Raw genomic sequence first — 113,605 nt, 5'->3', positions numbered from 1 at the left:
GTCTTTCCCTCTTTAAAAGTTTGTTAATTTTATTCAGAATCGCTTACTTTGCCATATTAATTTTGAAACCGCACTGTATTTCACCCAAATAGCCAGAAGAGTGAGACAATTGAAGCATTGAACTACAGAAATTCAGTCGTGGCAATATATTCATTTTGACAATAGACAAACTACCAGTTAAATATTATTTGTCAATAATAAATGTGTAGCTATACGCTTTGTCAATACTTAGTAAGTTCATAGGATTTTGTTGATTAATACATTGTTGTTGGTTGTGGTGCAGAAGAGCAGCACAAAAATGTTCCCTCTACAGGTGGCTAAGGATTTGGCCACCTCCATGTAGATGCAATTTGTCTTTTTCCCCTGCCCCGCTACAAAGTTTCTCCCTGCAGGCGGTCACTGAGTCCGAGGTGCTAAAGGAGCTCCTGAAACCTGCCCCCAAAAACCATCTGGGTCAGATGGTTTAGACTCTTTCTTCTTTAAGGTTGCTGCCCCTATCATCGCCAAGCCTATCTCTGACCTTTTTAACCTGTCTCTCCTTTCTGGGGAGATTCCCATTGCTTGGAAGGCAGCCACGGTGTGTCCTTTATTTAAAGGAGGAGATCAAGCTGATCCTAACTGTTATAGGCCTATTTCTATTTTGCCCTGTTTATCAAAAGTGTTGGAAAAACTTGTCAATAATGAACTGACTGGCTTTCTTGATGTCTATAGTACACTGCGCAAAAAAATAAAGGGAACACTTAAACAACACAATGTAACTCCAAGTCAATCACACTTCTGTGAAATCAAACTGTCCACTTAGGAAGCAACACTGATTGACAATACATTTCACATGCTGTTGTGCAAATGGAATAGACAACAGGTGGACATTATAGGCAATTAGCAAGACACCCCCAATAAAGGAGTGGTTCTGCAGGTGGGGACCACAGACCACTTCTCAGTTCCTATGCTTCCTGGCTGATGTTTTGGTCACTTTTGAATGCTGGCGGTGCTTTCACTCTAGTGGTAGCATGAGACGGAGTCTACAACCCACACAAGTGGCTCAGGTAGTGCAGCTCATCCAGGATGGCACATCAATGCGAGCTGTGGCAAGAAGGTTTGCTGTGTCTGTCAGCGTAGTGTCCAGAGCATGGAGGCGCTACCAGGAGACAGGCCAGTACATCAGGAGACGTGGAGGAGGCCGTAGGAGGGCAACAACCCAGCAGCAGGACCGCTACCTCCGCCTTTGTGCAAGGAGGAGCAGGAGAAGCACTGCCAGAGCCCTGCAAAATGACCTCCAGCAGGCCACAAATGTGCATGTGTCTGCTCAAACGGTCAGAAACAGACTCCATGAGGGTGGTATGAGGGCCCGACATCCAGGTGGGGGTTGTGCTTACAGCCCAACACCGTGCAGAACGTTTGGCATTTGCCAGAGAACACCAAGATTGGCAAATTTTCCACTGGCGCCCTGTGCTCTTCACAGATGAAAGCAGGTTCACACTGAGCACGTGACAGACGTGACAGAGTCTGGAGACGCCATGGAGAACGTTCTGCTGCCTGCAACATCCTCCAGCATGACCGGTTTGGCGGTGGGTCAGTCATGGTGTGGGGTGGCATTTCTTTGGGGGGCCGCACAGCCCTCCATGTGCTCGCCAGAGGTAGCCTGACTGCCATTAGGTACCGAGATGAGATCCTCAGACCCCTTGTGAGACCATATGCTGGTGCGGTTGGCCCTGGGTTCCTCCTAATGCAAGACAATGCTAGACCTCATGTGGCTGGAGTGTGTCAGCAGTTCCTGCAAGAGGAAGGCATTGATGCTATGGACTGGCCCGCCCGTTCCCCAGACCTGAATCCAATTGAGCACATCTGGGACATCATGTCTCGCTCCATCCACCAACGCCACGTTGCACCACAGACTGTCCAGGAGTTGGCGGATGCTTTAGTCCAGGTCTGGGAGGAGATCCCTCAGGAGACCATCCGCCACCTCATCAGGAGCATGCCCAGGCGTTGTAGGGAGGTCTTACAGGCACGTGGAGGCCACACACACTACTGAGCCTCATTTTGACTTGTTTTAAGGACATTACATCAAAGTTGGATCAGCCTGTAGTGTGGTTTTCCACTTTAGTTTTGAGTGTGACTCCAAATCTAGACCTCCATGGGTTGATAAATTGGATTTCCATTGATTATTTTTGTGTGATTTTGTTGTCAGCACATTCAACTATGTAAAGAAAAAAGTATTTAATAAGATTATTTCTTTCATTCAGATCTAGGATATGTTGTTTAAGTGTTCCCTTTATATTTTTGAGCAGTATATTTTCTCTGGTATGCAATCTGGTTTCCGCTCAGGTTATGGATGTGTCACTGCAACCTTAAAGGTCCTCAATGATGTCACCATTGCCCTTAATAGTTGCACAATGTTGGTCTACTATTTTTATTGACTTGGCCAAAGCTTTTGATAAGGTAGACCATTCCATTCTTGTGGGCCGGATAAGGAGTATTGGTGTCTCTGAGGGGTCTTTGGCCTGGTTTGCTAACTACCTCTCTCAAAGAGTGCACTGTATGAAGTCAGAACATCTGCTGTCTTAGCCACTGCCTGAACACCTCCAAAACAAAGGTCATGGGGTTTGGTAAGAAGAATGCCCCTCTCCCCACAGGTGTGATTACTACCTCTGAGAGTTTAGAGCTTGAGGTAGTCACCTCATACAAGTACTTGGGAGTATGGCTAGACAGTACACTGTCCTTCTCTCAGCACATATCAAAGCTGCAGGCTAAAGTTAAATCTAGACTTGGTTTCCTTCATCATAATTGCTCCTCTTTCACCCCAGCTGCCAAACTTACCTTGATTCAGATGACCATCCTAACCATGCTAGATTTCGGAGACGTTATTTATACATAGGAAGGTTTGGGTTTCTCGAGCGGCTAAATGTTCTTTACCATTCGGCCATCAGATTTGCCACCAATGCTTCTTATAGGACACATCACTGCACTCTATACTCCTCAGTAAACTAGTCATCTCTGTATACCCGTCGCAAGACCCACTGGTTGATGCTTATTTATAAAACCCTCTTAGGCCTCACTCCCCCCTATCTGATATATCTACTGCAGCCCTCATCCTCTACATACAACACCCGTTCTGCCAGTCACATTCTGTTAAAGGTCCCCAAGCGCACTCATCCCTGGGTCGCTCGTCTTATCAGTTCGCTGTAGCTAGCAACTGGAATGAGCTGCAAACAAACTCAAACTGGACAGTTTTATCTCAATCTCTTCATTCAAAGACTCAATCATGGACACTCTTACTGACAGTTGTGGGTCCTTTGCGTGATGTACTGTATTGTTGTCTCTACCTTCTTGCCCTTTGTGCTGTTGTCTGTGCCCAAAAATGTACCATGCTTTGTGCTGCTACCATGTTGTGTTGCTACCATGCTGTGTTGTCATGTGTTGCTGCCATGCTATGTTGTTGTCTTAGGTCTCTCTTCATGTACTGTAATGTTGTGTTGTCTCTCTTGTCGTGATCTGTGTTTTGTCCTATATTTTTTATATTTTTTATTTTCTATCCCAGCCCCCATTCCCGTAGGAGGCCTTTTGGTAGGCCATCATTGGAAATAAGAATTTGTTCTTAACCGACTTGCCTAGTTAAATAAAGGTAAAACATTTTTTCAGAATATTAGTATATCAAAGTGGCAATAAATACACATTCTAATGTGTATTCTAAAGTGGCCTTCCCTGTAGCTCAGTTGGTAGAGCATGGTGTTTGCAACACCAGGGTTGTGGGTTCGATTCCCACGGGGGGCCAGCACAGGAAAAAAAAAAAAAAAAAATGTATGAAATGTATGCATTCACTACTGTAAGTCGCTCTGGATAAGAGCGTCTGCTAAATGACTAAAATGTAAATGTAAAATGTAATGGCTTTACATTATAGCATCATCTAACAATAGATTTCAGTGGAATTCAAATATGTCAGATGAGGAAATCAAATGCATCTTATCAAACGTTTAATTTATAAAGTCAACATTTGCCAGAAAACATATGCTGTGCAACTCCCAATGGAAATCTGAGCCTGAATTTTTGTGATGGAACTCTGTGAGAACAAGGTTGAGAACAAAGTGATTGAGACACAAGAAACAGCTTTGAGATGTGGACTGACTCTGGGTAATGCCTCTGTACTGTCAATGTAAAAACAACCAATTTAGAACATACATTTAATCTTATAATAAAGATTATACCATGTTATGTCTCTTGATGTACAGTACCAGTCAAAAGTTTGAACACACCTACTCATTCCAGGGTTTTTCTTTATTTTTCTACATTGTAGAATAATAGTGAAGACATCAAAACTATGAAATAACACATATGGAATCAAATCTTCAAAGTAGCCACCTTGACGACAGCTTTGCACACTCTTGGCATTCTCTCAACCAGCTTTGTGAGGTAGTCACCTGGAATGCATTTCAATTAACAGGTGTGCCTTGTTAAAAGTTAATTTGTGTAATTTCATTCCTTAATGCGTTTGAGCCAAGCAGTTGTGTTATGATAAGGTAGGGGTGGTATACAGAAGATAGCATTATTTGGTAAAATACCAAGTCCATATTATGGCAAGAACAGCTCAAATAATCAAAGAGAAATGACAGTCCATCATTACTTTAAGACATGAAGGTCAGTCAATACGGAACATTTTAAGAACTTTGAAAGTTTCTTCAAGTACAGTCGCAAAAACCATCAAGCGCTATGATGAAACTGGCTCTCATGAGGACTGCCACAGGAAAGGAAGACCCAGAGTTACCTCTGCCGCAGAGGATAGCTCATTAGAGTTACCAGCCTCAGAAATTGTCAATTAACTGCCCCTCAGATTGCACCTCACAGAGTTCAAGTAACAAACACATCTCAACATCAACTGTTCAGAGGAGGCTGCATGAATCAGGCCTTCATGGTTGAATCGCTTTAAAGAAACCACTACCAAAGGACACCAATAAGAAGAAAAGACTTGCTTGGGCCAAGAAACACTAGCAATGGACATTAGACCAGTGGAAATCTGTCCTTTGATCTAATGAGTCCAAATGTTTTATTTTTTGTTTCCAACCGCCGTGTCATCCGTTCATGCAGAGTAGGTCAACGGATGATCTCTGCATGTGTGGCTCCCACCATGAAGCATGGAGGAGGAGGTGTGGGCGTGCTTTGCTGGTGACACTGTCGGTGATTTATTTTGAATTCAAGGCACACTTAACCAGCATGGCTACCACAGGATTCTGCATCGATACGCCATTTCATCTGGGTTGTGCTTAGTGGGACTATCATTTGTTTTTCAACAGGACAATGACCCAAAACACACCTCCAGGCTGTGTAAGGGCTATTTGACCAAGAAGGAGAGTGATGGGGTGCTGCATCAGATGACCTGGCCTCCATAATCACCCGCGCCAATTGAGATGGTTTGGGATGAGTTGGACCGCAGAGTGAAGAAAAAGCAGCCAACAAGTGCTCAGCATATGTGAGAACTCCTTCAAGACTGTATGAAAAGCATTCCAGGTGACTACCTCATGAAGCTAGTTGAGAGAATGCAAAGCTGTCATCAAGGCATGGCTACTTTGAAGAATCTAAAATATTAAATATATTTTGATTTGTTTAACACTTTTTGGTTACTACATGATATCATATGTGTTATTTCATAGTTTAGATGTCTTCACTGTTATTCTACAATGTAGAAAATAGTACAAATTAAGAAAAATCTTGAATGAGTAGTGTCCAAACTTTTGACTGGTACAGTATCTAAATGTCAACTGACTGGTATTTAGTGAGGGTCGCTATGAGATGATTGTAAAACATTATGATGGTTCATAACTATATGCTCATAACTGCGTCATAATTTATCAAAACAATGATTATCTTTGTAAAAATGGAAAGTGCATGTCAGTCACTGAGCTAAAACAGACACTGTAACAACATACATTGATGTTTATTACATTAAAACACCATGAGGCTCACCTGCCCATGCCTCTGTCTGTGTATCTGTCTGTATCAGACACAATAGCTTCTGCTGTGTTGCATCAGGCATGGGAGGTAGGAGGATAATTAGGACCCCAGAGATGCCTCTCTACCACGCAAGAAGCGATAGCAGCAGACATGCTGCAATCCCCTGCAATCCTTTCACCACTCCGCCATGAGCCGCCGTTGCCTGCCGTTGCTTAGAAACAGGGGTCAAAGACCACCATGGCTACAGATACCCTGAAAGAGTGATGCATGGGAGGTAGGAGGATAAGAGCCAGAGATGCTGAGGAAAAGAGAGAGAGATGCTGAGGAAAAGAGAGAGATGCTGAGGAAAAGAGCGAGAGATGCTGAGGAAAGAGAGAGAGTGGTGCTGATTGAGAAACAACAAGAGAGGGAGAGAGAATGAAAGAGAGGGACAATGTCATTATCTATCCTCTCTGTCATTCTCTCTCCCACTCTTGTTGTTTCTCACTCAGCATCACTCTCTCTCTTTTCCTCAGCATCACTCACATGAGAATGACAGCGGGGGACTACATATCTTCATCACGATCTGCTACCCAAAACAACACCTCACTGCAACAATAGATAAAAGGTTCATTTAAGTGACTAGTTGACTTAAGGTAGGATAGAATAGAATTGAGCATTCATTAGTAACATACAAGGAAGCCTATCCTCTAATCTGATGGATCTGTAGCTCCTTAAAAGCTTCTCAGCAGAACTGCATCTAAGAGCAACGGGGGATACATTAGGCAGTATGACTGGGTTTGGTGTGGTGCTGACTGAGTGCAACACATCAAAACACTCAACAGGAAAACATTTCACCGAAGCATCGGTCACATGAGTCACCTGCTGGGAAGCATTGCAAAGTCATGTCAGCAATTGCACACCTTTACACCATCCTGCTGGTGGCTTCATGTAGTGTGAGTGTGTGTGTCAAGGGGACATGCTAATTGATTTCTTCTCCAGGGAAGTAATTTCATCATACTTTTGTTTTTAACTCTTGTCTTACACAATGCTTGCAGTACAGTCTCTCAGGTATGGATGCCGTCTCGAAGGGATTTTCCCTGGAAATGAGAGTGAGTAAATCTAGGAGCAAGTGGGCAGGAGGGGGAAATGTGTGTACATAAAATAAAGTGAATAAAGGTGTGAATGAGAGGGAAAGGGGAAAATACACTAAATATACAAAAGTATGTGGACAAATCTTAAAATTTGTGGATTTGGCTATTTCAGCCCAGCCGTTGCTGACGTGTATAAAATCGAACACAGAAGCCATGCAACCTCCATAGACAAACTTTGGCAATAGAATGGCCTTAATGAAGAGATCAGTGACTTTCAATGTGGCACCGTCATAGGATGCCACCTTTCCAACAAGTCAGTTCGTCAAATTTCTACCCTGCTAGAGCTGCCCCGGTCAACTGTGCTGTTATTGTTATTTTGATGTGGAAATGTCTAGGAGCAAAAATGGCTCAGCTGCGAAGTGGTAGGCCACACAGCTCACAGAACGGGACCACCGAGTGCTGAAGTGGGTAGCGCGTAAAAATCATCTGTCCTCGGTTGCAACACTCACTACCGAGTTCCAACTGCCTCTGGAAGCAATGTCAGCACAATTACTGTTCATTGGGACCTTCATGAAATGGGTTTCCATGGCTGAGCAGCCGTACACAAGCCTAAGATCACCATGCGCATTGCCAAGCGTTGGCTGGAGTGGTGTAAAGCTAGCCGCCAGTGGAAATGCGTTCTCTGGAGTGATGAATCACTCTTGACCATCTGGCAGTCCAACGGACAAATCTGGGTTTGGCAGATGCCAGGATAACGCTACCTGCCCGAATGCATAGTGCCAACTGTAAGGTTAGGTGGAGGAGGAATAATGGTCTAGGGCTGTTTTTCATGGTTCGGGCTAGGCCCTTTAGTTCCAGTGAAGGGAAATCTTAACACTATAATGTTAATGACATTCTAGATGATTCTGTGCTTCTGACTTTGTGGCAACTGTTTGGGGAAGGCCCTTTCCTGACAATGCCCCTGTGCACAAAGCGAGGTCCATACAGAAATGGTTGTTCGAGATTGGTGTGGAAGAACTTGACTGGCCTGCACAGAGCCCTGAGCTCAACCCCATCGAACACCTTTGGGATGAATTGGAATGCCGATTGCGAGCCAGGCCTAATTGCCAAACATCAGTGCCCAACCTCACTAATGCTCGAGGCTGAATGGAAGCAAGTCCCGCAGCAATGTTCCAACATCTAGTGGAAAGCCTTCCCAAAAGAGTGGAGGCTGTTATAGCAGAAAAGGGGGGACCAACTCCATATTAATTCCCATGATTTTGGAATGAGATGTTCGACAAGCAGGTGTCCACATACTTTTGGTCATGTAGTGTAGATAGGTGACTAGGTTTATGATGTGAATTGTGGACAATTTTTAAGGGAGTACAGTGAGTTATTCAGGAAGGTGCAACATTATACAGAAAATACAGACATCCTGGTATGGTGTAGGTTAAAACAGACATGATTATCTGTCACTGACTCATGCGAGTTCTATAAATTGCATTTTTATCTCCAGCGTTGTGAACTTTCACCCCACTGAACACACCCCAGGTGACCACACCGTGCCTGCTTTGTAAGCACTTCGCCACAATGCTAAGGCGGAGACAGAAAGCCTAATATATTTACATGTAATGGCTGTGCCAACAAAAGGCATTGCATCTAAATGTGACAAAGGGCTGGACTCAATCTGTATCGTTGAAGCGTTATAGATTGCATGATCGAAATTTAAAAGCAATTTCTGATTGAGCCAACATATGCAGTGTTTACCGTGAATGCAGTCTCCGCTAACAGAGGAACGTTGCCTTTAAATTTCAATCACGCTTAAACGCTGAACTTCAGAGATACAGATTGAATCCAACCCAAAGTCCATATCATTAGTCATTGAAGTTATTGACATGAACTGACTTCTGTGTAATACAATGACAGACATATAGGTTTGGTTGACCCCACACAAGAGAGTCAAAGTATATACTCCTAATATTGTAGCTACACAGCAAATTGGCCAGTGTTACCTAGTGTTGATTTTCAGTGTTATATTTCTAGTGTTCATTCAGGTGTTAAATTAACCCCATTGTTGGAGTTAATAACCAGAGTTGAACCAAAACCACGCCCATCATTAACATATTACCCAGCATGCTCTATTGCAGGTTGATTTTTAGTTGTTTTTGCATGTACATTGTTTGATGAATTAATCTTGTACAACTCAAATATAAATAACATACATTTTTCTAAACTAATCCAATCTGTTACTTGGATTTATTGCACCCGTTACTGAAATAGTTGTACCAGTTTAGATGCTTTAGCTAGTCTCATAACATATTCTCCCCAAAAGTTTAGTGATGTGCATTTTGCAAGTATTTTGGATGAGTTGCATCATTTGACTCGGCTCAACATTAACCACCTAGAACCATAGAATACATAAAACAGTAATAGGATCTAACTCATAATTCTATGACAAGATCCATGACCAAATTGAAAAGCTCAATGTAATGGCCAAAAAGTAAGCTACCATTGTGTCAGATCATGAAATGCACGATCAAATCCATTTTTACCTTGTCAAATGATTAGATTGCCTGCAAAAAAATTTAAGGTTGTTTTTTGACGTACTGCAAAAATGAGCGTGGACCAGAATGAAGTGCTCTCTCTCTATTTACTGTTTCTGCAGTGAGGATTCACAATCTTCAGATAATTAATTTGTAACTTTTTTGCAGATAATGGTTGTTTGAAACTCAAAAAGCAATAGTAGCAGTATGGAAATCAGGGATCCAAATGAACGGCTCTTTTACCGATCCGATTCGGTTCCCAACGTTCACCAAAAAGGGCCCCTTAAAGTCCCATTAGTTCGCGAACAATCCATCACTGCTTCCCAAGCCGGAGGTCACAGTCGTCCTGAATCCAGGTTGCTGGTGAATAAAAATACATATTTGATATCCCCACTCGGGCTGGATTCCAATAGGAATTACACATTTTGCAAGCCATCATAATGCAACCAGTTTCAGGCTACTGTATAAGGGCAAAACTAGGCTCTCAAATAAGGCCATATTACTTGTTGCATTGAGTTTAAGAATTTAATTTGAATAATAACATATTTGCTAAGGATCTCACTTGGTGAAGGGCACAGGACTGAAAATGGATGAATGCAACTAAGTCTGTCACTAACAAATAGTCATGGTGGGGTAAATACAACTTACTTCTGGCAAGGTACTCTTGGAAATATGCAAATAAGGCTTTACACAAACCAATGATTTACTTTAAACACTGGAAAATTTGCTGTGTATCTAACATTTGCTGTTATAGCTAGAATGTTGAATTATGCAAGAGAGAGAGACTGTGACAACGAAGTCACCGCTGGTCGAGTCACGAGTCATCAAAAACATGACTTGAATCCAAGTCTAGTCCCAGTGCTACGACACTGCTTTCCAGTAAAATAACCACACCAACAGGAGTTATCCTGATTCTTCACAGAATTGACATGGAAAAGCAGATGCTTAGTTGTGGCTTTTCCAAAGTCCTAATCATGTTAAAGTCAAGATTCAGTCTTTGAATGTTACACTGCTCAGAGATGCACAAAATCTATATAACATTGAAAGTGGGAGAATCCTTCCTTTAACCTGCTTAGGAACATTCAGAATGTTTTAAGATGAATATAGACAGTCCATTATGATTATGGTGTGAAACAAGGTTTTGTTTATTAACTACGGTATGATCACAAATACCATCGGCTAATAATAATTAGTTCTAAATACACCATGAACATTTCAAAACTGATACAATTCAAACACTTAAAACATTCACAATAAAAACAAGCTCCATAGGGCATGAATAAATTACATTGCTGGGTCAGTAAGTAAGGAATACAAAAGTACATTACATACAAGTTTAAAAACTATAATAAATATAAAATCAGTGCAACAGTCACTTGAGTGTTGAGGTACAGTGCGGGTAAAATTTGATGCCAAATCCTATTGGCCTAGGACCACCTTTGTTCTAATTGACCTAAAAACATATGTTGCATTGCAACCAGTCAAAAGTCTAATGGAAAAACATTTATGTTCAGAGCTCATGGACCAGAGGTGTGGCTGATGTTGAAATGCTTAGCAGATTGGCCCAGATCTTCTCTCTGTGAGACTGACTGAAGAAGTAGCCAATGGTCTGCTCTGCTTCCTGGATCCTCCTTCGGAACCGGCCTCTGTCTCGGGCTAGCTCCTCCCAGGGTCCTTTGCGAGACACCTGCCGAGCGAAGGGCCAAGTACGCATCACGTGGACCTGAACAAGTAGTGAGAACCGCACCTAAAACATACAAAACAGGTGTCAGAGTAAGATAAGGTCTTCTTCAATCTCACATTATTGTAGTGAAGAATTTAACAGAATGGGCAGATTTAGTCCCATTTAAATATTCTAATCCAGTTGTGTTAAAAGAGCATTTGACTGGAGTGTCAGCAGACTGACTCGCACAACACCAATTAACTAGAACTGAACTCTCTGCTGACTCGTATCACATGACAGGGTTAGTCATGACAACCTCTGTCGTCGCTAACCAACCATAAACAAGGGCTTGGGTGCGTGCTTATGAGGCAGAAGTGTCATACTGACTGACCTCACCATAAACAATACTATAAGTGGCATGACCTTTTTGTAATCACATACATTGGTTGTTAATACCAAGTTTTTCTGAGTAAATAAGTGGTTCTACCATCCTAACATTCAGTTTCTAATATTCAAGTATTGTGAACTGGATTTCTTATGTGTTCATGATTAGCTAATACGTCAAGTTTGAGCTGTAACTAGCCCATGTTTAGTTGTGTATGTTTATATGGATGATGTGATAGGGGTATATCATGTTTAAGGTGGTAACAGAACTAGGACTATAGACTGAGGGATGTAGAACATGGAGAACTATAATAACCTTTTTTAGAGGATGGATGTCCTTGTCATTCTGTGTTACTTTAGCTTCAGGTCTCCTCCAGGGCACCAGTGTAGTAGCTGGGTGGCAATGTTGCTTCAGCTGTCTCTTGGGTAGACAAGGCTTTGTGGGCCTGGTTGTTTGGGGGCTTTTGGTCCCCCTCTGCTTAGCCTGGCCGGGTGGTGTCTGTGTGGGGCAGCTCTGTGGAGTGAGTGGGTCTTTAGTGCTGAAGGCAGGTGGTTCTGTGGTTTTAGGGGATCTCTGGAGGCAGTTCAGAGGGTGGTAAATGTCGTCGTTTTGGGAGAGGGACATCCATAGATGCTGCTCCTCATCATCCTCAGAAGAGGAATGGCCCACGCTCTCCCTCTCTGTGTCAGAAGAATATGAGGTCATGACTGAGGCCCTTTCAGCCTCCTGGGAGCGTGTAAGTGTTTCGTCTGTGTGAGGGACTGAGCTGACTACAGATGCTGTGAAGCACAGGGGGTTATATGGGTCAGTGGGGCTGGTGAAGAGCTCCCAGAGCCTCTCACTCTCCTCTTTGTCCAGGTCTGCGCATGAACCTTCAGAACTGCCCCAGCTGCTTTCACTATCTGAACGGCTGCTCCAGAAGTTCACGCCACCGCAGGTATCTTGAAGTTCTTCGCCGGGCCTGCTGGATAAGTTACATTCGAGGCGGCTCCCAACACAATCTTCATTTTTTGTTTCCCCCATATTGGAGCAGCTTGAAATACAGGCGGAGAAAGATAAGGGGTTGTAGGGGTCGCTGGAGATGGACAAGGACTCCCAAAGTGCTTTATTGTCCTCGCTGTCAAACTCACCCATGTTTTGGTCAACCTCCTTTCCCCAGTTAAGATCCATATCATCTTCAGTGGTGTCATGTTTGGGTTTGAAGTCAAACACTTTCTCCTTGTTCTTGCAACACATTTCATCTGAGCTGGAGCTACTGTCAGTGCTACTCATAAACAGGTTCCAGTCACCTGGAAAGCCCAGTTTCCAACTGGGGTGGAGTCCAAGGCAAAGTCCATCTTCGCTATCCATTGCGGCACGGGACACAAAGTCGTCCACCAATCCGCAGCACAGCTCCTCAGCCCTTAGGCTGGACAGAAGGGACCCTGCGTGGGAATTCCCAGAGAAAGAATCACCCACGTCCCCACAGAAATTCGATAGGGGGTTAGAGCCAGCAAGCATGACACTTTCTTCACTGTCAAACAATGAGGAGAAGAGGAAGGATTCGGCTGGATTTGATGCCGTGGTCATGTGCTGGACGTGTTGACCAGTTTCATCCGTGATTCTCAGGTGGACTTCAAACCTGAACATTTGGAAAACTGAAAAGAATTAAACAAAAGATTAGGCTCACAATATCAAATTCCCCAAAAATGTCCCCTCTTTTTGCCTGATTTAACCAGACTATGGATTTAACAATTAACAAAAAATTACAATATTATGGCAACAATAGTTCCATATCCGGCATTTGTTACTTTGTAACGTCACTAGTACATTCTGTCCGTGTTCTAAAACGTAAGCTACCGATATATTGTTACCAAAGATAGTACACTTGGGTTTAGAAACTGGGTCTGTTACTGTCGCACTGTATCAGGACACAACACAAGTTAGCAATCTGACCAAGGCCACATTTCCCACACATACAAAATAAACAGTGAGGTTTCTGTTGCATCAAATTACCTGCCAAGAAGCTGTAGTAAATGACATGGACCAACACCCGTAGTTGTTCCCACAGTACGGTCAGTACGTGCTTGGTCCACGGTAGAAGCGCCATACCCCCGTCGCCAAACCTCTCCATCGCAGATCGATGAGAACCCTTCCTAAAATCAACACTTGATGCCATTTTTTCTTGAGCGATGTCCATGATTCTAGGAATTATCCTCACGTATTCTGATATTCCTCGTCTAAAACAAATAGATTATTCTCCGTCGTCAGTTGTCGTACTGTACGAAAAGGCTTCATTTTCACCAGAATGTATTTCTTTCGACCTATATAAAATCTCAAATGTTTACTAGTGGCGCCATATTTTCAGTCCTTCTTGTTGTAGTTAGTAGAGTGAATGCCAAATGATTGCGACACTGCCCTACTATAAACAAGTCGTGTCGTCATAACATGATGTGATTGGACAAACAAGTCGTGTCGTAAAAACATGTCATTGGACAAAGTAAGTGTCAGTTACACCCAAGTACCTCATTGTAGACACTCCCTCTGTTTCAGTGACGCACCGAAAGTGCACGTAAATTCCCTTTACCCCTTTCGGTCAGTGTGAATTTAAATTTAAGACAGCACAATAACACTCTCCTCTTTTCGTTGAGGCTCAGCTATCTGCCGGCCTACCAAGATGCAGATATTCGTGAAGACGTTGACGGGGAAAACAATCACCCTTGAGGTTGAGCCCAGCGATACTATTGAAAATGTCAAGGCCAAGATCCAGGATAAGGAAGGCATTCCTCCTGATCAGCAGCGTCTGATCTTCGCTGGCAAACAACTTGAGGATGGTCGCACCTTGTCAGACTATAACATCCAGAAAGAGTCCACCCTTCATCTTGTGCTGCGTCTTCGTGGAGGCATTATCGAGCCATCTCTGAGACAGCTGGCCCAGAAGTACAACTGTGACAAAATGATCTGCCGCAAGTGCTACGCTCGCCTCCATCCTCGTGCTGTCAACTGCCGCAAGAAGAAGTGTGGACACACCAACAACCTGCGCCCCAAGAAGAAGCTGAAGTAAACAGTTGGCTTGGTGCTTTTTGTGGAACATAAGCACAACTGTTAAATAAACATACCAAAATGTAAAAAAATAAATAAAATAATAATAAAAAAAAAAAAAATAACAAAGACAGAAGCTTTCACTATCCATTTCATGCCTTAGTATTATTCAATGGTGGGCTTCATAAAGCCAAACAAACTATTCTCAAACATTTCCTCTTCAAATAAAGACAAATGAATAATTGAATCCAAATTCTTTATTTCTCCAAAACGTGATGATTATGCCACCAGAGCAGAAGCTGTTGACGACTCACTGTAGAACAGAAACAGATGGAAATGATTAGAAAAACACAATTCTACTTTTATAAACCAAAAGTTTAACACCAAATAACCATGAGGAGAACACAACTGCTTTGCATTTCAATACCCAACATAAATCCGGGAAAGCACATTTTCATTTCAAGGCTTTACTTTAAAATCCTAAATAATGACTTTCACTTTCTAATCATTTATATCTGACCCCATATCAGTCTATGTGAATCAAATAAATAGAGTACTGGAAATACCAGGAACTAAACCATTGGTTGGAGTGTTTATACAATACTGTTTGAAGGTGACTAGTAGAGTTGACACAGTGCAGCCACTCTGCTAATTGACCTCCAATGTTCCTCTGGCACAAAATAAATCTCATCTCTTACAGAGCAGGACAATGAATTGTGCAGGATGAATGGCATAGACAGAGGCTTGATACAGTAATATAACAGGATTTATCAGGGGTAAAACATTTCCCTGACAGAGGTTTTGGGTACATACTACTTCCAGTTGGGAGCAAGTACTCTCCGGGTCTTAAAGTAACGGGCCAGCCTGTGGATCCTGCTCTCGGTGAGGATCAGGCGGAACTTGGCATCCTTGTCCTGCAAAGAACACCGGTACAGATATTAGCATATCTAGAAACAAAAACCTTGACAATCGAACCTTGAAGAGTGTGAACATGACTCCTCCCCACATGCAGTACAAAAACACCCAGCCAAGAAGGGAGTGTGCTGTCCATGATATGGCTCAAAATATGCTGTAATCAACATACTTTTGTGTATATATAGTTTATGTGGACACCCTTTCAAATTAGTGGATTCAGCCACAACCGTTGCTGACAGGTGTATAACATTGAGCACACCGCCATGCAATCTCCATAGACAAACATTGGCAGTAAATTGGCCTTACTGGAGAGCTCAGTGACTTTCAACGTGGCACCATCATAGGATACCACCTTTCTAACAAGTTAGTTCATTACATTTTTGCCCTGTTAGAGCTACCCGGTCAACTGTAAGCTCACAAAAAATGTCTGTCCTCAGTTGCAACACTCACTAACAAGTTCCAAACTGCCTCTGGAAGCAACATCAGCACAATAACGGTTCATCGGGAACTTCGTATAATGGGTTTCCATGGTCGAGCAGCTGCACACAAGCCTAAGATCATGCGCAATGCCAAGCGTTGGCTGGAGTGGTGTAAAGCTCGCCGCCATTGGACACTGGAGCAGTGGAAAAGTGTTGTCTGGAGTGATGAATCACGCTTCACCATCGAAGTTTGATGGATGAATCTGGGTTTGGCGGATGCCAGGAGAACGCTACCTGCTCGAATGTATAGTGCCAACTGTAAAGTTTGGTGGAGGAGGAATAATGGTCTGGGGCCGTTTTTCCATTGGTCGGGCTAGGCCTCTTAGTTCCAGTGAAGGGAAATCTTAACGCTACAGCATACAGTGACATTCTAGATGATTCTGCGCTTTTAACTTTGTGGCAACGTTTCAGGGAAGGCCCTTTCCTGTTTCAGCATGACAATGCCCCTATGCACAAAGCGAGGTCCATACAGAAATGGTTTGTCGAGATCGGTGTGGAAGAACTTGACTGGCCTGCACAGAGCCCTGACCTCAACCCCATCAAACACCTTTGGGATGAATTGGAACGCCGACTGCGAGCCAGGTCTAATCGACCAACACCTTACTAATGCTCGTGGCTGAATGGAAGCAAGTCCCCGCAGCGACGTTCCAATATCTAGGGCAGAATGTTCTAGTGACCAACTCCATATTAATGCTCATGATTTTGGAATGAGATATTTGACGAGCAGGTGTCTACATACACTACATGAACAAAAGTATCTTGTGACAGAAAAACATGTTTACATCTGTTGGCCTACTTTGCCGATTGTGAGATGGGGGTCACGTCGACTATCGGATGTTAGAGTAGCTAGCGCAGCACACAATATTTGGTTCAGAGAAAACGTTATGTATAAAATACATTACAGTAACCTGGGTATTGTTTATTAGACTCGAAATGGGGGAAATCGTTTGGAACAGAAAATGAAAATTGGGCATTCTTGTTGGACAAGCTTCGGTAGTACCCCTTTCGTTTCAAAATGTATGCTATGTTTGTTTGTGTAATGAACGCAACACATGCATTCTGGTTCCTTCAAAACCTGCCTGACATCTGGTTACATGTCTTGTGTAGCTCATTCCCAAAACTGTGCCCCCTTTTCTCTTCCATAGACGTAGGCAAGAGCACAGTCTAGTAGTTTCTACCCCATAACGTTCACTTCTATCAAATCGATGGAGTGACTTCAGGGCCTGAAGGGACAGCTTTCTGAATACAATGCAGCATAAGTAAACAAACCTCCAAAACCTTGAAGTAAAAACTGATCGGTCATGACTAGATTTCACCCATCAAATCAAACTTTTTCAAATACAACAAGTGTAGACCTTACTGTGAAATCAAGCCATATTTGATCAGCCATTAGCCTACAAGGAAGGACACATTTTTTTTATGTTATGTGAGCCTGCTCACCTTTCTGTTCCTCTCCAGATGCTTCCTGACAGCCACAGCCTTCTTGATGAGGTGATAAAGGTCCTCTGGGAGGTCTGGGGCCAGGCCCTTGGTCTTGAGGATCCTCAAAATCTTGTTGCCGGTGACAAAGCGCACCTGGGCCACACCGTGGGAGTCCCTCAGAATGACACCTGGACACAGAGGGGGAGGAAGGAAAGGTCAGAGTCAACTGGACAGTCAAAAGAAATGACCTAAATCAAGGCTGGATGCCTGTCTGTTTGGCATGACAACAACTCAGTCTGCCTATGAAGAAACGGACAGGCACCGGAGCTGGCCAAAACCCAGCTCAACAACAAATAGATACTAATCTCTCTCATTCATGGACTGTCTGCTAGAGGAACATTTCTGCTGTTACTAATATGAATACTTAGTATTGATAGATTTTATATTGAACAAAGATATAAAACGCAACATGCATGTTTCATGAGATGCCATTATTATTATTTTTTTTTAAATACGCATAAAAGGTTTTGCATATCAAGAAGCTGATTAGACAGCAGGATCATTACACAGGTGCACCTTGTGCTGGGGACAATAAAAGGGCACTAAAATGTGCAGTTTTGACACAACACAATGCCACAGATGTCTCAAGTTTTGAGGTAGTGTGCAATTGGCAAGCTGACTGCAGAGCTGCTGCCAGAGAATTGAATAATAATTTCTCTACCATAAGCTGCCTCCAACGTCATTTTAAAGAATTTGGCAGTACATCCAACCGGAGACTACGTGTAACCATGCCAGCTAAAGACCTCCACATCCAGCTTCTTCACTTGTGGGATCATCTGAGACCAGCCACCCGGACAGCTACTGAAATTATGGCTTTGCACAACTGAATAATTTCTTTACAAATTGTCAGAAACTGACTCAAGGAAGCTTATCTGCGTTTTCGTCATCCACACTGACTGCAGTTTGGCGTCGTAACAGACTTCAGTGGACAAATGCTCACCTTCAATGGCCACTGGCACGCGGGAGAAGTGTGCTCTTCATGGATGAATCCCGGTTTCAACTGTACCAGGAAGATGGCAGACCGTGTATGGCGTCATGTGGTTTGCAGATGTCAATGATTGGACAGAGCGCCCGATGGTGGTGGTGGGGTTATGCTATGGGCAGGCATAAGCTATGGACAACAAACAATTGTATTTCATCGACGGCAATTTGAATGCAGAGATACCGTGATGAGATCCTGAGGCCCATTGTCGTGCCCTTCATCCCCCGCCACCACTTCAGTTCAGCATGATAATACACGGCCTCATGTCGCAAGGATCTGTACACAATTCCTGGAGGTTGAAAATGTCCCATTCCTGCATACTCACCTGACATGTCACCCATTGAGCATGTGTGGGATGCCCTGGATCGACATGTACAACAGCATGTTCTAGTTCCCACCAATATCCAGCAACTTCGTACAGCCATTGAAGAGGAGTGCTACAACATTCCACACGCCAGAATCAACATCCCGATCAACTCTATGTGAAGGAGATGTGTCGTGCTGCATGAGGCAAATGGTGGTCACCCCAGATACTGACTGGTTTTCTGATCCAGGCATCTGTAACCAACAGATGCAAATCTGTATATCCCCAGTCATGTGAAATCCATATATTAGGGCCTAATTAATTTATTTCAATTGACTGATTTCCGTATATGAACTGTAACTCGGCAAAATCTTGTTGCGTTTATATATTTTTGTTCAGTGTATTTGCTAGTAAAAAAAATTAACATTTTAAAAACGTGACAGGGATATCACAAAAATATTTCCAGTGTGGTCCCAGAACTGGATTAGACCGGTTTTTATTTTTATTTTAATGAGTCCCATAGGGCGGCGCACATTGGCCGTCATTGTAAATAAGAATTTGTTCTTAACTGACTTGCCTAGTTAAATACAGGTTAAAATTCTATATTTGTAACTACGTTATGGTCAACATGGGCTTTGAGTTGTGATCATTTGTTCCACTCAACAGCGCCGGTATATAAAAAGGTCTTAGCAGATACTCTTCAATATATTAAGAGTCTCTGGTGCTGTATTGGTAGACATCTCTAATATAAGTCAAATAATAATAGTACCTGGGGGCTGAGTCAGTAATAACTCTATAGAACAGACAAAGCTTAGTTAATATGACAATTCTCTACAGATAACCAGCCTAGCTGATATTCAGTTAAAGACCCACTATGCAGAAATGACCAGCATTTCCTGCCTGCTAAAATTCTAATAGTTTGTGACAAAATAAGCAAGTATAGTGTTGAGAATCATTGCACCATCGAAACCGCTGTGAAATATATTTTCCATTACCAAAAATATTGTATTTTCTGCTGTTTGAAGCCAATGTACAAAACCAAAAGACGCTAAATCGAAACGTAACGGGAAGAATAGAAATTGCGCACTTGGAACCGATCTACTGCTTCTTAAGACTTGCTTTCAATGACAGATCTGTAACTCATTTCTATATGAATTTGGTCATGTCCCCCAAAAAGTTATTTACTGCAGCTTTAAGAGTGGTTAACACAATGCTTAGCATATTTATACATTTCCCCTTTCTGTATGCATGATTTCTAGTGTTCTTACTGTAAGTTGCTCTGGATAAGAGCATCTGCTAAATGACTTGAACGTAAATGTTTAGAGAACATTTTGTACAATCTAATTACAATATAAAGCACCGGTCTCCAAGAGCCCAGTTAAACATTTTATGTAATTCTGTGCTGGAGGTGTTCTCCCTGATTTAAACCAGAATGATAATATCAATACAAAAATCAATGACAGCTCTACTTTTGTGTTAATTCCTATTACACTGTGGAGTAGTTAACCTTACCAATCTGAGAGGGGGTCAATCCCTTCTTGGCCAGCTTGAAGATCTGTTCCTTGACATCATCAGAGGCCAGCTTCAGCCACTGGAAGAGAAGACCATAAGAGTATTACGGCCGATGATCACCTCACGCAACCCAAAACGGATATGAAAATGTTCCTCAATCTAGGACTTGAGTCGGAATAGGCTATTCCCGATTATGTGTCAACTCAGAGGCAAATAAAATTTATCAAAATACGTTTAGTTTATTCATAAATAACAGCTTTCCATCTCCAAGCTAATGCTACTAAAGCAGGCCAATGGAATCCAAAGTGTGACGCTTATTGTTGTGATGAAAAGCTGCCGTAGGAGTCTTGGAATACAACGGTCTGGCTGCTTTAGCTACCTAGCTTGGAGTTGGAAAGCAGCATTTAATTAAAAAAAATATAATTTTCATTTGCCGCACCGTACTAAAGCATAAAGCAACAATGTGTGACTAATAAATACCTCCCGGGACTGAGGAACCTTTTCATATCCGTTTGGAGTCAGTGTCCAGCGAGCAGATCAGGAAATGACGACAGTTACACCTAGCCACACTCTGTAACCCGGTATGTGGTGTTCCCACACACTGTTACATATTGCTATTGGCTCCATACTCACCAAATTCCAACCAAACTTAAATTGTCGATACTTCATTCTAGTTTTGGAAAGTGGCTTATAAACTCCTGTGGCTAGTTGCCCATGATAACCAGGCAGTCAGAAAATGCACCGAGTCATTTCATTTATTTTTTTGCACCATGCACAAATGACATTAGTAATTTAGCAGATGGGCTTATCCAGAGCGATTTACAGAAGCAATTAGGGTTAAGTGCCTTGCTCAAGGGCACAATGACAGATCTTTCACCTAGTCGGGCCGGAGATTCCAAACAGCAACCTTTCGGTTTCTGGCCTCACGCTATTAACCACTAGACTACCTGCTGCCCCAAATAAACATACTGCCATCGTCTTTTCCAATATCATCTCATTGATCAAGAGGAGCAGGTAACGACTCATAATCCAAGTTGCACTGTGACATGCAGTACTTTGGGGCGGACTCATTTGTGGAGGAATAATTTGTGGCACACCATAGAGAAACGTTTTGTCAAGAATTTTTTTTACTCCTAACGCTTTGCAACTTGACATAAAAGCGGTTGAGTTGCGTTGTGTTCTTAAACAGTAGCTGTAGTTAAATCGTCATCACTCTGCTGCCCTGCTTCAAAATAATTATATTCCCAAAATATGCCAAGAAACGGAACTAAAAGCTTTTTACGTCATGTTTCAAAGCAATTGGAGTAAACGGTTTCCATTGCAAAACGTGTTGCTACGGTGTGCCACGAATTAATACATCCACCTTGATCTATGAGAAGAGATCCGAGAGAGATCAGATTCAAATCTGATTAAATTGGACTGCAACAGGTAGGTGTCCAGTCACCTTCTTACTTACCCGTCTTATGTAGATAGTAGACACTAGTTGCCTACATCCACTCGTATAGTAAACAGCAGACCAATATTGACCCAACAATATTGATGAACCGTTATACTTACAGTAGGGACACTTCGCCTGTAAGGCAACGCCGACTGGGACAAGCCCTTTCTGCAACAATAATTAAAATTAAATGTATAAGTAAACTGTGTCTGTAAAAAAGTTGCAAAAAGTTAAGTGCAATTCATTGGCTACAAAATAAATGAACCAACTGAGCTGGCAATAGCGAGATAGCTAAATCTGTCAAATACTAACTAGCCAATGGCTCTATTTTAGACAATACGACAAGAAAATGTAACCAGGGCGTAGGCCTGACTAACTCATTAATAAGCCAGTGATACAAATTGCGTTGTGGATCCTTTAGCTTGTCGACTTTACATCCGACATGATTATGAATGCAGTGAAGTTTGTTGGCTAACTAACATTAGCTAGCGGCAACTAGCTTATTGCTGGGTAGCATGTTCAAACCAATTAATTGGAACTGGGGCAATTTCGACGTTTCAATGTGGATGTCATTTGTACACAATATATTTCCATTGTATAAATGGTAAATACATGGAATTTAGAAAATAAAGCTTACCCTGGAGCATGCATGCGACCCATGATGGCGGTAGAGGAAGAGAGGACTTCCACCCGACTGAAAGGACTTTGTGTCTGTGTGGGGAAATGACGTCAGATGTTCTTGAGTGGATAGCCACAATCATGAGTTTTCTAATAGACATTGGATTTCAAGTAAAAATATATTGCATTTAGGGACAGATTAAAAATATTTATTTTTGTCAATAACAAAAAAAAAACACTATTCTTACAACTCTATCATAAGTTTATACAACTGTAACCCCTGGCTTTTTATCCTTATTTTTTGTTATTTTCTTTTAGGAACTTTAACTTTTGAAAGTCAATTCTTGTGATTTTATTATTTTTTAAAAACTTTTAATACTATTTTATGTTTATTCAGAAAAATATACATGTAGTGATGTCTTATGTTAAAAAATGTAATAAAAAAAAGATACTTAAAAAAAATATATATATATTCCTGAATTTCTTTCTCAGCTAAATGAACCGCAGCCCCGCAACTTGTTTAGCTGTAAAGCTGAGGGATGGAGCTAGAGATATATCCACTCTAAAATCAACCCTATTTTTGGTCAGATGAGTAGTATAATTGTATTTTTGCGCTGTAACATGGAAAGAATGCTTGTCCATCTACACTCAGTGTAGTCCCGTGTGGCTCAGTTGGTAGCGCATGGTGTTTGCAACGCAAGGGTTGTGGGTTCGATTCCCACGGGGGACCAGTATGGGGGGAAAAACATTAAAATGTATGAAATGTATGCATTCACTACTGTAAATCGCTCTGGATAAGAGCGTCTGCTAAATGACTAAAATGTCAACAAAAATATAAACAACATTTCATGAGCTGAAATAAAAGATCCCAGAAATTTCCCATAAGCCAAAAAAAGCTTATTTCTCTCAAATGTTGTGCACAAATTTGTTTTACATCCCTGTTATTGAGCATTTCACCTTTCTCAAGATATTGCATCCACCTGACAGGTGTGGCATATCAAGAAGCTGATTAAACAGCATGAGTATTACACATGCCCACCTTGTGCTGGGGACAATAAAAGGCCACTAAAATGTACAGATGTCTTGAGGGAGCATGCGATTGACATGCTGACTGCAGAAAATGTCCAGCAGAACGGTTGCCAGACAATTTAATGTTAATTTCACTACCATAAGCCGCCTCCAACGTCGTTTTAGAGAATTTGTCAGTACGTCCAACCGGCCTCACAACCGCAGACCACGTGTAACCACGCCAGTCCAGGAATTCCACATCCAGCTTCTTCTCATCCGGGATTGTCTGAGACCAGCCACCGGACAGCTGATCAAACTGTGGGTTTGCATAACCGAAGAATTTCTACATAAACTGTCAGAAACCATCTCAGGGAAGCGCATCAGATTTCTGTACACAATTCATGGAAGCTTAAAATGTCCCAGTTCTTCCATGGCCTGCATACTCACCAGACATGTTGCCACCCATTGAGCATGTTTGGGATGCCCTGGGTTGACGTGTACAACAGCGTGTTTCAGTTCCCGCCAATATCCAGAAACTTTACACAGCCATTGAAGGAGTGGGACAACATTCCACAGGCCACAATCAACATCCTGGTCAACTCTATCTGGAGATGTATCGCGCTGCATGAGGCAAATGGTGGTCACAGCAGATACTGGTTTTCTTATCCACGCCGCTACTTTAAAAAAAAGGTATCTGTGACCAACAGATGCATATCTTTATTCCCAGTCATGTGAAATCCATAGATTTGAACATAAGGAATTTATTTCAATTGACTTTCCTTATAAAGCTTTAAAATTGTTGCATATTGCATTTATATTTTTGTTCAGTTTAATAAAATGTTTTTTTAGGCCAGTGGGCCTGTCTAATTTGGGTTTTTACTGCAAAATGATAATTGTCTGGCTAATAATGGGGGCAGAGGAAAGATAATTGTCCGATGTGTTAAATGCCGGGCCGATTTCTGGTCCCAGTCTGCCCGACCCCAATGCATTACATTGATTGATTGGCGTCATTGAACTCCTCTTGGATTACCTGAGGGGAATTGATCAAAGCTTTAAACAATTGACTGGAGTAAATTGTATCCAAAAACAATTGATCCTTGATTGCAATACAGTTTTGGAAACCTTGAACACGCAACTTAAATATAATTTAAAGTTAATTTTACAAATACAAAAAAGGTACACTTACTGTTAGCTGTTTTAGCACCGATTTCCACTGAGGTTTTGTGGAACAGCTTCGAGCCAACGTTTTTTTCTGAGTTCCCTCCCAAGTTTCCATAGTTCAGGTAAATGTGCCATGCCTCTGTGGGAATCTTAAAACGACACACATTAAGGCTGCATTTAGACAGGCAGCCCAATTCTTCTGATCTAAGAGTGTCAGGACTATAGTACACATTGGCCGCGCTGTGGTTAACGCTTCGAATGAGAACCCAAGGGTTGGCTGGCCCTTTGGATCCTCGAGAGATAATCAGGTGCATGGAAATACTAGCACAACGTAGCAGGCGTTAAAGAAATGGCTGAAAATACAGGGGGCGCAGATCAGGGTGCCTATATGAGAATTCATCATCGAGTGGGTAACCCTACCATGCGTTCTATTGGCCAATGTGCAATCACTGGAGAATAAACTGGATGAGCTCCGTTCAAGACTATCCTACCAACGGGACAATAAAAACTGTAATATCTTGTGTCACAGAGTCGTGGCTGAACGACGACACAGATAATAAACATCGTCAGGACAGAACAGCTACGTCCGGTAAGACGAGGGGTGGGGGTGTGTGTCTATTTGCGAATAACAGGTGGTGCGCGATGTCTAATATTAAATTAGTCTTGGTGTATTGCACGCCTGAGTACTTCAAGATAAGCTGTAGATCACACTATATTTTTCGTAGCCATCTATTTACCACCACAAACCGACGCTTGCACTAAGACGGCACTCAATGAGCGGTATATCGCTGTTTTATCTATGCATAGTCGTTTTACCCTTACCTACAGCTGAAGTCGGAAGTTTACATACACTTAGGTTGGAGTCATTAAAACAAATTTTTCAACCACTCCACAAATTTCTTGTTAACAAACTATAGTTATGGCAAGTCGGTTAGGACATCTACTTTGTGCACGACAAGTAATTTTTCCAACAATTGTTTACAGACGGATTATTTCACTGTATCACAATTCCAGTGGGTCAGAAGTTTACATACACTAAGTTGATTGTGCCTTTAAACAGCTTGGAAAATGCCAGAAAATGATGTCATGGCTTTAGAAGCTTCTGGTAGGCTAATTGACATAATTTGAGTCAATTGGAGGTGTGCCTGCGGATGTATTTCAATGCCTACCTTCAAACTCAGTGCCTCTTTGCTTGACATCATGGGAAAATCAAAAGAAATCAGCCAAGACCTCAGGAAAAAAAATTGTAGACCTCCACAAGTCTGGTTCATCCTTGGGAGCAATTTCCAAATGCCTGAAGGTACCGCGTTCATCTGTACAAACAATAGTACGCAATTAAACACCATGGGACCACGCAGCCGTCATACCGCTCAGGAAGGAGACGCGTTGTCTCCTAGAGATGAACGTACTTTTGTGCGAAAAGTGCAAATCAATCCCAGAACAACAGCAAAGGACCTTGTGAAGATGCTGGAGGAAACAGGTACAAAAGTATCTATAGCCACAGTATAACGAGTCCTATATCGACCTGAAAAGGCCACTCAACAAGGAAGAAGCCACTGCTCCAAAACCGCCATAAAAAAGCCAGCCTAAGGTTTGCAACTGCACATGGGGACAAAGACCGTACTTTTTGGAAAAATGTCCTCTGGTCCGATGAAACAAAAATAGAACCATAATAACCATCGTTATGTTTGGAGGAAAAAGGGGGAGGCTTGCAAGCTGAAGAACCTCATCCCAACCGTGAAGCACAGGGGTGGCAGCATCATGTTGTGGGGGTGCTTTACTGCAGGAGGGACTGGTGCACTTCACAAAATCGATGGCATCATGATGATGGACAATGATGTGGATATATTTAAACAACACCTCAAGACATCAGTCAGGAAGTTAAAACTTGGTCGCAAATGGGTCTTCCAAATGGACAATGACCCCAAGCATACTTCCAAAGTTGTGGCAAAATGGCATAAAAGGACAACAAAGTCAAGGTATTGGAGTGGACATCACAAAGCCCTGACCTCAATCCTATTGGAAATTTGTGGGCAGAACTGAAAAAGTGTGTGCGAGCAAGGAGGCCTACAAACCTGACTCAGTTACACCAGCTCTGTCAGGAGGAATGGGCCAAAATTCACCCAACTTATTGTGGGAAGTTTGTGGAAGGCTACCCGAAACATTTGACCCAAGTTGAACAATTTAAAAAAGGCAATGCTACCAAATACTAATTGAGTGCATGTAAACTTCTGACCAACTGGGAATGTGATGAAAGAAATAAAACCTGAAATAAATCATTCTACACTATTATTCTGACATTTCACATTCTTAAAATAAAAGTGGTGATCCTAACTGACCTAAAACAGGGAATTTCTACTTAGATTAAATATCAGGAATTGTGAAAAACTGAATGTGGAGGAGTTAAAATGGAGTGTCGCCTTGCTGACATCTAAAAGTGGAAGTCGCAGGCTTTTTTAATTTCCCCTGAAAAACGGAACATCTGGTTGTTGGGCTATGGAAATATAGACCTTTCTCTCAATGAGAGTCAATATCACAGATTATATTGGCCCTTATCATAAAAAACAATGTCACAATCTTTGTTCAAAAAACATTTAATTTGCTTTAGGAAAGAGGGATTACAGTACACACCGATTCATTCGGGTTAAGGTAACCAATTAAGAATAAATAACTGGCCATGTTAATAGAAACTTATACAGTCATTAAAATAGAAGATCAAGTCACTATTCATAGCATGAGTGATGCTTATCATAATTGTCTTTGTTGACATTCTCTTTAAAACCCCTCCTGGATTAATTCACTATTTCATCTTTAGGTTTATAGGCAGCTCAGAGGAAGCAGTGCATCTCCTGCCCTGGATGTCTTTCCCTTTTTTTGTCCAGATAGCTCCAGGTCAGAGTTACCTCTTGAGCACAAATCTAGGATCAGCTTACCCCACTCCAAATTCTACCCTTAAAACCAATAGGAGGTGAAATAAAAAAAAACTGGCATTGGATCAGCATTGAGGCAACTTGTCTTCCCCAAAAGTGTGCAGTGAAAAGTCAAGTATTTACCATAATAAATATATGGTAGTGTGCATACAAGTGGGAGCCGACCGTTCCAACACCTTCTGATGCTTGTCCAGCACCCTGCTCACACTGAGAACTGTTGACATTATTTGACAGAATATATGTATTTTTTCAATTGGGATATCACAATTTGTTTTATAAAATACATTGCAATAAGGCTAAAGTGGAGTGTATAAGAGATTGTGAACACAAACAAGGCACCATGATCGGTTCCCCTTTGGAAGAGTGGTTTGCCATCATCAGTTCTTTTGGCATGTGATTGGGAAACACAAGAACACTCTTTCCTGGAGTCTGGTTTGTGATGGGCACGTTCCCAGACGTTCTCAGCTAGCTTAGCAGGAAACCAGATGCTTCCTATTTGTTTACGTAGAAAAAAAAAGAAGTAAAAATGAGCCACTATATAAAAAAAAAGAAAAATAAAAAAAAGTGTCAATCTATATATACTCTTCTGAAGGTAAGATGTTTTGGTCCTCGAATGTCAAAATGTACAAAACATTACAGCTCGTGTTATAGTTTAGGACAAACTAAATAAGTGGAGATTGTTTGCTACAATGAGAAAAAAACCTTGATTAGTGAGGGAGAGAATGGCCCCACCCAGAATAAACCCCTAGCCTCCATCTATCTAGGCACTTGTGTAGAGCTGAAAGGTCGGTGCTACAACCATATTGCTTATAATTCTTTGAGATCTACATGAAGTGCCAAAAGGGGTAAGGGGCGGTTTCTGGACAGAGCCTTAAGGTGTAAGGGGCAAGGGGTGGTTTCTGGACAGGGCCTTAAGGTCTAAGGGGCGGTTTCTGGACAGGGCCTTAAGGTGTAAGGGGCTAGGGGTGGTTTCTGGACAGGGCCTTAAGGTCTAAGGGGCTAGGGGTGGTTTCTGGACAGGGCCTTAAGGTGTAAGGGGCTAGGGGTGGTTTCTGGACAGGGCCTTAAGCTTGAGGAGGGAGGGGGAGGATTTCAGGCACCACCCTGGGGTGTTCCGCTGCCCTTAAATAGGTGTATCTCGGGAGTTTTCTTGATAAGCAGCGTTTTTCTCAGGTGGAGTCATCTAGAAGTAGGGCACGGCGGTCAGCTTGTACCACTTGATCGTCTCCTTGCTGAGGTCGAAGTCTTTGAGTGTGAGCGTGACGCCGCCTAGGTAGCAGTTCTCTCTCAGCGACTCGGCACTGAGCACGCTCAGTTGTAGCTCCCGCAGCCCCAGGGTCTCCTTGCTGTAGCCACTGTACACCAGCTGAGGAGGTAGTCAGACTAGTTAGCACATGCTAGCAGCAGGTGGCCTGAGTTAGCAGCAGTTTGTATAAGTTAGATCAGTCACACAAGCAGATCAGGAGAACAGTTACAAAGTGACACAGCAGGTCAGGACACAAAGCCGTTAACTATGACAATTTGCTACAGGGCCCTAATGGAAATGACCAACATGCTACACCGATTTCACTCACCATTTCGTTGAAAGTGGGGTTCCTTGTCTTCCTGGATATCTTTGTTTTGCGCTTGGAGGTTTTGTGGGGGTCTGGGAGCAGGTAGGTTTTCACATATGGGTTAGGGTCTGTCCCCTCCTCAGATACCTATGAGCAGGCGGATGTTAGTTAATGGAGCATTAGCTAAGGCCAAACTGAGGATTCACATTCGTGATTCAATCCAATACAACTTTATTCATCCCATCAGGGGCAAATAAATGTCCCTTGAGATATGTTTAATGGTAAATGAACCACCATGCTGCCTTTGCCCAATCTGTAAGGCTGAGGATAAGAAATAAATTCATTATAAAAATGGCAAAAGTTTTGAGTGGTGCGCTAGTTAGGATTGGGCCCTGTGAGCCACCGTACTCACCAGGTCCCGGATGTGCATGACCATGATAAAGAGTGTGCTGTTCCTGTAGGACACGGACAGCTTCACCTCCCCCTCCACTCTGCCGGAGGTGGGACTCAACGGTGGCGTATCTGCAGAACAAATCACTCTTTAAAAACTCTAGTGGCGACAATGGTCATATATAGAGTGGGCTCAGGTTTACCTGGTGCTCTGGCCGTCGCCTCCAATCCTTCCGTCTTGTCGTCTCTCGCGATCGGATGGAAGAATGTATAGATAAGATCACACTGATAGAGAGAAAATGATCAGTGAAAATGAAGAGCTTTGGGCTTTTAACTGGTGTGTGGATGGATAGATGGATGTGGTGGTTAGGTGGGTGGGTGGTTAGGTGGATGGTAAGGTGGGTGGGTGTGTGTGTGTGTGTAAGTCACCTGTGTGACCTCTGTGGAACTCCTCAACAGGTTTTGAACATAACCGTTGAGCTCAATCTTCCTCTTGGCCGCCACGTCCTTGATGTGGGTACGGCCCAGCACCATCCTATTAGGGAACCTAGGAAGGGGATGGGGAAAGATTAGTGCACTAACAAGAAGGGTGCATCTGTGGTACAAGTGGGAGCTACCTTTGGTGTATCTCCCACTTTGGCTTTCTAAGGTCCAATAAGGCAGACTTTCAACCTTTACCACGTCTTTTTGGGAACAGAGTAATGCTATGCCACTTCCAGACAGCCTCAGGTTCTAGGTTCTGCACACATGTCTCTGTCTGTTTGTGTGTGTCTGTGTGTACCCTGGCAGCTTCCACAGAGGGAAGAGGATGCACAGCTTGTTGTGGAGCTCCTGGAACTCATCGAAGGTGCGGAAGAGAAACTGGGCCTCACTCTGCCCCTCTCGCAGGAGCCTCACCACGTACGTCTACAGGAGGTGGAAGAGAAGGAGGAATTTTAGCTCATCTTAGTCAGAATTCCATTAATGTTGTGACTTCTCTATATAATTTGATTTACACAAAGAACTGTGTATGCCAGACTTGTGTTCTTCTCGCATCCTATAGGAAAGCTAGGCCCTGTCAGTGAAGGAACAGTGAGACCATGGTGTATGAAAACACATCAGTAGACATGAATATATGGCCCTGTCAGTGAAGGAACAGTGAGACCATGGTGTATGAAAACACATCAGTAGACATGAATATATGGCCCTGTCAGTGAAGGAACAGTGAGACCATGGTGTATGAAAACACATCAGTAGACATGAATATATGGCCCTGTCAGTGAAGGAACAGTGAGACCATGGTGTATGAAAACACATCAGTAGACATGAATATATGGCCCTGTCAGTGAAGGAACAGTGAGACCATGGTGTATGAAAACACATCAGTAGACATGAATATATGGCCCTGTCAGTGAAGGAACAGTGAGACCATGGTGTATGAAAACACATCAGTAGACATGAATATATGTACGTCTCCGGTTGGAGACTCACGTAGTGCTTGTCGGGGTTGTATCTCTTCTGGAAGGAGAAGATGGAGGCATCGCGGATGCGTCCCTCCTGCTTCAGCGTGTAGGTCTTGGGGGAGAAGGAGAGGATGGGTTCGTCGTTGGACGGCAAGCCAGAGAAGCGCAGCTGGGCCAGGTTGTGGATGAAGAAGTTGAACTTGGTGGCCACGCTGCCCAGGCTGGATTCGATCAACCTGGAGGGAGGGAAAGAAGGTTCAACTTCAGACAAAAGGGAGTATGTTGTTGAATGAATCTATTACACAGAGGGAGAAGAGAGACAGGAGGTAAATGGTAGATAACATGGCTAATAGCAGCATTTCACATCAATGTCGTACTGGGAGTTCTAAGGCGTTCATGATGTTATGCTGTGGTGATCTATCTATATCTATACACACACACTAGATAACTAACAGGGGGTGCTGTTTTGAAGCCACTGTAAATCCATCTTGGTACTCCACCACCATTGTAAAAACGATTTGGGAAGCTATAAAAATACATTCGTCTACATTTGTTTTTGCCACATTTATTCTTAAGGAATCAAAAAAATATAAACATTTTTTGGGGATGAAACATTGAATTTCACATTACTGCTATAGAAACACATTGAATAACAGATTCGCTACATGGAATAAAAAGTACCAAAAAAATCTAAAGGAAGTTTGTTATTTATCCCTTATTTTAGGTAGTAAACTTTCTCCATATATACACTTCCATTCATTTTTCAAACTGGCACTGGGGATATTCAGGTGGGTCTTGTGGGCGTCCCATCATGTCTGAGAGATTCTCAGCTTTTCATAGACTGGTCATATTAGTGTGTAGCCCAAACCGATCAGACAGAAGTCATATAAGTCTTGTCAGTGTCTTAGAGCAAAACGGAGAACACCATTGTGTTCGTAAGTCTCAGCTTTCAATAGATGATAGTTTGTAGGCCAAACCATTCGGACGCTACAGACATTTTCGTGAGAGACTGAATATCGGGATGTCTCATGGTCTGACAAACACAGCTCTAGCTCTGCCACCTTTCACCGCAGATGCGGAAGGGCGATATCGGCAGATTGATACACAGCCCATGCAAAAAAACACAGATCTCTAGCATAAACAGACAGATTTGTATGGGGATTTTTTTTATTATGTTCGATTTCTAAGGGGGCGCAACCATGAAAGGCCAAGGGTTAAAGTAACACTTTTTAGAAAGTACTAATGTTACTGTCCTCACTACAACAAAAACGTATTTATATAGACATTTAATTTTGTCCTTGAAACATTTAAATGCAATAATATAGAATTCAATTAATTCCTATGGGGACTGCTTTACTGGCTTCAAAGCCTCTCATTAGCCAATACATAGTATCAGCAATCCAGGTATCATTACATTTTTATTTTATAAAAACATTTTTAACAAAACAGAACATACAAAGACATCACACCTGCCCAGACCCTGTGGTGGTTATTTCTGTATTATCAAATGAGGAGAAACAAACTTATCACACAAGTCAGAGTTATACTTAAACTAAATCTTTATTCACTTATTAATAAGGGAGCAGGTCAATACAACACACACATACAAGGTGAATTGAGTGCCTGAATAATACAGAGACCCAAGAACTGCTTAGTCTTGGTTGGTTCCACCCCTCCCCAGCAAATCAAGGCATCATAAGCTTCCTTGTTTTCTTCTTGTGGCCAGGTGTATCGGGTGATAGCGGACAAACAAGTGATAAGGGCAGTTTCGTTTACTCCCTTCTCCAAGCTAGCCTTCGTTCTCTTCTACAGTGAGGGAAAAAAGTATTTGATCCCCTGCTGACCACTCGAAATGCAAATCAATTTATAACATTTTTTACATGCGTTTTTCTGGATTTTTTGTTGTTATTCTGTCTCTCACTGTTCAAATAAACCTATTATTAAAATAATAGACTGATCATTTCTTTGTCAGTGGGAAAACGTACAAAATCAGCAGGGGATCAAATATTTTTTTCACCTCACTGCATCTCCCACAGCTGTGCCCTTGGAAGATAGTAAATGAAAAGGATGGGCTGAAGAACTGTGGTCACTTCTCAGAGGCTCTTTGTCATTTGCCGTGTGATCAGGTTACTCAAAAGCAGAGAGACATTGAAACAATACAGGTCTACCTGTTCCTCAAGCTTATCTCTATCTCATGTCCTTGACCTCAAGACCAGCTGCGGGGAGTGAATGTGGAAGAGAAGAACCATCCTCTCTCAGAAGCACAGCATTGGCACTAAAGAAATATCTTTACAATTTGTTAAGCATATTAAATGGTTAACTATTAATATTAAACAAATCAGGTAAATAGTGATTTCTCTCACAACCCTTCTCCAGGGCCCGCATTACTCTCTGCCACATGATGTCAAAACGCACCATCATGTTTCTATCCATCACCCACACACTTTCAACACTTAGATAAAGCATTTGACCTTTCCATTGTGTTAATGACGGAGGATTGGTGGCAGTCCAGGGTTTATATACATCATTGTTATGCTGCCACCAGCTGGGCATTGTGGGGAAAGTCGACAGTTTCCCACTATTTCATTTCAGCCAAGTTCTATTTTATTTGAAACTTCTGATTGCCTTTTTCAAGTGAAACTAATTCAAGCTACTAAACAGAGTAAGAGTTAAGGATGTCTTCTTGTGCATTTAGCACTGTAAGGCAGAACAATGACTGTGACAGAGGCTCAAAGTGGAGCAGTGCACCTTGTTTCAAGATATTCATCAGAGAGTTTGTGGGAAAACAAACACTTGACAGACAGTACCTGGTGAAGATGATGGCCTCTAATATAATATATTTTGTTGAAGGTAGATTGCACTTCCTATTTGGCCTTCTTTTGAAGACTGCTCATTAAGAAATGCTAGCGGCCATGACTCAAGCCAAACAAGTTGTCTTGAGGTTGTGTTACGTTTGCATTTCGTACCCTGGGAGGTACTGTTGTTTGTCCCTCCTGAGTGGTGTTGCAAAATTCCTGGAACTTTCAATAAATTTGCTGGTTTTCCCGAGATCCTGGTTGGAGGATTCCCGGAATCAGGAGGGAATAAGCAACCCTAAGTCATCGTCGCAAATTTCAGAAAATAGTCACTTAAAATAGTTAGAATTAAACTACGATAAATCAAAAAAAAATCTGTCATTAATTTATACATTTTTGAAGAGGTCTTAGTCGCGCTATTTTACATCTAGCTAATGTTTTTGGTGCAGTATTTCCCAAGTGAAAACATTTGCAGGACAAACTAGACGGTGCACTGCATATAGTCAGTCGAGTGGGGAAAGTCTGGCTGCACGCTCAAGACTGATTGCTGAGAACAATAACATGTCTACAACTTCCTCATCAGCAGTCAAAGTATCGTAAATAAAGCACAAGCTACATGATGTTTATCAGTGCCCAAAATCACTAGCTGGCAAGCTAAGTTCCAACTCCCTGTCTGTCAATGAAGCTAGCAAATAGTAGCTAGCAAGCATATTGAGCAGCCAGACCACAATCAGCTTATCAAGTCCCTGGCGAGTGGCGACGTGTGCTTCAGTGCCATTTTGTTTTTTACAACTTTCTCACTATCTATTAATAACAGAGTATGCGTCTGTCTGGCAGTGTTTCATATCAGGTCGGGGGAAAAATAAGATGCTCGCAAATGGGTTTTGGAATATTGACAAGTTGCAGTTAGGTGTGTTCTGATTGTTTCAATTCTCAAGTGATTGACACTAGAGTCAATCAGCCAGTGGCCAACCCATGAAGGGTTTAGGGCCAAGGGATATTTCAACATAACATTGGCGACGTGTTGTCTTATGTAAACAAGTCCGAGGGGCTGCGTAATGGGCAGGTCTGTCTCACTCTCAGGAGGTTCTGTCTGCGATATGATTGGATAGAGCACATGCAGCTGATTGCACGAGAGAAGCAGCTGTTCCTGGGCATGATTGTAATCCATTGTGACACAGTCACTCAAAAAGTGTTTTGTGCGAGAGACTTTATGACCAAAACAATCCTATTAACACTAGAATGAATGTTTCTGACCAGGGGTTGGAACCAGAATTATTTTCCAATCATTTAGTTCTGAACAGAACCACTTTTTTTCGTTCTGTTCCACAGCAAAAAAGTTCTGAACCGGTTCAACCCCCCTCCCCCCCAAAAGTAACGCTTAATATCCTTCCTTTCTGTTCCTTTTTGTTTTGGGGGGAGGGGCCTTGACATTAAGTTACTTAACCAAACTTTGTGGATAGAGCAGCTTTCTATGGCGTGGGCACGTTATTTACATGCATTGGACAGACAAGCGTAGGTCGCAAGATGCGACTGAAATTTTGCAGGTGGGGAGAGTGCGAAAGAGGGTGGAGGAGGATGGCTTGAAGCGCTGGGCATCTTGTTATGACATGCATTATCTGAATAAGGCCCACAGAATTATACCTACGGAGGACCGGCTTCTATGGAGGAACGTTGAATGTCTTTGTTGGACCAAAACTAGCTAGCTAGCAAGCTTGTCTGTAGAGAGGCACCAGAATAATAAAAGAAAAACACATCTTACCTTTTTGTAGTTAATAAATCCAATGTGATATGTGATAACTTTAGTATCCATAACTAGCTTTGAAAAAGTTAATCCATTCTTCTCTAATTAAAAATATCTCTCCCCAATTTCTGAGTCACACTTGTAATGTCAGTAATAGTCTAGTAGAGGGGGAGGGGCAGGAAGCTCACAGAGGCAAAGATTTTCAACTGGCAGGCAGACACTGGATTAAGTTTGAGTGACAGATTGACGTCTTTGCATAGGCGCATTGTTGCATTTTTTGTCTGACTGTAAAAAAAATGCCCAGAACGAAAAATAACATGAATGACCGGTTCCCATGCTTTTAAAATAATGCTTCTGTTCTGAAACAGTATAGATCACATTCGTTCCCGGTTTTGATTCTGTTCCTCAAAATATTACGTTATTTTCCGGTTTGGTTCCTTGTACCAGTTCCAACCCCTGTTTCTGACTACATCTATGCCACATAGGCTGTTTAAAACCAGATAAGTTGGTTCATAAGGGTCAGTTGATCTTTAATATATGGTAATATATGTGTCTCTATGTACCTGGTGAAGAAGATGGTGGCCTCTGCGTCGGTGGTCTGGGGCTGCAGAGCGTCGTATACATACTTCAGGTCCTGATTTCCCGTCAGCTCTGGTAGGCCTGACAATGTCATCTGTCAATCACACACACACACGAGAATTTGTTTTGCTTTGAGACAGTAAAAAAGGGTTTTATAATTGCAAATGCAATACATTATAATGTACAACAAAATGATTTAGTAACAAAAGACTATAAGAACCAATGATTTGAGGAAGGTAATACTGTAGCCAGCAAGGTTTGATTTGAGGCTAGAGTAGAGCATTTGAATCACTAAGGTAAACTCAACAAATTCCTTAGACCAAGAAGAGGGCTCAAAATTTCCCAGGCAACAGGAGAGTAACCATTACCAGTTATTGACTGGGCTGGCATCACACTATTAAAAACACTTATTTCATGAAGCAGTCTCTTTGTGACCCATCCATCCATCAGTGGTCCTGTGACTGATCTATCTTTCAGCTGTCCTGTGTACCTTGGCCTCCATTGGTGTGAATTATTTATCTTGCAAACTCAAGAAATGCCAGGTAAATTCCTATAAAAGGTCAATGTAGTTGTACGACTTGAACTTGGTCTTAACTAGTCTGGTCCCAGATCTGTTTTTGTTCCATTTCCGACTCCTTTGGTCGTTGTCACGTTAAATGTTTGGCATGAAAACAACCATAGGAGTAGGCTATACAGTACATGCTGATATGGGACCAGGCTAGAACTGGAACTTGACAGAGAGTTTTAGTTATTACCAGGGAGAGCAGGTTGAGGATGAGGCCTGAGTGTTTGCGGATGAGGTTGTAGGCCTGGGAGCACAGGTCCACAAACAGCTGGAAGCGACTGGTGGGCCTCTCTCCCCCGTTGATCACGTAGGCCATGTCAGAGGTAAGCACGAATGGAGCACGGTCCCTGGGAGAAGGGGAGGGAGAGAAAGGCTCAATAAAACATGGGACACATGTAAATGGTGAGCATAGCATTCAGTCTGGTATAAAGCTGGAATCCTTAATGGTGAAACTGCCACGTCTGTTTGCAATATTACAACAACAAAGTCACTACAAACAACAAACTAAGTTTTCTTCCCTCAGACACTGACGTGCGATAGAACAGCAGAATATCTACTGCACATGTTTATACCACGACACTCCTCACCTCCACTTCGTCAACAAAACAAAAACAACAGCGGTGGGGCGGACAGTGCCACTGTTTCCACCCACTGCAGAGTCCATCTTGAACCAAGCTAGGCCTACATGTCATTTTGTATGGACAGCTGAGAACAACATGCAATCTACTTTCTGGTTTCCCAGGTCTAAGTCAGAGAAAGAACACTCAGGCCCCATCTTGAGTGCAAATGGTTCTCAGAGCACATGTCCTTGTTGTCAATAAACCTTTACTTCTAGTATTTTAACTAAACACACAGCTGACTTTTACTAAGGAGTGGGAAGAAACAGTAAAAGTTAGGGGGGAGGGAGTGAGGGAGTGTGATAGAAGAGTAGTGGGTCAGATTTCAACCCATACTAGCACTGTTACATGTGTTCTGGAGGAAGCAGCTTACCCATGCTAATACTGTTACAACGTGTGTTCTGGAGGAAGCAGCTTACCCATGCTAATACTGTTACAATGTGTGTTCTGAAGGAAGCAGCTTACCCATGCTAATACTGTTACAACGTGTGTTCTGGAGGAAGCAGCTTACCCATGCTAATACTGTTACAAGGTGTGTTCTGAAGGAAGCAGCTTACCCATGCTAATACTGTTACAAGGTGTGTTCTGAAGGAAGCAGCTTACCCATGCTAACACTGTTACAACGTCTGTTCTGAAGGAAGCAGCTTACCCATGCTAACACTGTTACATGTGTTCTGAAGGAAGCAGCTTACCCATGCTAACACTGTTACATGTGTTCTGAAGGAAGCAGCTTACCCATGTTAATACTGTTACAACGTGTGTTCTGGAGGAAGCAGCTTACCCATGCTAACACTGTTACAATGTGTGTTCTGAAGGAAGCAGCTTACCCATGCTAATACTGTTACAATGTGTGTTCTGAAGGAAGCAGCTTACCCATGTTAATACTGTTACAACGTGTGTTCTGAAGGAAGCAGCTTACCCATGCTAATACTGTTACAATGTGTGTTCTGAAGGAAGCAGCTTACCCATGCTAATACTGTTACATGTGTTCTGAAGGAAGCAGCTTACCCATGCTAATACTGTTACAACGTGTGTTCTGGAGGAAGCAGCTTACCCATGCTAATACTGTTACAATGTGTGTTCTGAAGGAAGCAGCTTACCCATGTTAATACTGTTACAACGTGTGTTCTGAAGGAAGCAGCTTACCCATGCTAATACTGTTACAACGTGTGTTCTGGAGGAAGCAGCTTACCCATGCTAACACTGTTACATGTGTTCTGAAGGAAGCAGCTTACCCATGCTAACACTGTTACATGTGTTCTGAAGGAAGCAGCTTACCCATGTTAATACTGTTACAACGTGTGTTCTGGAGGAAGCAGCTTACCCATGCTAATACTGTTACAACGTGTGTTCTGGAGGAAGCAGCTTACCCATGCTAACACTGTTACAATGTGTGTTCTGAAGGAAGCAGCTTACTCATGTTAATACTGTTACATGTGTTCTGGAGGAAGCAGCTTACCCATGCTAATACTGTTACATGTGTTCTGAAGGAAGCAGCTTACCCATGCTAACACTGTTACAACGTGTGTTCTGAAGGAAGCAGCTTACCCATGTTAACACTGTTACAATGTCTGTTCTGGAGGAAGCAGCTTACCCATGCTAACACTGTTACATGTGTTCTGGAGGAAGCAGCTTACCCATGCTAACACTGTTACAATGTGTGTTCTGAAGGAAGCAGCTTACCCATGCTAACACTGTTACAATGTGTGTTCTGAAGGAAGCAGCTTACCCATGCTAACACTGTTACATGTGTTCTGAAGGAAGCAGCTTACCCATGTTACAACGTGTGTTCTGAAGGAAGCAGCTTACCCATGCTAACACTGTTACATGTGTTCTGAAGGAAGCAGCTTACCCATGCTAACACTGTTACAACGTCTGTTCTGAAGGAAGCAGCTTACCCATGCTAACACTGTTACATGTGTTCTGAAGGAAGCAGCTTACCCATGCTAATACTGTTACAACGTCTGTTCTGAAGGAAGCAGCTTACCCATGCTAACACTGTTACAACGTGTGTTCTGAAGGAAGCAGCTTACCCATGCTAATACTGTTACAACGTGTGTTCTGGAGGAAGCTGCTTACCCATGCTAACACTGTTACATGTGTTCTGAAGGAAGCAGCTTACCCATGCTAATACTGTTAGAATGTGTGTTCTGAAGGAAGCAGCTTACCCATGCTAATACTGTTACAACGTGTGTTCTGGAGGAAGCAGCTTACCCATGCTAACACTGTTACATGTGTTCTGAAGGAAGCAGCTTACCCATGCTAACACTGTTACATGTGTTCTGAAGGAAGCAGCTTACCCATGCTAACACTGTTACATGTGTTCTGAAGGAAGCAGCTTACCCATGCTAACACTGTTACATGTGTTCTGGAGGAAGCAGCTTACCCATGCTAATACTGTTACAATGTGTGTTCTGAAGGAAGCAGCTTACCCATGCTAACACTGTTACATGTGTTCTGAAGGAAGCAGCTTACCCATGCTAATACTGTTACAACGTGTGTTCTGAAGGAAGCAGCTTACCCATGCTAATACTGTTACAACGTGTGTTCTGAAGGAAGCAGCTTACCCATGCTAATACTGTTAGAATGTGTGTTCTGAAGGAAGCAGCTTACCCATGCTAATACTGTTACAACGTCTGTTCTGAAGGAAGCAGCTTACCCATGCTAACACTGTTACATGTGTTCTGAAGGAAGCAGCTTACCCATGCTAACACTGTTACATGTGTTCTGAAGGAAGCAGCTTACCCATGCTAACACTGTTACAACGTGTGTTCTGAAGGAAGCAGCTTACCCATGCTAATACTGTTACAACGTGTGTTCTGAAGGAAGCAGCTTACCCATGCTAATACTGTTACAACGTGTGTTCTGAAGGAAGCAGCTTACCCATGCTAACACTGTTACAACGTGTGTTCTGGAGGAAGCAGCTTACCCATGCTAACACTGTTACATGTGTTCTGAAGGAAGCAGCTTACCCATGCTAATACTGTTACAATGTGTGTTCTGGAGGAAGCAGCTTACCCATGCTAACACTGTTACATGTGTTCTGAAGGAAGCAGCTTAGACCCCCGCAGGTAACATTCTTACCTTTTGAAGCTGCCGAACATCTGGGCGTGGCCCAGAAACTTGCCAAAGTCGATGTGGAACATGTGACCGGTGGAGCGCAGCATGATGTTGTCGTTGTGGCGGTCGCAGATACCCAGCACGTAGGTGGCCACGCAGCAGCCCGCACACGAGTAGATGAAGTTCTCCGAAGCCTGGACACACACAGAAAGGGGCAGAGAGTCGTCGTCAGATACACCATCATGCCGAGCCAAACCAAACTGTGCTGGATTGGATTTCTTTGGTTCACATTGCCCTCTTCAGCACTGTTCCAGCAACTATGATGGATGTGTAACCAGGGCAGCTCAGAACAGCTTGACTTGGCGCCATTCAGCTCAGTGTGAAAAGCCTTACAGTATCTTGTTCTCAATCCAAAAGGAACTCGGAACTCTGAGCTAATGCTCAGTAGAGATCTGCATATATAAATTGGGACTTTCTGCTGAATCATGCATTGATATCAAGGACAAATCAGTGTGTAACATATGCATATTGAATACAGACAAGAAATAAAGAGTAGAAGTCATATCATCAGTTGTTCATCTTCACAACCTTACCCTCTGTAGGAGTCTGTGTTAGGGTTCAAAGGTCAGAGGGTAAAGTTTCGGGGTCAGACAGTTACCTTGTCGTACTCGTCCTCAGCAGGGTTGTACTTGCGGAGCCACTCCGCCAGGGGCTTGTCCTTAAAGGAGCCCGTCACTCCGTACTCTGCCTGTATTTTCCTCAGGGTGTCAGAGGACGGCACCAGCTCCACCATTCCTGGCAACACACATACAGAACCACGTCAAAACTGCAAGCATGGCATGAGTACACATTTAATTATAAATTAGTAAACCGGATGTAATATGACGTAGAGCACCAAGTTCATCAGCAATCATCTAACAATCACCCATTGAAATATGGCCGCGACGGTGCAGTGGCATCCACTTTGAAGCTAGTTTTATAATGGCCAGAATGGCAGAATCAGAGCCACAGAGGTTGTGTTGTCATGGGGACAAACAGGTTTCAGTAAGTTTCCTTCAAATCAGAATGATTTAGCTGGTGATTTGAGTGTGAGTTCTAGTCTGTGTGTAGTACCGTTGTCTTTCCCGGTGGAGATGCATTTGAAGTTGACGATGCGCAGGTCCAGTCCCTCCTGAAGCCAGATGCGGTCCATGACCCGGATCATCTGCAGAGCCAGCATGTCCTGCCTCAGGTCTTCTCCCACCTAGTAGACCACACACACATTAGTTACCATTCACAGAGACTTATTATAATATTCTCATTAAGGAGTTTCATTCCATCTGTGTGTCTGCAAGTCTGGTCAAACAAAGACTCCATACACATTCTATCGTCAGGGTCTGGTGTTATATTATGCCAGCAGGTGGTGCCGTTTCAACTATGAAAGACAATGCAAACGAGTAGTAACTGATCTCTTCCCTATGGGGAAGATAATGTACAAAGCAGCGTTGATATTAAGCTGTTATAGCATCAAAACACAAAGGGATCTCTTTAGAATGTATTCCTGCATTCCTTCAAGCTTCAAATACTCCAGAAGGAATGGTGAAGTCTGCTGTAAGTCATGCAGAGAATGTGTTCTAGAACGTGTCAAGGTATTTCATGGATTACTTAGTATTACATTTGTGATAAATTGCTTGTCTATGGAACTTTGCATCTTTTCAGAGACTCTGGCTCCTTAGAAATAGGATCTAGTCGTCTAATCTGATAGCTATTCTATTTGTATGTGTCGGCCCCCATTCACAAAACGTGGCCAGAATAGGAGTGTTAATATAGGATCAGCTATTTACAAGGCAAAACTGGTCCTAGGTCAGCACTCTAAATATATCCCAGGTGTGTTTAAAGTAGGAATGCTGATCTAGGATCAGCGTGTCCCAGCCACCCACCTTGAACATGACGTTGATCTCCTCTCCCAGAGGGTCGGAGTTCACCAGGGCCAGCTTCAAGGGCACCGCGTTGGAGTTGAAAAAGGAGCACGACTGTACATACACACATGCGCAAACACACAAAGAGAGAGCCTCTGTGGTTAGTTATACAAGCCTTCCTTGGCCCCTGGGAGCACTAGCCTGCTTTAGGGAGACAACGGGTGGATTTTATTCAATGAGGGGGCATCGCCTTGGCTTGTCTGGTACGAGATTGTGGTCAGATACACCGCTGGGCAAAACACATACTCCAACAACAAATACACACCCTCTCATATACAAACACACTTGCCCAGCGGTGAGAAACGTGGCCGTGCGGATGGAGCAAAACACTCAGACAGGAAAAGAGGAGCAATCGGGGACAGGGAAGAGCGCGCACACACACACCACACACACACCACACACACCACACACACACACACCACACACACACCACACCACATATTGTATCCTAGTCAATGGCCTCTTACAATAGAGGTGGTGGGGTAACTGATGTGACCTGTAGATGAAGTGCCAGTCAGCATTTGGATGGTAGAGGTTATGGTGACATCACCAGTCACTAGGACGACTACAGTATGTGTCAGGGTTTCCGTCAGGATGTACATTTACCGGACATCCATATGCATTTGGTGCGAAACACATTAGGGCGGCTACCCACAGGGCTCAAAATCAGATTTACATGATTGTAATTAGTCTTATCAGAAGAGAAATTAGCCTAAGCAAAACATTGCCCGTTGCGTCTTGGATAGAACTAACATGGTCTAGAGATTCCATGTCTAAGCAAAACATTGCGTCTTGATCCCTGCTATAAATCATAAATTAATATAATTTAAAAAATAAAACATAATTTAGCCTAGAATAACAAGTCACCTACACAGTAATAAAAACAACTTCAAAATATAGGTGTATAAAATCATTTGAGAACAACCTGTCTTACAGGCTATTTGTATGAATATTTTCATTAATAAATAACACACAGCTGTTTACAAATACAATCTAGGCCTCTCTAATTGAATCTCTATGTCATTTAGCATCTAATTTAATTTAGCCTAGGCATTAACATTTTAATTAGGCCTAACAAATAACAAAACATGGCTGTCTACGAACACAAGGGCTGGCCAGTCATGGCTAGAATGGATCCAGCTTTTTTTCAAATTAACGTCAGATTTGACTTTTTGTAGCAGGTTAGGAGAACTTACACAGCAGGTTAGGATAATTAACGTAGCAGGTTAGGAGACTGAGGTTAGGAAAAGGGTTAGTGTTAGCTAAAATGCAACAAACAAAAAAATACTTTTGATGTTAATTTGACAAAAGCTGGATGCCTTCATCACCACAGCAGTGGAAAGAGGACACTTACGCGGCCATAAAATTAAGAAACTATATGTAAATGTATTAAGGCTGGTTCATTGAGCGAAAGCTTATTTTTGTGAAATGAGGCCATGCATTTATGAGAGCACTTGATTCCAAAGTTCAAATTTTATCTCACCCTTTACAGTTCTACTTGACGTTAATACATTATGTTTACTGTAATTTGAACTATCATGTGGTCGTGACTCGTGTCATGTGGCTTATTGATAACAACTCTGTTTCCTACTATAGGCAGATGGCTGCCAAGTGATTGCAACATTGTAACTCCGCTGTGAATAGTTGGCAACGATGTTTTGTTTCCAAGTGCTACTGAATAAGCTCAACTGAAATACAACAATTGCGCATGACACAGATCATTACTCTAGTCCAGGGCTGCCCAACCCTCTTCCTGGAGATATACCGTCCTGTGGGTTTTCAGTCCAACCCTCTTCCTGGAGATCTACCGTCCTGTGGGTTTTCAGTCCAACCCTCTTCCTGGAGATCTACCGTCCTGTGGGTTTTCAGTCCAACCCTCTTCCTGGAGATCTACCGTCCTGTGGGTTTTCAGTCAAACCCTCTTCCTGGAGATCTACCGTCCTGTGGGTTTTCAGTCAAACCCTCTTCCTGGAGATCTACCGTCCTGTGGGTTTTCAGTCCAACCCTTATTTAACACACCTGATTCTACTAATTAGCTGCTCAACAAGACCTTAAACTAGCTGAATCAGATATGCTAAATTAGGGTTGGGCTGAAAACCTACAGGACAGTAGATCTCCAGGAAGAGGGTTGGGCAGCCCTGCTCTAGTCTATCAATTAATTCCAAATCTTTATACTATACATGAGACGGGGTGGCATATGTTGGTCTTGCCTAAGGCGGCAGCAGAACTGTTAGAAAAGGGCCTGAGGAACACAATTTGCCTGAAATGTACTTGCGTTTGCAGAGGAGATTGGCCTGCTCAAAGTGAGCTGCTGCTGTTGGAAAGTCAAAACTGTCCAACTCCTTGGCGCAGCTTGATGCACACCAGCCTTGTTACCTTGTCCTCAAGAAGGAGCGATCTGGAGGCTGTCTTTACTCTGTTTTGAAGAAAGAATCCCCTCTCGGCGGACACACAATTGCGATGGATTTTTTCGGGCAATTTGGCGGGCAACAATTTTATTTATCCGCTTTTAATAGATTTTTTTCAAATAATAATTGTATTTATTTTTATTTAAAATTGTCCAAAAGCTGGCTAACAGACACCCTGGTATGGGTCATAGCCCATATGTTGTTGAGATGGTAAAAATTATTTTGATGGTCAAATGGGTATTTGCAGAGTGAATGGTCAAGCTTTGGGTCACTGTTTCCATTGGTGGACAATGGACTTACCTTGATGTTGAGTTGTTTGGCCTCCAGGCTGGGGCTGAGGGGCAGCCTGCAGCTGTTCCTCTGGAAGAATGACTGCACCCTCTCCAGACCCTCCTGGAGCACCACCTAGACACACACACACACACACACACAAATAGTTGAATTACTGTCAAGCAATTAACGTTTCACAACACTTTATTTCATCGTTTAGCTGACATTTACAACGGAATTACAAGGTAAAAATGGAAACTTAAACATAATTGGTAAATAACTGGTACCAAATGAAATAAATGGGATTTTAACCCCTTCAGTCCCGAGACCCCAGCAAAAATCCTATTTTCATTAATCTGACTTTCATTTAGCTGCATGTCCAGCCCTTATATTTAGCTTCACAATTAAGTGTTTTATCATTTTCCTTTCAGGACAACCAACCAGGGCTAAAAGTAGAACACAACACTATTTGACAAACAGTTGCATTCATGAGTTTTATTGACAAAATAAAGTCTGCTCAAAATGAATTTACATGAATGCTGTAAGCACAGAAATGGTTTGCTCAGTGGGAAAATAATATCCAACTAGTCAGTGACAACTCTGTGGAGTTTGTGACAGCAACTATGTGAACTTATTAAAGTATTAGAAACTATGTCCAGGGATTTCCTTTGATCTTCTACGTAGAATAACCCCATACCTTCTAACAACTCTTGTGTAGCGTCATAGAGCAAAACATGTTACATGTTCGTTAGAGTCTCAGCTTTTCATAGATTACAAACTACTAAAAGCTGACTCTACAGATGTTTTTGTAAAAAAAAGACCCGGGCCCCATCCGAGATCCGCCCTTGTCTTACAAACACCGCTCTAGCTCAGCCCCGGTAAATTACACAGACGGTTGGTTGGTACCTAACGGATGCCGAAGAAATAGACAAAGTCTATAGCTCAAACTCACATGTTTAAAAGGGGTTCGAGGTCCTAAATCACACGGGCGGGACTCATTGGGTTAACATGACATCCCTACCATAAGTAAATACAAGATGAACAGCTGTCTGTACAATAAAGTGTTACCAAGCCCTTGTAGAGGCTCCCTGAGGTATAGGTTGGACATTCTAGTAGTGTTTATTAGCCCCCATCACCTGTCGTGTGGAGCCCCCGGCCTGCCGGACCTTCTCAGCCAGCGCCCCCAGCAGAGTGACCAGGCGGGTCTGTTTGTCCAGCTCATCCCGGAGGCCGGCCCCACACAGACACAGCAGGGACCCCAGCACTTGGTCGTACCTCCGGCCAAACGCTGGGTCTAGCACTGCATCTCTCAGTAGCCTGGTGAGGGAGAGAGGATCAGAGTACAATGGGATCGGACAAAGCAGTTGATATCGCTAATAGCTCCGTATAGATTACTGTGGCTTTTTAGATACAATATTCTTACTACATGTAGTCCTACGACTGTTCCCAGCCTAGATACTGACTTAAAATTCTCTGTTTTGGGTGTCCGGGACAAGCACACTACCTCCTGTTCCATAAAGGTCCAGACTACTTAGCAGAGGCCATGTATATCTATATACTATACAATATATTATGCTATATATTATACTTAATAAATAAGGCCCGTGGGGGTGTGGTATATGGCCAATATATCACGACTAAGGGTTGTTCTTAAGCACGACGCAACGCAGAGTGCCTGGACACAGCCCTTAGCCGTAGTATATTGGCCATATACCACAAACCCCTGAGGTGCCTTATTGCTATTATAAACTGTTTACCAATGTAATAAAAGCAGTAAAAATAAGTGTTTTGTCATACCCATGGTATACAGTCTGATATACCACAGCTGTCAGCCAATCAGCATTCAGGACTTGAACCACCCAGTTTATAATATGCTATGTTATATACACTATGTTATATACTATGCTACTAGTTCAGTGGGTGGAGACTCACCAGTACAGGTAGTGGGCGATACTGACGTTGCCCTGTGCTCTGGACAGTAGGAACATGACCAAGGCATTCTTTAGGTGACACTCAAACTTCAGGGCCTGAGAGAGCCAAAAGAACATGGACAAGGAGATGGGGTGAGAAAAGCATTCAGAGTCACCAACAAACTGATTTCCTGTGTGTGTGTACACTACAGACTGTTTACCTGCACTAGCTGAGGCAGGTAGTCGGCCAACTCGTCATCACTGGTGGATTCGATCCAGCTGACAGCCACACTCCTCACCTCTGTGTCAGCAAACCTGCAGGACAGAAACAAAGACCGACAGAGTGACCTTCAACCCATGTTCCTTACAGTAAAGTACAATCTGACTGTCTACCATTTATTGAACTATAGTCAAACAGGTGATTTAATTAGTATAGGTAACATTATCTTACATCTCAAGCTAACACACACACAGAAATATAAAGACTCCTGTGATATCAACTTGCACCTCCCATTTTACAAATCAAACTTTTTTCTATTGACCATAAATCAAACTCGAGTTCTCTCAACGTCTCAAAAAAGTGTATCAAGTGTTCAAGAGAATCTGTGTCTGTCTGTATATGTGTCCGCCACACGTACTTAGAGTCAAGCAGCTCCAGGGCACAGACTGGTTGGAGCGAGGGCCAGTGATGGAGGAGGGAGTGGATCTCAGCCATGCTGCCCCAGTCCCAGCTGGGGGCGCTGGCCAGCACCTTGGGCAGGCTGTGTGTGTGGGCACGGCAGTGGTGCCGCTGATCCCATAGCAGCTGGCGGTCGGCCCGCGTCAACCTGTGAGAGGAAGAGGGAGAGGCATAAACAATAAAATCAATCTTTTATTTTTTTTGTATTTTTTGAACACTTTTTCCCACCCCAATTTCATGGTATCCAATTGGTTGTTACAGTCTTGTCTCATCGCTGCAACTCCCGTACGGACTCAGGAGAGGCGAAGGTCGAGAGCCGTGCGCCCTCCAAAACACAACCCAACCAAGCCGCACTGCTTCTTGACACAATGCCCACTTAACCCGGAAGCCAGCCGCACCAATGTGTCGGAGGAAACGCCGTACACCTGGCGACGACCGTGTCAGCGTGCACTGCACCCGGCCTGCCAAGGACATCCCTGCCGGCCAAACCCTCCCCTAACCCGGACAACGCTGGTCCAAATGTGTGCCGCCCCATGAGTCTCCCGGTCGTGACAGAGTCTGGACTCGAACCCAGAATCTCTAGTGGCACAGCTAGTACGGCGATGCAGTGTCTTAGACCACTGCGCTACTCGGGAGGCCCCCACAATCCATCTTTATTGATTGGTCATATAGAGACAATGAAAAAGGTTAATATCGCTATTACAGCACCCCTCATACTGTACATACACACGGCCGGCTGGGAGCAGCACAGGGTCCACAACAGAGCAGCGCCCCTGGAGCAGGTTTGGGGTTAAGTGCCTTGCTCAACGGCAGTAGGTGAGTCATAGGATGGGTCAAAACAGACCACTGCTGACAGGGTCATCACTATCTGGTAATACAATGGACAGCAGTGTGACATTATCGCTACCAATGCCAAAATACTTCAACCTTACCCAGTCTAAAGCCACCCACTAGTTGGCAACGTACCCTCTGATGGTATACCCTTTATTGCACATGTTAGTACATGGGCTAGTGGGAGACCAGGCATGGGCTTGTTGGAGTCTTATACCAGCCATTTCCTTTCAAATCAGTGAAGGGAACTGAACAAGTGCACACTAGCTGAAGTCTCTTGTCCTAAGAGAATCTTAATGACTCGAAAATACACCCGAACAAAACAGACGGCAAAAGAAGAAGTTCAAACCACAGAAGGTTAACATGGGAGTAAAAGAGAGAATGCTCAGAGAAAGTTAAAGGGATTCGTGCCTCAGAAGAAATGGCTCTCTGTGGAGGCTGAACAAGACTAATGGATCTGGCTGGCAGCCTGGCAGAGGTTGGCAGTGGGTGTAAGTGGGCATTTATATGCCCACAGTTAAACGTCTGGGGGAACAGACACTCTGGAATGAGAACAGATAGACGTCTATGGTCTGGGAGGACTGGAGAGTCATTTGGGGATGAAGCCTTGAAACTTCCATCATAACATCCTACATAAGAGTGTTATAATATGAAATTAGTTGCTATAAACCTGGACTTGGAACTACTCTCTGGGTGCAGGACAGGTACAGGGCACCAGCCTGCAAGAAAAAAACACAACTACACAATCATTTGTGCCAGGTGTGATATCTCTCCTAAACAGCTGGGGTTAATGTCCCTATCCACCCAGTAAGGTGTGATAGCTCTCCTAAACAGCTGGGGTTAATGTCCCTATCCACCCAGTCAGGTGTGATATCCCTCCTAAAAAGCTGGGGTTAATGTCCCTATCCACCCAGTAAGGTGTGATATCTCTCCTAAACAGCTGGGGTTAATGTCCCCATCCACCCAGTAAGGTGTGATATCTCTCCTAAACAGCTGGGGTTAATGTCCCCATCCACCCAGTAAGGTGTGATATCTCTCCTAAACAGCTGGGGTTAATGTCCCCATCCACCCAGTAAGGTGTGATATCTCTCCTAAACAGCTGGGGTTAATGTCCCCATCCACCCAGTAAGGTGTGATATCTCTCCTAAACAGCTGGGGTTAATGTCCCCATCCACCCAGTAAGGTGTGATATCTCTCCTAAACAGCTGGGGTTAATGTCCCTATCCACCCAGTAAGGTCAGTAGGCTGCTCTTTAACTTCATTGGTATATACTGTATATAACGGTCCTGAATTTGTTGTCTACTGTGGAACGTAGAAAATAAAGCCAGTAAAGGAAAAGTAAAGATACGTCACGGCAGCAGGAAAAGCAAAGATATGTCACGGCAGCAGGAAAAGTAAAGATACGTCACGGCAGCAGGAAAAGTAAAGATATGTCACGGCAGCAGGAAAAGCAAAGATATGTCACGGCAGCAGGAAAAGTAAAGATATGTCACGGCAGCAGGAAAAGCAAAGATATGTCACGGCAGCAGGAAAAGTAAAGATATGTCACGGCAGCAGGAAAAGTAAAGATATGTCACGGCAGCAGGAAAAGTAAAGATACGTCACGGCAGCAGGAAAAGTAAAGATACGTCACGGCAGCAGGAAAAGTAAAGATACGTCACGGCAGCAGGAAAAGTAAAGATATGTCACGGCAGCAGGAAAAGTAAAGATATGTCACGGCAGCAGGAAAAGTAAAGATACGTCACGGCAGCAGGAAAAGTAAAGATACGTCACGGCAGCAGGAAAAGTAAAGATACGTCACGGCAGCAGGAAAAGTAAAGATACGTCACGGCAGCAGGAAAAGTAAAGATACGTCACGGCAGCAGGAAAAGTAAAGATACGTCACGGCAGCAGGAAAAGTAAAGATACGTCACGGCAGCAGGAAAAGTAAAGATATGTCACGGCAGCAGGTATCAGCTTATGACAACAGACGCAACAGTTATGATGACAAACAGTTATGAGACATCCATCATAAGGCCCTACATAACACTACTAGAATTGTAACAGTTGTCATGGCAGCTAGTATCAGCTTATGAAATCAGACCCATTTAAGATACAAACTGTTATGTAGGTAAGCTAACTTCCTTGCATAATGCCTAGCCAACTAGCTAGGGTCTTTGCCTAGACGTTGATTCATGAGTATATTTGGTGTCAGTAGTCACCACAGTCAGTGCCACCTTAATTTGTCTTCCTGTTGTAGCCTGTGTTTACTTTGGCTTAGCACCTAATTCACCAAACCTGCCCTTGATAAACAAATGCCCTACTGATGGGACATAACGTCATCTTCGTGTATTAAGCCTTATGCATAGGAACATTTGCATGTGCCCAATTTTAGGGGAATACCTTAATACCTTGGCTGGATCTCATTAGAAAGTAAAGAGAGGATTACATCATCACTAAAACAAAGAAAAAAGCTACACAGTACAATATTGTGTCTTTAAAACTTAGCTGTTACCTTGTAGACAGGCCAATCCCCAAATAAGAACTCTAAGCAACAGTCCAACAGCCCAACAGTCCAACAGCCCAACAGTCCAACAGTCCAACAGTCCAACAGCGGAACAGCCCAACAGCGGAACAGTCCAACAGCGGAACAGCCCAACAGCGGAACAGCCCAACAGCGGAACAGCCCAACAGCGGAACAGCCCAACAGCGGAACAGCCCAACAGCGGAACAGCCCAACAGCGGAACAGCCCAACAGCGGAACAGCCCAACAGCGGAACAGCCCAACAGCGGAACAGCCCAACAGCGGAACAGCCCAACAGCGGAACAGCCCAACAGCGGAACAGCCCAACAGCGGAACAGCCCAACAGCGGAACAGCCCAACAGCGGAACAGCCCAACAGCGGAACAGCCCAACAGCGGAACAGCCCAACAGCGGAACAGCCCAACAGCGGAACAGCCCAACAGCGGAACAGTCCAACAGCGGAACAGTCCAACAGCGGAACAGTCCAACAGCGGAACAGTCCAACACAAAATCATTATGCGATACACACACCTGTAAGTCGAAATTCTTCTCCAATTGATATCGATCGGGATTTAGGTGAAGTTCTAGCCTGTTACATAAGTGGATGTCAAGCTAGGGGGGGGGTTGGCCCTTACTGAAGTGCCCCAGTAACAAATACGTACCCGAAGGTGGAGGCTCGGCTGCAGAGTTTGTCCACCTGGCGGCGCAGGTCAGGGTCTAGCTCCTCCAGGGTGTTTGGATCAGGGCTGGGTCTCTCCTGGGGTCCCACGTACATCACATCCACCGCTGGGCTGGGGAAGTCCACCTGAACGGGGTCAGAGGTCATGGAATGGTAAAGGAATCCGCACACTAGGTTTGGTTTGTTCCTAGCAGAATTTGACTAGGCGAAGCGAATGTCTGTGCCTCGCATACTCCCTTAAAAATACATTTGGTTGAAACATTTGAAGAAAGCAGTAATATTACTGTTTGTCACCTTTTTGAGATGCCATAGCAACAACATATAGTAACACTTCCTCAAATAGGTAGAATCAATCTAAGCTAAATCAAGAAATCTGTCATAAATGTGTACGTTTTTGCATCTAGCTAAGATGCTTAGTGCCGTGTTTCTCAAATAAACAAAATGTACATGAAAAGTCATCAGTCATTGGACAACAAACACTTAATTGAAGAATCCCTACTGTTAACGAATAATCAATGAGTGGATGCATAGACATCAGCTACAGAACTTCAGGTGCCTCAAGAAAAATTGTTGTGTGCTCGAACAGCCGGAAAAAAACATACTGAATACTGCTGAACACCCAAACTAACAATAACGTCACAAAATATTGTTCTAATATATGCGCAAACTTTTTGGACTGGAAAGCATATGGTAAGCTCTAGGTAGACACACACACACACACACACACACACACACACCCTTATTAGGTCGCCACAGAAGAGGAAATATGTTTGCGTAAGGGGAGTGTGAGACAAGACCTTGGTCCGGTTTGAAATACTTATCAATAATAAATAAATAATAACAAATAAGCATCTTCCATTTTGTTGAGGTAAAAACAGATCTAACATGACTGAACAGGTGCTTGCTTTCCAATGGCTGAATCACTGATTGCTTTGAGGAAGTGTGCATTTAAACAGTGCCTGTACATTACTACATTGCAGAAGATCGACTTAAATGGTAAAGGCCGTTCCAGTAATTCCCAATTATATTGTTTGTAAAATTTCACATGTATATGGGTATTCCCGTGTGTGTGTGTGTGTGTAGAGTGGTGTGTGTGTGTGTAGAGTGGTGTGTGTGTGTGTAGAGTGGTGTTTGTGTATTTTATTTATTTAACTAGGCAAGTAATGTGTGTGTTTGTGTAGAGTGGTGTGTGTGTAGAGTGGTGTCTGTGTGTGGTGTGTATAGAGTGGTGTGTGTGTGTGTGTGTGTGTGTGTAGTGGTGTGTATAGAGTGGTGTGTGTGTGTGTGTGTGTGTGTGTAGTGGTGTGTGCGCGTGCGCGTGTGGAGTGGTGTGGTCACCTGCAGTATGATCCTCTCAGCCAGGTTCTTCCTCCGGCTCCCGGCTGCAGCAGAGGAAGCCTGAGGAGACGTCCACAGACAGAGCAGCTTGGTCCCACTCATCAGCACCCTGAAACACACACCTAAGTATTAACATACACACACCCCACTATATTCACACAAACACACCACCCTACAACACACACAACTCTATACCCACCCACCCCTCTATACACACACACACACCCCATTATAGTCACACAAACACACCAACCTACAACACACACACACACCACCCTACACACACACACACCACACACACACACAATTCTGAATCCCCAATAGACAGCTATTACACATAATTAACTCTTGAAATAGACCACAAGACTATGCCATAAAACACAACAGACACACAGAAATTGCACAACCACACTACTAAAATTTATGTGGTTGTGCATTACCGTCGAAAGTCAAATAGAGGCAGGGAGACTTTGCCCAGCAGCTCTGGTCCCTTGCGTTGTTTGTTGGAGTCTGGGGAGCCGCTGGCGTTCTGGTTCAGAACCCCGAAGAGAGAGAGAGTCAGCATTGACTCCAATGGAAGCAGGGCCACCGCCATTGGGAAGTTGATCCTGGAGAGAGAGATCCGTTTGAGAAAAGCAAGGCGCAGCATCGCTTATCTTGATCACATATGGAGTAGTTATTTGGGATGTAAGGTCATTTTTGTAGATGAGTGATTCTGCGCAGTCTGACTGCATATAGTTCCTCTCAAACACACAATAGCTTAAGTATGAATGTGCATCGTCTGTGATATATAATGGTAGTGTGTGTTCCAGCTGGTAAGAGGGTTCAACGATCACATACTAAACATGTATGCACTGACTGTACCCTTAAGTTTCTTTGGATAAAAAGTGTATGCTATGTGGAATCTGTTATTATTACTAGTAATTGTATCCAGCGGTTGACCAAATGATACATGTATTACAAGGTAACAATCCTTTAAAATGTTGTCATGTCTTATCAGTTTGTATTATTGTCCTGCTATGTTCGTGGTGTTGGTGACTGGGCCTGTGTAACAGATGCCAAGGAAATTTGACCCTAGTTGGGACATCTGACCCTAAATGGGAAACTCAATATTGGTATAGGCAAAGTTCAATACAACAATATTATAGATTAGATAAACACAATTAAAATTAGATCAGCTATTATTGATTTGGTCATTTGTTTCATGATCATGTACACATAAAAACAGAACAATATACAATTCAATTGATTGTGTTATGTATAATGTCTTGTCTAACGGTATTGTATTTCTATGGGTAGAGGGCAGTAGTGACGTACAGTTCGTCCCATTTGATGTGGTAGAAAAAGCTCTTGTAGGTGCCGACTTTCTTGGACTGGATGGGCTTGAACAGGTTCCGGCCATTGTGTGTCAGAGCACACATCAGGTAGTACTTCTCATAGCTGCAAAAGGAGGGAGGAAGGAAAGAGAGTAAGGAAAGAAAGGAAATTACCTAATTATTCTGGAGTTAAAATTCATCTTTGTACAGAGAGAAAAAAAAAAAAATGGTGTTAAGTTGGCTCTGTTTATTTTCACAGTTCACATTTTTGATGTAAGACATTTCTGACATTCCATAAGCTCCAATGAGAAAACCAGGCAGTGAACCATTTAGGATTCAAAAAGATTTCCTATTGCTCAACGCCATCTGTCTGGTGCTTCAACACAGCATGGTATGCATGCGTTCACTGTTGCTGGTGACATGATGCATCACTGTGCCGACAGATGGTGTGTGATAATACGCTAGCCACAACAGAGCAGAACAGTCAAACCTTAATGATGAGAGACGATTCCAGCCATGCCATAACGTTGGAGTAACTGTTAGTTCAAGACTAAATATTTCCGGGCCGCGTTTCTTGTCGTGTTACGGGATTCATATTTTCAGAGTTCCATTGATATGGAGCTCAGAAAGGTTTTCCATGCCTCCTAAAAATGCACTATACATACAAAAGTATGTGGACACCCCTTCAAATTAGTGGATTCGGCTACTTCACCCACACCCGTTGCTGACAGGTCAATAAAATCAAGCACACAGCCATGCAATCTCAATAGACAAACATTGGCAGTAGAATGGCCTTACTGAAGAGCTCAGTGACTTTCAACGTGGCACCGTCATAGGATGCCACTTTTCCAACAAGTCAATTCGTCAAATTTCTGCCCTGCAAGAGCTGCCCCGGTCAACTGTAAGTTCTGTTATTGTGAATTGGACACATCTAGGAGCAACAGCGTCTCAGCCGAGAAGTGGTAGGCCACACAAGTTCACAGAACGGGACTGCTGAAGTGCGAAAAAAGTCGTCAGTCCTTGGTTGCAACACTCACTACAGTGTTCCAAACTGCCTCTGGAAGCAACGTCAGCACAAAAACTGTTCGTCGAGAGAGTGTCATGAAATGGGTTTCCATGGTCGAGCAGCTGCACACAAGTCTAAGATCATGCACAATGCCAAGCGTCGGCTGGAGTGGTGTAAAGCTCGCCGCCACTGGACACTGGAAAAGCGTTGTCTGGAGTGATGAATCACGCTTCACCATCTGGCAGTCTGACGGACGAATCTGGGTTTGGCGGATGCCAGGAGAACGCTACTTGTCCCAATGCATAGTGCCAACTGTAAAGTTTGGTGGAGGATGAAAAATGGTCTTGGGCTGTTTAATGGTTCAGGCCCCTTAGTTCCAGTGAAGGGAAATCTTAACGCCACAGCATACAATGACATTCTACATGATTTTGTACTTCCAACATTGTGACAACAGTTTGGGGAAGGCCCTTTCCTGTTCAGCATGACAAACAGGTGTCCACATACTTTTGGTCATGTAGTGCAAGCTCTTGGACAACGCCCTATGGATGACGGGCAGAAGGAAATAGCCTGTTATTACCAGTGCCTCTCATTTTTAAACCCTCGTTGGCCAAGCAAAGACACTTGCGTCCCGGAACACATTTTCCAGTGGCATTTTGGACCTGCCTCCCTCCCACCAAGCCTGGGTTGTGTTCATTAGGCATCAAAAAGAAGAAAAGTGACCGAAACTGTCAGGGACTGCCAGTGTTTTCAAACATTTTCCATTGTGTGCCATAATGAACACAACCCTTGAGTGAGACAGTCAAAATGTGCCACTCCAAGTGTCCACTGTCATGCAAGATTGTGCTAACTGAATGGAAAGGTTGGCTCAAGTCTGTTCCAGGAAGAAAGATGGATATAGATACAATAGAGCCGCGGAGGAATTGGATACGGTTGTGGAAAATGAGACGCGGAGAGAAACAAGAGGTGCAAGAGATCAAAAGTATCAGTTCTAGGGCTAAGTCCTTAAAGGTGGAAACTATAGTTTCTAGTGTCTTCCTTACTGCAATTAAGTCCACTTCAAATGATAGCACTTTTTTTTTTTTTATATTGAACTAAAATACGTTCAAAAGAATTGCCAGGCCAATAAAGGTGTAATGCAAAAAGTGAAAGTTATACCCAATGACAGGCACTGACAAGTCCATTCAGAAATGGGCAAACAGAAAGTGATTATTAGGATGGGACTGGTCAGTAACGGGGTAAAGAAACCATTTTTTTATTGGGGTTCCCTCTTTCTTGGCTCAGTTCATAACATACGTTCCTGGGTGAGCAACTGTGCACATCTGCAACAGCAGAAGAGTCACTGTCCAATTATCGAGCAACAGCACCTAGCAGACATTCCAGCCTCCCGCAACATTCACCAAATTTCATGACTTGAGACTCGACTTGATAGAAAATAAAATAATGAAACTTGACTCTGAGCCTCAAGACTCGACTTTGACTTGAGAAATTATCTGGCCATGTTTTCTAATGCTTTGTCACTCATTTTGTGGCACAGAGTCTAGGTGGATTACTCTACACGCACCCAGAGACCGTAGCGTCGCCCTTGCAAAAACACCTGCAACAGTTTGGCTAGTGAACCACACACTCAGCACTATGATTGTACCAGCAAACTGACAAACAGGTCGGGTGGTGAGCTAGCGTACAAATTGCTGATTTGCTGTACCGCTATAGGGTGCAGCACAATCAAATTATAGGAAGAGAAGATTATTTATTATGGAAGATATGGAGCTCCAAAAATTGTTTGGTGATCAAGAATACTTTGCAAGCTCATCAGCAATTGGGCAACAATTACTACCATAGACCTACTGGTATTTTGGTATGTAACAATTGCTTGACATGTTTAATTTAGTTATGAATTTTGCATTTGGAATTTGTTTAAAATGAATTATTACTGTGGTGAAGATGCACCATAGGCGTGGCTCTTCACTTGCCCTCTCCAATTCTCTTGTTGAAATATTTACTGTTGTTTTCACATGTTTACATGCATAGGCCCTGTGGTAAATCTATATTCCATCTAATACTACAATAACTGATAGCGTTTCGTCATTCCATCCCCGTACCTTTCATAGCAACACGTAGACATTTGTTTCACGTTTGATAGGCTTACGATACATTTTTCATTTAGCCAACCATTTCTTACCCTCCGAGTGGCGCGATGTTTATAGTGCACATGCGCGTTAACAAAACCCATGAGGTAGAAGTTCTGTTCATTTATTTTTATTCAATGCATGTTTTTTTTTTGTTCCCATTTCCCGGGTTATGTCAGAGTTCCATGTGTCTGCGTCCTCTGTCTCTGTCATTCTGGTTGTGCATAATAGGAACGTGCGCGCCTCAGTGCACATGGAAATAGGCTACGTGGCCTGAGCTCTAGGCTTTGGAGTCAGAAGGTTGAATAAGATAAAATTGTTGTTCCATGTATGCATGTGTTGAAATCTCATTAATAATAATTAAGTCTGATTAAGACAAATGTACCAATGTATGTGGGAATAAAGTTTTACATTGTAGAACCAGTTGATTGGTTGTAATTGCCAAGTTGGTAATTGTATGGTCCTGGAGGCCAAGTGCTTGTATTATGTAGGCCTACCTTTTAGACCGCCTGTTAGACAGATTCCATTTGGTTTCTCAAGGGGAGGCTATACAGTCTTGCCCTCTACCGGTGTCCATTCAGATAGGACAGGTTAAAGGGATTCTCAGGTACATTTGTTTACATTTTAGCCAGTAGTCACAAAAGGAAATAGCATCTGTGTAAATTCGCAAACATTTCTAACCAGTTTTAGCTTTGCCATTATGGGTTATTGTGCTTAGATTTGAGATTTTTTTTAAATATTTTGTTTTAAATCAATTTTAGAATAAGGATGTAACGTAACAAAATATGGAAAAAGTCAGGGAGTATAAATTCTTTCTGAATGCACTGTACACTGGCAATAGCCCAAAAGAAATAGCATGCTAGATGCTATTTCTTTTGGGCTATTGCCAGTGTACAGTGCATTCAGAAAGAATTTATACTCCCTGACTTTTTCCATATTTTGTTACGTTACATCCTTATTCTAAAATTGATTTAAAACAAAATATTTAAAAAAAAATCCTGATACAGATGCTATTTCTTTTGGGCTATTGCCAGTGTACAGTGCATTCAGAAAGAATTTATACTCCCTGACTTTTTCCATATTTTGTTACGTTACATCCTTATTCTAAAATTGATTTAAAACAAAATATTTAAAAAAAATCTCAAATCTAAGCACAATAACCCATAATGGCAAAGCTAAAACTGGTTAGAAATGTTTGCGAATTTACACAAAATAAACAGAAATAGCTTATTTAAATAAGTATTCAGACCCTTCGCTATGAGACTTGAAATTGAGCTCAGGTGCATCCTGTTTCCATTAATCATCCTTGAGATGTTTCTACAACTTGATTGGAGACTGCCTATGGTAAATTCAATTGATTGGACATGATTTGGAAAGGCACACACCTGTCTATATAAGGTCCTACAGTTGACAGTGCATGTCAGAGAAAAAAACCAAGCCATGAGGTCGAAGGAATTGTCCATAGAGTTCAGAGATAGGATTGTCTCGAAGCACAGATCTGGGGAAGTTTACCAAAAAATGTGTGCAGCATTGAAGGGCCCCAAAAACACAGTAGTCTCCTTCATTCTTAAATGGGAGAAGTTTGGAACCACCAAGAGACTCTTCCCAGAGCTGGCTGCCTGGCCAAACTGAGCAATCGGGGGAGAAGGGCCTTGGTCAGGGAGTTGACCAAGAACCCAATGGTCAATCCTCTGTGGAGATGGGAGAACCTTCCAGAAGGACAACTCAGTAAAAAGGCACATAACAGTCCGCTTGGAGTTGACCAAAAGGCACTTAAAGGACTCTCAGACCATGAGAAACAAGATTCTCTGGTTTGATGAAACCAAGATTTAACTCTGTGGCCTGAACGCCAAGCGTCACGTCTGGAAGAAACCTGGCACCATCCCTACGGTGAAGCATGGTGGTGGCAGCAGCAGCATCATGCTGTGGGGGGTGTTTTTCAGGGACTGGGAGACTCGTCAGGATCGAGGGAAAGACGAACAGAGCAAAGTACAGAGAGATCCTTCATGAAAACCTGCTCCAGAGGGCTCAGGACCTCAAACTGTTGCAAAGGTTCACCTTCCAACATAACAACGACCTTAAGCACACAGCCAGGAGTGGCTTTGGGACAAGTCTCTGAATGTCGTTGAGTGGCCCAGCCAGAGTCCGGACTTAAACCCGATCGAACATCTCTGAAGAGACTTGGAAAATAGCTATGCAGCAACACTTCCCATCTAACCTGACATATTTGATTTGACAGGATCGGCAGAGAAGAATGGGAGAAACTCGCCAAATACAGGTCTGCCAAGCGTGGGGCGTCACACCCAAGAAGACTCGAGGCTGTAATTACTGCCAAAGGTGCTTCAAAGTACAGAGTAAAGGGTCTGAATACTTATGTAAATATAATATTTCCGTTTTTTTTATTTTTTAATACATTTACAAACATTTCATAAAACCTGTTTTTGCTTTGTCATTATAAGGTAGTGTATAGATCGATGAGAATAAAAAGTAATCAATTTTAGAATAAGGCTGTAGCATAACAAAATGTTGAAGTCAAGGGGTCTGAATACTTTCCGAATACACTGTATATTTGGTAAATGCACTGGTATATTTTGGATGATATGGTGCTTTCACCATTGGATCACCAAGACCTGTAAATAAATCTACACTCTGAGCACGTCAACCTGCTGATGTCATGTCCTTACGACTGCTACATGGTCCCCATTTTACAATTACATCATCAAAATGTGTTGTAGACAAAATCATGAAAAGGGCTGTGTGGTAGTCTCAATGAACAGACAAAGATTTGTAACTGAACATGTCGTTGCATGGATAGATTTTTTTGTTGTTGACTTGAGACTTGACTTGCTCTTAGAATGCACGACTTGGACTTGACAATAGTCTTGACCCGTTGTACTTGGGACTCGAACCTTGTGACTTGCTTCTGACTGGAATAATAGTGACTTGGTCCTACCTCTGACATTCACTACCAAACCTGGTTGAGGATAAATAAGACAGATGTGTAGCATAGCATCCAGACTTTGTAAAGTGCATATTGTATTTAGTTAATTATTGGACTGCTAGGTGAGTATGGGGCAAAGGTGGGAGGGTTCTTTCCTGTTTGTTATTTTTATTATCAAACCCTCCCCAAAAAGTAGCTAGTAGCAAAACAATATGTTAGTAAACCGCTAGCTTGCTGCACTACCATGTCAAGCCAATAGGTGGTGCCTGGTACACTCACCTGCTGACCCAAGCGGCAGGGATGCCATGCATGGCGAACAGGGTGAACTGCAGGTGGTCAGTGGTGCCCGAGGCCTCCTTACTGCTACGCCCCTCCACAGGAGACTCCCCCTCGGCATGCTGGGAGATGGATGAGGAAGGGTCAGGGGAGGAGCTAGAGGAAGAGTAGGCGGGGCAGAAGGAGCGCAGGTAGAGCTTGGCCAGGTCATAGACGGCATCCGTCAGGAAGCCCATGCTCTCCTCTACGGGGCCGAGGTGACCTGGAGGAGTCAAAGGGTATGGAGAGGGTCATGTTAACTCAAACGATTTGAACTATTTTTGTTGATTTCTGTAAGCAGGAAGTTCCGCCACTGTGTGTGATGATATTCTGATCATAGTCTTGCAAAGTCAAACTTTTAACGTGTGAAAAATGTGACTGGTTGTTGTAGCACTCACCATTTGCCGAGCGACCTAAGGATTTGGAGCCCACCTGAGACAGAAACGTAAACAGATATGAATGACAGGACTGGAATTCTATGCCCATCCCTTCAGTGAGCTGTTAGTTTAGTTTATTAGGATCCCCATTAGCAACCGCACATACGGCAGCAACTTTTTATGTGTTCCATAAAACAAACAAACACATGACAAAGTACAGAACAGTTAGACAAAATAAATAAGAGTGATATATTGGAATAAGAACAGATTACTATTTACACATTTCATATGTACATATTCTTATATACAGTAGAGTTAAATCGGGATCTTAAGAGAAGGGAGAGGTGCTGTGAGAATATCTTTTATCAGTTTTATTAAAGCTAAACTTTCTTTCCTCTGGTGGCAGAGCCTTCCACGATTACATGGCTCTATACATAACTGTGACGCATTAAATCTGTTTTTGGTTTGGGTACTTTGAAGAAACCCATAGTGGCATGTCTGGTGGGGTATGCATGTCTGCTTGAAGTGTATGCAAATAGATTATACAAGTGGTTAGGCATTTTTCTATGGGAGGCACATAGAGCTATGACTACATCAAGTAACTGATGCAAGCAGTAGAATCAGATTAAAAAAATAAATCTTATGGAACAGCAGGGTCTGTGACGACACACACACAAACGCTAGCACTCTACACACGTACATTGAAATAATGTTGTATGGTGGTATTATACATTTTGTATTGTAGATATGCAGTGCTGTAATAATATTACATGATTATAATATTAACTTCATGAACCCCATGAAGAGTAGCTGCTGCCTTGGCAGGAACTAATGGGGATCCCTAATAAACCCCAGGAAGAGTAGCTGCTGCCTTGGCAGGAACTAATGGGGATCCCTAATAAACCCCAGGAAGAGTAGCTGCTGCCTTGGCAGGAAGTAATGGGGATCCCTAATAAACCCCAGGAAGAGTAGCTGCTGCCTTGGCAGGAAGTAATGGGGATCCCTAATAAACCCCATGAAGAGTAGCTGCTGCCTTGGCAGGAACCAATAGGGATCCCTAATAAACCCCAGGAAGAGTAGCTGCTGCCTTGGCAGGAACTAATAGGGATCCCTAAGAAACCCCAGGAAGAGTAGCTGCTGCCTTGGCAGGAACTAATAGGGATCCCTAATAAACCCCAGGAAGAGTAGCTGCTGCCTTGGCAGGAACTAATGGGGATCCCTAAGAAACCCCAAGAAGAGTAGCTGCTGCCTTGGCAGGAACTAATAGGGATCCCTAATAAACACCAAGAAGAGGATACAAATATTTCTTAAAAAGACTAGAAGATAAGTAGTGAATTTCTCCTCAACTCTCAACCAAGGCATGCTGCTCTGTTTTGAGTCAGCTGTAGCTTTGCTCGGACTTTCTTTGTTTTACCTATCCATATTACCGAACATTAATCAAGATCGGACAAGATCAGAGCCTGAACAACTAGTAAAGTTGATGTGTCAAAAACGCAGAACATCATTTTATAACAGACATACCTCTCCCCAACTTTGTCAATGTGACATGACCATAATATCTGATCATCCAATGTTACTCCTAGGAGTTCAGCTCCTTCAACCTGTTCAATGGTCACACCCTTTATAATCAACTCCAGTTGAGGTTTAGGTCTAAGAGAATGCTTTGAACCAAATACAATGCTTTTGGTTTTGGATGCATTTAATTAATTACCCATTCTGACACTGACTAACGCCTTGCTAAGAGTCTCAGTGAGCTCACTGGATGTAGGTGCTGATGTGTAGAGTGTGCAATCATCAGCATACATAGTCATTTTACCTTCTTACAAGACAAGTGGCAAATAATTAGTAACTGCCTTGAGGGGCACGACACTGTAAATATCTGATGTTAGAGAAGCATCCATTGAAGAGTACTTTGAGTTATATTGGACAAGTAACTCTCAAACCATGTGACAAAGTCATAACCAGTAAAAAAAAATAATAAGATTATCATTAACTAACTGTACTGAAATCTAACAATAAAGTTCCAACTAACATCTTATCCATTTATTTTAGCCAATCATCAGTCATCTGAGTCAGTGCAGTACAAGTTGAGTGCACTTCCCTATATGCATGCTGAAAGTCAGTAGTTAACTTAGTTAAAATAGCATTGTATTTGTTCAATACTGTTCTCCATCCGTTTACTAAGAACAGTCAGCAAATTGATTGGATGGCTGTTAGAGCCAGCAAATGTTGCTTTACTATATTCAGGTAGTGGAATTACTTTAGCTTCTTTCCACACCTGTGAACACACACAATCCTTTAGGCTTTGGTTAAAGACACGGCAAATAGGGTGGCAATATAGTCTGCTACCATTCTCAATAGTTTCCCCATCAAGGTTGTCTATACCTGGTGGCTTATCATTATTGATGGATAATAGTTTTTCCACCTCTTCTAAACTTGACCAAATTCAAAACAGCAATCTTTCTCTTTCATTATTCGATTATTAGACTAAAATGTAAATGTAAATCTTCAATAGACAAATATAATGGTTCAACTGCTGTCAGTTCACTTCTCATTTTGTACACTTTACTAGGTGAAAGTCATCGAAATGAGTGGCTACATCAAAAGGTTTTGTTAGTCGGAGGAGCCCGGTAGTAGAGACGTGACACACACACACACACACACACACACACACACACACACACACACACACACACACACACACACACACACACACACACACACACACACACACACACACACACACACACACACACACACACACACACACACACACACACACACACACACACACGATGTTTATGCATCATTGAACGTACCTCTGGCGAGCGTGTCCTGGGGAGGTTGACTGAGCGCTTGACTTTTTTGACTGCCTCCGTGATGGCCTGGGTCTCTACCTCATCCAGGGCACAGCACAGGTTCTTCACCATCTGAACCACCCCATCCACAGTCTTATACTGGGTACTCTGTGGAGGAACAAAGTCATTGTTTAGAGTGTGTGTGAGAGCAATCTCTATTGAGGTACTCGACAATGCAAGTGACTCTTGAAACAGCACATTTCTTCCAGGAATCTATAGGCCTTTCGCAATTGTGTGTGAACTATCCATGCAATGCACAACACCCATTCAACACCTGATAGCAATTCTGCACCACAACCCCACCACACATGTTTAAGGCTTTCAATGCAGCATGAAAGAGGTGAATTAACTTAATAAATTACCTCATTCTGCAGGCAGATGTTGACTTGATTGTGATAGCCTTCCAGATAGTCGGCCAGGCCTTGTCTGGGGGGTGGGGAGCGAGAGAATCAACAGATAGATATTGGGAATTCCAGATGGCCTTATTTGGCTCCAGACAATGGTTAAGATGATGCGATAAGAAGCCGAAAGGAAGTTCCTACCTGGTGACCTTTTCCTTAAACAGCCTCTCCACTTGGCTCAGGTGCCTCTCCAAGTCCACCGGAGAAGAGTCATCTTCCGCCTGCGTGCACACAAACCATGAAACAATGAGATCTCACTGTGCTCTCACTCCAGTCTCACTAGGTTCTCAATGGCTGCAGTCCAAACACGTTATTTTTACCCCCTCAGCCCTCGGGCTAGCCACTTTCCCTTGGGGGAATCCCCATTGTAACCGGATGGGGTTTGATTGCCATCTTAAATGGAGGTCCAATTCAATAACGTAGCCACCCTCGGGCCTCGATTTAGCTCAAGGGAGCAAGTGAAGAACTCTGATCACTTGTGGGGTTGACATGACCCACAATTCAACACAAACTGTAGTCACGTGTCATACACCGGTGGCCGCGAAGTGTCATATTTAATCAACACAGCTGCATTTTCGGCTAGACAAAATGATGACACGAGAAAAAATATATATAGATGAATTTAGCATTGGCAAATTGGCTTAGTCTTGTAGTGAGGAGCCTATAAAAAAGTGTAAAGCTTCATTAACATATTTTTAGCAATTCTGAAATGAATTGGAATAAATGACCAAACTATACAACTAGCTGGCCAGCTATGGGTACCTGTAACTAGCAAGCTACCTGACAGGAGTTCTAGCTAGCTACGTCAGCTTACTAGGTACATTAATAGCTTTAGGTTGATTGTTTTTAAGCTCAACTTCAAGATTTCCACCAAGAACGTTGCCTCTCCGATCATCACTTTCCCTCGCTTGGGCAAGGCACATTTAAGGGCTGAGGACCGAGTTTGGACTGCAGTTTCTCTAGCTATTGATGTGAGATCTCTCTCTCCCTCCACAAGTCTGCCCGTCGGTCTCTCTCTGCAAGTCTGAAAGTTTGTCTTTCTGGACGTCTGTCTGTTTCATTGACCTTCCTCCAGGCCTCTGACCTCTAGCTGGTATTTCTATGTGACAAACACACACACCAAAGTGATACGTCACTGATTGATTGGTTTGTTGGTTTGGGTCTTACCGATCGTGCCAGATCTCTTCTCATGGTGCTCTGGGAGAGCAGCTGGAGCTTGATCTCTGCCTCCCACTTCCTGCAGTTCTGTACATACTCGTGGCTGCCCAGGCTGTGTTTACTATGGAGAGGACACAGGACCATAGGTCAATATGATATCATGATCATTAGACACCAATCGGAAGAAAACATCATCAGGGACTACCTTGGTCCAAAAAGAAACGCTCATGTTCTTTTGCCTTTTCAATACGTTTTTAAATGTTTCCTGTTGCCTGCCCAAATGAACAACACTCGGCAATAATATCCTTATGCTCAAAGAATTGTGAGGCACGGGCCCAGTTCCATTTTAGCCTTTAGGCCCCTAGCCACCTCTCCTTTTGATATTTATAGATCTCAAAAAATTGAATGATGTCAGCAAAATGATGGCGGATCCACCGAGACATCCTATAGGCTATGGTGGGACTTCCAGCATCTTGTTTAAACTTAGCCAGTGGCTAAGCACAATGGTGCTCAATGGTGGTGACCTAGACCAAATGGAACTAGGCCATGGTCACTGACTTATCGGTTCAGGCCAGTGGTGTATACGAGGACATTAAACCAAAGTTTAACATGGAACTGGGGCTGTGAAGGTCATAGAGTTTTGGATGACAATAATTGCCCCCCCAAAAAAACAAAATGTATCTCCTCCACTCCTGACTGTATGTGCTGCCATGGAAATATCATTCTATTTTTAGGTGTGCTGCTGCATTGTAGGGGGCGTTGCATAGGTCAGTGGTTCCCAAACTGTGGAGAGCGCCCTCTAGGGGGAGGGGTGGGCGGGGGGGGGATGAGCAGCCATCATGTCTTCAGTCAGCTGCTTGTTCCATCAACAAAAACGGTTACGGTTATTTCATTCTCTTGACCCATAACCGTCAGTTACACGGTAATTGTGCCAGCCCTATTCAGAACTAAACACTTAACACCCACTTAAAAGTTAAAGAGTTCCCATGAATCTAAAGAGTGAGAGGGGGACCTGACTTGAGATGCTATGCTTAGTGGGGGCAGGGAGCAATGGAAACATCGGCTGAGTCTAATTCCAGCACCTTCTGAGGGCTTGCCAAGACCAGACAAGGCTGGGAGAGTATAGATAAACACACAGACACACACACACTGGGGAATTTGTAGCTAGACACAGGGCGAAAAATATGTGCGCACGTATAAGTAGACACACAATGTGCCTTTAAAAAGGGAGACCTGCTATTGCTCAACCCCTCCGTTGTTTATTAGTAAAAGCATCCCCTGCAAAATGGCCAAAAGGAAACATTTTCCTAACACAATTAAAAGACAAATAGCTCCCTGCTTGTGGAATGTTGGCAGTGATCTTGATATCCTTCTTTTATCTCAATCCTCTCTCTCTGCCAGGGGACATTGAGGCAGGATTGTGGGAAACGCAGGGGTCAGTGAGGTTTCTGAGTATGTACAGGACTCACTTTTGCAGCACCTCCTCCTGGCCGCAGACCTTGAGGACGTAGCTGCTGATGTCCACCTGGTTGAGGTCGTCATGAACCCAACATAGGGCCTGCATGATGAGGAGTTCCACAGGAGAACTCACTATGGGGTAGGACGTGGGAGAGAGCGAGAGGAGAGCGAGAAGAGAGGAGAGAGAAGGGCGAGAGAGAGAAAAAGGGGGGAGAGAGAGGAAGGGTGGGAGGAGAGAGAAAGGGGTGGTTAAAGAATAATTGCATACACAGTCCTGTAAAGTGTATCCTTCCTTTTTGCCTTCTTTGAAGTAATCACTGATTAGACATGATGGGTGAGCACCAGCGCTCCACCACAGGGCTTTCAACGGTCCACTCATTTGTAATCGGTGAACACACGAAAGGGAGAAAGGAAGAATGCACATGTAAAGAATTTGAACAGGGCCATAGGCTGCATCTCACACTACTAAGGGGCATCAGGTATAAAGCAAGGTGGCCTTTGTCCATGTCTAGTCACAGGTAAGAGGGGAGCAGATTTTAATTAAAGGAAGGGTTTAGATCTAGTGATCCACGCAATAAGTGAGGATTCCAAGTCCAAGAGGCTCAATGGAATTATGTCCGAAACGATCACTCATGTAAAAACAGTCAATAATTGGCCCGACAGAAGTTTCATTTAAGAAAATACCGTGGAGGGCCTCTCGGATGGATTATACTCATACTTAACCTGGTCCCAGACCTGTATGTGCAGTCTTGCAAACTCCTATAGTCATGATAATGACCGTATAGGAGTTGGCAAGACATCATAAACAGATCTAGGACCAGGCTAATTCATATTCTATTACCAAATTCATTTCATATTCCCTTATTCAATAAAAACAGTTAACCTAATCCAGATCTCAAGATGCTACAGTACTCTGTTATTGGAAAAGACTCATGTCAGCATGTCTCCTTCTAGAAAATATGTGTGTGTGTGTGTGTGGTGTGTGTGTGTGTGTGAGAGAAACCTGACACACAACAGATCTGCCACTTCTGGGGGGGTTACTGCCTTCTCCGTTTGATGCCAACACACACACACACACACACACACACACACACGAGAAAGATCACCCCAGGACCCCGGGCTCTCCAGCAATAACAACCCCACACCCTACTGAGGAATGGACCGGATTAAGGCACCAATACTAGAGGGATTCAGAGCGTGTTCTGATTGGTCACGCCTCGGTAGTGGGTGGGTGCTGTGAGGTGGCTTTCTAGGGATCCTTGGGAGGCTAAAATCGTCAACGACCGAAGAGGGCCTTTTGGTAGCCTGTTCCCAGATCTGCTGGTGCTGCCTTGCCTCCTGGTCATGGGAGGAGGCAAGACAGCACAAACAGATCTGGGACCAGGTTGGCATTTTGGAGGGTGTGTGTTGAAAAAAAAAGACCTTGTGTGTCTCTACAAACTCACACATTGTGCTGGAATGTTTGAGACTTGCGAGGTCACACACGCACACCAACATGGGTGTTGGGGGATTGGTCTGGTCTAAAGCAGGATTGGTGTCTATGATTACAGTACTAGTCTAGCAACACAGCAGGATGCTAGGAAAAAGGAGAACATAACAAGTGAGAGAAATAACATACCAGAAGATAAGAGAGAGTATGATGGCCAGTGCATTTCATAGAACTGCAGCAGAGTTAAAAAGAGATGGTTTGATTAAGGTGCCATCCAACACGCTCAAATCCACAAGACATCCACCTCAGCCAGTTCCCAGGGTTTCCCCTCTCCCCACGCCAGGGTATCACTAACCTAAATCTTGCTGTTGGAGATTCTAGCCTAAGGAAGAAGTCATTTTCTCCCCGGTAACAGAAGCCAGCTCGGCTCTGATTGGCTGTTAAATACAGTAAGAGTGTCAGAGGAGAGCAGAGAAGCTGCAACAGTAGTAGTTGGGGAAAGAGTGATCTGGGAATGGGTTTTTCCCCCCGGTTGACTTTTCCACACGTCACATTTAGGAAGCTGGTAAAACGCTGGTGGAAGTGGAAGAAAGGGGCCCGGCCTACCTGACGACAAAGAGAGGAACGCCATAGATTGGAGAAGCAAGAGAGAGGGAAAGAAAACAACTTTCAGCCTGCTCTCCTTCCCTCCGCACACCTCTCTCTTCCTAGAATAGAGAACCGAAGGCCATTGTTCCTGTGTGCCGATATATACGACCTTGGCTTTTCCATTGTGGCCAATCAGGGGAATCTAAACACAACAAAGTGGGTCAGCACAATTGGGTAGGAAACCAGGAAGTGAACTGAGGAGCAGGCGGTGTAGCCAGCGAATCAGGCCTGGCTGTACAGTACAGGGGAAGGAAGAGGCAGTGTGACCAGTTAGTGAGGTACAGAGAGAGACTGGGTCAGCAGGACTGGGCATGCACGCACTCTCGCACACACAACACGAAATAGCAAACGATACCAGTTTGTTTGGCACAGAGAATGTAAAAAAAAAAAAAAGGCAATTAGGACAGATGAAACACAGACATCATGTGAGGAAAGGGAGAGACACCATTTATGGCTTCACAGCTAGAGTCCTCAGTGGGGACAGACAGCGCCTAAGCTCATAACACAGTCAGTATTATCCACACACAAAAGGTTGGTGTTGATACGCTGCCAGGGCCCAGGGAGTCCAGGACAGACTCCATCAGAGAACTTGGTCACAGTGTGCGGGCCAAGAGAGATCAGTGACTGGCTTTGGAGGGGTTGCCTCGGGGGCAGAGCTACAAACCTGGGGTCAGCCAATGACAACGCACCCCCAGAGAGCGAACCAAAAGCCCTTTGGATGAATGAGAAGATAATATAGAGAAGGCCTTATACAGTAACTACTGCAGGACAGGGGTATAGAGAAGGTAGGGACAGGGGTATACAGAGAAGGCCTTTTAGCGACAAGGGTATAGAGAAGGCCTTTGGGGTAGGGGCACAACCTTTATGTGAGGAGAGGGAATGTGGCATATTACCATAACAACAAAACATATTTAAAAAATGATAATAATAAACTGGCTGTTCCGAATGCCGCTTCCTCCTTCAGACCTCTCATCCAGTGTTCTTATCTTCTATCTGAAGCTCAGTCTTAAAAAGGGAAATGTCTCAGATACAAATAGAAAAGTAAAATAAATTGGAGTTGAGCTATTGAAACCTGGAAGAGCTCCATTCTAAAAAAAAAAGAATTCAAAAAAATTCAAAAAAAAAAAAGAGGCTAATTGATGTCATTGCATATAGTAATAACCTACTTTTATGGGTATAAATATATAGTAATAACCTACTTTTATGGGTATAAAGGTGTCTTACCACGAAGCCTGCACACTCAGGGTCGGGGACCACTGAGCACCTATGTTTGGGTCAGGGTTGCAAAGAAACTTTCCTAAAATTACCAGGTTTTCCAGAAATCCCATTTGGAGGATTCTGTTTCCCCTCCTGATTCCCGGGAACTCTCCTATCGGGATTTCTGAAAAACCTGGGAATGTTGAGAACGTTTATGGGATTTAGCAATGCTAGTAGGTGTATTGTGTTATTGTCCTTACAATCGCAGGTGAAGGTGACAGGCTCCTGGGACTCGGAGATCTCGATGGACACCTTTACGCTGCAGCCATTGTCCCCACCCCCGTCCCTCTGCGGGATGACTGCACTCAGCACGTACCCCGGGTTGGTGTGGAGGTCATCATGGGCGAACTTTGACCTCAGGCTGAAAAAAAAAAGCCAGTATGTCATCTTTACCGTTCATAAACTTCATATCCTTAATTCTCCTATTTGTATTTCCTTAAATTAGCTAATCTAGAAGTTATACATCCATAAATTAGTAGATAATCCATTAATGGTCCAATCTCCTACTTAACTTCCCATAAAAAATAAAACATGCATTGTCACATACACTATATAGGTGCAGTGAAATGTGTTGTTTTACAGGGTCCGACAGACATATGCCGCCCCTAGAGCAGATTAAAGTTAAGTGCCTTGCTTAAGGACACATCAGCAGATTTTCACCATGTCGGCTCAGGTATTCGAACCAGCGACCTTTCGGTTACTGGCCCAACGCGCAAACCACTAGGCTACCTGCCGCGCTTTTACTGCCCTGTAATTCCTTATGGGATCCAAAGAACTTCAAAAACGCTTCTGCTTTGCTGATATTTGTTGCACATCTGTGTTTATCGAATAGTGTGTGTAGTGTAATGCAGGTGTTCTCATCATGTCAGAGTGATTCCCAGAGCACATCACTGCACCCTGAAAGGACTGGAGTGAGGCTGCATACCGAATCATACAAACATTACAGCACACACACACACACACACCACACACGGTGGCTTACGTTTCTACGTCTTCACAGAAGGCTACAACTTCTAGGTTCTGGGCTTCCTTCTCCTCCAGGGCGGTGTACAGTACTCTCCCAGGTCTCTTATCGTGCTGCGAGACAACATGGCGGACAAAACAGTAAACAACCAGAAAAACAGTGCATGGGCCAAAACACACATTCCAACCTCCATTGAGATAGTGTATAGGTTTACTGGTGTTCATTTCATATGGAATTAAATTGGTGTTCGGTTAGTCATGTATGTATTGTAAACAGATTGAAACACAAAAACGTGCAGTAAAGACAGGAAAAACAAATGAGCACCAACACTAAATTGGACCAATCCAGGAACACATTTACAAATGATACAAACTGACTGAGGCTCTATTCATTTAGTCTTGTGCATTTTTCCCAAAGTAACAGAGGTGTTTAGGAGTGGTGTATGCTGACGCCTCAAATAATGACACATTTTGATATATGAACGCATTGAATACCATTGAGTGAATAAACATCAAGTCAGGAAGGGCAGAGACTGGGGCAAAAAGCTACACACACCAAAAGGACCACCCTAGGAATTGAGTTCTGGGATTCCTGGATGTAGTGTGAAAGCTGCCGGGAACTGGCAGGAAGTACACCACATCATTTTACAAACTAGCCGTCTGACTGCCAAGGCTAAGAATGCGTTTCCTTTCCTGTGCAACAGGAAATTACCAGTGAAAGTCCCGCCTCCTCTTCCTGGGCTGTCTTCCTACTATGAGTTGGCACAACCGCACAAGAGGTGTGTTGGAATTTAGTGACATCACGATGCACACAGAGGATCGCTGGAATTCATTGACATCACGATGCATGAAAGAGAAAGACTGATTCTGCTCAGAGGGAATTAGGGAGGGTTACAAAAATGCCTGGTACGCAGAGTCCCTTTCGTGTGTTGTTCCATGTGTGTTATTTTAAACCAAAAACACAAGAAACACAAATGTGTGATTTCTAGGACACTGACTAAAAGTTGCATCAGAGCACAGCTTTACACTGAACAACATTCCACTAACAAAGCAACTGCACCTGGAGAGCCAATCACGCTCTCAGTAGCCGATGGAATACCTTTAAACAGGTTAACATTCAGAAGACCACAGGGCCAGACCAATTACGCGTACTCCGAGCTGGCAACATTTTCAACCCATCCTCACCCCCGTCTGTAATACCAACATGTTTCAAGAAGACCACCATAGTCCCTGTGCCCAAGAACGCTAAGGTAACCTGTTTAAAATGACTATCGCCCCATAGCACTCACATCTGGGTTGTTCGCTAATGCTGGAAGGGGGACCATCCCCCAGAGTGAAAAAAAGTTTGGGAACCCCTGCGCTAGAGAACGTTGCCAGGTGGTGCTCAAACATAAGCACCAACACTTGATTAAACAGTGCGTAAACTATTGTAGAGGATTCATTGCATGAAGAAATATATCATTAATTTTTTTGTCCTATAGCCTATTTTAGTTTCCTTTACAATAAAATGTAGTCCTATAGCCTATTTTAGTTTCCTTTACAATAAAAACTAATGTAATCCATTTGATCAACTTTATTTGTAGATTGTATTAGTAATAGAGTTAATAGGAAAAGTCCAGTTACAGATCCATTTGACAAAGTAAAAATTAAAATGATAATAATAATAATAATAAAACCAGCCAGGTGCACAGGTGAAATGATTTGCCTAAACAAAAGCACCAGCGCATGAACAATCGTAAAGGAGGAATTACATAAATATATATTTGTGGAAATATATTCATGACAAGATATAAAAGCAATTTGTTGATCGTATCGTAAACTGTATTGTGGCCTTACACGCGTGCCTTTTCACATGAATCAATCTAGTCTTCTCTTTATGCTTTGGGTCCACAGTCAGCACACATTTTCGGGGCTTTGTGTGAGCAAGCCCCACAAACAAAATTGATTGAATGTCACAGTTTATGGGCCTTGTTTTGTGTGCACCTGCCGCACGCATGGCATGGTCTCTCTGAAGAGGTTGCGTGGCATGGTCTCTGGGGAAAAAGGTCCACCCCATACCCATCATACCAAAATGACTCCACATTCCGCGGACATACAAGATTGCAATAAATGCTTTGAGTTCATCCATAAAACATGTCTCATGTACGGTTTCCTTTTCTGTGCGCATGAGCAACAGTACAATCTGATATGCTGCAACACCTGCATGTCAAACACGTCACTCCTTTCTACCCAAACCGTGCCATCCCCTCCCAGACTCCTGTCTCGCCGTGCCATCCCTCCCAGACTCCTGTCTCGCCGTGCCATCCCTCCCAGACTCCTGTCTCGCCGTGCCATCCCCTCCCAGACTCCTGTCTCGCCGTGCCATCCCCTCCCAGACTCCTGTCTCGCCGTGCCATCCCCTCCCAGACTCCTGTCTCGCCGTGCCATCCCTCCCAGACTCCTGTCTCGCCGTGCCATCCCTCCCAGACTCCTGTCTCGCCGTGCCATCCCTCCCAGACTCCTGTCTCGCCGTGCCATCCCTCCCAGAATCCTGTCTCGCCGTGGCAGTTGGGATCACTGTCTGTTGGCTCGGTTGTTTTTCTGCGGCGAGACTATTGAGCTCGAAGTAAACATCAGAATCAGATTACCTTTCTTCAGCAACGTCGATTTCAAGCTCAATAGCCAATCCGCCATCCAACTCATCTAAATTCTGCAGCATTTGCAATGCTGTCAGTGTATCCATTTGTTTGGTTGGGCTTGCTATTGTATGGTTGTACTCAGCGTCTATAAATGGTATATAATTTCCTGAGTCAAATCAATCTTTCATAATAAAATAAGACCGCCCACAACTCTTCATCATTCTAAATTCAATCATCCTCTTCACCCTCATAATTCAGATCAAATTCAAATCACCCTCTACATCATTCAGTTCATTGAAGTCACATGCACCATTATCAGTTTGTCAGGTTTCTATCGCGCATTCATTCATCGATGACAGAATAGCATATTTTAATTGTATGTTTATTATGTTACTAGTTTTTGCTTTTATGTTACTAGTAGCCAGAGCAATGCTGCCGCGCGAGTGGTCATGTTCTGAATGCATGGACAGCACGGATATTCCTGGAAAAACTGACACTTGGAAATAGAGCTGCACCTCTTCAATTGAGAGAGTTATATGACAAAGATAAATGTCAGAGAACCAGCAGAACATGCTCTTTCTGATACTATATAGAAATCCTAACGTTTTACCTGCATGTGACTCTGAAGGAGGATTTGATAAAGTGATGCTCCTTTCCCTGCAGCTGTAAATGACATCTCTTCATGTACAAACTGATAGGCCTAATAGTCACTCAGATGATTGTACATTTAAATCTTGTCTATAGGGTAACTCTTATGTGTGAAATTATTTTAGGCATAGTTTCGATGGGCCTGACCGGCATTGTTTATTTCCCGCTGATCAACTTGGATCGAGTCAAGGATAAGTGTTGCATTATTCTAAAGGCCTAACGCAACACATAGCATGTTTTCGTTTCCCTTACAATACATTCGATTAGTAATAGAGTTACAGTAAATAACGGTCCTGTAAGAGCTTCTTTTTACAAAAGAAAAACATAAGAGAATGGCATCAACCCGCAAGGCACACGGTCAAATTATTAACATGAGCGCCAATGCAGATAGAGGCATAACAAACATTACACTATTGTTCTAAATTAAATCAACAGCTTATCGCCCATTCCATCCATGTCATTCATTCAGTGGGCTGGTATCATTGGTGCATTCAGACCCCTTGACTTTTCCCACATTGTTATGTTACAGCCTTATTCTAAAATGGATTAAATCGTTAGGGTATCCCTATCCAACCTGACAAAGCTTGAGAGGCTCTGCAGAGAATGTGAGAAACTCCAAATACAGGTGTGCCTTGCTTGTATCATCATAACCAAGAAGACTCAAGGATGTAACCGCTGCCAAAGGTGTTTCAACAAAATACTGAGTAAAGGGTCTGAATACTTACGTAAATATGATATTTCCGGTTTCTAAAAACCTGTTTTTGCTTTGTCATTATGGGGTAGTGTGTGTAGATTGATGAGGGATTTTTTTTTTTTAATCCATTTTAGAATAAAGCTATAACGTAACAAAATGTGGAAAAAGTCAAGGGGTCTGAATAATTTCAGAATGCACTGTATATTGTTTTTTTAAATCAGTTTCATTGTTTTTATTTCGTATCCCAATACCTGGGTGTATGTAGTAATGAATGAAACAAACTGATTAATAACATTTGAGGTAAACAAAAAAAGAGAAACCTCTAATGGTTTTATTGGAGCCCCTGGCGAGACTGGTTAAGATGGTGCCCGACAGAGGCATAGTTAAGATGGTGCCAACACACACACACACACACAATACAGACGCCCACACACGCTGCTGCTACTACTGTATATTATCTATCCTGTTGCCTAGTAACTTTACCCCTACCTATATGTACAGTACATGGCTACCACAATTACTTCATACCCCTGCACACCGACTTGGTACTGGTACTTCCTGTATATAGCCATGTTATTTTCTACTCGCTGTTGTCTACAAAGCATGTGAAATAACATTTGATTCTACACTTCCATGTTAAGAGATCTATGCAAAATCTAAACATGCACACTTAATGGCCAGCAAGGTAATGTCAGGTTTGTTTATAGAGAAAGTCCCATCTTTCCAGTTCTTTATAATAACAGGATGTCATGGCTGTCTATCTGTAATTGATGAAGTGAGTAGTACAATGGTAATGCTGTATTGCAACATAAGAGTCTGCCTGCTTTATTGTTCGTCATTCAGCGGGTGAGAACACAGCAGATTGAGCATTATTTTATGAGCTACTTTGCTCAGCAGTTCTTAACTTCACACAAGCAAAACCAACAACTCGGACATGAAATGTGACTGAACCTAGAAGTGGCATCAGGGTTCATTAGGCGCCAAACGGAAGACAACCGACTGGAATATGGAAAGACTACCTGGACTTGTCCAATAAGAAAATGCTTATTGTAGTTTTTCGTTGAAAAGCAGTTTTTTTTTTTTTAAGTATCTGTTGCGGAGAACTTTTACAGAGACAAACATTGTTTTGACCTCAAATAGTATTAAAGTGAAACATATTTACAAAGCAGTGTGCTAGTAGCGTCGACTTGGCTGAGACCCCAATCTCTTGCTCTCACCAAGCACATTGTACATCCCATCTAGCCAGGCAAGCAAGGAGTGAGGGATTAGCAGTGTTTGTGTTTCTATACACAATCCATTCATTGAAAACAAACACGCAAAGATAATCCAATGAGGCAGGGAGAGCAGTGTGTTCACTCACACCCCCCCACAGGACAGACACCGGGGTGTACAGTTAGACAGGCCTGTCTTTGTTTTCTCTGTTTCATTGTCTGACAGGGGTGGCTGAGTGAGAGAGAGAGAGAGAGAGAGAGGACGGGTAAGGCCCATGTGACTCACAGATCATTAATCTGATGTGGTTTGCTTTAGTCCACCCTACTGTTCTGAGTCAGGTCCGGTCTGCTTTACAGCTCCTCCGTCTTAGGTCAGTCTTAAGATAGTACAGTAAACCACTCCATTGTCCCAGGCTTGTCCAGTTTTGCTGCCTGTAGCAGTCCTAGAATGGTACCTACTTCACTAGCCCAGGTTATTAGTGGTTTAGTAATACTGTAGACTTCCACTGGCAGGAGTCTATTCTACTTTCCTCAACCTCTTCACTATTCTTGGTTGGCCCTGGTTAACTATGTCAAGAGAACCAGCTAACCAAATTAAGTTTGACTTCTTTCAAATCAGGAAGTTAATGATTTCTCTCTAGTTTAACTTCCACTGTGGCATTATAGAAATCTCATTTTTCAACAAAGGTTGCAGTTGTTGTCTAGCTAGGACTTCACCAGCTGATTCAGAGGATGCCATTGGCGTTTCCCTCTCAACCACAATTTTAACCCACAATGCACTTCCTGTTTGTTGAAAGTAAAACCGGGTGAGAGGTGAAGACAGTTCACTTGTATCCATCGTCACTCTGTAGGCCCATCGATACACCACCACACAGGACGTATGGAAGAGAACAGTACGCAGAAGGAGAATTATAATTTGGTCATAACTGTGCCGCCATTTCCTGGTTTCTAAAATTCTAATAGTTTGCCTAATTTCAGTTTATATGTCACAAAATAAGCCAGTATAGTGTAGCGAATCATTGTGCCATTTAAATCGCTGTGAAATATGTTTTCCATAACCAAAAATATTGTATTTTCAGCTGGTGTACAAAACAAAGTAAAAGATACTAAAACAAAACTTCAAAGAATGGGAACAATAGAAATAGCACACACAGAACCAATCTACTGCTTCTTAGACTTGCTTTCAATGAGAATAACAGATATATAACTCAAATTTCTTTGTGAATGTGGTCGGGTCGCCCCAAAAAGTTTATTGGGAAAGGGATATACCTAGTCAGTTGTATAACTCAAATGTGTCTTCCGCATTTAACCCTCTGAATCAGAGAGGTGCTGCTTTAAATCGACATCCACGTCATCGGTTAACTGCCTTGCTCAGGGGCAGAACGACAGATTTTTACTTTGTCAGCTCGAGGATTCGATCCAGAAACCTTTGTTACTGGCCCGACGCTCCTACCCGCCAGGCTATTGCCGCTTTAATGAGAGATTCTGGCAGAGGCGTGCGGAGATGTGAAAAGCTGTTAAAATGGAGGAAGATAAGACAGAGCTGAGGTGGCCTTTGGTTACATAAACACACATGCTCTAATTTTAAAACACCCATTGATCAACAGTCCCCACACACAGAAACAAGCACCATAGCCTGTCGTAACAGGCAAGTCCTAGCTAGTACTCTGCTGTGACGACACAGGCGTTCTGTGCGTACAAAAGTCGTGACTTCGCAATGACTGAACTCTACGGTGCACTTCAGTGCTCTGTTGCAGATGGTGATGTCCCCTGGGCTTACTGCATGCTGGGAAGTCCTCTCGGCTTTCCAATACAAACTGCAGGGGGAGCTGGCCTGACTAAATTGTTTTTTGGGGGTTTTTTTAAATCTGAGACATAACTGCTCGAACAACGATTAATGCTGGTTTGCTTGACTTTGCTTCTTCAATACAAGGGCCCGGCCCTGGGCTTAGCTACCACAGGTTGTCAACAAAAAAAAAAAGAGAGAAAAAAAAATGTAAAAAGAGAAGAGAGATGTAAATACAATTGTTACCTCCTGAACTAAGCTCACTTGTTTCATTTAATACAAGAGCAAACATTTCCACAGAAACAAACTCCACCTGCTTTGCAACATCTGATGCCAGCCCTTGAAGTGTTAGCAACAACAGCTTACTTATACCCAACCGCCAACATCCAATCAGTTAATCTGGAGGGTAATGAAAATAACAAAACAGCACTCTGGCTAGAGTAGGGAGTTGACTGCGATAGGCTGTGGGCCAGATTACTATGGGTCTGGAAACCGATAAGGGGTGTCTTGGTCTGAAGAAGGTAACACTACACCACTGTGCCATGCTGGTTGAGAGTAGTGCTTTGCCCACCAGCACTCTCACACACAGTCTTACACACTCGGCCTACATGAGAGCGCCTGCTGCCATGGCAACACTGGGCCGCTCTGGGGCTTGTCAAATGAGTCTGCAGTGGGGCATGGTGGGGAGCTGTATGGGCTTGTCCCTGTTTAGGCTATAGCAACATTACTGCTGCCTGGCAGCTAGGCTAGCAAACTAGGGCGACACACAGTTAAGGCGAGAGCATGGACAGACAGACAGACAGACAGACAACACGTTATGTAACAGTAGTATGTCTAACACACACAGACATAAGACAGGCAGCCATAAACAAACCAGAAACGTTCACAGAAAAACAGACATTCCACAACCAAACACAGCAGAGTGAACTGGACATAGTTCTCAACTAATGGTATACAGTTGGTGACAGACACATTGAAAGGGTTTTAGGTCAAATCTGATATAACAAATATCTGTGAAATTTGAATGTATCAAATTTTATTTGTCACATGTGCCGAATACAAAAAGTGTAGACTTTACAGTGAAATGCTTACTTACACACTAATAGATGAAAAGATAATAGTAACAAAATAAAACAACAATGAGCTATATAGAAGGAGCAACGGTACAGAGTCAGTGTACTGGGGTACGAGGTAGTTGCAGTGATTGATTGAGGTAATATGTACATGTAGGTTTGGTGATTGATTGATTGAAGTACTAACTTCATCAAAAAAAGAAACGTCCTCTCACGTCAACCGTGTTAATTTTCAGCAAACTTAACGTGTAAATATTTGTATGAACATAACAAGATTCAACAACTGAGACAAGTTCCACAGACATGTGACTAACAGAAATTGAATAATATGTCCCTGAACAAAGGGGGGGGGGGGGTCAAAATCAAAAGTAACAGTCAGTATCTGGTGCATTAAATACTGCTCATGGACCGCACCAGATTTGCCAGTTCTTACTGTGAGATGTTACCACACTCTTCCACCAAGGCACCTGCAAGTTCCCAGACATTTCTGGGGGGGGGGGGGGGGGTAGCCAGGAAATCAAGCACAGAACAAGCAGTACGGCTGGTGGCATTGTCATGCTGGAGGGTCATGTCAGGATGAGCCTGCAGGAAGGGTATCACATGAGGGAGGAGGATGTCTTCCCTGTAACGCACAGCGTTGAGATTGCCTGCAATGACAACAAGCTCAGTCTGATGATGCTGTGACACGTCGCCCCAGACCATGACAGACCCTCCACCTCCAAATCGATCCCGCTCCAGAGTACAGGCCTCGGTGTAACGCTCATTCCTTCGACGATAAACGCAATTCCAACCATCACCCCTGGTGAGACAAAACCACGTGAAGAGCACTGAAAGAAGAGCACTTTTTTCCAGCGACGGTGGGTTTGTGCACATAGGCGACGTTGTTGCCGGTGATGTCTGGTGAGGACCTGCCTTACAACAGGCCTACAAGCCCTCAGTCCAGCCTCTCTCATCCTATTGCGGACAGTCTAAGCACTGATGGAGGGATTGTGCATTCCTGGTCTAACTCGGGCAGTTGTTGCCATCCTGTACCTGTCCAGCAGGTGTGATGTTCGGATGTACTGATCCTGTGCAGGTGTTACACAATCAGCTGTCCGTCCTGTCTCCCTGTAGCGCTGTCTTAGGCGTCTCACAGTACGGACATTGCAATTTATTGCCCTGGCCACATTTGCAGTCCTCATGCCTCCTTGCAGCATGCCTAAGGCACATTCACACAGATGAGCAGGGACCCTGGGCATCTTTCTTTTGGTGTTTTTCAGAGTTAGTAGAAAGGCCTCTTTAGTGTCCTAAGTTTTCATAACTGTGACCTTAATTGCCTACCATCTGTAAGCTGTTAGTGTCTTGACTGTTCCACAGGTGTATGTTCATTGAACAAGCATGGGAAACAGTGTTTAAACCATTTACAAAGAAGATCTGTGAAGTTATTTGGATTTTTGTGAATTATCTTTGAAAGACAGGGTCCTGAAAAAGGGACGTTTTTTTTTTGCTGAGTTTATGTACATGTAGGTAAAGGTAAGCAGAAAGTCCGGGTTGCCGTTTAACTGTTCAGCATGGCTTTTGGGTAGAAGCTGTTCAGGAGCCTTTTGGTCCTAGAACTGCTACAGCTTGCCGTGTGGTAGCAGAGAGAACAGACTGAGTTGGGTGGCTGGAATCTGACAATATTTAGGGCCTTCCTCTGACACCGCCTGGTATAGAGGTCCTGGATGGCAGGGAGCTCTGCCCCAGTGATGAACTGGGCCATACACACTGCCCTCTGTAACGCTTTGCTGTCAAATGCCGAGCAGGTGCCATACCAAGCAGTGATGCAACCAGTCAAGATCCTCTCAGTGGTGCAGTTGTAGAACTGAGGATCTGAGGGCACATGCCAAATATTTTCAGTCTCCAGAGGGGGAAGAGGCGTTGTCGTGCCCTCTTCACAACGGTCTTGATGTGTTTGGACCATGATAGGTCCTTAGTTATGTCGACACTGAGGAACTAACCTTGGCATTTTTCGACATGGGGACTATGGTGGTCTGCTTGAAACATGGGTATTACAGACTGGGTCAAGGAGAGGTTGAAAATGTCAGTGAAGGTCAGCACATGCTCGGAGTATGCATCCTGGTAATCTGTCTAGCCCCGCGGCTTTGTGAATGTTACCCTGTTTAAAAGGTTTTACTCACATTGTCCAGAACAGCTGGTGCGCTCATGCAAGGTTCAGTGTTCCTTGTCTCGAAGAGAGCTTAGAAGGCATTCAGCTTCTCTGGTAGGCCTGCATCACTGGGCAGCTCGTGGCTGGGTATCTCTTTGTAATCCGTGATAGTTTGCAAGCCCTGCCACATCTGACGAGCGTCAGAGCCAGTGTAGTAGGATTCGATCTGCGTCCTGTATTGATGCTTTGCCTGTTTGATGGTTCGTCGGAGAGCGTAGCAGGATTTTTTTATTTTGATAAGCGTCCAGATTTGTGCCCCACTCTTTGAAAGCGGCAGCTCTAGCCTTTAGCTCAGTACAGATGTTGCCTGTAATCCATGGCTTCTGGTTAGGATACGTACGTATGGCCACTCTGGGGACTACATCATCCATACACTTAATGAAGCCGGTGACTAATGTGGTAAACTCCTCAATGCCATGGGATGAGTCATGGAATATATTCCAATCTGTGCTAGCGAAACTGTCCTGTAGCTTTGCATCCGCCTTATTGGACCACTTCTATATTGAAAGCATCACTGGTACTTCCTGTTTGAGTTTTTGCTTGTAAGCAGGAATTAATAGGATGGAGTAAGTCAGATTTGCCAAATGGAGGGTGAGATTTGCATGTGTCTCTGTGTGTAGAGGTGATCTAGAGTTTTTTCTCTAATTGCACAGGAGACATGCTGGTAGAATTAAGTTGAAACGGATTTCAGTTTCCCTGCATTAAAATCCCCAGCCACTTGGAGCGTCGCATCTGGATGAGCATTTTCTTCTTTGCTTATGGCCCAGCTCGTTGAGTGGTGGTAAATAGACATCAAGAGGCTCATAAAGGTGGTATCCCAAATGGCCCCCTATTCACTTCATAGTACACTACTTTGGACCATCATAGTCAACGTACAGTAAACAAAATAGCACAATTGGTCAGGTGTCCTGCTTACTATGCCTCCGAGACAGTGGGGGGGAAATAAACAAATGACGCCGTTTATATTTAAGACAATCATCTCATGCAGAACGGAAATGATGGTGTTTCTGTGGGAAGAATGCGACAGCAGCCAATTGTCCTGTTCCGACACAGAGAAATACAATGAGACAGGAAGTGGGCTTTCTGGGAACGCCACACACACACAGGCTAGGCCTTTATTCCTTATTACTCATTCATTCTCTCATTACGAAATCTCTTTTCTGACTAAACCAGACTAAAAAGGGAAGAGACACGGTAAATAAAAAGTGATAGACGAGTCATTGTGTATATAGAGAAGTTAAAACAATTCTGTGACCTCCCTTCAGTTGAGCTCAAACCCACTGACAAATGCTTTAGACAGATGGTTGCTCACTTATAGGAAAATGATGGAGGCGAATGGTATTTTGCGCCACATGCCTTCGGTCCTGTCCCAAATCTCAGAAATGTTGATTCAAAACAGACAGATTTAGAGTAGAAAGCGCATCTTTCCTCTCAAAAAGGATTAAAAAAAGTATAGAGCTCAAGCCTTCACAAAGTGTGGGCAACCATACCAGACTACATGCTTTGGGAAACAAAATTGATGTTTTGGCAGTGCTGGTATGATGTGGGACTTGTTACCCAGTTGTTTTGGCTGGGCTTTGTTGAACCCCTTTAAATAATTTTATTGTGCTACAATCTTACCCATTTGTTTTGGCTTGTCACAAGGGCTACGTTTAGACAGTCAGCCCAATTCTGATATTTTTTTCCACTTATTGGCCTTTTGACAAATCACAGACCTTTTCACATCAGATCTTTTTCAGAGTTGATCTGATTGGTCAAGAGACACAATAAGTGAAAACAATTGAATTGGGCTGCCGGTCTAAATGCAGGCATAGTGTGGGCAATGGGCATTGCAACCATTACCGATTGCTTGGCTAGTGGTATTTGCTTTAGGGACAAAAATTGAGGTTTCGGCAGTGCCGGTATGATGTAATTGATGTGGGACTTGCTGTTTTGGCTCGGCTTTTGATGAACGGACCCTTTAATATTTTGGTTGCGCTAAAGTGCTTGAACTACATTGGGTTATTTTGACTGAGCAATGCTAGAACTTGGTTATTTTGGCTGTGTTATGACTGCCTGTTTCGGCTGTGGTGTGGTTGTGTACAGAGTTGTTTTGGAGAGAGTTTGTATGATCGTCTTATGCAAGTACAGTACTAGACATACCTGATTGTTTGGCTTGTGCTGGGAAGAGGATTCTGGGATGGTGAGGGAGTGGCTCCTGGTGACCCCCGCCCCCACCGACAACTGCCGAGGCTGAGAGCGACCTGCGAGATGACCTTTCACCTCAGTTGGTGGACTGCTGCCGCCAGCCCCTCCCTCCGTCTCATCTAGGAGCACGGCGTCCCAGGGGTCCCCGCCGGCTGGCCCTCCCACTACAGTCACGGTGCCGCTCGATGCCGGTGAGGTGCCCTCCTTACCCTCAGCTTTGCACCTGTTGAGCGGGTCCAGGTCCAGCCACTCGAAGCAGCTGACGGCAAGTGGTTCCACGGCAGGTGGCGGTGGGTTGGGCGCCAGCGATGCGGCACTGGTCGTGGCGGCATCCAGGTCAGTACTGGCTGACCTGCCGTTCTTCAAGTATTCCGAGGTGCTGTGGATCTTGTGGAAGAGCTTGGCCATCTCCGGGGTGACGGTGGGCTGCTGGAACACCATGGCTCCGGGCTGCTGGATAGGAGTGAAGGCCATGAAGGAGGTCTGCGGGCCAGGCAAGCCCATGTAGGGCGGCATGGCTGGAGAAAAGCCATTCTGGAAGGAGCAGGTCTGGGGCTTGGGGAACGGAGCAGAGGGGAACATGGGAGCCTGATGGTGGGTTGGCGTGGACATGCCGGAGCCGGAGGGGGTGGAGAGGATGGAAGGCGTCCACTGGCCGTTGGGGAAGGGAGAGGGGCTGCAGGTGGCTTGGCCCCCCGGGTAGGAGGCGCTGAGGTTGAATCCCAGCAGCGAGGAGGGCCGTGAGGCCTTGCCACTGTTGGCCCCGAAGCTGTCGTCCAGCAGTAGCTTCTCCAGCTCCTCATTGGTCAGCTTGTCCACGTCGATGTCCTGGAACTTGTCCTTCTCCGCCTGCTTCTTGGCATCGGGGAAGACTATGAGGTCCTTCTCTGGTCGGCTGCTGGAGGAAGGAGCGGGCCTTGGAGCGGCAGTGGTGGTGGTCGCCGGGAGCGTGTGTCTCTTCTCCCTTTGTAGTTTTGCTAAGGCCTCCGCCTCCATGCGAAGGGCCTCCTCCTTACCCACAACCCCCATGGGCTGGGCCACGTCCAGCTTGAACCCATTACCACTGGATATCTGGGCCATGATGTCAATTTGAGGGTGCCATATAAGTCTAGTTTGTAGTCAGCACTTGTGACAATGGGTCAGTGGGAGATTTGTTTCTTCAAACACCTGGGAAAGAATGGGAAAAGAGTGCAAGTCACAATACAGACATCACCAGGAACAGTCTACAACCACGACAGGGTCCGACAGAGGCATCTGTTCTGCATTTAGTGAGCCATTTCCATAGCCAATAGTAAAGTCTGCAAGACAAAAAAACTAGCCGATCCTAATGCCGTTACATTGTTCCCTTACAGCTAGGCTATTTAAAATGTATTACCACGATTTATCAGCTATAATCACACAGGACCTTTCTGACTGTGACTTGTAAAAACATCAGAGCAAGAGGCTTACTGACATCCTGAAGTATCGAAGTTGTTCAACATGTAGAGACAGCAGAGAGAAAATACACCATGATGCAGTCAGGGTCAAGGTGGAGACCATAAAAAGCCTGTTAAAGTTTACTGCGCCTGACTAGCACAAGGACTGTCACATGGGTTTCACACTACAGTACAATGTGCGTCAAAATAAACTATCTTCCTTACTGATTTCACTGAGTGTAGCTACAGTACGGATCAATGTAATAAGTGACTGTTATTTGGCTTGTGTGTTTTATTGGAGTGAAGAGTTGAGAATCTGGCCAACACACATCTGCTGCATGCCCTTTTCATTGAAATTGATTGTCTGTCTCATACAACAGCAAGTAACAGCCATGTTATCAGAGGCTTACTTCTTCCCGAAAATTGACAACGCAGTGGTTTATGATCATAACAACCATGATACGGGTAGGTCGTTAATCAAATGATGATGTCGTATAAAATGTTTTATAGACAGGCTAAATGATAATACCATGATATTACAGTGCCTTTTTTAAAATTTATTTGTTGTCTTCTGTAACAAATCTCAGCAGTATGGTGCAGGTGGGTAGGTGCAGAACATTAACAGGCCTACGTGTTGTGATAAAAACCTCTCCCTGGCTGCAACATGTGCATTCATTGAGTTCCTCAAAACGACACAGCGCTCTTATTCTCCTCCTCACTACCCAGGCCCTCAGTCAGAGTTCTCCCCCCAGGCAGCACAGCCCTTTCCTGAGCTTCCCTCTCATAGTGGTGAAGGCTAGCTGTGCATGGGATCTCCAGCTAGCCTAGCGCCATTGTACATGAGGAATTTGGCATGAAAGGCAGCCAGACAGGTCTCTTGCTCTCTGTATCATTTTGTATGCTATGGCCCAAGAGTGTCTTATCAGCTGTACTAATATCAGATCCTGGGCAGAGATTCCAGCGGTGGCAAACCAATGGAGGGAGCAGCACTCAAACATTGTCTAGCAGCTTTGTGAAGCCACATTCTGCCAAACAGACGTCGACCGAGTTTGATCTGGGTAAAGAAAACAGGAAGGCAGACTGGTGGTACTGGATGATTTTAATATTTTTTGACTCAACATCATGTAGCCTAGAATTTGCAGTTAAGTTTTGCCCTCAGTCTTCCTTTTAAAAAGTAGCCTATACTTGGAGTACATGCAGTGAGCTATGGCATCTGTTAATGCTATAGGATAGGCCAGTGGTTTTCAAACATTTGACCGTTTTTGTTGTAGCATTAAAATAGCTCACCTCAATCAAGGGCTTGACAGTTAGTTGAATTTGGTGTGCTAGCTGTGGAATAGTTCAAATATATGGAACGGCTGGGGGTCCCTGAGGAGAGGTTTAAATTGACAGTTGGTAGTCGCATTACATTACTGTTGTGATATGGAAAGGGGTTTTAAAATGCCTAAATAAGAAGTTACCAATAGGTTTAGCTTCCTAAGAATCTTCCGGCATGTTTATGCACCAAGAAAGCTGTAGATCAGCGCTGGTGTGTGTGTTCACCCTTCTCAAACTATGGGCAGATTTGAGTCATTCAGACAGAAAGTGCATCGTCGTTTTATATTTTTCCTAAGCTCGCTCTCCTTGTCAGATATTAAGCTCATGTATGGCTTGGTAGCAAAAGTTAATGCCATTGAGCTAGTTCTCATAGTAACAGTAAACTGCAGCAAGTGATATGCACGATGGAGAGAGATATGAAAGGGAGCAGAGTTACAGCCTAGCTCTATCCAATCGTAGCAGAAGGATCAAGTTACAGTGCATTCGAAGAGTATTCATGTTAAATTAGAACATTCTTCAAAAATTTATTAAATTACTTTTTTCCTTCGGCAATCTACACACAAGACCCCATAATGACAAAGCGAGAACAGGTTCAGAAATGTTTGCAAATGTATAAAAAAAAAATAACAGAAAAAAAACAAAAAAAACAAAATTATTTAAGTATTCAGACCCTATGCTATGAGACTCGAAATTGAGCTCAGGTGCATCCTGTTTCCATTGATCATCCTTGAGACGTTTCTACAAAATATGTCGAGGCACATATCTGGGGAAGGGTATCAAAACATTTCTGCAGCATTGAAGGTCTCAAAGAACACACAGGCCTCTATCATTCTTAAATAGAATAAGTTTAGAACCAAGATTCTTCTTAGAGCTGACCGCCCGGCCAAACTGAGCAATCGAGGGAGAAGAGTCTGTCAGGGAGGTGACCAAGAACCCGTTGGTCACTGAAAGAGCTCCAAAGTTCCTCTGTGGAGATAGGAGAACCTTCCAGAAGGACAACCATCTTAGCAGCACTCCACCAATCAGCCCATTATGGTAGAGTGGCCAGACAGAAGCCATTCCTCAGTAAAAGGCACATGACAGCCTGCTTGGAGTTTGTCAAAAAGGCACCTAAAGGACTCACAGACCATGAGAAACAAGATTCTCTGGTCTGATGAAACCAAGATTGAATGCCAAGCGTCACATCTGGAGGAAACCTTGCACCACCCCTACGGTGAAGCAACGTGGTGGCACCATCAAGCTATGGGGATATTTTTCAGCAGCAGGGACTGGGAGACTAGTCAGGATCGAGGGAAAGATGAACGGAGCAAAGTACAGAGAGATCCTTCATGAAAACCTGCTCCGGAGTGGTCAGGACTTCAGACTGGGGCGAAGGTTCACCTTCCAACAAGACAATGACCCTAAATACACAGCCAAGACAACGCAGGAGTGGCTTGGGGACAAGTCTCTGAATGTCCTTGAGTGGCCCAGCCAGAGCCCAGACTTGAACACGAGCTAACATCTCTGGAGAGAACTGAAAATAGCTGTGCAGCAACACTCCCCATCCAACCTGACAGAGCTTGAGAGGATCTGCAGAGAAGAATGTGAGAAACTCCCCAAATACGTGTGTGCCAAGCTTGGAGCGTCATACCCTAGAAGACTGCCAAAGGTGCTTAAACAAAGTACTGTTTTTTTTATTTTTAATACATTTGCAAAAAAAACTGAAACCCCATAATGACAAAGCAAAAACAGGTTGTGTGTAGATTGACAAGGGAATAATAATAAAATAAAAAAGTAATTTTAAAGTAAGGCTCTAACGTAACAAAATGTGGGAAAAGGGGTCTGAATACTTTCAGAAAACACTGTTCAACCCGCCCATTTCTTGACAGATAGCTGAACTAGCCAATTCAGTCATTTCGTCCTGGCAGCCAAGTTGTTTAGAGGTGCGTCCTAACAGAAACACATATCTATATAGATTGATATCTCCCTCTCTCCAGAGCACGGAATATGGTTTCTCTCAGCTCACTGGTCACCATAGCAACACCCACCCGTAGCACGTGCTCCAGCAGGTATATTTCACTGGTCATTCCCAAAGCCAACACTTACTTTGGCCACCTTTCCTTCCAGTTCTCTGCTGCCAATGACTGGAACGAATTGCAAATATCACTGAAGCTGGAATCTTATATCTCCCTCTAACTTCAAGCATCAGCTGTCAGAGCAGTTTGCCAATCTGTAAATAGCACACCCAACTACCTCATCCCCATATTATTACTTACCCTCTTGCACCCCAGTATCTCTACTTGCACATCATCATCTGCACATCTATCACTCCAGTGTTAATGCTAAATTGTAATTATTTCGCCTCTATGGCTGATTAATTGCCTTACCTCCGTACTCTTCTAAATTTGCACACACTGTACATAGATGTTTCTATTTATGTTATTGACTGTACGTTTGTTTATGTGTAACTGTGTTGTTTTTGTCGCACTGCTTTGCTTTATCTTGGCCAGGTCGCAGTTGTAAATCACAACTTGTTCTCAACTGGCCTACCTGGTTAAGTAAAAGGTGAAATAAAAAAAATGAAATAAGCATCCATGATCACAAATCATGACATTGCGTCAAAAGCATCTGCGTTGAATAGATTATCTTTTTATAGGTCGACCGATTAAATCGGAATAGCCGATTAATTAGGGCCGATTTCAAATTTTCATAACAAAAAAAAAATAAAAAATAAATAAATAACAAAAATAAAAATAAAAAATTTAAAAAAAAATGGGTATTTCTGGCCACCAATTTTTTTAAATATATTTTTTAAACCTTTATTTAACTAGGCAAGTCAGATTAAGAACACATTCTTATTTTCAATGACGGCCTGGGAACGGCGGTTAACTGCCTTGTTCAGGGGGGATTCGGGGATTCGTTTTTGCAACCTTCCGGTTACTAGTCCAACGCTCTAACCACCTGCCTTACATTGCACTCCACGAGGAGCCTGCATGGCAGGCTGACTACCTGTTACGCGAGGGCAGCAAGAAGCCAAGGTAAGTTGCTAGCTAGCATTAAACATATCTTATAAAAAACTATCAATCTTAACGTAATCACTAGTTAACTACACATGGTTGATGATATTACTAGTTTATCTAACGTGTCCTGCGTTGCATATAATCGATGCGGTGCCTGTTAATTTCTCATCAAATTTCTCATCAAATCACAGCCTCCTTCGACAAACGGGTGATGATTTAACAAGCGCATTTGCGAAAAAAGCACTGTCGTTGCACCAGTGTCCCTAAACATAAATATCAATGCCTTTCTTTAAAATCAATACACAAGTATATATTTTTAAACCTGCATATTTAGTTAATATTGCCTGCTAACATGAAATTGTGTCACATCTCTAGCGTTCATTGTACGCAGAGTCAGGGTATATGCAACAGTTTGGGCCGCCCGGCTCGTTGCGAACTAATTTGCCAGAATTGTACGTAATTATGACATAACATTGAAGGTTGTGCAATGTAACAGGAATATTTAGACTTAGGGATGCCACCCGTTAGATAAAATACGGAACGGTTCCGTATTTCACTGAAAGAATAAACGTTTTGTTTTCGAGATGATAGTTTCCGGATTCGACCATATTAATGACCTAAGGCTCGTATGTCTGTGTCTTTATTATAATTAAGTCTATGATTTGATAGAGCAGTCTGAGCGGTGGTAGGCACCAGCATTACATTTTACATTTACATTTTAGTCATTTAGCAGACGCTCTTATCCAGAGCGACTTACAGTAGAGAATGGATACATTTCATAAATTTTTTCTTCGTACTGGTCCCCCGTGGGAATCGAACCCACAACCCTGGCGTTGCAAACACCATGCTCTACCAACTGAGCCACACAGGCTCGTAAGCATTCATTCAAACAGCACTTTCGTGCATTTTGCCAGCAGCTCTTCATTGCGCTGTTTATGACTTCAAGCGTGTCAACTCCCAAGATTAGGCTGGTGTAACCGATGTGAAATGGCTAGCTAGTTAGCGGGTGTGCACTAATAGCGTTTCAAGCGTCACTCGCTCTGAGACTTGGAGTAGTTGTTCTTCCCCTTTGTCTGCATGGGTAACGCTGCTTCGAGGGTGGCTGTTGTCAATGTGTTCCTGGTTCGAGCCCAGGTAGGAGCGAGGAGAGGGACGAAAGCTATACTGTTACACTGGCAATACTAAAGTGCCTATAACAACATCTAATAGTCAAAAGTATATGAAATACAAATCGTATAGAGAGAAGTAGTCCTAGAATTCCTATAATAACTACAACCTAAAACTTCTTACCTGGGAATATTGAAGACTCATGTTAAAAGGAACCACCAGCTTTCATATGTTCTCATGTTCTGAGCAAGGAACTTAAACGTTAGCTTTTTTACATGGCACATATTGCACTTTTACTTTCTTCTCCAACACTTTGTTTTTGCATTATTTAAACCAAATTGAGCATGTTTCATTATTTATTTGAGGCTAAATTGATTTTATTGATGTATTATATTAAGTAAAAATAAGTGTTCATTCAGTATTGTTGTAATTGTCATTATTACAATAAAAAAAATAAAAAAAATAAAAAAAAATTGTTTTTAAATCTGCCGATTAATTGGTATCGGCTTTTTTGGTCCTCCAATAATCCGTATCGGCGTTCAAAAGCATAAATCGGTCGACATCTAGTTATTTTATATTCTCAAACTAACAGCAGTGCCTACAGTAAATGATGTCCTTCCACACAGGGGTGAAATGCTAGGGTGATGCTTCTATGTAAATGTTGTTGATCAGTAGGCTAATGGAAGTCCAATGGAAGGCAAACAGATCAGCCAAAACAAGCTCAATAACTCAATGCATGCACACACTCCTATTGAATACGCATTGACCTGTATTGTAGGCCAATGCCATCTTAATTTACACAGTTTATCAAGAGATTTACCATTCATATACTATTATGTAGTTTGGTAAAAACAATCTAAGTCCAATTTATTGTTTGATTTTAAAATTGATGCAGTAATGCATATACATGGCTGTCTGGTAAATTGTCATCAACATTGTCTAATTCAATGATAAGCCCCCTAAAAAAATACACATTGGACATGGTCTAATCTAAATGGATGGACATGACTCGCCAAAAGAGTTTAAAACAGAATGAACCCAAATGTCTCTTACATTTAGCCTCCACATTAGGCTACTATGTGGGGGTGCAGGAAGGCAGGCTAAACCTACAGCCACAGAACAAAACGACCTGAGATGGGCATCATGTTTTAGAAGCACTTAAAAGGGAAAGGGTGAAATTAAAATAAAAAAGTAGTTGGAGAATAGGCTCAAAGTAAAAAATATCTGTGGTGCTGTAAACGATGTTGGGCTAAATTCCCTAATGACCTATTAAAGTATAAAGTGTTAAAAAGACCAACGATACTCAAAGCTACCTACTATGGAAATGTCTGTTTGACTAGAATCATTTATTAAGGATGGAGGGGTCACGACACCAAATTACATTCTGAGTTTGGAATATCCAGAGATCATTTGTTCACTCGATTGAGTAGAATAGCCTCTTTTGCATTTCAAATTGCCTAATAAAAATGTAAGCTAACAATCTACTGGGCAGCAGATGAAAGTATAAAACAACATATTTAAGAAAGGAATGAGTAACCAGGTCAGTTTGTACAGTGATGGCCATTGGCTGGGCTAAATCTAAAATGCTGAGCTTCCTGCTGCTTTGGGTCCAACCTGAGAGCTGGTGCAAAACGAACAAAACACATTCTGACATGACTTTAGTGTCCATGCTTGAAAGTAGAGTCCCAATACACAACTACAATGTCACATTTTGTTGACATCGATGAGATTTGAGAGGTAAAAGTATGCAACAAAGTGGCAATAGCCCAACTCAAAATGTCAGTTCATAACCTCAGTACATGTGCACTTCAATAGTCATGGTTCCCACATGCAGACTCTGCCCCAAACAACGTTTCCATCCACAGTTACGCGAATAAAGTCATACCGTATATAAAAATGTAAAAAAAACACCACAACTGATGGAAACAGGTAGTGTCGCTACAATTTTATAAATGCAGACAATTTATTCGTTCGACACGGTGGGAACTTTTTGTGTCTTAAAGTTTATTACGCAAGAAATGGTGGTGGAAATGCCTTTATGCTCAAATATTAATATAGTAACCACCACATGACTTGAGAAGGCATGCAGTTTACTAGGCTACAGATGAAATAAGTTATGAAGACCTTCACTGGGTGGTGAAAGTGCACAGTGATCTTGATGCTCTTTTCCAATAAATATCGAGGGTCTTATTCTGGTGACATGATCGATGCTTGACTGCCATTTGACAAATAAAAATATGAATCGCTCTTATCCATAACCTCATCAGATAGACTAGCCTACCCACACTGTATCTGCAAGCTGTTGGCTAGAGAGCACGTGCCAGAGTAGGCATATTTGCTATCCAACACAACAGTTTGTGACAAAACTATTGGTAGAGTTGAAAATGTGATGGAAACACATTGAACTTTAGATTTGTATTCGGTACATGAAAACTTAAGTGAAAAAGTACATTGGGTGTACTATGTCATCATGCACTGATTTTTATCCGCAACAAGTCTGTTGCGTGGAAACACCACTGGTGGGAAAATGCACATATTTTCTTTATGCAGATTTTTTTAAATATTCGCATGAAAATCTGTCGCCAAGTGGATGGAAAACTAGCTAGACACAGATCCTGCCTTTCCTTCTGGGAAACATTTCTGATGACTGGGCAAATAGTTATTGGACACACAAAGGAGCACCTGCTTCTCCAGTCTTTCTGTAGTAACATTACCAACTGTTCTGCAGTAACTAGGCCAAGTTTAACAAAACCATAAAGATCATCTTTAACACTAAGATACTTGCTAGGCAGTGGAACAACGATGATTTTAATTTTAAAATCCTTCTGCTCCTTATAGGAAACATCACTGCACTCTATACTCCTCCGTAAACTGGTCATCTCTGTATACCAGTCGCAAGACCCAGTGGTTGATGCTTATTTATAAAACCCTCTTAGGCCTCACTCCCCCTTATATGAGATATCTACTGCAGCCCTCATCCTCTACATACAACACCCGTTCTGCCAGTCACATTCTGTTAAAGGTCTCCAAAGCACACACATCCCTGGGTCGCTCATCTTTTCAGTTCACTGCAGCTAGCGACTGGAACGAGCTGCAAACAAACTCAAACTGGACAGTCTTCATTCAAAGACTCAATGATGGAAACTCTTACTGACAGTTGTGGCTGCTTTGTGTGATGTATTGTAGTCTCTACCTTCTTGCCCTTTGTGCTGTTGTCTGTACCGCTACCATGTGCTTCTGCCATGTTGCTGCCATGTTGTGTTGCTGTCATGCTGTGTTAGATCTCTTTATTTATTTTTAAAATGTTTATTTCACCTTTATTTAACCAGGTAAGCTAGTTGAAACCAAGTTCTCAATTACAACTGCAACCTGGCCAAGAAAGCATAGCAGTGCGACACAAACAACAGAGTTACATGGAATAAACAAGTGTTCAATCAATAACACAATAGAAAAAAAGAAAGTCTATATACACAGTGTGTGCAAATGGTGTGAGGAGGTAAGGCAATAAATAGGCCATAGTAGCGAAGTAATTACAATTTAGCTAATTAACACTGGAGTGATAGATGAGCAGATGGTGATATGCAAGTAGAAATACTGGTGTGCAAAAGAGCAGAAAAGTAAATGAAAACAGTATGGTGATGAGGAAGTTAGATTGGGTGGCCTATTTACAGATGGACTATGTACAGCTGCAGCGATCGGTTAGCTGATGTTTAAAGTTGCTGTAGTATTGTGTGTTATGTAGTGTTGTCTCTCGTCGTGATGTGTTTTGTCCTATATTTACACACACACACCACACACACACACACACACACACACACACACACACTTTTATCCCAGCAGGAGGCCTTTTTCCTTTTTGTAGGCCGTCATTGTAAATAAGAATTTGTTCTTAACGGACTTGCCTAGGTAAATAAAGATTTAAAAAAAAAATGTAACACCTGACTCGAGCTGAACTTTGAAGCCGATCCTATTACTGTAGCTACTAGTTCCACTGCCACAAATACAATTCGCACTTTGATATGCACACGTGTCAAGTAGGATTTTACAAATTGAAAATAATAATTTAGAGTTGATTAACTAGTTAGAGATAATTCAGTGAATAAACTTGTCAATATAGTTTGGCTACAGTGACTAACTTCAAATAGCCAGACAGAGAGCGAGAGAAATCAATTTCAACATCGAATCCATGTTGGTACGCGACGGTGGCATAACTACGTGTCATTTGTCTTGGAATAATGTGCTCTGGAGGCGTCAAACGCTTATCTTCGTTGATCAGAATTTTGCACAACACTGATTCAATAATTTAAAGCACTCCGTGACCTGCCAACAAAGTTAAACAACAAGGAAGAAACGCAGGAATTTGAGTGCGAGCAAAGCCCGAATACCTGACCGATTTTGGCCAACTATAGTTATCGGTATCTTAACTTTTCCATACATATATGATCGGTAAATAAATATAATTTCTCACCTTTTAGCGGTACGATGTTTGTAGCCATTTTCCTGAAGCTGCAATTTTTATCCATCCACTCGCTCGCGCAGACACAACGTCAGTTCCTGTTGAGGTGGTTTGGTTTGATCACGTTTCACCAAAATCAAACAAAACTGGGAAACAGCGTCACCATGTGGCACAAAACAGAAAGATGATAAGGAAAAATAATCCTGGAAAATCTTTGGACAATGTTGATGTTATCTGAATCTCTGATGATCATTTGTGTATTTATGCGTGATGGGCTATCACTGTCCTCAGGTTCACAAACAATATGAACAGCTAGTCATTTTATTTTGTATGCTCCATTTGTAGTCAGATGTTTTTACTTAGCTTGAGAGTTGACTACTACGGGTTATTCAAATAAAATAAAATAAACAATAGCTGTATCATCTTAACCTCAAGACACACGACATGAGAAATTCTAAGACATTTACATTTTAAGGGCTGTGCATTGCATTCAAATTACTATTGTAATTCTTGACTCCCAGAATGACTCAAATACAGGCAACAGTTGAGACTGGAATGGGTTGGATCACGTCCCAATTCAGCATCTCTTTGGCTCTGATGTAACTCCGCCCTCTTGGTTTACACAGGTTTGTAAACGCCACGTACATCTTGCTTCACAGCACCTTGACCAACAATGTTAAGCAAACCCTTTGACTGACTACTTGTGCCCAACTGGCTGCCAACGCGACTATTTCACAGAGCGAAGAGAACATTTCTACCCAATGAGGATGGTTGGGGGCGGGGCGTTACCATGGCAATTAGCTGTTCGGTTGGTCTGACTAGGAAGAGGCTGACCGGTGTAAAGTGCATGACATCTGTAAACAGACTCCAGTCTTTTCCAGTTGTCTCCAGGGTTGGATGAATTATAGCAAACGTTTAAAAAAAATAATAACTGAAAAGGGGGGCACTGTCAAAGTAAGTTTGTGTTTCTTTTAGCTTTTCAATTAAATGTAGTATCATACTATTATGGACAAATTACATTTCAGTAGTTGGAGATCGTGCGTGCTCGTGATCTATCCACACCCTACTTGTTCAACACTTCAGTACCTAGCTAGATAGTTATTATGCTGCTACCTGTATATCTTACACAGATATCCAGAGCTCATTAGAATATTATCAAAAAATAACCCCAATATGAACCTGGTGAAATTAGATGGCTAGATAACAGATGTAACAGAACAAGTGCAACACTATTGACTGCTGCTGCTGATGTGGTCATGATGTTACACCTAAACAGGTTGACAAGGTTCTCTTTCAGGTGTCAAAGCCCAAGAGAACTGGGCTACGTTCAGTTGCTAAACGTTGTCGAACGCTGCAGATATAAATGCAACCAACATGATTTCTTGTTCTACATGTCGGAGAGGCACTTTTGTTCTGCATAACATATCTGAACGTTCCAAAACGTGTCCTGCTAAACATCCCTTTTATCCCATAGACAAGGGAGTGGCACAGTCACCACAGTTTTATTCTGGTCGAGGTTACTGTGGGGATTAAGATTAAACTAGTTTAACTTGTCAACACATTGGTCAATAGGGAGGAGTGGGTGTGGGTTCACTGGTTCCAAAAGCATCGGCCACATTTCCCAGGCCAGTGAGCTTACTGTAAGAGGGTGATGTTTACTGAAGAACAGTTCAGTATAACCCTGTTTCTTCATGTTACCTATGAAACATTTAGGAATTTAATATGCCCTATATACATAAAGAGATCGTTTGGCAACATACAATATCAATGACTTACCTGTAGGCTCAAATAGATGCTTTATATCTTGCCATTCTGTCTGTGAAATAGTAGATTAGTGTCAGTTCATTTAACCAACTGTGAAATGTGTCTATTTGACCATTAGCCATTTCTCATAGTTTCTCTTGAAGCAGCTGTTTATGTAGTCAACGATTAACCTCAGCTAGTTGATGTTCTCCTGTGTACACAGATGTTGTGGAGTAAAGCCTTCTGCCACTACACTGTGCTCCTCCTGAGCCTGTGGTTCTGTGTGGAAGCAGTGCCCATCGCTGTGGACAGGACTAAAGTGGAAACCCCAGAGGAGAAACTGGAGGCACCACAGAATGTGGTGAGTGGATAGTGGTGTGTGGAGTGTGTGTGTTTGTGTTGCAGTACCTACATTGCCTTCAGAAAGTATTCAGACCCCTTGATTTTCCCCAAATGTTGCTACGTTAAACCCTTATTCTAAAATGAATTCAATGTACACACTACCCCATAATGACAAAGGGAGAACAGGTTTTGAGATTCTTTTTGCAAATTTATAATAACAAAACAACAACAAACGTATTTACTTAAGTGTTCAGACCCTTGGTCCATCCAATTCTTTATGGACTAAAACCAACAGGTCTGACCATTATCTGGTCCACCCAATCCTTTACAGACTGAAACCAACAGGTCTGGCCATTCTCTGATCCACCCAATCCTTTACAGACTGAAACCAACAGGTCTGACCATTATCTGGTCCACCCAATCCTTTACATACTGAAACCAACAGGTCTGGCCATTCTCTGGTCCACCCAATCCTTTACAGACTGAAACCAACAGGTCTAGCCATTCTCTGGTCCACCCAATCCTTTACAGACTGAAACCAACAGGTCTGACCATTATCTGGTCCACCCAATCCTTTACATACTGAAACCAACAGGTCTGGCCATTCTCTGGTCCACCCAATCCTTTACAGACTGAAACCAACAGGTCTGACCATTCTCTGGTCCACCCAATCCTTTACATACTGAAACCAACAGGTCTGGCCATTCTCTGGTCCACCCAATCCTTTACAGACTGAAACCAACAGGTCTAGCCATTCTCTGGTCCACCCAATCCTTTACATACTGAAACCAACAGGTCTGGCCATTCTCTAGGCCATCCAATCCTTTACAGACTGAAACCAACTAACACAACTGAAACTAACACAATACCCATCATTACACCCAGAGCCATACTGTATATAGCAGTGCATTCGGAAAGTATTCAGACGCTTAACATTTTCCACATTTTGTAACATTACAGCCTTATTCTAAAATTGATGAAATTATATTTTTTCTTCATCAATCTACAGAAAATAACCCATAATGACAAAGTGAAAATAGGTTTTAGAAATGATTGCACTTTTTTTTGTTTTTTGTAATACCTTATTTACATAGTATTCAGACCCTATGCTATGAGACTTGAAATTGAGCTCAGGTGCATCCTGTTTCCATTGATCATCCTTGAGATGTTTCTACAACTTGATTGGAGTCCACCTGTGGTAAATTCAATTGATTGGCCATGATTTGGAAAGGCACACACCTGCCTATATAAGGTCCCACAGTTGACAGTGCGTGTCAGAGCAAAAACCAAACCATGAGCTCCGAGACAGGATTGTGTCGAGCCTCAGATCTGCGGAAGTGTACCAAAAATGTCTGCAGCATTGAAGGACTCTAAGAACACAGTGGTCTCCATCATTCTTAAATGGAAGAAGTTTGGAACCACCTAGACTCTTCCTACAGCTGGCCACCTGGCCAAACTGAGCAATCGGGGGAGAAGGGCCTTGGTCAGGGTGGTGACCAAGAACCTGTTGGTCACTCGAGTTCTAGAGATCCTCTGTGGAGATGAGAGAACCTTCCAGAAGGACAATCATCTTTGCAGCACTCTACCAATCAGGCCTTTATGGTAGAGTGGCCAGACGAAAGCCAATCCTCTATAAAGGCACATGACAGCCCGCTTGGAGTTTGCCAAAAGGCACCTAAAGACTCTCAGACCATGAGAAACAAGATTCTCTGGTCTGATGAAACCAAGATTGAACTCTTTGGCCTGAATGCCAAGCATCACGTCTGAAGGAAACCTGGCACCATCCCTCACCATGCTGTGTGGATGTTTTTCAGAGACTGGGAGACTAGTCAGGATCGAGGGAAAGATAAACGGAGCAAAGTGCAGAGAGATCCTTGATGAAAATCTGCTCCAGAGGACCTCAGACTGGGGTCAAGGTTCACCTTCCAACAGGACAACGACCCTTAGCACGCAGCCAAGACAACGCAGGAGTGGCTTCGGGACAAGTCTCTGAATGTCCTTGAGTGGCCCGGACTTGAACCCGATCGAACGGCTCTGGAAAGACCTGAAAATAGCTGTGCAGCAACGCTCCCTATCCAACCTGACAGAGCTTGAGAGGATCTGCAGAGAAGAATAGGAGAAGAATGGGAGAAATTCCCCAAATACTGGTTTGGCAGGTTGTTACTACTTATGTAAAGGTGATATTTCTGTTTTCTTATTTTTTTGTGTGCAAAAATCGATAGAAACTTGTTTTTGCTTTGTTGTTATGGTGCATTGTGTGTAGATTGCTGATTTTTATTTTTTGTGAAGTTCATCATAATTTATTACAGTTGAAGAGGGAGGACCACACACCATGTTATTGCATGACTCCAAGTTTACTTTGATAGGATGGTTATTATATTAATATTTGTGCATAAAGGCGTTCCCACCGCCATTTGTCGCATAATACATTTTACCGACACAAAAAGATCCCACCATGTTGAACGAACAAATCATCTGTCGGCATTTATAAAATTGTACCGAAACTACCCGTTTCCGTCACAGCTGTCGTGATTTGTTTTGTACGCACTTGGTGCATGAATAATGAGTCAGAAAGAGGAAAGGCTCTTAAAGAAATACATCACTGCAGAAAATGGAAGGAGGTCTAGACATACCATAGGCCATATGTGAATCCAATGTAAACCTCTCCACTTACATACTGCAATGTGGATTTGGAATTTGGGTTTTTGTTTCAGGACACCGGGCTTCACTATGACCGCTACCTCAGGGAAGTCATTGATTTCCTGGAGAAGGACCAGCATTTCAGAGAGAAGCTCCACAATACAGACATGGAGGACATTAAGGTACCCCAGCAGCTATAGCATTTGCAGGGCTGTGTTCATTAGACACCAAACAGATTTTTTTTTTAAACGTACTGAAACAGGGATGGGCTACCTGTACTCGTCCTATAAGAAATGCTCATTTTATTTTCCCGTTGCAAAATGTTTTCAGCTGTTTGTTCCGTGCCCTAATGAACACGATCCAGCTGGCCTAGTCAGTTTCCTTTGATTGTTATTGGCCCTCAAATCTCTGGCTGCTTTTGTTTTTGAGCAGCAAGGCAAACTGGCCAAAGAGCTGGACTTTGTCGGCCATCATGTGAGGACCAAACTGGACGAGCTGAAGAGGCAGGAGGTGAACAGGCTAAGGACGCTCATCAAAGCCAAACAAGATGCTGAGGGAGGGCATGGTACGCTGGTGTATCTGTTATTCAAATATGTCATTTCCTATCTAAATGGCTGCCATCCTATGAGCAGGAATGTTTGTCCAGTTGACAGGACATGATGCAGTGCACCACCAACATCCTAAGATTGATATAGTGTGTCACATAGGAAAGTGGAAGTGCCTTGAGGCTATTGTGCAAGTAAATAGGAAAGTCACATGTTGTGAAATGTCTAAATTGACACATTTGGGAAGAGGGTTTGAGGTTCTACTACCGAGCATGGTCTTGCACTCAACCAAGACTGTGCTTACATTGGAACTGCCAGAAATACTTGGTTGTGGTCACTGCCAAAGCTAACGTGCAGTCGAGTCGGTCATCAAAACACTCTCAAATGCCTGTGAAATGTTAGCACATTCTTTTAGCGTTGCCCTACAAATGTCCACAATGTCAGTAACTGCTTGGTGTCATCAGTCAACATGGTGTGACTAGTTAATTGTTAAGAGGGGATTTTAATATGGAACATTTCAGAGTAAAGGTCACTATCATTAATTACAATGATTTGAATTGTGGATAAATGTCAGCTGTAACTACACAATTACCTCATCATATACAGCCTCCATTTTGTCAGCAGTTTTCAGCAAGGGACTTGTAACCACTTAACTCGTATAGTATTAGTGTTCCTCCTAATTAGAGCCTTCTCTCCTCTTTCCCCTCAGAAATGAACCACAAGGTGCTACTCAAGCAATTTGAGTACATGAACCACATGAACCCACACACCTTTGAAGTGGAGGACCTGGATAGGCTTATTCAATCGGTAGGGATGTTGTCCATACACAGTACACCAGGGATCATCAACTAGATTCAGCCTTGGGACAATTTTTCTCTTGAGCGGATGGTCGAGGGACCGGAACACAATTACATATAATTTGTAGACTGCAAATTGACCGCAAGAAGCCCATATATATATATTTGACTAAAACATAATAATTTCAAACCTTGCTTACATTTGTATACAATCATGTCTCTCTATTATGTGTGTGAATACTTGGGAACAGATTTCCTAAATGAAAATCCCTTGGAGCTGATTTCGCCAGTTGGGGAACCCTGCACTACACCATGATACAATGATTAAAATGGCCGCACAACAGTTCTTAAAACCACTGTGCTCAGAACTTGTGGTGCATGTACCAAAATTAAACCAGGGCCTATACTGAAAAATAGTTTTAAAAGTTCATACACTGACAATGGCCTTACAACCAAAATGTTTGCTCTGCACTTGTCTCTTGAATGAATAAGCAACTCTCTGGTGAACGAGGACATCCCTTTTGAGCCAACAGCCCAAAGCGGTTGTAGCCTTAAAGCTAACTTGCTGTGTTTGAATAGCAGCTATATTGGAAAGTTCACCCTAACCATGCACACCACGTACATGTTCTCCGTCTGGGGGAAAAAAAGAAGAAACGTTTACAGGACGATCATTTTCACTTTAAACTAATCATCAGGAACATGTCTTTCTCACCCTCTTCTCTAATGGTCTCGTTCCACAGTTATTGGTCTCTGACACAGTGGGCTTGTATAGTATTTATTTAAATTCCAGATTGTAATGGGAATTTTCAGGTGAACAAAAAGGAGAGCAGTCATTGAGGAAGTAAATTCAGTTTAATACAATAATTCAGGGAGACACTTCCAGAACATAAGCATAGAAAATGTCTAACGGTCCTTCTCTGAGAAGGCACCTATATTAATCAGACCGTCCCAAATATTCTGTAAACATCAGCCCGAGAGACTTGTACAAAGTCACAACATCAGCGACTACAGGATCACACTGTGTCATAGAGATATTTTCAGTGTACCTTCTGCAGCTCTGGCATCAATCACTATCAAACATTCAACACTGACAGACATTTGATACAGTCAGTTAACAGGTCAAAGGTAAAAACATACATACTTAGTTACAACAGATAATTGTAGACTCACAAGTGAAAACGACCTAATTAAATATGGTACTTAAATGTACATGGTTAAGTCCTGTTTCCCTCCCCAAGAGAATGTGTCTGTATGCATTTCCCCGAACATAAAATCATGTTTATTACATAGGAGGCTGTGGAGGGGAGAACGACTCTTACTAATGTCTGGAATGGAGTAAATGGAATGCTATCAAACACATAGAAACAATGTGTTTGAGTTCAATACCATTCCATTTGTTCCGTTCTAGCCGTTACTATGAGCCTGTCCTCCCCAATTAAGGTGCCACCGGTCCGTTAAGGTTTATTACTTATCAATCCAGATCCCAGTAAATCAAATACTGGAAAATAATTAATCAAATCATTTCTCATTACACAGATTTATCAAAATGTTCACTTATCTAGTAAAATTAGGGTTGCTATAGGAAGAATAAGAATCGCATGCTTTCTTTTTTCTGGTTGATATATAGGCTACCAATGACTTGGAGAACTATGACCAGAAGCGTCACGAGGAGTTTAAGAGGTACGAGATGATGAAGGAGCACGAGAGGAAGGAGCACCTGAAGAACCTCGACGAGGAGCATCGCAAAGACGAGGAGCAGCACTATGAAGAGCTGAGGAAGAAACACGCAGACCATCCTAAAATCAACCACCCTGTAAGACGTTTGCCTTGATACTGTAACTAAACCCAAAATCCACCACCCTGTGAGGCATTTACCTTGATAATCAACCCCCCCTAAGACATTTCAGTGACATTAAGCCCCAAATTCACTAGCCTGGTCTCAGATCTTTTTGTGCTGTAGACCTCTAGCCAACCATAAGAGTTGGCTTCACAGCACAAACAGATCTGGGATCAGGCTACAAAGTGTGTGTGTGTGTGTGTGTGTGTGTGTGTGTGTGTGTGTGTGTGTGTGTGTGTGTGTGTGTGTGTGTGTGTGTGTGTGTGTGTGTGTGTGTGTGTGTGTGTGTGTGTGTGTGTGTGTGTGTGTGTGTGTGTAGGGAAGTCAGGACCAGCTGAAAGAGGTCTGGAAGGAGTCAGATGGTTTGGACCCAAATGACTTTGACCCCAAGACCTTCTTCAAACTCCATGGTAAGTTCACACCAGAAGCTATTCACAGCTTGAAAACACAGAACAAAAGTCAAATAAAATAATATTGTCTCACATTCTCAAATTACACACCAACCACAATGAAGCCTATTGAGAAATGATGTCTTGCAGACACCAATGGAGACGGCTACATTGATGAGCAGGAGCTTGAAGCCCTGTTCACTAAAGAGGTGTGTGTGGCTGGAGTAGGCCTAGTTTTGAAATGTGTGTGTGTGTGTGTGTGTGTGTGTGTGTGTGTGTGTGTGTGTGTGTGTGTGGCTGGAGTAGGCCTAGTTTTGAAATATGTGTGTGTGTGTGTTTTGTAGCTGGAGAAGATGTACAGACCCAATCTAGATGAGGATGACATGACAGAGATGGAGGAGGAGAGACTGCGCATGAGGGAACACGTCATGAATGAGGTGAGCTGGCACGAGGGGTGGGGTATGATGGGGTCACTGAGTCATACACACAGCCAACTGTTTTCAGGATTTTGCCCCACTGCTTCTTCAGGCAACCTACTTGCTGACATTGACTTCCTTTTGTCTGTACTCAGGTAGACACCAACAAGGACAGACTGGTCTCCCTGGAGGAGTTCCTGATGTCCACAAACAAGAAAGAGTTCTTAGAGCCAGACAGCTGGGAGGTAAGAGACAGGCCGCCACCACCTGCTGCCACGTGACGTGGTCAAGAGTACAGACATGTTGTTGATCCTAACTCTGAGAGGCTATGCAGTAATGGAGCTTCTACCCTACCCTCTCATCTCGTCTCCTCCTCAGACTCTGGAGCAGGCTCCCGCGTACACCGACGAGGAGATGAAGTTGTTTGAGGAGCAGCTGGCCCAGGAGGAGAGCAACCTCAACCAGAAGACCTCAGATCTGCAGAAACAGAAGGAGGAGCTGGAGAGGCAGCAGGAGAAGCTCAACGCCCAGAAAGCTGAGCTGCAGCAGGTAACATAATACTGTAGCACATAGCAATGTTATCATTTATAAAATGTTAGCATAGACAGCTAACAATCAATTAACAGCTAACGTACCCGTTTGACACAAAATGCATCTGCAGCACACAGCAGCAGAGCTTTGACACAGTAGAATCAAGTACCTTCAGTATTAGAGGGGTAACCAACTTAATAAATAAGTGACTTGTAATTTGACTGTTTATTGTGTGACATTGGCTCACCCTCAACAAAAGAGAGCACCGTTTCATCTACAATTTTGTTAATTGTAAACACTTTTGAACTGGGTCATCACTCTCCCATGTTGTTGGTGGATAACATCTCCTTCTCTTGTCTGTCTTCTCCTCAGGCTGTGGAACACATGCAGATAATAAAATTGGAAAAAGCAAACGCTGCCATTGAGGTTAAAGGTTAGTTCAAGTTGCCTTCAGTTATAATATCCTCTTTCATAGACTGGTATTACCATAATTAATAATAACTATTGGTCGAATCCTAACTTCCACTTAAGTAGTCATGCATTGATGTCAATGGGAGACCAACTCAACATTTGACTGAAGAGGAAGTTAGGATTTGCCCCTATCTGTTTCAAACCCGGTGATGATGTGTTAACTTGTCTTTAGATGGAGGCGCTACAGTAGCAGTACCCCCTGGAGATCAAGCATTGCCAGTACTACCAGGAGACAGCCTACCTCTACCCCCCGGTCACCAGCAACACTTACCTGCACGCTCTTAGCAGGCCCGGCAGCTTTTTCTGTGTGTTTGCGTGTGCGTGTGTGTGTATATAAATCTTTCAGTGAATCAGTTTTAATGTGTTGTCAGGCCTCTGGATTTCCCACCACACACCTGAATGCACACATACAGTTCAACAATTTCCGGACACTAGCTAAACCAATTAGAATGTAGCCTTTGATTTTGACCCACTTCTAGTTGTGGCATTCTGTAGCTGGCAGGAGCAGCCAGCACAACCAACAAGACTTGAAGGAATCTGAACCAGACATTCTGTGGACAATCCAGTCTTCGTTATTAGTTCATTATAACCTATTGACAACCACGGCACAGTTCTAGATGGGAAGTGCTTTGGGAGAAGTGGGAAGAGTTTTTGTTCCTGAATATTAGCAGAATGTGTGCAGTATTTCATTTTCTATCTAGTTAGGTAGGCTACCCAGTGGCATCGTTTCTTTGGAGAAACATGTTTAAAATACATTTGGTTGAATAGTTTACAGAGGTGGGAAAAGGAAGGTCAAATGAATGTCTATTTTGACATGCTGCTTGGTAGTATGTCAACCTCAATAAGTTAAAATTTACCTTGATAATAAATAGCCTTGCTGATTCATTCCTGACATTAATAATTGCCCATATACAGATAAACTCCTATTGGCTTCACATCAATGACAATGAAGGCATAAATAGTTATTTTCAGTATTACATTGGTTTTAATTTGACTTTGTTAATTAAGAAACTATTATGGTACTGTAACTCAATATTGGCCACCTTTTTTTAACCTGCCATAAACTGCCATTCTTCCTCTTTGAACAAGAACACCCTGTTGATGTGGACTGTGAATGTTGTTAGTTGTTCCATTGTGGTTGATACTGACAATTGTAGTAGTGGTATTTCATTTATCTTAGTGGTGACTGTCTGTTTACTGCATTTGTGTGTGAGAGCTTGTCTTTGTGTGAAAGTATGAGGATCACAGATTAGGAACAAAATGCATGGATTTGTGGGGTAATACCATGGATATTCAACATTAATACCACAGATATTGTTCTATACTTAATAACATGGGTATTCTACTAAACTCAATACCAGTGGTGTAAAGTACTTAAGTATAAATACTTTAAAGTACTACTTAAGTAGCTTTTTCTGGTATCTTTACTCTACTTTTAATTATTTTTTTTTTACAACTTTTACTTCACTACATTCCTAAAGGAAATAATGTACTTTTTACTCCATACATTTTCCCTGACACCCAAAAGTACTATTACATTTTGAATACTTAGCAGGACAGGAAAATGGTCCAATTCACACACTTATCAAGAGAACATCCCTACTGCCTGATCTGGCGGACTCACTCAACACAAATGTTTCATTTGTAAATTGTGTTGGAGCGTGCCCCTGGCTATCCGTAAATTTAAAAAAACAAGTAGAACGTGCTGTCTGATTTGCTTAATAAGGAATTTGAAATTATTTATACTTTTACTTTTGATGCTGAAGTACATTTTATCAATTGCATTTACTTTTGATACTTAAGTATGTTTAAAACCAAATACTTGTAGACTTTTACTCAACTATTATTTTACTTGGGGACTTTCACTTTTGAGTCATTTTATATTAATTTATCTTTACTTTTACTCAAGTATTACAATTGGGTTCGTTTTCCACCACTGCTTAATACCATGGTTCCGTACCACAAGAAGAGCAGTAAAACAAATATAGGAAACTACAGGCCTGTGACGATCCTCAGCACCTTATCCAAAGTTGTTGAGAGATTAAAAACGAATCATCTTGAGGGATAACTTCTCGCACAAACTTCTTTATGAACACCAATCTGGCTTTAGAACAGCTTATCCACCTTTTTGACCACATCAAGCAGGAAAGTGAGAAGGGGAACTATACAGGTATGGTCATGTTAGAATTGCAGTAAGCTTTTGACACTGTGGACCATGATATTCTCCTGATGAAACTGAAATGCATGGGTCTAAATGATGTAGCAGTGAATTGGTTTAGGTCTTCTCTGACCAACAGAACACAAGTATGTAATATTGGTGATGTTCTGTCAGAGGCCAAAGAAATATCCTGTGGAGCACCGCAGGGATCAATTTTAGGGCCCCTCTTATTTCTTATATACGTTAATGATATGCCAGATACAGTAAATTGCAAACTCCTGCTTTATGCTGACGACTCAGCCATACTGGTATCAGGGAAGGATACAATTGACATAGAGGAGACCATCATGAAGGAATTGCATTTTGTTAGAGATTGGTTGACTGTCAACAAATTGTCACTACATTTGGGAAAAACTGAATCGATTTTGTTTGGAACACTACTTAGATTGCTTAGGGCTGACAAGATAAAGGTAAACTGTGCAGGCAAGGAGATTGAATCTAAAACAAGTGTGACTTATCTTGGTGTGTCCCTAGATCAATCCCTTTTTGGAGACCTGATTGCTGCTAAAATGGCAAACACATTTTAATTGTTATATTGTAACACCAGATATTTTAACATCAAAGTCAAGAAACTGCTTGTCTCAACCTTCATTCAGTGTCATTTTGATTATGCCTGCTCTGCTTGGTATAGTGGGCTATAAAAAAAAGGTGAAAAAGAGAATGCAGGTCATGCAAAATAATGTTATCAGGTATATGCCGAATGTCCCCCCTAGGACCCGCATAGGGGTACAGGAGTTCCGGGAGGTGGGCTTGTTGCCTTTGGAGTCCAGAGTGCACCAACTTAATCATATGTTTGACATCTTAAATGACCGTGCCCCAGGTTAAATGAAAAACCACATTGATATGGTCTATAATCAATACAGTAACAATACCAGAGTTGTTGTTATGTCTTGTAAAATGGTCTAAGAGAAACCACTCCACTGCCCCTTGTGCCCCCTACTGCTGGTCAGGTGTATTTATTTGAATGATAGGTATGAAAAGATTGTTTTAATGTGAAATTAAAATGGTTGATTTTTAAAGTTAGGGGAAAATGCATTGAGTAGTGCCACTTTTTAGGATGTCAATATAAATGTATGTATTTATGGTTGTTCATAATTTTGTCTTGCTTTTTCATCATTATATGTGTTATTGTTTTACCATCGAGGACCACTTTGGAAACAAGCGTTTTAATTAATACTTTCAAGTAATATCCTCTCGGTCCACATCGTACATTTTGTTGTATATGTCTGTTACCCAAAATAAATTCAATTCAATGGATTTTCTTCTATACGTAATACCATGGATATTCTACTATACTTAATACCATGTATATTCTACTATACTTAAAACCATGTATATTCTACTATACTTAATACCATGGATATACTTAATACCATGCGTATTCTTCTATACTTAATACCATGGATTTACTTAATACCACGGATATTCTATTATACTTAATACCATGGATATTCTTATATACTTAATACCATCGATATTCTGCTATGCTTAATACCATGGATATTCTTATATACTTAATACCATTGATATTCTTCTATGCTTAATACCATGGATGTTTTCTACTATACCAAATACCGTGGATATTCTTCTACATTATTCCTAGTTGCATGTCTGACTACAGTAGCTTCTGTCCATAGGTCTGACCATTATCTGGTCCACCCAATCCTTTACAGACTGAAACCAACAGGTCTGACCATTATCTGGTCCACCCAATCCTTTACAGACTGAAACCAACAGGTCTGACCATTATCTGGTCCACCCAATCCTTTACAGACTGAAACCAACAGGTCTGGCCATTATCTGGTCCACCCAATCCTTTACAGACTGAAACCAACAGGTCTGACCATTATCTGGTCCACCCAATCCTTTACAGACTGAAACCAACATGTCTGACCATTATCTGGTCCACCCAATCCTTTACAGACTGAAACCAACAGGTCTGACCATTCTCTGGTCCACCCAATCCTTTACAGACTGAAACCAACAGGTCTGGCCATTCTCTGATCCATCCAATCCTTTACAGACTGAAACCAACAGGTCTGACCATTCTCTGGTCCACCCAATCCTTTACAGACTGAACCCAACATGTCTGGCCATTCTCTGATCCACCCAATCCTTTACAGACTGAAACCAACAGGTCTGGCCATTCTCTGATCCACCCAATCCTTTACAGACTGAAACCAACAGGTCTGGCCATTCTCTAGGCCATCCAATCCTTTACAGACTGAAACCAACAGGTCTGACCATTCTCTAGGCCATCCAATCCTTTACAGACTGAAACCAACAGGTCTGACCATTCTCTGATCCACCCAATCCTTTACATACTGAAACCAACAGGTCTGACCATTCTCTGGTCCACCCAATCCTTTACAGACTGAAACCAACAGGTCTGACCATTCTCTAGGCCATCCAATCCTTTACAGACTGAAACCAACAGGTCTGACCATTCTCTGGGCCATCCAATCCTTTACGGACTGAAACTAACACAATACCCATCATTACACCCAGAGCCATACTGTATATAGCAGTGCATTTGGAAAGTATTCAGACACCTTAACGTTTTCCACATTTTGTTACATTACAGCCTTATTCTAAAATTGATTAAATTATATTTTTTCTTCATCAATCTTCACAAAATACCCCATAATGACAAAGTGAAAACAGGTTTAAGAAATGTTTGCTAATTGATATATATATTTTTAAACGTATTTACATAAGTATTCAGACCCTTTTGCTATGAGACTCGAAATTGAGCTCAGGTGAATCCTGTTTCCATTGATCATCCTTGAGATGTTTCTACAACTTGATTGGAGTCCACCTGTGGTAAATTCAATTGATTGGACATGATTTGGAAAGGCACACACCTGTCTATATTAGGTCCCACAGTTGACAGTGCATGTCAGAGAAAAAACCAAGCTATGAGGTCGAAGGAATTGTCCGTAGAGCTCAGAGACAGGATTGTGTTGAGGCACAGATCTGGGGAAAGTGTACCAAAAATATTCTGCAGCATTGAAGGTCCCACGAACACAGTGGCCTCCATCATTCTTAAATCGGAAAAAGTTTAGAATCAACAAGACTCTTCCTAGAGCTGGCCGCCCGGCCAAACTGAGCAATCGGGGGAGAAGGGCCTTGGTCAGGGAGGTGACTAAGAACCCGATGGTCACTCTGACAGAGCTCTAGAGTTCCTCTGTGGAGATGTGAGAACCTTCCAGAAGGACAACCATCTCTGCAGCACTCCACCACTCAGGCATTTATGCTGGAGTGGCCAGACAGAAGCAACTCCTCAGTAAAAAGCACATGACAGGCCCGCTTGGAATTTGCCAATAGGCACCTAAAGGACTCTCAAAACATGAGAAACAAGATTTTCTGGTCTGATAAAACTAACATTGAACTCTTTGTCCTGAATGCCAAGCGTCACGTCTGAAGGAAACCTGGCACCATCCCTATGATGAAGCTTGATGGTGACAGCACCATGCTGTGAGGATTATTTTCAGCGGCAGGGACTGTGAGACTAGTCAGGATCAAGGGAAAGATGAACAGAGCAAAGTGCAGAGAGATCCTAAGCACACAGCCAAGACAACACAGGAGTGGCTTCTGGACAAGTCCCTGAATGTCCTTGAGTGGCACAGCCAGAGCCCGGACTTGAACCCAATCCAACATCTCTGGAGAGACCTAAAAATGAATGTCAATGAAGCAAGTCAGATGAAGCAGATGCTAAGCTACAGGACTGTTTTGCTAGCACAGACTGGAATATGTTCCATGATTCTTCTGATGGCATTGAGGAGTACACCACATCAGTCACTGGCTTCATCAATAAGTGCACTGATGACGTTGTCCCCACAGTGACTGCACGTACATACCCCAACCAGAAGCCATGGATTACAGGCAACATCCGCACTGAGCTAAAGGGTAGAGCTGCCACTTTCAAAAACAGGCAAAGCACCAACACAGGACAAAGATCGAATCGTACAACACCATCTCTGACGCTCTTCGGATGTGGCAGGGCTTGCAAACTAATTACAGACTACAAAGGGGAGCACAGCCGCGAGCTGCCCAGTGACACGAGCCTACCAGACAAGCTAAATTACTTCTATGCTCGCTTCGAGGCAAGTAACACTGAAACATGCATGAGAACACCAGCTGTTCCGGATGACTGTGTGATCACGCTCTTCGCAGCTGATGTGAGTAAGATGTTTAAACAGGTCAACATTCACAAGGCGGCAGGGCCAGACGGATTACCAGGACGTGTACTCCGAGCATGCGCTGACCAACTGGCAAGTGGCTTCACTAACATTTTCAACCTCTCCCTGTCTGAGTCTGTAATACCAACATGTTTCAAGCAGACCACCATAGTCCCTGTGCCCAAGAACACTAAGGTAACCTGCCTAAATGACTACCGACCCGTAGCAGTCACGTATGTAGCCATGAAGTGCTTTGAAAGGCTGGTCACACCACATATCAACACCCTTATCCCAGAAATCCTAGACCCACTCCGATTTGCATACTGTCCTAACAGATCCACAGATGACGCAATCACTATTGCACTCCGCACTGCCCTTTCTCACTTGGACAAAAGGAACACGTATGTGAGAATGCTATTCATTGACTACAGCTCAGCATTCAACACCATAGTGCCCTCAAAGCTCATCACTAAGCTAAGGACCCTGGGACTAAACACCTCCCTCTGCAAATTGATCCAACTGGATCCTCCAGGTGGTAAGGGTAGGTAACAACACATCTGCCACGCTGATCCTCAAGACGGGGGCCCCTCAGGGGTGCAGGCTCAGTTCCCTCCTGTACTCCCCATTCACTTATGACTGCACGGCCAGGCACGACTCCAACACCGTCATTAAGTTTGCAGATGACACAACAGTGGTAGGCCTGATCACCGACAACGACGAGACAGTCTATAGGGAGGAGGTCAGAGACCTGGCCATGTGGTGCCAGGACAACAACCTCTCCCTCAACATGATCAAGACAAAGGAGATGATTGTGGACTACAGGAAAAGGAGGACCGACCACGTCTCCATTCTCATCAACAGGGCTGTAGTGGAGCAGGTTGAGAGCTTCAAGTTCCTTGGCGTCCACATCACAAACAAACTAACATGGTCCAAGCACACCAAGACAGTTGTGAAGAGGGCACGACAAAACCTATTCCCCCTCAGGAAACTGAAAAGATTTGGCATGGGTCCTCAGATCCTCAAAAGTTTCTACAGCTGCACAATCGAGAGCATCCTGACTGGTTGCATCACTGCCTGGTATGGCAACTGCTTGGCTTTCCGACCGCAAGGCACTACAGAGGGTAACGCGTACGGCCCAGTACATCACTGGGGTCAAGCTTCCTGCCATCCAGGACCTCTATACCAGGCGATATCAGTGGAAGGCCCTAAAAATTGTCAAAGACTCCAACCATCCTAGACATAGACTGTTCTCTCTGCTACCGTAAGGCAAGCGGTATCGGAGCGCCAAGTCTAGGTCTAAGAGGCTTCTAAACAGCTTCTACACCAAGCCATAAGACTCCAGAACATCTAATCAAATGGTTACCCATTTGCATTGACCCCCCCTCTTTTACACTGCTGCTACTCTCTGTTATTATCTATGCATAGTCACTTTAATAACTCTACCTACATGTACATTTTACCTCAAATACCTCGACTAACCGGTGCCCCCACATTGACTCTGTACCGGTAGCCCCTGTATATAGCCTCGCTATTGTTATTTTACTGCTGCTCTTTAAGGATTTGTTACTTTTATTTCTTACTCTTAATTTTTATTTTATTTAAAAAAAATTTTAACTGCCTTGTTGGTTAGGGCTTGTAAGTAAGCATTGTCGGCGTATGTGACAAATAAGATTTTATTTGATTTAAAAATAGCTGTGCAGCGACGTTCCAACTTGACAGAGCTTGAGAGGATCTGCAGAGAAGAATGGGAGAAACTCCACAAATACAGATGTGCCAAGCTTGTAGCATCATACCCAAGAAGACTCGAGGCTGTAATCGCTGCCAAAGGTGCTTCAACAAAGTACTGAGTAAAGGGTCTGAATACTTATGTAAATGTGATATTTCGTTTTTACATTTTTTATAAATTAGCAAAAAAATATATATACTGTTCTTGCTTTATCATAATGGGGTATCGTATGTAGATTGAAAAAACCCCAGATTTAATCCAGTTTAGAATAAAGCTGTAACGTAACAAAATGTCGAAAAAGTCAAGGGGTCTGAATACTTTCTGAATGCACTGTAGATGTGTCCCAGAGCCATATAAAGAGATGTATCTGTTACGCTGGTTAGGCAGCCTTAGTTGTGGAGCACAGCAGTCTCTTATCTTTGAGTCGGCACCAAACCACCATTTCTAATTGAACATTGAAAACCGGATCGGAAGTAATATGTAGAAATTATAATGGACCTATATATTTGTTAATAACTGTCCTTTTTATGGCCCGCAAACCGGTCCAAAAAGAATCTGTACGGCTCTGGGACACATCTACAGTGCATTCAGAAAGTATTCAGACCCCTTGACTTTTTCCACGTTTTGTTACGTTACAGCTTTATTTCTAAAATTGATTAAATCGTTTTTTTTTTCAATCTACACACAATACCCCATTACGACAAAGCAAAAACAGGTTTTAATTTTTAAGTCTCTGGTTTTGAATCTGAATATAGATATCTGAATGCATCCGAGAAGTTGAATATACACTGCTCAAAAAAATAAAGGGAACACTAAAATAACACATCCTAGATCTGAATGAATGAAATAATCTTATGAAATACTTTTTTCTTTACATAGTTGAATGTGCTGACAACAAAATCACACAAAAATAATCAATGGAAATCCAATTTACCAACCCATGGAGGTCTGGATTTGGAGTCAAACTCAAAATTAAAGTGGAAAACCACACTACAGGCTGATCCAACTTTGATGTAATGTCCTTAAAACAAGTCAAAATGAGGCTCAGTAGTGTCTGTGGC

General features: G+C 42.9%; 5 protein-coding genes across 5 annotated transcripts; 2 read left to right on the top strand and 3 right to left on the bottom strand.

Annotated features, from left to right (window-relative positions):
* Positions 1–10,659: 10,659 nt before the first annotated feature.
* Positions 10,660–14,060, bottom strand: LOC106584628 (protein phosphatase 1, regulatory subunit 15B). The gene is made up of 3 exons (XM_014170112.3): positions 13,582–14,060; positions 11,902–13,223; positions 10,660–11,285 (listed from the first exon to the last, which is right to left on the bottom strand). The coding sequence occupies exons 1-3, from the start codon at positions 13,763–13,765 to the stop codon at positions 11,049–11,051; spliced, it is 1,743 nt and encodes a 580-aa protein (XP_014025587.3). The 5' UTR covers positions 13,766–14,060; the 3' UTR covers positions 10,660–11,048.
* Positions 14,061–14,194: 134 nt separating this feature from the next.
* LOC106584630 (ubiquitin-ribosomal protein eL40 fusion protein) lies at positions 14,195–14,689 on the top strand. The gene has a single exon (XM_014170114.3). It carries the CDS (start codon positions 14,243–14,245, stop codon positions 14,627–14,629), a length of 387 nt encoding a protein of 128 aa, XP_014025589.1. The 5' UTR covers positions 14,195–14,242; the 3' UTR covers positions 14,630–14,689.
* Positions 14,690–14,849: 160 nt separating this feature from the next.
* Positions 14,850–22,447, bottom strand: LOC106584629 (small ribosomal subunit protein uS15). Its single transcript, XM_014170113.3, has 6 exons — positions 22,357–22,447; positions 21,839–21,887; positions 20,282–20,360; positions 17,442–17,611; positions 15,421–15,521; positions 14,850–14,920 (listed from the first exon to the last, which is right to left on the bottom strand). The coding sequence occupies exons 1-6, from the start codon at positions 22,377–22,379 to the stop codon at positions 14,887–14,889; spliced, it is 456 nt and encodes a 151-aa protein (XP_014025588.1). The 5' UTR covers positions 22,380–22,447; the 3' UTR covers positions 14,850–14,886.
* A 4,637-nt stretch (positions 22,448–27,084) lies between these two features.
* Positions 27,085–94,822, bottom strand: LOC106584631 (phosphatidylinositol 4-phosphate 3-kinase C2 domain-containing subunit alpha). Its single transcript, XM_014170115.3, has 33 exons — positions 94,721–94,822; positions 83,370–84,581; positions 71,029–71,123; positions 70,247–70,407; positions 66,724–66,844; positions 65,264–65,375; positions 64,238–64,317; positions 64,058–64,121; positions 63,657–63,803; positions 60,859–60,892; positions 60,425–60,683; positions 54,074–54,196; positions 53,197–53,364; positions 52,757–52,865; positions 51,402–51,544; positions 47,366–47,554; positions 46,949–47,042; positions 46,750–46,844; positions 45,954–46,134; positions 44,848–44,952; positions 42,101–42,193; positions 41,295–41,424; positions 40,840–40,976; positions 40,206–40,375; positions 36,695–36,851; positions 35,924–36,033; positions 30,850–31,057; positions 30,161–30,285; positions 29,809–29,926; positions 29,583–29,664; positions 29,402–29,511; positions 29,011–29,136; positions 27,085–28,802 (listed from the first exon to the last, which is right to left on the bottom strand). The coding sequence occupies exons 2-33, from the start codon at positions 84,492–84,494 to the stop codon at positions 28,620–28,622; spliced, it is 5,154 nt and encodes a 1,717-aa protein (XP_014025590.2). The 5' UTR covers positions 84,495–84,581; positions 94,721–94,822; the 3' UTR covers positions 27,085–28,619.
* Positions 94,823–95,497: 675 nt separating this feature from the next.
* LOC106584632 (nucleobindin-2) lies at positions 95,498–105,512 on the top strand. The gene is made up of 13 exons (XM_014170116.3): positions 95,498–95,662; positions 96,675–96,812; positions 99,508–99,615; positions 99,866–99,998; positions 100,688–100,785; positions 102,403–102,588; positions 102,932–103,022; positions 103,152–103,210; positions 103,346–103,438; positions 103,573–103,662; positions 103,796–103,966; positions 104,321–104,381; positions 104,592–105,512. The coding sequence occupies exons 1-13, from the start codon at positions 95,606–95,608 to the stop codon at positions 104,702–104,704; spliced, it is 1,398 nt and encodes a 465-aa protein (XP_014025591.1). The 5' UTR covers positions 95,498–95,605; the 3' UTR covers positions 104,705–105,512.
* Positions 105,513–113,605: the final 8,093 nt, after the last annotated feature.

The sequence above is a fragment of the Salmo salar genome, chromosome 23 (genome assembly GCF_965601325.2).
Source record: "Salmo salar chromosome 23, fSalSal1, whole genome shotgun sequence".
Classification (NCBI taxonomy): Eukaryota; Metazoa; Chordata; class Actinopteri; order Salmoniformes; family Salmonidae; genus Salmo; species Salmo salar.
The sequence above is the reverse complement of the archived record's forward strand: the minus strand, read 5'-3'. Positions and strand labels throughout refer to the sequence as shown.

Excerpts from the sequence above, each read along its gene's own strand:
- LOC106584628 (XM_014170112.3), bottom strand. The coding sequence starts at position 13,765 with ATGGACATCGCTCAAGAAAAAATGGCATCAAGTGTTGATTTTAGGAAG. Across the intron at positions 13,224-13,581 it reads TTACTACAGCTTCTTGGCAG|TTTTCCAAATGTTCAGGTTT; the intron begins GTAATTTGATGC and ends AATTCTTTTCAG. Across the intron at positions 11,286-11,901 it reads ACATCCATCCTCTAAAAAAG|GTGCGGTTCTCACTACTTGT; the intron begins GTTATTATAGTT and ends TGTATGTTTTAG.
- LOC106584630 (XM_014170114.3), top strand. The coding sequence starts at position 14,243 with ATGCAGATATTCGTGAAGACGTTGACGGGGAAAACAATCACCCTTGAG.
- LOC106584629 (XM_014170113.3), bottom strand. The coding sequence starts at position 22,379 with ATGGGTCGCATGCATGCTCCAGG. Across the intron at positions 21,888-22,356 it reads GGTCGCATGCATGCTCCAGG|AAAGGGCTTGTCCCAGTCGG; the intron begins GTAAGCTTTATT and ends TTATTGTTGCAG. Across the intron at positions 15,522-17,441 it reads ATCTGGAGAGGAACAGAAAG|GACAAGGATGCCAAGTTCCG; the intron begins GTGAGCAGGCTC and ends TGTTCTTTGCAG.
- LOC106584631 (XM_014170115.3), bottom strand. The coding sequence starts at position 84,494 with ATGGCCCAGATATCCAGTGGTAATGGGTTCAAGCTGGACGTGGCCCAG. Across the intron at positions 71,124-83,369 it reads AGCACAAGCCAAACAATCAG|CACGATAAGAGACCTGGGAG; the intron begins GTATGTCTAGTA and ends GTTGTCTCGCAG. Across the intron at positions 44,953-45,953 it reads CCGGGGGCTCCACACGACAG|GTGGTGCTCCAGGAGGGTCT; the intron begins GTGATGGGGGCT and ends GTGTGTGTCTAG.
- LOC106584632 (XM_014170116.3), top strand. The coding sequence starts at position 95,606 with ATGAATTATAGCAAACGTTTAAAAAAAATAATAACTGAAAAGGGGGGC. Across the intron at positions 95,663-96,674 it reads AAAAGGGGGGCACTGTCAAA|ATGTTGTGGAGTAAAGCCTT; the intron begins GTAAGTTTGTGT and ends CTGTGTACACAG. Across the intron at positions 103,967-104,320 it reads AGAAAGCTGAGCTGCAGCAG|GCTGTGGAACACATGCAGAT; the intron begins GTAACATAATAC and ends TCTTCTCCTCAG.